The 144179-nt window shown below is 35.8% G+C and overlaps 6 protein-coding genes, 1 non-coding gene and 1 pseudogene across 8 annotated transcripts; 5 read left to right on the plus strand and 3 right to left on the minus strand.

Annotated features, from left to right (window-relative positions):
* The first annotated feature begins 13727 nt into the window (after positions 1-13727).
* On the plus strand, positions 13728-19746 carry LOC132271825 (uncharacterized). The gene is made up of 2 exons (XM_059773319.1): positions 13728-15228; positions 19526-19746. Exons 1-2 carry the CDS (start codon positions 13987-13989, stop codon positions 19553-19555), a joined length of 1272 nt encoding a protein of 423 aa, XP_059629302.1. The 5' UTR covers positions 13728-13986; the 3' UTR covers positions 19556-19746.
* Positions 19747-23811: 4065 nt separating this feature from the next.
* On the plus strand, positions 23812-25047 carry LOC132270363 (putative glycine-rich cell wall structural protein 1). Its single transcript, XM_059771542.1, has 3 exons — positions 23812-23911; positions 24537-24697; positions 24844-25047. The coding sequence occupies exons 1-3, from the start codon at positions 23812-23814 to the stop codon at positions 25045-25047; spliced, it is 465 nt and encodes a 154-aa protein (XP_059627525.1).
* A 3792-nt stretch (positions 25048-28839) lies between these two features.
* Positions 28840-30746, plus strand: LOC132271826 (heat stress transcription factor B-2b-like). The gene is made up of 3 exons (XM_059773320.1): positions 28840-29131; positions 29224-29501; positions 29595-30746. The coding sequence occupies exons 2-3, from the start codon at positions 29235-29237 to the stop codon at positions 30324-30326; spliced, it is 999 nt and encodes a 332-aa protein (XP_059629303.1). The 5' UTR covers positions 28840-29131; positions 29224-29234; the 3' UTR covers positions 30327-30746.
* A 3443-nt stretch (positions 30747-34189) lies between these two features.
* LOC132271827 (E3 ubiquitin-protein ligase XBAT33-like) lies at positions 34190-46268 on the minus strand. The gene is made up of 10 exons (XM_059773321.1): positions 45565-46268; positions 45414-45473; positions 45049-45120; positions 44659-44843; positions 44062-44222; positions 43920-43978; positions 43798-43844; positions 43544-43687; positions 41908-41999; positions 34190-35082 (listed from the first exon to the last, which is right to left on the minus strand). The coding sequence occupies exons 1-10, from the start codon at positions 45739-45741 to the stop codon at positions 34547-34549; spliced, it is 1533 nt and encodes a 510-aa protein (XP_059629304.1). The 5' UTR covers positions 45742-46268; the 3' UTR covers positions 34190-34546.
* Positions 46269-51167: 4899 nt separating this feature from the next.
* Positions 51168-65468, minus strand: LOC132271828 (protein ROOT PRIMORDIUM DEFECTIVE 1). 2 transcript variants are annotated; one of them, XM_059773323.1, is made up of 2 exons: positions 63430-65468; positions 51168-52203 (listed from the first exon to the last, which is right to left on the minus strand). In XM_059773323.1, the coding sequence occupies exon 1, from the start codon at positions 65361-65363 to the stop codon at positions 63945-63947; it is 1419 nt and encodes a 472-aa protein (XP_059629306.1). In that variant the 5' UTR covers positions 65364-65468; the 3' UTR covers positions 51168-52203; positions 63430-63944. The 2 variants fall into 2 exon arrangements, with proteins under 2 accessions (XP_059629306.1, XP_059629305.1); XM_059773322.1 differs by lacking the exon at positions 51168-52203 and adding an exon at positions 52340-56919.
* A 5289-nt stretch (positions 65469-70757) lies between these two features.
* Positions 70758-70866, minus strand: LOC132272239 (small nucleolar RNA R71). The gene has a single exon (XR_009470000.1). It is a non-coding gene; the product is annotated as a small nucleolar RNA R71 (small nucleolar RNA).
* Positions 70867-105744: 34878 nt separating this feature from the next.
* Positions 105745-108769, plus strand: LOC132271830 (large ribosomal subunit protein eL24). Its single transcript, XM_059773324.1, has 5 exons — positions 105745-105837; positions 107651-107726; positions 107862-107963; positions 108100-108248; positions 108340-108769. The coding sequence occupies exons 1-5, from the start codon at positions 105827-105829 to the stop codon at positions 108494-108496; spliced, it is 495 nt and encodes a 164-aa protein (XP_059629307.1). The 5' UTR covers positions 105745-105826; the 3' UTR covers positions 108497-108769.
* Positions 108770-129219: 20450 nt separating this feature from the next.
* On the plus strand, positions 129220-132222 carry LOC132270365 (1-aminocyclopropane-1-carboxylate oxidase homolog 4-like; annotated as a pseudogene).
* Positions 132223-144179: the final 11957 nt, after the last annotated feature.

The raw sequence follows: 144179 nt of genomic DNA on the forward strand, positions 1-144179 counted from the left end.
TGAGATAAGGCTATAGGCCAATAACATCTAATTTGTATTCTATGCATTTTCACTTTCAAGGTTTATGATGAAAATATTACAATGTCAAGTTATTGTTTCACTATGTTTGCATCGGGTGTGGGAATTCCATTCTTATTCTTTCATATGGTCTCATTAATCATGTATGAGGTGTGGTCGAGGGTCGAACACCATTTCATTTTCATTTGTATACCATGGTGTTGTATTTCACCTTTTTAGGCAATTTTATGAAAAATTGAGGTTTGAGGGGTCATATTTTGCATTGGGGATATTTTAAGGCCGTGGACCATTCGGACGCATTTTAAATGTCATTTTACATTTGCGTGCATGTCCACATTTCACAAAACTCTTAAATTTTAGTTTTGGAACCTACATGGGGATGATTTATGAGTTTTTATGCAAAATTCATGCATTGGAGCATGATCTGTGGATTCTTTTTGGTTTGGCATGTTGAAAATGTGTATTTGTGACCATGAAAGGTTTTTAAACTTGTTTTGGGACACTTGGGATGCATGCATAGCATAAGGTTAGGCCGAGCACCTTCTCCACACATTGCAGCAGCAGCTTTTGTTGTTGTCAGCTATGTCGGTCGGCTGACAAGAGCCATCAGCCGGCTGACAAACCTTTAAGACCAATTCCAGTAGGTTTGTTAGTGAAAAAGGTCATTTTGGCCGGCTAATGATTGAGCTTCAGTTGGCTAATGATTGAGTTTCAGCCAGTCAGTTCTTGCCGTCAGTCGACCGATCCTCCCTGGAGCTTTCCCTTTTCAGTTTTCCTTGGACAGCTTTCTTGCACCAACTTCAGAGGGTCATATCTCACTCATTTTAAATCCAAATCAGGTCGTTCTTGAGTCTAAATTCAAGATCTCGAAGTTAGCTTTCCAATGGTACCAACCAAACACCAAAAATCCAACCATAAAGAGAGTTATGATAGTTTTAGTGAGATAGGGTCGTGGTATCTCCTAATTGGAGGATACCTCTTTGTTCTATTTTCATATCTTTTCTGTCCGGAATCCGAATCACGTGATTCTTAAGTCTAACTTTGTTTATTTTTTGTTATCTTTCCAATGGTGTGTACAGTGGCACCCATTTCAGTTTGAAATGACCATTTTACCCATGGTTCATTTTTTATCAGGTTTGAAATCTTTGTTTTAGTACTTGACTCATTTGAGTTCCATGACTTCATGCAGAGTCATTTTGGTGCCTTACGGATGACGTACATCACTAGAGGCCATTTGACTTCTTTCGCTTCAGCATTTTGGATCCGTTATCGGGTCAACTTTCGGATCATTACTGACGTACCGGGTTGCAAAACTTGGGCCGTCACAATTAAGGTGTAAATGGGCTTTTAGGTTTTCTGGGGTGATTTGGGTCCATCTAGGATTAAATATGACTTATTTAAAACAAATCCCACAACTTAAAGTTTTGACTTATCTCGAGTCTAGAAATCCCGACTCGAGCTATTTGGTCAATGGCTCGAGCTATATGGAAGGGTGCTAGAGCCCTAACTTTTATACTTAGCCAAATTTCTTCAAATCTTTTCCGAAACGTTTTTTTTATAAACACTTAAAATATTTTTGGATTTCTTCTTTAACAGTGCTCGATCCCTCCTTCATGGTGCTCGTGGCAACATGGATTTTCTTGAAGCAACTTTTCATATTTCGACGCATCCTGCTCGAGCATTTTAGCAAAGGCTCGAGCACCTTGAGGTTCGGCTCGAGCTATTCTGCCTTGGTGGATTTTCTTGCTGTTATGCTCGAGCCAATGGACTTAAGCTCGAGCTGTGGCACTTGAATTCTTCCAATACTCACCATTTTTTATTCTAGGTTTGCTTTAAATGATCAATCTTTTCATCTTAAAGTCTCGGTTTAACCTTTTTTTTTTTGGGAAAGTACCTACAAACACGAAATAAACATAAATCAGTCTAACAATGGATAGAAGTACTACTTTAGGTCCTAACATATGTATACTTACGGACTTGAATATGCAATATTCAGCGCTTTTCAGTTGACATTTCTGTGCTGACGTAGCACAAACTTGTCTGAGTGTTGGCATGGTGGATAATGAGGCAGATGTTTCCAAGTCACTGACTTGGATAACTGGAGTCCGCGCACGTGTGAGCGCTGAACACGTTTAGTTTGACGCGCGTGAAGGCGATGTTTCAAAAAAATGAAATTGACTAAAATACTAACATGAACATGATAAAACACTGTTCATTTGTCTAAACTACCCTTACTATTAATTTCATGTACCAGTTTTGTACATACTGTTGGCCTAAAGATTCTATCTAAAGGTCAATCTTATGTTTTGATGATTACAAACCATTAATGATGTTTAAGTACTAATATTTTCATTTAAGGATATATAGTTGATCAATATTCAATCCTCATTGTTGAGCTAGAAGATCCATTCCAAGCATTCCAAATACTAGATTCAAGGAAGCCTCAAGGTGCAAGAAATTGAAGAAAAAACTCGGACTTCAAAGATTATTCAAGCCCTTCAGCAAATCTTCATCAAGCCTAAACGATCATGATCAAGAAATGAAGAAAAAGGTAGATAGGATGGTGAGAGCTTAAGGTTTAATGTCAAAATTCAGTTGAATATATTTTGAAGCTTAAAATTATAATTCATGCATATTATTCTCATTTCATTTTTCAAAGAACATAAAATCAGCTCATTAGGTTTTTGAACACATTCACACATGAGCCTCACATCATATTGGAATTCATTTTAAATCTCCTACTGAAAGTAGAGAAGGCTCTACAAAAATTAGAGAAGGCTCATGAAAGTAGAGAAGGCTCTACAAAACTAGAGAAGGCTCAGAAAATTAGAGCAGGCTCTATTTCAAATAGAGAAGGCTCCACAAAAATAGAGACGGCTTTCAACATTCCTGTAAGCTATTTTTCAACGAAAAATGAAGTTTCCATCCAAAGAGCAGGCTCCCAAAATGGAGAGCCGGTTCTCAAGGCTAGGGAGCCGTCTCCTCTTATTTACAAGAGCCTGCTCCTTCTAGGGTTTTGATCTACAACGGAAACTTTTTCATTTATTGTTTCCCAACCACCTACAACAACTATATTGACCATTGTTTATCTATAAATACAGAGGTTAGTCTGCATCATAATATAAACCATTACAGAGAGCATTCTACCATTCTTGAAAAACATTAAATAAGCATTCGTTGAGCTTTTATTTCCCCTGCTTTCATTTCCTCTCTTACATTTCATTCCACTGTAGTAATTCTGAGCTTCATATATATTCATCTTTACTATAGTCGTGAGCAGAATTATGTACTTCTATCTTTGAGAGATTTATTGTACAATTCATTTCTATTCCAAGTTATTGTAAAAGGGTTGGTGTGACCCAAAAGGAAGCCTATGAGAAGGGTGTTCTCCTAGCAAGGAAGAGAAGCAAGGTTTTGCTTCAATTGAAGGTTTGCTCTCCACCATTAAGGAGACGCTCTAGTGAATTTGGGAAGTCTCAAGGGGGACCTTGAGCCGAGGAGTAGGAGTTTCCGAACCTCGCTAAATCGCCGAGTCATAGTTTGCAATCTCTCATCTCTATCTCTCTTATACTTGTGCCATATACTGCTTGAATGTTTCAATTCCTCTGTGCTTAACAATTTGTTAGATTTAATATTTTATAAATTGCAAAAATTAGCCATTGACTCTATTCACCCCCCCTCTAGAGTCAATTAGTGACTAACAATTGATATCAAAGCCTAATCTCTAGAAAAAGATTTAACCATCTTAGAGAACGACCATGGCCAATACAAATTTTCATCAAAAAGGTCAATCTAATAATAGACCTCCTTGGTTTGATAGAAATGACTACAACTATTGGAAGATCAAAATGAGAGCATTCTTAAGAGGTGTAGATATAAATGTCTGGAAAGCCACAGAAAAATGAGACCATGTTCCAACCAAAATAGTAAATAGTGAAACTGTTCCAACACCTGATATTGAATGGACCCTCAATGACCGTAGGCTTGTACAATGTAATGTCAAGGCTATCACTAATCTCTATTGTGCCTTAAGCAAAGATGAATTCAATAGAATTTCGGATTGCGAAACGGCCAAAGAAATTTGGGATAAACTTGAAGTTACCTATGTAGGGACTAGTCATGTTAAGGAATCTAAAATGAATATGCTTATCCATAAATATGAACTTTTCACCATGAACAACAGAGAAACTATTAGTGAAATGTATTCTCGTTTTACTAACATTGTGAATCCTTTGAAGGCTCTTGGAAGATCATATACATCATCCGACAATGTGAGAAAAATTCTTAGGTCTTTGCCTAAAAATTGGGAAGCCAAGAAGACCGTCATCCAAGAGGCCAAAGATCTCAATACACTCCCCATAGATGAACTCATTGGTTCATTAATGGCCTATGAGTTAGAGATGAAGACAAAAAAGCTCAAAAGAAGTATATAGCTCTTCAACCTACTACCAAAGAAGTCACAATTGATAAAACTTCCAATGATGATGAAGAAGAAGAAGTTGTTTTCATTACCAAGACCGTGAGAAGAGTCCTTCAAATGAAAAAGTTCCAAAAGAGTAACAACTTCATCAAGTGAGCAAGGAAAAAGAGAAGCACCTACATGTTTTCACTGTGGAAAACCGGGGCATTTCAAATACGATTGCTATGCCTACAAAAATGAAAAGGAAAGGAAAAAGAAAGGCAAAGCCATACGAGCTACATGGGAAGATGATGATTCAAATGGATCCGAAAGTGACGATGAACTCAATGAATTAGTCAATCTTTGTCTCATGGCCGATGAAGATGAGGTAAATTCTAATCATGACTCATTTGATTTAGAAACTTCATATGATGAATTAGTTGATGCACATAACTATTTGCTAGATGCTTTTAAAGAATTACATGATGAATTAGGCAAAATGGTTCAAAAGTGTGCTAACCTTAGAAGAGAAAAGCTTATCATCTCTCAAAACCTTGAAAAATCTCAACTTGAAAATGAAACTTTGAAAAAGGAAAAAGAATTAGCTAAAGAAGCGGCCTCAATTGAGTTAATTTCTGAAAATGAATCATTGAAAGTCATTATTGAGGATCAAGTTGAAACCTTAGCCAAATTTACAAAAGGTAGAGAGAATTTAGGCATCATTCTTAGAAAGCAATGAAATGCTTATGCTAAGGATGAGCTTAGATTTGATCCTCACAACAAAGACTCTTGTTTATTGAAAAGGAGAACACCCTTGAACAATTACTTTATTAAAAATTCCTCCTTTAGTCCAACATGCAATTATTGTAAAAAGGTAGGACATAAGATCAATCATTGTCCTATTAAGCCATGTAGGACAAAAGAAGTTTGGGTTGTTAAAGGGACTTATGTGCTTCTTCCTAACTCTCATGGATCCAAAAAAATGTGGGTACCAAAAGAAGATTACTTAAATTCATTTTGCAGGTTTGCGTGAAGTCTTCATAGTCATCCAAGGACAAATGGTTCCTTAATAGTGGATGCTTAAGACATATGACGGGAGATCAATCAAAATTTCGCTCCATCAAACCTCACAAAGAAGGAAATGTTACATTCGGTGACAATTCAAAAGGCAAGGTCATTGGCATTGGAACTATTGGTATCTCCTCTTCCTTATCTATTGATGACGTTTTACTTGTTAAAGGCTTAAAACACAACTTATTTAGTATTAGCCAACTATGTGATAAAGGATATGATGTTTTGTTTAAATCGGATAAATGCATTGTCAAAAATGATAATAATGAAGTTTTTCATGCTCTAAGAAATGGTAATGTGTACACTTTGCTTTTGTGTGAATTACATTATCAAGATATCAAGTGCCTTGTATTCTCAAATGAAAATAGTTGGTTGTGGCATAGAAGGTTAGGTCATGCTAGTATGGATTTGATTTCAAAACTATCTAGAAATGAATTAGTCAAAGGCCTCCCAAAGACTAATTTTTTTAAAGATAAAACTTGTAGCGCATGCCAAATAGGCAAGCAAATCAAGACATCATTTAAAAGAAAAAAGGACATAACAACCTACAAGACCACTTGAATTAATTCATATGGACTTATTCGGTCCGGAGAGAATTACTAGTCTTGGTGGATTACTCTATGCATTTGTCATTGTTAATGATTACTCTAGATTCTCTTGGGTATTTTTCCTTACACACAAAAATGAGGCTCATGCAATCTTTGCTAAATTTTGTAAGAGAGTCGAGAACGAGAAAGAGTGTAAGATTAAATCCATTAGAAGTGATAGAGGAAGAGAGTTCGATAACCAAGATGTAGAAAGATTTTGTGATGAAAATGGATACAATCATAATCTTTCGGCTCCTAGAACTCCTCAACAAAATGGAGTCGTTGAAAGGAAAAATAGGTCTCTCCAAGAAATGGCTAGGACTATGTTAAATGAACATAAATCTCCTAGAACTCTTTGGGCCGAAGCCGTTAGTACCTCATGCTATGTTATAAATAGGGTCATTATTAGAAAACTTCTTAATAAGACTCCTTATGAACTTTGGAACAAAAGGAAGCCAAATATTGGATACTTTAAAGTTTTTGGGTGTAAATGCTTCGTGTTGAATGACAAAGATAGTCTAGGAAAATTTGAACCTAAATCGGATGAAGGTATTTTTCTAGGATATTCATCTCGTAGCAAAGCATTTAGAGTGTTCAACAAAAGAACACTAGTGGTTGTGGAATCTATACACGTTGTATTTGATGAATCACCATTACCCCCTCTTAGGTGCTCATTGGATGATAATGAAGATGTGATTGAGATTGAAAAGAACATTGAAAATCTTGATTTAAATGGTTCGTCTATTGAAGATCACTCCAAAGATGTTCCAAAAGATAGTCACTCTCATGAAGATACTCTTCCTAAGGCTTGGAAGCAAGTGTCTAATCATCCAATAAATCAAATTATTGGCGATCCATCTAAAGAAGTAAGCACTAGATCTCAAATAAGTAATATTTGCAACTATGTAGCTTTTGTTTCCTAACTTGAACCAAAGAATATTTTTGAAGCCGAAAATGATGAATCTTGGCTTTTGGCCATGCAAGAAGAACTTAATCGATTTGAAAGAAATGAAGTTTGGCATTTGGTTCCAAGACCTAAAGATAAAACTGTCATTGGCACAAAGTGGGTGTTTAGAAATAAAAAGGATGAATCGGGAACAATTGTGAGAAATAAGGCAAGACTTGTTGCTCAAGGTTATAATCAAGAAGAAGGAATTGATTATGAGGAAACCTTTGCCCCTGTAGCTCGACTTGAAGCTATAAGAATGCTCCTTGCATTTGCATCTCATAAAAACTTTAAGTTATATCAAATGGATGTAAAAAGTGCTTTCTTAAATGGCTTCATTAAAGAAGAAGTGTATGTTGAACAATCACCTGGCTTTGAAAGCTATAATTGTCTAAACCATGTTTTCAAATTGACAAAAGTATTGTATGGTTTGAAACAAGCTCTAAGAGCTTGGTATAAAAGACTTAGTGGTTTTTAACTTGCTAAAGGGTTCATTCGAGGAAAAATTGACAATACTCTTTTCACTAAAACCATTGATTGCAACTTGTTGGTCATTCAAATTTACGTTGATGATATTATCTTTGGATCAACCAATAGTGTACTATGTGAAAAGTTTGCCTCTAGTATGCAAACTGAATTTGAAATGAGTATGATGGGTGAACTAACCTTCTTCTTAGGGTTGCAAATCAAACAAACACTTAATGGCATTTTTGTTTGCTAATCTAAGTATGTTAAGGATTTGCTAAAGAAATTTGGTTTGGAGGAAGTCAAACATGCCAATACTCCAATGAGCTTATCTTTGAAACTTAACAAAGATGAAAAGGGCATTAATGTGGATATTAAAAAATATAGAGGTATGATTGGTAGTCTCTTATATTTAACCGCAAGTAGACCGGACATCATGTTTAGTGTATGCTTATGTGCTCGTTTTCAATCTTGCCCTAAAGAATCTCATCTATGTGTTGTTAAACGCATCTTTCGCTATTTAAGTTATACTACATTCTTAGGTCTTTGGTATCCTAGACATACATCATTTGAACTTGTTGGTTACTCGGATACTGACTTTGGAGGATGCAAAGTTGATAGAAAAAGCACTAGCGGGACTTATCACTTCATTGGACAATCACTGGTATCTTGGTCCTGTAAGAAACAAAACTCTGTAACTCTATCAACGGCGGAAGCCGAGTATATTGCAGCCGGTAGTTGTTACGCTCAAATGCTTTACATTAAACAACAACCTGAGAACTTTGGACTTCGTTTTGATTATGTTCCTATAATGTGTGATAATACAAGTGCAATTTGTATTTCAAAAAATCCGATTCAGCATTCTAGGACAAAACATATAGAAATTAGGTATCACTTTCTTAGGGATCATGTCTCTAAGGGCGACATTGAACTTATGTTTGTCAATACGGAGAAACAATTAGCTGATATTTTTACAAAACCACTCCAAGAAGATAGATTTTGTTTGCTTAGAAGGGAAATTGGAATGTGCTTAGAAGAAGAAATACATCAATAAAGCAAAGCAGCAGCAGAGCCAGCTCTATTCAGAAAAAGAGTGGTCACTTTGAAGAAAAAGAGCCGTTTCTACACAAGGCAGAGTAGTCTCCACAGATGATATCAAATTGCTTGCTCTTGGGATCTCAAAAATTTTAAGAAAGAGCCTGCTTTATAAAAACAAGAGCCGGCTCCCCAACCTGCATACAAATTGGAATAGGAAGAGCCGTCTCTAGAAAAAGGTAAAGCTGGCTCCTGAAGTGCTATTTTCTTCTAACTCTCGGGATCTCCTCTGCAGACAATTAAGCCTGCTCAACATAAAGGAAGAGCCGGCTCCTAAAATACCTTAAACATCCAACTCTCGGCATCTCTAAAAAACCCAAAAGAGCCGGCTCTAAAAATTAATTGAGCCGTCTCCAAAAATTGTTTAGAGCCGTCTCAAATTTCTTCCTTGAGCCGAGTATTATTTTTTTTCTTGGCAAGGAGCCGGCTCTAAAATTGCTAAGAGCCGGCTCCATCAATTTTTTAAGAGCTGGCTGCCAATGGACAAAGAGCCGGCTCAACAATCTAAGAGCCGGCTTCATTAAAATTCCAAGAGCCGGCTCCATTCCCTGAATATAGGCCTCACGAATTCTTCTCTACACTGTTGGATGTTATATTTATATATATCTACTCACTATTGGGCATAACCTCATCCACTTCCAGAGAGCATCTCGGCAAGGGCATTCTTCATTCTCCTCCAGTTTTTTCACAAGTATGTGAATTTCCATCTAATTATTTCCACATTTCATAAATTCATTGCCTTTTAATTGTATTTTCAGTCATTAATTTTTAATTTCATCCTTTGAATCCATCATTCCATGAATCTCTTAACTATACCGTAGCTTTTCTCTTCCATATGAAATTGGCTTATTTATGGTCTGTAAATTCAAAATTTATTCCACAAGCTTCTATTTGTCTTTTAATCAATTTGTTGATCCATTATATTTAGATCAAATCTTGAGTTATTGCATAAATTTTGTTATCAAACCCATTTTTTTTTTATTTGAATTTATTTTTGAATAAATTTGAAACATGTGATGACTATAGTTCATTTGGGTAGTAACATTTCAAAATTCTGTCGAATTTCTGCTCTCAAGATGAATTTATATATTTCAATCCCTAGAGCATGTTATATAAAAAAAATTTTTGGGTTTATCAAGCAAAAATTTTAGGTTGTTCCATGCACTGACTTGTCAAAATTCCATGTGCTTCCATTTAAGTTTAAATTTGAATCCTCTATTATGATTCCATTTTGGTTCTTCATGTCTAGACAAATTTTTTTTTTTTTTTTACACTCAAAATTCTAACTGAATGAGCATTTTAAAACTGGGCCTTTTCATTGGTTCAATTTGTTTTATTAATTCTAATATTAATCTTTAGTCTAAACTAATTTGAGACTTGAAATTTTCATTGGCTTTTAAATTGGATTTTTATTCAGAGAATTCCTTCTGTAATTTCAGTTTAATTTCTAGAAATGTCCACGGCTTCATTCTCACGTAGAAAGAATCCTTCTAGTGGACAAAAACGGTCTACTCAACATAATGATGAATCAGGTCCTAGTGAACCAAATCCTCCTCCACTTCAAATCTCTGCCACCATGCTATATAAAAACCCCACATACAAAAGCATATATGACAAATTCTTTCAGTATAGAAAAGTGGCCACAACAATGGTGTTGTCTGACACAATTTGCAATGATCTTCATCTCAACACCTATAGATTGTTTGATGCAATTGGCCTTGGATCATTTGTTGGGATGAATGAAGGATATTATCCAAAATTAGTAAAGTTATTCTACACTCATCTTGAAGAAATGCCTGTAGAAGAAAAACTTAACTGCTATGTGGCTGGAATATATTTTCACCTTGATACAAACAGCATTGCTCGAATCCTTCACCTTCCCCCTGTGGATGGAATTCAATTCTATTCTCATTTCAACTGGTTTAAAGGACAAGGTTTTAATAAACTCACGGCTATTTGGCAATGAGTTATGATTCCAATGTAACCAATACCAAAGAGGTCAACACCAAGCAATTAACTATGGAAGCCCGGTTGATTCACAAGATCATCATGTACTCTATTCTTCCCAAATCCAGCAGTCGATCCAAAGTTTCCCACATGGACGTCTTTCTTATCTGGTGTGTTTTAAATGGCAAGCACTTTGATCTTGCATACATAATATTTCATCACCTACTTACATGCAAAAGAAAGAAAAAGGTCTCTCTATATTATGCCATGGTTCTCACTCACATATTTATGGCTAAGAAGGTTCTGCTTGATAATCGTGAAGTAATCAAACCAGGGCCAAGACACATTCTCACTGCCTCAAATCTTGCATCAATGGGGCTAAAAAGGGATTCCAATGGAGTGTGGTTTTATCCTAGGCAACGCAGGTTCGAAGAGGCTAGAGCTAGAGGAGAAGAGGTTGAGGATGTTGATGATGCGGATAAAGACGAACATGAAAGTGATGACGATGATGAAAATGAGGAAGTTCCAGTTGAAAATCGTACCAATCGTGCTCTCTTGTTGGAAATTCTCAAAGGCACTCGTCAAAACCAGGCCACTCTTGAAAAACAACAAACTCAACTTGACGAAATGCACATGGCAATCATTCATCTTAATGAGGATTTTGCAGAATTTCGAAACCAATATGGACCTTCTTCTCCTTAGAATAGTTTTTCTCCATTTCAAACCTACTTTTGTGTTCACTTATTAGCCTTATTTGCTTTAGAGAAGCATTTTTTTTTTTTTTTTTTTACCTGTGTTTTATAAACTATGCTTTTGTTTGTCATATGGTAGTCGTGTTCACAGTCTCCTTCTGTATTGACTTCTGTTATCTATAAAATGACATATTTGCTCATCATTTGCCCTTTAATTCATGTTTCTCTGATATTTCCTGAAATGGCAAATTATTTTTATTTATTTATTCATTTAGTCTCCCACCTTTTTTTGAGATGACAAAGGGGGAGAAAGATGTGTTCTTATGATGATGTGCTATTATGCTGATGTGCTATGTGTCTATTCTATTGCTTTTTAAATACCTTGATAGATGCATATTGATAGGGGGAGACTTCTAAAAATGTCTGTGAAATTTAAATGCTTTCAAATTGTCTAAAATAATTGTTATAGAATCAAGCATGATATGATTTTCAAGATATGCTTATTGATAGGGGGAGCATTCTTTCTAATGCAACTCCACGTTGACTATAAACACATCAATGTTTTGTCATCATCTAAAAGGGCGAGATTGTTGGCCTAAGGATTCTATCTAAAGGTCAATCTTATATTTTGATGATTACAAACCATTAATGATGTTTAAGTACTAATATTTTCATTGAGTGATATACAGTTGATCAATATTCAATCCTCAATGTTGAGCTAGAAGATCCATTCTAAGCATTTCAGATACTGGATTTAAGGAAGCCTCAAGGTGCAAGAAATTGAAGAAAAAACTTGGACTTCAAAGATTATTCAAGCCCTTCAGCAAATCTTCATCAAGCCTAAACGATCATGGTCAAGAAATGAAGAAAAGAATATATAGGATGGTGAGAGCTTAAGGTTTAATGTCAAAGTTCAGTTGAATATATTTTGAAGCTCAAAATTACAATTTATGCATATTATTCTCATTTCATTTTTCAAAGAACATAAAATCAGCTCATTAGGTTTTTGAACACATTCACACATGAGCCTCACATCATACTGGAATTCATTTTAAGTCTCCTACTGAAAATAGATAAGGCTCTACAAAAATTAGAGAAGGCTCGGGAAAGTAGAGAAGGCTCTATAAAACTAGAGAAGGCTCAGAAAATTAGAGCAGGCTCTATTTCAAATAGAGAAGGCTCCATAAAAATAGAGACGGCTCTCAACATTCCTGTAAGCTATTTTTCAACGAAAAATGAAGTTTCCATCCAAAGAGCAGGCTCCCAAAATGGAGAGTCGGCTCTCAAGGCTAGGGAGCCGCCTCCTCTTGTTTACAAGAGCCGACTCCTTCTAGGGTTTTGATTTACAATGGAAACTTTTTCATTTATTGTTTCCCAACCACCTGCAACAGCTATATTGACCATTGTTTATCTATAAATACAGAGGTTGGTATGCATCATAATATACACCATTACAGAGAGCATTCTACCATTCTTGAAAAGCATTAAAAAAGCATTCGTTGAGCTTTCATTTCCACTGCTTTCATTTCCTCTCTTACATTTCATTCCATTGTAGTAATTTTGAGCTTCATATATATTCATCTTTACTATAGTCGTGAGCAGAACTGTGTACTTCTATCTTTGAGAGATTTATTGTACAATTCATTTCTATTCCAAGTTATTGTAAAAGGGTTGGTGTGATCCAAAGGAAGCCTAGGAGAAGGGTGTTCTCCTAACAAGGAAGAGAAGCAAAGTCTTGCTTCAATTGAAGGTTTGCTCTCCACCATTAAGGAGAAGCTCTAGTGAATTTAGGAAGTCTCAAGGGGGACCTTGAGCCGAAGAGTAGGAGTTTCCGAACCTCGCTAAATCACCAAGTCATAGTTTGCAATCTCTCATCTCTATCTCTCTTATACTTGTGCCATATACTACTTGAATGTTTCAATTCCTCTGTGCTTAACAGTTTGTTAGATTTAATATTTTATAAATTGCAAAAATTGGCCATTGACTCTATTCACCCCCCTCTAGAGTCAATTAGTGACTAACACATACAAGTATTACTTTTGTGCATGAAGGTGCTACTCTTGTGTATATAGGCACTATTTTTTTTATCAGACCATGTCATCAGCTACCACTCTTTTTTGTATCTAGACATGGTCTACACATAATATTGTACCTATGTTCATAAGAGTTGTACTTTTATACACAAAAATGGTACATAAAAATATTAAGAACAGTTTGGAAAATGAACAATGTTATTCCATGTCCATTTTAGTGTTTACTCTTCTTTATTTGTTAAAAAAACCTTACTTTTCGGGAAAAAAAAAAAAAAAAATTATAAATTTGACATCATCAAATGATAAATATGAGTCCATAAGTCTATATATTTATAGTAATTCTTAAATATATATATATATTTTTTTTGTATGTTTTCCTATTTTTCACAAAAATAAAAAAAAAAAAATATTTTTTATTTTTAATACATACGTATAAGCATGATTTTTATTTTTGTTTTGCCCATTCAGCAATTGGCAACAGATCCAGTAGGCAGCCTAGAAAATCCATTATTCAAATGGATTTGGTTCCAATGTAAGCAAGACCAGTGGGCTCAGGCGACCAATCCGAAGAATACAGAGAGTCACACACCAAACGAAAATCGACAATGTTGTCCACTCTCTTGAACCCAGTCTCCCCCGTGTTTTGAGATCTCATACGTGTTTGTTGCTCCAATCTGTCGTCACTATCAGAATCTAAAGACCCATTTCGGTTCGTACAATTTTGACGAAGATCATGCCCTCAATCCTTTTCTCCCACGTCAATCTGATACTTCAAGCTTTACTCGCTCTCTCTCTAACTACAATCCTCTCTCTCCTCAAGATCTCCACTCTCTTCCTCCATGGCCTCCACACCTATGTCCACCCAGACGATGTCAGCCCCAACAACAGCTCTCGACAAGGTGGTGGTATCAGAGCAGCGATTCGAAGACCAGGCACATCCGACGCTGACTTGAAGAATAGGAAGCGATCCAAGGAAAAGTTTGAGTTCGATGAGAGCAAAGCTCAGATCTTCAGGCTCAAACTCAATGACAATCACCTCCAAACACGAATCTACTTCAGTGCGTATCGAAGCGTTTTCAATTTCACAATTGTGGCCTGTTCGTGTATGTTGCTTCACAAATTTCTATCTGGGTCGGAAGATTCTGGGATTTTAGCAAATGGGTCTGTAGTGCCGATGATTTTAGGGTTTGTATGTGTTTGTAGGGTTTTTGTATTGATTGCTAGGGTTTCGTTTGAGCGGTCTGCGACTAAGAGGTCGGAGAAGCAATTGAGTGTTCTGCTGGGGGTTTTAGGGTTTCTCTCAGGGCTTGCTGTTGTTTTTGGAATTGTTCCTTATTTGTTTTTTGATTTTGGGTTTGAATCGTTTGATGGGTTTGTGAGGTTTTGGATAGCTGTTTTGATGGGGTGCATTGCTGGTTTGTTGTTCATGCCGGCAGCAAAGAGTGCCCGTGCATTTTGGATTGGATCGGATCAGATTTGTTGTAATTTGTCTATAATTTCTTGTGGATGGATTGGTAGAATGCTTCTTTATGCTAATTATTTGTTGATTGTCTTCACTTCATTGCTTTGGGTTAATCCGTTGGCCGAACTTCTGATTAACAAAAGAATGGATGGGAGGAAAGGATCACATTTGATTGGTAGTAATGGAGATTTTGAGGAGCTGGTTGGAAATGTGGGTATGTCGCGAGTTGATTTTCATAAGTTGAGGCTTTGGTGTTTGTTGTTTTCGGGACTTCTCCAAATTGCAAGTGTGCGCCCGAATTTGCAAATGTATTTGAACGAAGCAGTGTTATGTTGGTATCAGAGATTGCACTCCAGCAAGGTTCCTGACTTGGATTTCAGTCGGGCAAAGGTTTTTCTGCACAACCATTACTTGTGTCTTGTGGCACTGCAGTTTTTTGTGCCACCAGCATTGATGCTTCTCTTTCTTGGATTATCTCAGATTGATGATAACTTGTTTGACTCTTTCCAATTGGTATGTAGTTTACTGCCTTGCTCTGTTTTGTTTAAAAACTTTGCGTTGTTTATGGCTTGGTGGGTTGTCTTTGTTTGGGCCTTGTTTACTTCAGCGAATCTTGTTCTCTATCGACGTGGCATTTTGTATGTTTCGTGACTCTGTTTCTGTCCCAGCCTTCAATAATTGGCCATGATACGGTTTTTTGTCCAGTTTTGAGCAAAGTGATTTGCTTGTAACAATACCCTTTTTTCTTTCTTTGATTGATTATTTGAAATTCTGGAGCAACTGTAACCATTTTATGGAGGCTTTATTTTTCACCTTGACTGATAAGTCTGTTTTTGTATGAATATCATGCTTGTAAACTTCCTAAGGCAAGAGATATATATTTACAGGGATGCTTCTGCTATCCTAGTATTATCATAATTATAGATAAATGAAATGGAGGGGACTAAATATTCAATGTTTAGTTTCGTGATTGTTGACAAAATTCATAATTGAATAAAATTCTACACGTGCATATTACTTGTTTTTTTGTAACATTGTTTGATAGAAACATGGAGCATATATAAGGAGATTTGTTGTGACTAGAGCTTTCTAAGTCACGGTTATTTCTTAATTACTCGCTGTTATGTAAAGTTCCCTTGTATCTCTCTTCTTATATATATATGCAAGAAATTCATCATCATCATGTCATAATAGTACCAGTCCTAATACTATCTGCTACCATTACTTTTATGATGTCTGCTCTTTATGATAGTTGGAAATATAGATCATACTAATACTATTTGGAACTGAAAGTGCAACACTTAGAACCACTTCCTTTTATGTATTAGTTATTAACTGGAATACCTATAATCATAGTTGTTAAAGGCTAAAGGCGCCAAAGGCCTTCTAGAACCTAAGCGCAAGGCGCAGTATAAGGCGCTAGCCTGATTGAAGTAAGGCGCATGTGTAATTATAATGCATATTAGACCATATATTATTAAATATATTCAGAATCAAGCACTAACTGCAGTTAATGCAAGTAGTGAACCATAAATTTATGAATTTTGTCAAATATGTCATAAGGTTGAAACAATATGATACATGATATAGAACATTTTATCTTAGTAAGTCATTAAACAAAAAAGAAAATGATATGAATAAATGATTAAAAACTACAAGGCGCGCCTTTTTTTGAGCCTGGAGCCTACTAAAAAGCGTGAACCTGATTGAAGGGGCCCGGCCCTGTAGTAGGTTGAGGCACTCTAGCCGAGCCTTGACGATTCTGAGGCTTTTGTTTGGAGCTTAGGCGCACCTTTAACAACTATGCCTATAATTTTAGGAGTTTTGAATCTCTAGGCAAACTGGATTTACTTCTTATCCCTGGGTCAAATCTAAACTTGGTTTAAGAGTTGTTCCTACTAATTCTTTTAAGTATTTATGTGGTATAAATATTAAAGTCACTGGGTATAGATTGAACATTGCTGGTCTTATAAATATTTCTAATTCTTGTCACCTGTTTGGCATCAATATCTTCTTTAATAAGAGCAGCATTATTGGTATATTTCTCATGCAGGATTTATAATAGAAATTACTTCACAACACAAGCAGTTGTATAGAATCCTTGTTTTAAGAAATACTAGGTTGGATACCTTCCATTACTTCTATGACAATGACTATCGGTCTTACAGATGAAATCTTTTAAATTATTCGATTAAGCATGTTGAAACATCTTCAACTCAATATAATACAAATAGTGTGAGGTGGTAGATCCAACTAAGGAAAACTGGAAATGGATTCAGAATTAAATGCTTGTAATATGACTTCAAACAAGAGTTCTAGGCTAAAGATAACAAAATTTACACAAATCCATAGTTAGTAAAAGGCTCAAGGCATTGAATGGAACCAAGGTCTCGTAGAGCCTTAGCATAAGGCATACTAAGGCATGAGCTTGATCAACTTAATTAAATTATTATTATATTTAAATATAGAAAAAATTAAAATAAATCAACAGAAACTAGTCAAGATCAGAGGAAAGGAATCTGTTAGCATGGTAGCTCAATGGATTAGCTAAATCAATATACATATATTTTTTCAGTTTGCATACAGATTCAGTTAAATCAATATATATTTAGAACAATTCGAGATATGTAACACGGTAGAGTCAAAGTATTTTAAAAATGGAATTTTGACATATAAATTTAGAAGGTCAAGTAATTCGATGTGAATAAATATTTTCGATATGCATGCGCATTAACTAAATCAAATATCATTAAAAAAGAGTAACAATTGAGAAAAATAATTAGTAGATTTTTAATTCAATGTGAATAAATCTTTTCGATATGCATGCGCATTAACTAAATTGAATATTATTAAAGAAGAGTAACAATAGAGAAATTTGATTACTAGACTTTGAACATATGTTATATTATCATAATAATTCAGAATCAAGAACTAAATACAACTAATATAACTAGTGAATTCCGTTAAATGTACCGTGAATCCTGTTTAATATACATTAAGATTAAACAATATGATATGATCTATCGAATATGACCATGATGTGATGTAGAGTACATAAATTCATGTCATAAAAAAAAATAAAAATAAAAAAAGAAAGAAAAGAAAACGACATTTACGAATGAATAAAACATAAGAAGTGCACTTTTTCTGAGCCTGGAGCTTGCAAAAAAATGCGAGCTTCAAGGTTTTACGTGAGCCTTACTTAAGGGTTTGGCCTGTAGTAGACGGAGGCACTACTGTTGAGCCTTGACTCGTCTGATTTTTTGAAGTCTACGCACACCTTTAACAACTAATGCCTAAATCAGTCTTAGATGGTTTAATGTGGAACTTACAACTGAATTCTTGATCTAATATAGGAGGTTAAATCTTGTAGATGGTTTATCTGCAGCATTCCAAAGCTTGAAATATAAGAGATAAAAAGAGAGAGCGAGAGGGGGGGGGGGGGGGGGGGGGGGGGGGTGTGGTGGGGAGCGCCCTTTGGCAGCATAGCAGCCCATTGTGACATTATAATGGGCAGTTATGATCTTTATGGCACCATAATGGCTGTTACTCTTGTGAAATTTAGCAGGACTGATCTATTGCCCTGTAACAAGTTTGGCACTCGTATACAGGTACATCAAAACTTTGAATAAGAGTGAGTAGTTGACGATCATTAAGACTGCTGGTTGGTAACATTTGTTATATATAAAGTAATTATATTAATCTCTATTTTCCTTCCTTCCCCCCACCCCCAACACACACGTAAGCACGGGAGATGCACTAATGCCAATGTCACACACCAAGCACACTTTCTCTGGTGTGGGTGTGGGGGATGGGGTATGATGGGGATGTTAATCAAATTCAACGATTCTTGGAGTGTTACATGTGCACTGGATATTGAGTAATTCTTTGTATTACAACAAATATCTCTTGTTTAATGCAATGATGTGTTGCTGTAAGATCACAATGGTGAAGATTATGATTGAAAGGTATGGCTTGCTGCTAATTTTAGGGCTTGAATAGGTTTTGCAATATAGGACGCTGTTCTATTGCCTAACCTTCATGATTGATTTCAGGTGTCAGCAGATGATATTTACATTATGGTAATTTAGGGTGCAAGTGTGTTGAATAGAGGAAGTTTGATATTCTCGTCTTAGGAAGATACCAAATTGGAGTTTCTTGATTTATTTTTATAGTATTAAAGTTCCACGTGGAATATTTTAGTTCTTGAGTCGGAGTGTTGTTCTTTTCTTAATGACAACTTAAATATGTTTAGGTAGGCTTTTATTATTCTTTATCTTTATTGAAAACATGTAGAAGCTGAGAATTGAGAATAGGTGAGCAGAGAAGAAATAATATAGCAGACGAATAGAAGATTATGACAGTAATAGACATGAAATGTTATTACTCTGATTGTAAATTAATCAACTGTCTTGATTTTCTAGCCATTCAATTACTTTTAGAAGGTCATTTATATGTTGAATTCCTTGGTGGCCTAGGTTTGATTTTTGACACAGTTAATGTTTAACAGTTCTGAACTTTAAGGATATGTGCCATTATAATTGACAGTTGTTTATATTAGATGTTTCTCCTGATATGCATCTTGAAAGCAATTTCTGGGCTGCCTTTGTTAGAGATTTATACATTTTAGATGTCTAAAATTGAGTTTAGAAAGTGAATATGTTTTCCTCTATTTAGAATTACATTTTACCTTTAAAATAGCCTATGTGCATTTTAAGAGAGGAAAATTGAATGTAGAACATTAAACTGCTTTTGTTGGGATCTTCATCTGTTGGAGCTCTATTGACTACTCTAGTTTTTTTTTTTTTAGGGTACTGTTCCTAGATTGCCCTTTATATGAGGATATGTTGCCAATGCAGTGTTTCATGGAAGCTGATTACCTGAGATGGAATAAAATGATAAATTCCTGGTCGATGCCTAGTTTTTAGCCTGCCTAATGTTGGAGAAATACTTTAATGCCACTGGTATATGGATGACATGGTATCACCACCAACTAATTAAATGCTGACACGTAATACTTTTTTTTTTTTATGTGACGAGATATAATTGGTTGATGACACGATGAACTAGGTCTGATAAACATAGTCATGGAAATGCTATCATAGCTTCTACCTGAGGAAGGCTTACTAAAAAAAAAAAACATGTGGACGGACAATACTTTTTTTTTCCTTAGTTGATACACGCTCTCTTAAGGAATTGTTTGTACGTAGGAGGAGTCGAACTTTAAACCTGATGTTTCAGGCGGCATTAGACCAACTGATTTAACACTTGAGCCAATCCCTTGAGGTTTGACGGGCAATACTTCCCTACGTATTTGAGAAATGAATCATCATCTTTCCATATCCCATTTGAATGTGATCTATGGTGTAAATTATTATTATTATTATTTAATTATACGTTATGTCTCCTTTTATATCTCAAATCTATTAAGGTCTCTCATGTTAATTTTGATTAGCCACTATCTCTTACCTTAATAATAACTAATGTTCCTTTGTCTCAGTACCTTAATATTAACTAATGTGGTTTTCTTATTGCTGCAATTCTACTGTAAGTTTACTTTCTCTTATTTTATCAAAAGAGTACATGTCATTCATTAATAATAATAATCAATTAATAGTGTTCAATCAAGCAATTGATTTCAAAAATTCAGTCCAAGTAACACTATTTTTCAGTGTTAAGTTTTAAGAAGTTTCTTGCATAGACTTTTCAAAAGCCTGAATAAAATTAGAAATTAAATTTCGTGGCTTGCGCAGAATAATAATAAGAAAATAGAGAACCCAAATCTCAATTGAAACCAAAACATATATATATATATATATATATATCAAAAGAATATTAAAATAAGGCAATCATTAGGAAGGTCTCAACCGTAAGGTTTGAATTCTATTTTATTTTTATCGTCCATGGTCTATCATAAATACGTGATTTATTACTTAGCTAAATATATTTTTTAATAAATAGTTAATATATATGACACACTTATTAATTAAACATTAAAAATGTATATAAACGATAAAAATACTATTGACATTTATATAGTGTATGTATATATATGTATAGTATATATATTAATAATCGTTCGGAGAGGGTTCGAGTTTTGCCTCTATTTTTAAATCTGCTCTTATTCGATTAGGATACATTCAAATCCGTTCTATTAGGGGCAGATTTGGACAGACGAACGGATTAAATTGATATTCCCAATTCAAAATCTATGAAATCATACATAAATAAATATGCGTATCTAAAAGGCTTATATACACCATGTGGTGGATGGACGGTTCAGTTTGAAGCTGCGAGGACCATAGAAATCCCTCGAGGATAGAGTCCGTAGTATTACTCACACACACACACACACACTGAAAACTCATAGTCCTCATACATATATGTTTAGATTTATGTTTTCAGACTGTGACTTCACATAAATACAAAAAAAAGTGTCGTTTTCCTTTTGTTTGGATAATTATTTCATTTATTTTGTTATCCCTTTACAGTCTTTACTGGATGAGATAAGCCCAGAAATTATTGCCAATATCTAGCCCTCCAAACACGTGCATGGTTGTAAATTTTGACAGTTTTGGATCTAATATGGGGAACCGAAAGGGAAGTTTGGATGTGAATCATTTCCCTCCACTCCTAAATTTGGTAAAGATTTTCCAAGTTTTGGCCATTTTTTTAATTTTATAGTTTGTTTTTTTTTTTTTTTTTTTGCCTCAAATTATATTTCGAAGTATATAAATCCGGATATACTAAAATTGAAATTGACACGATTTCCGAACATAGAAGCTTAAAGCTTAATAAAGAACCGAGATCTTCACAGATTTCACTCACGTGCATCACATGATTAGTGTCAATGAGCAGTGATACGGTTTTCGAACACAAAAGCCTAATAATGAAGAACCGAGATCTTCAAAGTTTCTACACACACATCACACGATTAATGTTAATGAGCAACTATACGTTTCCGAACACAAAAACTTAATGAATAACCGAGATCTTCATGGGTCCCACCCACGCGCACTACACGATTAGTACTAATGAACAATGATACGGTCTTTAATCACCTAAGCTTAATGAAGAACCGAGATATTAGCAGATCCCACCCATGTGCATCACATCACACCTTGGGGCTGCAGTGCTCTGAGTTCGGAGGTTTAATCATATCTCAATGCGAATTGATGTTGTAAAACCATGTTTCATTCATAAATACATAACACACAAATACTTAAATCAGTATAAATGAATTTTAGGTCCCAACCACCACCCAACCGATGCCTCAAAATGCTTCCCAACTATGGTTTTTTTTTTATTATTATTATAATTTATTTTTACAATGATGACTTAAGAAGAAAGCTTTAATGAGTGTGATATTTCACTGTTACAGGTTTGACGAGTGAAAATAATTAGGCCTAAAAATATAGAAATTTAGAAAGTGTCTCGAAATTCAATTCGAGTCTGACTTATCTTCGAAAATGATTTGTATTACTAGTCAAAGTTGATGGGTATTAAAATGGCAATTTTTAAAGCCATCTTATTCATTGAATTAATTTTATTCGGGAAGAACTTTCCAACCAAAAGCAAGCTCAGCATGAGAATTTAATGGAGATCTTTTTAAAGTTGCTGCAAATGAGGGGATTGAGACATTCTATCACTCTTAAATAGAAAATAAAAAAAGTCGACCATAACAAATGACTCGGCGTATCACATATAAGTGGGATCTATGAGCTTACCTTTTTGTGAAACACCTTGAGTGTCGTGTATTAGTACTCCAAATTAAATTTATCAAACTCCTCTCCCCATTGTATGATATATATTCAAACAAAATTTTGATACAATTCAATGGTAGGAGTAATTATTACCATTCCTTGAATAAGATGAGAGGGAAATGAGGAGTGATGAAAGAGACATGTCAAGAAGGCAATTGTTGTTTCATATATTTGTTTTGTTTGGCTGGGTACGAAAGAAATATCTTTCCACAGGCTGCACAAAAGTGAGAGAGAAAGGAAGATGAAGCCTTTAATCTAAATGTTACTCCATCACCAATTACATTAATATAGTTGTGTTGTATCTGATACGTTAGGGTTAATAATTCAGAGTAACATCATTCTTCATTATATAACTAATACTCTCTCTCTCTTAATGTCCAATTTGGAAGTAAATTAATGGACCAAGAGTCCAAGACGGAAGTATCACTCATCCCCATGTCCGTTTCTCTCTTTCTAATTTAAAAAAAAAAAAAAAAAAACAATTAATTTTGTTTCTTTCCCTTGGAGAAATACTTTTCTGCACTGGTGATTCGTGCCATCTGCCAATTATATATTATCATATAAGTAAAGGTACTTTGTTGTAGTGGGTACTACCACTACGTCTCAAGATTTAATCAGTTGGTGATGTCATTTCATTAATATAACAGGAGCAATAAAGTATTTCTCCTTTCGGCTGCCATATTTCCTCCCCCCTTGTAAAGACACTATTAAGAGTCTAATGCTACGTTTTGTAGTATAACAGATTTATCCACACCAACTATAATGACTTTTGGATGTAATTGGCCTAATTTGATACGCATGAATGAAATGAATGGGAATGGAACGAAGCTGAAAATGGAATGAAGTTATGGAATGAAATGGAATGGCCATTTTTATTCTTTTGTTTAGTTGCAAATATGAAATGATGTTAGAATGAAATGATAATCACAATTTTAAGTAATGGTGGTGAAGATGGAAGGTATGGGTACTTTGTTGTAGTGGGTACTACCACTACGTCTCAAGATTTAATCAGTTGGTGATGTCATTTCATTAATATAACAGGAGCAATAAAGTATTTCTCCTTTCGGCTGCCATATTTCCTCCCCCCTTGTAAAGACACTATTAAGAGTCTAATGCTACGTTTTGTAGTATAACAGATTTATCCACACCAACTATAATGACTTTTGGATGTAATTGGCCTAATTTGATACGCATGAATGAAATGAATGGGAATGGAACGAAGCTGAAAATGAAATGAAGTTATGGAATGAAATGGAATGGCCATTTTTATTCTTTTGTTTAGTTGCAAATATGAAATGATGTTAGAATGAAATGATAATCACAATTTTAAGTAATGGTGGTGAAGATGGAAGGTAGTGGCGGTGGCTATATATTGTGGTTGTGGCGGTGGAGGGTAGCGGCGGTGCTGGTGGCGGCAGTGACGGTGGAGAAAGGTGGTGGCAGAAGGTGGTTCTTGTAATCGAAAACGTCTTCTCTATTTGATGGTGGGAATTGCTGCCCAGTTGACCACTGATCTCCCCCCGCGGTGCTGCTGGTGGTGGTGGGGGAAAGAGGTGGTGGTGATGGTGGATTGTGGTGGCGGCGACGGTGGTCTAGAATTTAATTCCTTGGAAGGAATTTTCAATCCATCTGTTTACATGGAACGGATTTTCATTCCTAAAGAAATGGTCATTGCCAATCTAAATTTCATATCAAACAAGGGAATGGTTGGGATGGAATGCTCATTCCATTACTGCGTACCAAACTAGGCCGGAGTTTGGCATGTGGGAATGAAATGCAATGCAACTGGGAATGGAATAGAATGGACATTCACAATCATTGTTTGGTTGCAAATATGAAACGTGTAGGAATGGAATGATAATAACTATTCTAATGTTTGGTTGGACCAATTTAAAATTTAGAATGGAATAAATTTCAAATTGAATTCTCCAAAATACCCCTCTCAGAGATGATGGTGGTGGAAGGTGTTAATGGTGTAGGTGATGATGGTGATGATGGAAGGTGGTAGTGGTGGAAGGCAGTGGAGGTCACGCTAGTGATGGTGGCGATAAAAGGCAGTGGAGGTGGCAGTGGTAGTAGCAGTTGTGGAAGTCAATGGTGGTGGTGGTGGTGGCGGCGATGAAAGTGGTAGTAGTGGTGGAAGTAGTGGCAGTGGTGTGGTGGTGGTGAAAAACGGCGACAATGGTGGCGGTGGCAATGACGGTGGTGGCAGTAGTGGTGTAAGTGGAAGGTGGGGGTTGATCGAATGCGAAGGTGGTGGTGGCGGTAATGGTGACGGTGGTGGTGGTGGTGGCAATGACGATGGTGGAAGGCAATGGAGGTGGCGGTGGTTAAAGGTGATAATGGTGGAAGGTGGTGATGGAAGTCGATGGTGGTGGTGACGATGGTGGAGGTAGCGATGGTGGAAGGCAGTGGAGGCGACGACGATGTGGTGGTTGAAGGCGGTAATAATTATGGAAATGGCAGTGACGGTGATGGAAGGGCAATGAAGGTGGTGGTGGTGAAAGGCAACTGTGGTGTTGGTAGGGTGGAAGGTGATGGCGGTGGCGGTGGCGGAAGGCAGTGGTAGTGGTGGCGGGAGGCAGTGGTGGCGGTGGTAGTTTTTGGACTTTATACATGAGGGTTTTTTGAGAACTAAAATTTTTTAAAAATTAATTTGGGAATGGAATGGTCATTTCAAAGTAATAGTTAAAATAGGCATTTCATTCCATTCATCCACGCCTAACGCAAGTGTTCAAGAGGTAGTTACCAAAAAAAAAATAGTCATCAGATCCAACATTTATTATGATTTAATATATATATATATATATATATATATATATATATATATATATTTGGGTTAAGAAGAGATTATTTCCGTATATACTTTTATCTTAAATCATTGACTCTACCTTATATTAAAGGGTATGCTAGTAAAATAATGTTTTGCAATTTCACATCTAAAACTTTCAAACAAAAAAACATAAAGCGTTGGAATCATTCCATCGTGTTGAGTGCCTCTTTGACCTCTTCTCATTTCGCTTCCATTCATTTGTTGTCCCAGCACTAAACGATTCTAAAGACTTACTAACCAAAATTTTCTCCAGTCGAAAATTTTGTATTGTACCTGTTTTGTAATTAATTTTGTATTGCACTTGCGCGTGCATATTTAACATCTTTATTTTCGGAATGTAACTTCAAGATAAATGTGTTACATTCTCAAAGTAAATAGATTGCATGAATATTACATCTTTAAATTAAATGTGTTGCACGATCATTTGTATTATTTCTTAAAGTCACTGTGTTACCATTCATCTTCCCCTTTCCCAAGAATATTCTTAGTTGTTTACCATTCATCTTCCCCTTTCCCAAGAATATTCTTAGTTGTTAGCCTATTACCTTGACCCTAACCTGATTCAACGTCAGAATGCTATGTTTGGAATTGGTGCATTAAATTTAGGATTTAAGAAAATTTAGTATAAATTTTAAACTAAATTTTCCTCTCATCCTAAATTCAAAGTATCAATTAAGTGCTCCCAAACATAGCATTATTTTTATTCAATAACCAAATAATTTTCTCTTGCCTTCTTCAACAAATTATGTGTTCCAGCGATATAGCTTATTTTCAATTCTCAACAAAGCCTTTTTTTGACAATTTCAGAGTCTTACCATTTCTCCCCTACTGTAAGGTTAATTCTCTTCCTTTAAACTATACTTGAGAGTTTCCGACCTCATGCGACAATGACAATGAATTCTTTTAGTATCTCATTTTTAATTTATCACATAGAATAAGTATGTTGAAACACGATTTATGCAAATTAAAACTTAAAATGATGTTATTTTTAAAATATTTTAAACACTAGTAAAATATGTTTGAACACATCCGTCCTAAGTTTCAACAAATAAAAAAATCTGTTGAAATTTAGAACAATTAGAAGTAATGTGTAGCAAAGATTATTTGAGGATCCATACCTAAGTCATATGGAGCGGGAAAGGAAGTAAAAGCGAATTCGAGAGCGAGAATGCGAGAGTGACAAAATCTAAATCACAAAGAGTGGGAACGAGAGTGGGAGCACGCACGAAACGTGAGAACGAAATCACGTGTAGATGGTAAGAGTGACACCCATTCGAAAAAATTGTGCAACTTAGATCCTGAGAGGACAAAGAATATGAAACATGAATAGACCTCCCACATAAATTACTTTATCACTAATTACTCCATCACCATTTCAATTAATAGTTGTGTCTAATGCATTAGGGTTAATAAATCAAGAATAACATCATTTTCATTATATAACCACTAATATTTTTATTTTTTCATTAGCAAAAAACACACACTTATTTGTCATGTTCTTATGGAGATTTGGGAATTGAAACCTTCTAAGGCGAGGAAGATGAAAGTATCACTCATCCTCATATCCATTTATCATTTTCTCAACCAAACATCGATTTTGTACCTTCCTCCATCCTTGAAAAGAAATTGTACGAGTGTAATGCTATGTTTTTGTAGAAAATATGATTATTACCACTTCATGATAAGAGAGGGAAGGAATGAAAAGATGAATGAGACATTCTTTTGTGTGTATGTGTGTCAATATATATAAATATATATGCTTTTATCCTAAATTATTAACTCCACCTTACATATTAATTAAGTCTCAGACGAGCGTAATCTAAGCGGCACCCATAAGCTTAAATTATTAAGTGGTAGACCCCTTGTAACATTCATCCCCACAAGAGATTAAGAACTGATCTGACTTTGATACCAACTTTGACGGGTCAGGTGTTTCGCAGTTTGATCCAAAATAAAATAGAATGAAGGTGAGAATGGAATGAGAATAAGAATGGTTATTCTCATTCTATTGTTTGGTTGCAAATATGAAATAATAATCACCATTCTAAGCGGTGGGGTGGAAGGCAATGACGGTGGAAGTGGTGGAAGGCGGTGGTGGTAGTGGAAGGCAACGACGACAATGGACGGCGGCAGAAAGTGGTAGTGGTGGTGTCGAAAGGCAGTGGAGGCAGGCGATAGTGATGGTGGCGAAAGGCGGTGGTGATGGTGGCGAAAGATGGTGGCGGTGGTGATGGTGGCGAAAGATGGTGGCGGTGGAAATGACGATGGCGATGGCAGTGGCAGTGGAAATGGCGATGGCGGTGGAGGGACATAGCGGAAGGCGGTGGTAGTGGTGGTGGAAGGCAATGACGATGGACAAGAATTTCATTCCTTGGAATGAATTTTCATTTCATCAATTTAGATGTGGAATGGATTTTCATTCCAAGATAATGGTCATTTTCATTTTTAATGGCATACCAAACAAGGGAATGTTTGGAATAGATTGTACATTTTATTTCATACCATTCCATGAATTCGTACCAAACTATTATTTAAACTATTAAGTGGTATATTCCCTTGTAACATTCTCCCCCACAAGGGATCAAGAACTAAGTTTGACTCTAATACCAACTATAACGAGCCGAGTGCTTCGCAATCCGACCCAAAGACTTAAACTATTAAAAGGTGCTAACACTCAATCTATACATACGCATTTACTTTTTCATTCATTTTGTTGCCCCTCATAATATACTATTATAAAGACATATCCAAGTTTCTTGCAATAACCAAATCTTCCCCATACAAAATTTTGTAATGCACTCTTTTTATAGTTAATTTTTGTATAGCACGTATTATATTCTTAAAGTAAATGTGTTACATGAGTGTTATATCTTTAAATTAAATGTGTTGCACAATTATTTTTCGAACCAAATGGTGTTATTACCATTCATATGAATGGATAAATTACACTGACTTTCTCGTAAATTTGAATAAATTACATACGAGTAAACCATTCAGCGTTTATTAATCGACTCACTAAGATTTCACGCTTGCAATATAATATATATTATTACTAACTTCTCAAACTCAAAACCACTTTTCGACCATTAAACTTACGAGTTTAGAGAAGATTAGAGTAATAAATTTACTCAGGTATAATTTATTCAAATATTAAGATAAGTCAATGTAATTTACCATATTAATATACCTCCAGAATTGTTATTTTATACTCTCTGTCTCATATTGCAAGTCCACCTCGGAATAGAGATGAGTCACAGTTCTCAAGACTCGGAGGGAATCCTAAAATTAGAATTGGGCTAACAAAAAAATCAAAAATTTATCATGCCCTAATTTTTTTGACTAGTCGTATTATTTTATTAATAGAACCCGACAGAAACAAATGAGTTGTATGCACCCTCTTATTCATCGACACGTATAATAATAATAAATAATAATAGCTGCTGCATAAGAAAAGAAAGTGAAACTTCTCGAAAAGACGTAACGTACTTTCTCGTTCTTTCCTTTCTTTTCGCTAGAATTTTCCAATCTTTTACTCTATTTTCTCTCCTTATCTATTTTCTCCTTTTAGAAAAAAAAGAAAAATCCATTCTCTCTCTCTCCTCTCTCTTATCCGTCCATTCCTTCTCTCTCTCTCTCTCTTTCTCTTTCTCCATCTGTATATGTTGCATATCGAACCTTCTAGAATTCAACAAAAACAACGCACGCATTGTTGCCTCTCAACGTCTCTCCAATTCCTCTCCCTTTCTCTCTCTAGATGTTTCATTTCTATCAGATCTGATTCAATTCCTTCATCTTTACTTCTAATTATCATTCTTTTCAAGTATGACTTTTACTTCTATCTGTTTTTTTTTTGTTTTTTTTTATTTATATGTGTGTGTGTATATGTGTATTGATGGTGTTTGATTGGTTTAGGTGCGACGGCGATGGTGCCGAGGCCCGGCGGAGAATCGACGGCCGGCGATGCATCAAGATCTGCGATGAACGGCGATTCACCGAGATCTCTTCCGACGCCGTTCTTGACCAAAACGTATCAGCTCGTCGATGATCGTGCGATTGACGATGTGATCTCGTGGAACGAAGACGGATCAACCTTCATAGTTTGGAATCCGACGGAGTTCGCTAGAGATTTGCTGCCTAAGTTTTTCAAGCACAATAATTTTTCCAGTTTTGTTCGTCAACTCAACACCTATGTATGTTTAAATTTCGTTGAATTTTTCATTTCGTAGAAATTTTTTTAAATATTGATGTGGTTTTTGATTTTGATATACTGTGTGTTTTGATAGGGATTTAGGAAGGTCGTACCTGATAGGTGGGAGTTCTCGAACGATTGCTTCCGAAGGAACGAGAAACGGCTTTTATGTGATATTCAGCGCCGGAAAATCGTGACGTCCGTCGCAGCTGGTGCTACGGCGGCGACGGTGGCGTCAATTCCGGTGGCGACGGTGCAAATGGTGTCGCCTTCGAATTCCGGCGAGGAACAAGTAATCTCGTCGAACTCGCCGCCGTCGGCGGGTATCATGCTGCGTCGAGAAGGGAGCTGCGGTGCGGCGGAGCTGGTGGATGAAAACGAGAGGCTGAAGAAGGAAAACATGCAGCTGAACAGAGAGTTGAGTCACATGAAGAGTTTGTGCAGTAATATATACAATTTGATGTCGAATTACGCGAGTAATCAGCCGGAGAGCGGTTCATCGGCGGCGAAACCGCTCGATCTGCTACCGGTGAAGCAACTTTCCGACGAATCTGACGTCGCCGCCGGTAACGATAACCGGAAGAAAGCAAAACCGGTGGGAGAGGCGGGGACGAGCCCGATTATATTTGGTGTGGCTCTTGGGTTGAAACGGATGAGGGAAAGCGATGGTGAGACGGCGGAGCATGATCATGAGCTGCGACTGCAGCAACCCGGAACGGAGGTGGTGAAATCAGAGCCGTCCGATCATCAGAACGGTGGGGATCAGGAGACGATTTGGCGGAGGCAGTGTCACGGTCGCCGACCGAATGAGATTAGACTAGTGTGATGATGAATCAGGGGACAGGTGTAGGGTGTAGGAGTGTCCTCACGTGGGAAAAGCACGTGCCGAATGGAGTCACGTGCTTGGCAAACCTTTTTGTGGGGGACATATTCATGTAGCTTCTTGGGAGTTCCTACTTTATAATATTTTTGGTTGGTTTAGAAAAATCAAAAAGGGCTTGTTCTCTTGTTTTTTATTTTCTTTAATTTTAGAAACAACAACAGATGTTGTGCCTTAGCAATTATGGCAATCACCTCTAATGCATAGCGCCCTAGAGAGTATTGTAACTGTCCATCTCTAGAGAATATGTATGGGATAAACGATTGTGATGTATCCCTCTTTCTTGATAGTTGAAAAGATATGTGTTCGAGACAATTAAAACATTTTCTTGTGGTATGAAGTAAACAGAACGTCTATTTTGTTCTCTCTCTTTTTTTCTGGATGGTACCAAAATTAGTAAATTACACTCAAAATCAGAAATTCCAAAATTAGTAAATCACACTCAAAATAATAAATTTTTTAGCTTTTTGCTTTTTCTTTAATCTGAAAAGGAAATTTGGGGTTACTAAAACGTGGAAGTGTAGGAGACTTGGACACCCATTAAAGTACAATTAGAAATTTAGGAAGCTCAATGATTGTGAAGACTACCAATAAAGCCAATCCATACAAACAAATTGGGGCACTGAACTTTGAACCAATGGTCGAGTATGAAAGCTCGCATCTTTGGGCCGTTAGAATAAATTTCAGCAGCGGTTAGGTAGCCATTGAAAGCCATTGATATTATAATATAGGATACCCCACTTGCCAAAAAGAATTTGTAATAGGGCTTCCATATTCTGTCTTGGTTTCTATAGATTTATTTGGAAGTGTGTGTGTGTGTGTGTGAGAGAGAGAGAGTGAGAGAGAGAGAGGTGCATCCAATGAGCATTCACATAAGGTTCTCCAAAGCTGGGGCTGGGACAGTCCAACTGTTAAGTGCAACTGTTTTCCCAAGAGGCAAAGAAAAGGCTGATGGGACATGGCTCTGTGGATGCTTCTAGGTTCCCTCAATCTGCTGCCACTCAAGAAATAGAGGGATGCTTGTATCAGTTTTTACTTTTTTGCTTGTATCAGTTTCAGGTCTTGGCTTTCAAGAATAGTTTTTCCAATCAAGAATAGCTTTGAAGAATAGTTTTTCATGCTTTTGAAGAGTTGTTCAGCTTGCTGTCCTCAATTTTATTGGGATCACTTTGCTTGCCAATTTTATTCGGCCATAACGATATCAGAAATTATTAGATTATCTTAGTTCATTTGATACTTGGTGAATTAATCAAATGAAAACTAATGTTGAGATTTCTTTATAACATATTAATACATTATTGTGGAATCGTTTTCTCATTTATAAGTCTGAATTTAACTAGTTCACAAGTGTCAATAGATTAAGCCCATCTAATAATTTTACATAACATAATAGTTAGAGCTATCAAAAGAATTAAAAATGCTAGCCTGAACTTTAAAACAATTCGATTGAATGAAAGCCTAAAACTGATCTAATCCAAAGAATTATAAACACTAGCCAGAAATTTGGAACAATCCGATTGGATGAAAGCCTGAAACCGATCATATCCAAATCGTGAAACCATATTAGGTTTTTATAAACAGCCCAATAGTTTTACAACTCTCTCTGTCCCAGAAAGACAATATTTGTTTACTTAACGGAAAGCAAGAATTTCATACTTACCTTGATATAGGACAAAATTAGTGGAATGCTTACTTGCAATATAAAATAATAAATATTAAAAGATTTGAGAGGTTATCCGAATTAAACCCAATATGATCCAAATCTGATTTTCAAAGAGTGGATGAGAAAGGGATCTTATAAAATAAAAAATGAATAGAAAGAATAACCAATTATTGAAAAAAAAAAAAAAAAAAAGAAAAGAAGAAAAGAAGAAGAAGAAGAAGACAAGAAATAAGTAATAACAATTTATCATGAATCAACAAATATCTATCAGACCATGAGCCAGATTTTATGTAATGGGGTGTACTTTAGATACAAACAACTGATAAATTTATACAGTTTAAATACAAACCATTGACAAATATATATAGTATAAGGATTACATATTAAACCATGAAAGAAAAAAGTCAAAACTTACCGTATTAGCATATTAGGATTTTAGGTAGTAGTTTGAGAGAGAGAAAGAGGCGGAGAGACTTAGATTATGATTTGATTTGCATTATTTTGGGTTGACCCGGTAAGCATTCAATTTTTTTTTTAATTTTTATTATTTTTTATTTTAGGGACACTTGTCACATTACTTTTGAGTAAGCAAGTGTTGTTCCTCCCAATTTTGGGTTCTTTGGGGATTCCAACTTTTTATAATTTTGGATTTTTAATATTTTTTATTGTATTGATAATTAGTATTTGTAATTACAAAATAAGAAAAGTGATACATAAGGAATATATATATATATATATCAATCACCCTCTTTGATTTATTTAATTATTAATTTTTAAGATTTTGTAATTATATTATTTGTGTATTTGTGATTATATTATTTATATATTTGTGATTGAACTACGTTTTGACTCACTCATGAGTACACAAATTTTATCCATTAGCTTTTTTAAGACCTATCTGATTCCTACGGATTAGCTATTTTACCGAATTGATAGAATAAAAACCAATTAACATCTAATAAATGTAGTGTCAACCACACTAGACGGTACAGTCTCCAAAAATTTAATAGCAGTGATCTTCGGCCAAATCCCTTCACTGGGCATTCTAATCCCATAGTTTCTCCCAGAGTTTTTATTTTATATTTTATATTTGAATTGTAAAGTAAATACACACACATTTTTTTTACCCATGCAGGGCTCGAACCCCTCCCCTCTTCTTTGAAGATGGAAAGGTTATACCATTGGGCAAAGGCCCTTTGGTAACACAGATCCTTCTTGTTATCTCACCAAATGAATTTTTTTGTTATAGGTTTTGGCATACTCCACTTCATCTCTTGGTATATATAGGCCCTTCCTATTTATTTCTTAGGAATCTCCCCACTCAGGAACGAGCCAGGATGCAAGGTAAGGGGGGCAAAAATGAATTTTTTGGGATAATAGTGTATTTTTTTAGTAAATTCAGAAGGGACAAATGTAATATTTCACGAGTATAGATTACTAAAAAAAAAATTAAAGATAAATCTGTGACGGTCCCCAGTTGATTCGGAGGACGAGAGTGGGGCGTGTTCCCACTGCATGACATCACATTGAGAGGACGGACACTAGTGATCCCCTCTGGCAGCATCTCCGAATCCACATATAAAGATCCCCAATGGTTAAGTAGAATTGATTTTCCAAACTCCGAGGCTAGTCCCCCAGTTACAAAAATGTTACTTAAGTTTATGGTTTATTGGTTTCAATCCCCCAGACAACAATATTCAGAAAAATTGATTTGTGGTTCTTCTAAAGAAAAAAAAAATTATTAAAACCTAACAAAAATAATTTATCCATCAAATTTTGACAAATTATTTTATATGTCCCAACCTCAATTTCATGCAAAGTTTTGCCAAACACAGGAAAATAAAAAATATATATTTTATCTGAAAAAAAACAATAAAAATTTATTTTTTTAAGATGTCCAAACAAACAGACGGAGCCATAATGCTGACTGAATCTTTCACTAGTTCGGCACAAAAAATGTTCAAAATCAGTATATTTTCAATCCTAATGTTCCAGCAAACCAAAAAACCTTTACACTGCTAATTGAAACTCAAAACTAAGCTTTAATTTCTAAGAGACTCCACACTTCCATTATTTGTTGGCTGCTTTTCATGAATCATGATGTATGAACATCGACGAAAATCGAGTTTTCATCGACACAGTAACAAGAACTGTAGCCATGCTGCATCTTATTAAAGGTTCCACTTAGGCCATGCCCCTATAGTATGAAAGTTCAACATGATTGAAAAACATTGTCTGTCCATTGATAAGTGATAACATTGTGTTACAACCAATATATATTCCCAATATACAAAAATCACACTACCATTTCTTCAAATATCTCGAGAATCCAAAATGCCGTGATCAATCGCCATGCAGCCAGCCGAATACAGAAGCAAACACCACTTTGGAAAATTTCAGCGTTTGAGAGGGTTGAAAACAAACATCATAACAATGTAACTTTGTGCTTGTATAAGACTTCCACACACTTGGATACAAGAATGGGACATTCCACCAAACCAGATCAAGCATTTATTTCCGAGTTGCACTGATGCTCCCTGCTGCAGCTTCTTCTGCTCCAGAACATCCCCGAACAACTAGTTTTCTCCAGCCTCACTCTGGCTTTGTTCTGGCAGGGGGACTGTGAATGACAAGGAGATTCATCTTGTGTTTCAAACCCACTGGGCTCGAAAGATGGGCATGGTCCATCACTGCATGTGCACAAAGGGATGGCAACAGAAGGAAATGGGCTGCAAGTAACTGGGCAAAAAAGATCCGAAGAAACGGAGGCTACACTATTCTTCCGAATGTCCAGTGTACAAGCTGGTGTTGAACGATCTGCTTCGCGAGGGTGAAGAATGCACGGGGTACACAGGCTAAGGGACAGATCTAATTTGGTTTCTTTTGCTGGAGGAGAACCAGGTAATTTGAGAAAAGATGTAATGCCATGTCGGCAAAGAGGACATGGGATGGACCCAGGAGGACCCCGTAATTCAGAAGGGATGTTGCTTGTTGAGCATAGATAGAGCGCGCATCTTACACAAAGCTCATGCCCGCAACCTGAGAGATAAAGGATGATTACTTAATTTGCTTGATAAATTTTAACAATGGATAGAATATCAGCTGTTTTCCTCAATACTTGGGAGGGAAATAAAAAGATACACAAGCAAAAATCATTAACTATTAACCTAAAAAGGAAATTTGGAAGAAAAAAAAAAGGTTATCAAAACATGACAAGGAGGAAGGGAAGAGCTGAAACTCAAATTATGCTTTGAGACTTGGTAACAAGGAGGGGAAAAGGGAAGAATCCATGTTTGGTTGTGCTGGAAAACAGAGAAAAATAAATAAAAGAGAAACAATTTTTATCTTTGAGAAAAATCTAATTTTCCTTATAAAAAAGCGAGGAAACATGGAGAAACTTGTAAGAATCAGAAACAAAAACTCTTTGTTCTTTCCATTTCCTCCTTTCCTCCCTCACTAAAATTGAGAACCTTAATGGTTTATGTTTACACCCTTATTTTCCACATTCCAGTAGGAGATTACCCTGGTCGATTTCAATGGAAAGGTACTACCACATTCCAGTGGAAAGTCTTGGGACGCATGGCAGCCAAGGAAGCAAACGATTACAAGTGGTTACATGTAAAGTCATGGGACGCATGACAGCCTAGGAAGTGAGTGGTTACAAGTGGTTATATGTAAAGTCATGGGACACATGACAGCCTAGAAAGTGAGCGGTTACATGCAAAGTCATGGGACACATGGCAGCCTAGCAAGCTGGTCGATTCCAATGGAAAGTTACTACGACATTCTAGTGGAAAGTCTTGGGACACATGGCAGCCAAAGAAACAAGCGGTTACATGCAAAGTCATGGGACACATGGCAGCCTAGAAAGTAAGTGGTTACATGCAAAGTCATGGGACACATCCTAGGAAGTGGGCGGTTACATACAAAGTCATAGGACACATGACAGCCTAAGAAGCTAGTCGGTCCAATGGAAAGGTACTATGATGTTCCAGTGGAAAGTCTTGGGACACATGGCAGCCAAGGAAGTAAGCGGTTACAAACGGTTACATGCAAAGTCATGGGAGACATGGAAGCATAGGAACTAAGCGGTTACATGCAAGCTACCATTACTAAATTCTATAAATAGGGCATGATATTGTAACTTAGAAGGTCTGCTCAACGCCAAAAGCGCATTTCAATACAATCTTTATTCTCATTGCAATGCACTTTCAATATGATTAGTTTCAGTCCTGCACTTTACTTTTCATTAGATAATCTTACTTTTCAATCAATTACTTTCTCAAGTAGCTCAGTTCTTCCTAGCCAGTTAACAATCCCGAAGTCCTTTATCAAAGGCAAAAAGAACCCAGAGGTGGTCATTCAAGACCTCTTCATTATCGTCTGGTCATGCAGTCTTCCTTCTAGAATATTGTTTGGATCTCTCTTTGGAACTACTGCAGTTCCTGGCACGCTCATCCGGTTCCATCGGAACCGGCACCAGCTTTTTTCAGGCCAAACAGTTTAAGCATTATAAAATATCAAAAGCTAAAAGCCCCATTTTAGTTGCGTAAAAGGAAGAAGAATAATAATTGAATAATAACCTAATTCTCTGTTCCAACTCAATTCAACTAATTGAAATTATATTTCAAAGAAAAAGGAAAGGGCAAAGGCAGTGTTTGTGAAATTTCAGAGAGAGAGTATTACGATCACTCTCCCTTGTATTTATATATAATAATTGATATTATAACAAAATGACTAATATGCCCTCACAAGAAATATAAAATACTCATATACATTCTAACACTCCTCTTCAAGCTGGTGAATATATATCGTTTCAGTGAACAAACAAGTTGATCTTCAGACTTCACAAACAGTCGGCGAAATAGAATTTATGCCGTGGCTAAGTCAAAGAAAATTTATTTTTAAATCATGGACATGACCATGAAGTGTCTGACATGCGTCAAGAAGTGTTGATGTCCAAGAAGGTCTCCAATACGAAAAGAGTGTACAAGTGTTTAACACGAAGATAGTAGTTTTGTACAAGTGTAGGCGTCCAACACGAAGATAGTAGTTTTGTACAAGTGCCCGTAAGTGTATTAAACACAAGACATCTTACACATCATAGAGATAAACTCGTTGTAGAAATTTAACAAACTCAGCTCTAAAATTTTAGTGTGTAGACTCGCATAGAAGACCACTTTATTCCAATTCCAAGAAATGTGTTGTAAGCAACATAAAGTACCACTCCAGCTGCAACACCCTAAAACTCTTAACCAATCCAGACCCTAAACTCTTAACTGTGTTTTTGTGTGTGTGTGAGTGAGAGAGAGATGCTCACACGTCTCACACTTATCCAATGCTATACATATTATAAATGATTTTGTTCTAGAATTGTATAGTAACCTTGTAAATATCTTAGGAATTGGAGCATTCTAAAATTCTAGAATTGTACCCATCGTTGAATAGGCGAGATTTGTATGGATGAAAGCCGTTCATTATAATGCCCTTGGTCTATAAATAGAGATGGGAGATCATTTGCTCCACATCAAGCAACGATTTCTTTTACCTTTTTGATATTAATCTATTGATATCTTAACTTGAAATTAGGATATTGTATCGAGTACGATGAAGAATTTGATTCACGGCTCTAGTAATTTAGGAAGGAGTGGATTTAGGAAGAAAGGGGAGAATAATCAACACTTCAGACTTCACCTTAAAGTGAGACACGTGGCCGTCCGTAACATGCATAGAATTACCTAGACCTCATGTTTATGCCGGGTTGAATATGGTTCAACTAATAGCCAGGTTGACTATGGTTGAACTAAAAACGGGTTAGGTGAACCTTAATTAATCGTTTTTTTTTTTTTTTTTTTTTAAAAAAAATTATTGTTATTATTTAATTCAAGTTGTTCTTAATTTGGTTAATATTTGAATGGATAAAAATGGGGTGAATTTTTTTTTATGTTATATATTAAGAGTAATGATCAGGCGGATTAAGGAATATATGACTCTTTCATCCATTCGAATATGATGTTCACGTCTGCATGACACTTCAACTGGGTCTTCAAGAAGCAAGTATGATAGTCAAACTAGGTCTCAAAACAACACAAACTTAAAGAAGAAATGGAGTCCAATCAAGCCTATAGAACCAGAGTGAGAACAGATCAAGAAGAGATCCATATTGGTCTTCCACTTAGAGAGAATCTTAGAAAGCTTTTCTATTGCAATTTCTGGATAATTATATGATGATTTTTTAACTTAAGGGGGGTCGCGAAAGAGCCGAAGAGAGAGAATCATGATATAGAGAGAATCTTAGGAGGATCGTGATATACATATAGAGAGAGAGAGAGGAAGAGAATCTTAGAGAGAGAGGATCGTGACACACTGAGAGAATCTAAGAGGGAGAGGGGGTGAGGTAGTATGAATGTTTCTTTGGCTGGGATATCTATCTAGGTCTCTTATAGAATGGGTGAAATATGAGTCGAATAGGGGATATTCAACCCATTTAAATCCTCCATAAAATTGGGTCCAACTTTCACAACCCATTTTTGAATAGTATTTCAAGATGGTTCACCCAAATCCATTAAAGAGCGGGCAGATTTGAGCAGGTTGGCAGGTCAAGAAGAATTTTGTCAGCTCTAGCTTATGCTTAGAGAATTAAATCCTGTTCCCTCAAACCACTCGTGTCAACATGACACAACACGGACATTGGTATGAAATATGTGTCCAAAACACGTACATAAATCGGACACTCCAACTATGATGATGGAAGAAGAAAAAATAATCAAGTTTGATAGCAAAGAAGATTTCCCTCTTATGAAATAGGAGGGAATTTCTCTCCTTTTAACCATACTCCATCTGGTTACATTTAGTTTACATTATTATTTAGTATTTTATTTTAAAATCTATTAGTCTGACAATATATATATATATTGATAAGTAAAAAATATATTAGAGAGCCTTCAAAAGGGGAACGCATCCTGAAAGCTATACAAGGGCCGAAGCCAAGGAAGAGGTCCTAAGGATCCAAAGAACTCAAAAAATCAACGATTTCCTCTATAGATATACAATTTCTCCCCATTACCCAACGAAAAAGAGAACTAATAATAACATATTTCAAGGCCCAATGGAAGATTTCTCCCCTGCAAAAGATCTTCTATTTTGCTCCTTCCCCCTCCAAAAATCACGAGCGTGTGCTCAAACGCAGCATACCCTCCACGCATCAAACAACTCCCTCGCAAACTGAGGCATAACCCATTGGATGTTGAACAAACCAAAAAAAAAGAGATACCACGGGTCAATGTAAAAGAAGGTGATCCACGAACTCTCCATCCTTTATACACAAACAACACCAATTGACTGTAATTTGTCTTCTCTTTCTTAGATTGTCCGTGGATAGAATCTTGGTCCAAACTGCCGTTCACACAAACAATGCCACTCTGAGAGGAGCCTTAGATCGCCACACCGTCTTCCACGGGAAGATAGAACCATGAACCCCGAAAAGACGGAGGAACAAGTAATCTTATCCAAGTTTTGGACACATTTCAACCTGAGTATCGGTACCCTAAAACTTGCAATTAGGGATGTTTGGCATTCAAACACTTGCCTACACCTGATACAAGTATCTAATTCTAGATAACATAGCTAGAGAGATCCAGAGTGGAAGCTACCTTTTACACACGACAAATAGCAAATTTAAATAAACAATGCTTCAATGGGAACATAGGACAACGTCCTACAAAGATAATGCAACGGATTTTTGGGAAGGAGTTGCAAGAGTATGTAATTGTATTGACTTGATCAAGACCATCTACGGAGTGAGGACAATAGCAGCAAGACGGGTAACTTTCAACAATTAGCTCAAACTAGCAACATTAAGGAAGAGTTTCGTTGTGTATGATATCTGCAAACAAAATGGCTATACTTGAAGAGACTAGACTAAGGAAAGAAGCCAAATCAGAAGATTTGTATCCATCTAAACATGCCTTAAATTGATATTGAGGGTAAAGAGGGGGTAAGATAAATGTATCGAAATTCATCCATGAGGAGAATATTGAAGATCAAATGTCTAAAGAAATAACTGGAAGGAGAAGAAATAAGAAACAAAAAGAACCATTTTTTATTATCTTTCCATTGATCACACATCAGGACAAAAAAATAAGGAAAATGTTCAGAGGATAGGATTAACTCAGAACAATCTTATTTAAAACCTGGAGAAATGCCCCCTGCTAACAAATATAAATCAAACTAAAGGAAAATATAATAAATTTGCTATGGGGTACCATGATTTAAAGTAGTAACTGCCATCCTATATCTAGAAACAACATGTTCATTTGACAAGAATAACATGTTAATAATGGGAAAAGTAAATAAAAATCACTTGAAATGTGCAATGTCTAGGATTTCCTGGAGCAAATAAAAATCTCTTCAAAACCCTAAGATCTCTTACTAGCCAGGCCTGACAACAATGTAAGGATCTTCTTCAACCAGAAGGCAGATAAAGCCAAGCCCCTAGTTTTCAATGACCAACAAGAGAAACAAAAAGTTGCTTTCATAGCACCCGTGTACCCATTTGGCAATTAGGTGGTTTAGTACGTTCCAAAAAGCTCCTATAGTCCCAATAAGCCCAGACACAGATACCAAGAAAGCATCCAGTTATCTACTGATGTTTTGGATGAATTCATCAAAATTATTTTTATCAAGATATATTTTTTCTCACTATCTTTTATTATTTTGGTGTTTCCTCTTATGAATCAATGAAATACCTAGGGTTTGATAAATGAATTGTCCATCATTAACAAAAAAAGGTTTGATAATCAATCCCTTTTCATCAATTTTGTAGGAGTTGAATTCTTTTGAATTATCATTATATCCAGTCTCATTTATCTCCTATGAATAGCGGATATGCAATTTCTTTTGGATTTCTCAGTGCAAGCAGGAGACAATATACTTTGATATTATTGATCATTCTTTCATTCAAAGCATCATCCAATCCCATCCCACAGGTGTCTTTAACACTTTCTGGGAAGGGATGTTTGGTTGTCCATAAAGAAAACAAGGTAAAGTGAATTCCTACTCTCACCCCACCAGATGAGAAAGAAAAAACTAGGTAGTATTCCTCTATTATATGACGTAACTAACATGCACTCTTTGCAAGAGGATTAATAAGTTAGGATATTGGCTAGGTAAAATGAATAAAGGTCTCCTCGCTCCCATTCTTCAAATTCACAAGCCATTCATTGAATTCTACCACAACAGAAGATCACAGTATGGGTTTAAGCAATACCGGTAACAAAAAGGTTCTTTAGAGGTAACTACTAGTATTCACAATAAGACCAGGAAGATGAACTAATCTCTCACTTCCAAATCGATGCCTAAAATGAAACTCTGAAATGGATTAATCAAAGTATTGGATACTCTCAGAAAGTTCAAAACTGTACTTTGGATTCATGACTACCAAGTTCATAATTAATAGGGATGCATTCTGAAGAGACCAGTAATATCACTGAAGGATATATACAGTAGTCTATTACTGAGTTTGCATTCTCTGTACTTAATAATGCAAATGCAACAAGTAGATTAATCAATGATCATAAGAGTTCCCCTAGATTCAATGTAATCTATAGGAACTCTTATGATAATTTTAACTAGTGAAATTGAAACAACAAGAAGGATAGCCCAACCCCGCCCCCAAAGGCCTGGACAAATTTCCTAAAATCTTCACAGCAGTGGATCATGTATAAACAACTATTACAAAATTATATAAAGCTATCATTTGAATTTTGAGCTACAATGGCATAAACCGTCACACTATAATCACAAGTATCCCAGGCAAACCTCAAATGTTAATAGGAAACATAAACAGAGAAAGAAATAACTGACCTTCAGCAGCTACAGTACATGTTCTCTCCAGGCATACAGCACAAATTTCAATGTCATCACAACAGATAGTTGAGGACTGCAATCCACACTCTCTGGAAAGGATGACCACACAGGATGTCATTTTCAGTGTTAATTTTAATTGACAATGTCTTGTTTCAAAACAATTACTCCCTACAAGTCAAAGTTCTCATTGTGCAGATCAACCAGACTAATTATGATGCTCCAAGGAACACAGCTGTTTGAACTTCATAAACTAGCGAAAGGAGATTATAATAATTCCATTAAATGAGCAAATTGTCTTCCAAAGGGAAGTCTTAACCCTTCAATAAAACTTCGTTCAAAACATATCCTAAGCTTTAAGCTGAAAAACAAGTGAGCCAAGTATAGCTAAACAGGAAGTCTGAACCCTTTGATGAGTTAACCCATGATAAACTTTCAGAATAGATGCACATTCAACTAGTAGTTGGAGGCTCAAACATGGAAATTCATCTTTCACAGCATACGAGTAGAAGCATTTCATCACACCAAGAGCTTGACAAGGATATGATCCTAATTCCTAAGTACTATGATAATGCATACTAAAAAGCTTACAGATACAACTATGTAGGCATTTACATTATCATTTGCATATAAAATCTTCAATATCATTTTCCAATCTCTGAATATCTTTAATGTTTCAACAGAAAAATGACAGCACAGTAAACAAAAAAGTTGTGTAAAACCAAAACAACTGTCATTAACAGAAGTGAGGAGTAAAACCTAATTGGAAATAAACACTAGTGAGAGGAAGAAGATATTTCTTAGAGTTTGGGTGGGGGAAGATGCAATGCATTTTCTAACACATCATTACCTATGTTACATGGACTCGGGTATGGGTATGTATCCATGAGTTGGACGTGTCAAATCTCCAAACTGAAGGAAACACGGGCACGGCTAAATATTCATTTTATTAATTATTTTATTTTATTTTCTAGAGTAAAGTAATGTTTTTATCTAATATAATGTTCAATATAGGCATTTAACTCATTTTAAAGTAATAATATAATATAATTGAATGATTGGATATGCTTTTTAAGTACATGTCCAACCAAAAGTGTTGGACACATATTCCATAACCATGTCCAAGTAATATGTGTCCAGCATGGATACTCCACTACTTTTGAAGAGTCCATGTAAAATAGATGATTATATAAAATTGCTGCAATGAGTGCCGGATGCAACATATTCCTTCGTTCACTTTACAAAATTGTTGTTTTAGATTTCTTTTTCCATGGCTTGGAGTGTATAGGGAATAAATACTAGCAATGTGAATGGTTGAGTTACACGAGAAATGAATGAGGAGTGCTCACAGAGTTTTGGAAGGGTTGGGAGAAGTGATCAGGTATCCAACTAAGGGTATCTCTAATTGGACAAGTGTCTAGAAAAGCATGAAGGGTGAGATTTCTTGCACAACTGTGTTCATTTAGCCCTTTTTGCGACCCTTCTCGTTGCATTCACAAACAAAACACTCTTTAGACGCAACCAACAGGAGACTATCAATAGAAAAATAAGAACTCCTTTTCAATATTATATTGCCTAGGAAGCAAAACTATTGAACAATTTTCCATGTATAATAATGGCTAAAGTTCCAAATTACCTTGCTATGTTAAGTACACTCATAAGAGGCAGGGATATAAAATTAGAAGCCGGAAACACTGGAATTGTCGAGTTAGAATTAGGTGCCAGCAGTGGCTCGAGCCAATGACGCCCCCACATTCTGGCGACATCAAGAGGTAACCACCTGAAAGAATGTACAAGTTGCCATAACCATGCCACTTGCAGAAAGGCAATAATAGCAATATGAAGCAGCCAAAGGTTGAACACAGAGAGTATTCATTCACAATATATTACCCATTGCAGTTTAAGGCCAGTCGACTGGCACCTCTTGCAAGGAGGATCTGCAGATATAAGAACATCATCATTTCAAACTGCATCAAACTTGGTAAATCATTACGAGTGGAACTTATTCTCACCTGACAGCATTTCAAATTTCCTCCACAAGCAGCATAGTGTAAAGGAGTGCTTCCAGCACCTGCAAAGTTATATGTAAATTTTTATTTACAGTTCAGGAAAATAATGGCAGTCAATTATACAAGTCTCAAGCAAACAAAATACCTATCAAATCCATTGAAGTTCCATAATGAAATGTCACAGCTGACACATTTGCATGAAGATCAAGTAAGAGCTGTACACAATCAAAATACCCATTCAATGCAGCCATATGGAGAGCAGTGATACCACCATCAGCTGCTTTATTTACAAACTTAGATAGTGCACTGCATTGGAATAAAATAAATAAAAAGTAAATAAATGAAAGGAAAGACCAAACCGTTTTTTTTTTTTTTTTTTGACACACAAATTAGACAACTATATTCTCTGAAGTCATTATCATTGGGTATTAAACTTGATACAGTTCTTCTTTGATGAAACAATCTATCAAAAGTGTTATCAACCATCTATTCCAAAAGCTTAAGTTGTTAGAGAGAATGTAACTTAAATATTTAAATCCTTCAACACACACCCTCACGTGTGGCCTTCTTTTGGTCCAACAAGTGTTTTTCAATTTTAATTTTCAGGGTGACGGTGAGGTTTGAACTTGTGTTGGTGATATGCAATGAAAGCCAGTTGAATTATTGGCCATGTTAACAAATATTTTGAATTAAACTACAAACGAAAATGAACAAATGCAATATAACATGATAAATCATGTACCTGTGGTCATATTTGTTTCTCATATTGGAACCATCACCTCTATCACCATCTGTTTGAGCATTTATCGATCCAAAAGGAACACTTGGAACAAAATCAGCCACCACAAGCCTTATACATCTACCATGGCCATTCACTGCTGCAAAATGGAGAGCCGTCCTCCCACTAAGATAGTCTGCTCTTGTGACCTGAAACAAGTAGAAAGTATATTTAATCAATTCTTGATAAATCCTCAAAGTAAGAAATATTTTTTTGCAAACAGACTACTACTGGCCTTGTAAAACAGTAGTAATAAAAATCTTCAATGGATCAAGTTTCAGTAACAAATAGAATGAACAAGAGACAATTTAAAAATAAATATATAAATAAATACGAGAAGAAAAGGAAACTTACATTACATCTGAAGAGCAGAAGAGTCTGTACAACTTCCCAGTGCCCATATCTACATGCTTGCATCAGCGCCGTCTTCGAATACAATTTCACAACCACCCACCAATCAGATTCTTGAATTCAACAGATTCACTAATTCCTAACCATTCAATAACAATTTCCAGCTCTAGTTTCTTTAAACACACACATTTACACAATCAAACACATAACTCAGTTGATTTCATAAAATAAAATAAGATAAAATAACCAAATCAAAATTCAAATTTCTGCAGTAAAATTCAAAATTCCCATCAATCAACCTTAAGAAAAAACACCCAGAGAAAAACATCCAATAATTTGAAAAATCAAAAATCAAAATGTTGTTGTACCTGGCCACAGTAATTCCTGGAATTCACATCAGCTCCATTGTCAAGCAACAATGCAACAATCTGTTCACAAAAACTACATAACTAAATATACAGACACACAATCAAATGGATTACTACAATTAATGGGTTTGTGAGGGTGGAAATAGAAAACCTCGATGTGGCCTTTAGCGGCGGCGAAGTGTAGAGGAGAGTTGAGGCCACCGAATGTGGAGTACTTGGCAAGGCAAGGGTTGCAGTCAAGCAACATCTTCGCTTCCACAAGATCGCCGTCTCTGGCGGCAGACACCAGCCTCTCCCCGGACGCCGAGCACCCGAAAGAATTCCCCATTTCTCTTTCTCTCTCTAAATTTATATGCGGATTAACATTATATACACGTACAGCAGGAGAGAGAATCACTGGGTCAACATAGTCGTTAAACAAATTCAAAAAGACACGGAATGGATTGGAAAGGAGAGAGAGAGAGTGAGAGTGAGAGTGGTGGTGTTGAAAGTTGGTTTGGGATTTAAGATTTAGAGAAGGAGTGACGTGGCTGGTTTTCTCTCTATATATATAATTATATATAGATATATAGTATATATATACACACACAGAAAGAGTGTGTGTGTGGGAGTTTCTATGTCTTAAAGAGTTTTGGATTTTGGTTGGTGTCTGTGTGTGTTTTCTTCTCTGGGTTGGTTTTGTTCTGAGGAACAGAGGGAGAAGGAAGAGTGTGAGTGTGGCAACCCAATGTCAAGGCAACTTTACCTTCACTTCAACTCTTGTGCGTGTCTTGTTGTTGTCCCCATTCATTCCTTTTTTTTTTTTCTTTTTCTTTTCTTTTTTTTTTCTTTTTTTTTTGGGTATCTTTTATGGAGTTTTTTTATTTTTATTTAATGACATTAACCATTAGCACTACAAATGAAAGCAACCCATCAAAAAAAAAAAAAAAAAAAAAAAACCAAACTTTTTGTTAATAATCAAAGGATTAAATCACAAAATAATCTAGTGCACTGTTTATTACTCCCTCCTCCAAAATTAAAAGTTGCTTTTGGAGAATTTAACTTATCAAGAGGATGGGTTTTAATTTTATTATATTAAAAGTAGTTTTTGAAAATAATAAATGATCAAAGGAAAATAATTTTTACATCCAATTGTTATAGTGAATTGTTAGATTTACTGTTTTTAATTGGTTATCTATGCAATACTACATATTTAAAAGAGTGAGACAAGACACTCCACTTATTTATATTGTGCATATATAGCTAATCAAAATAATTTGGTTCAACAATCAATTGCAGCTCTTTCACGTGAGTATCATGACTGCAGGCCAAATGGTCACATTAAAAATCCCATTCTGACTTCTTCTGTTTTTTTTTTTTTTTTTTTTTTTTTTTTTTTATATGTAGGAGTAATTTGCAAAAATAATAATAATAATAAAATGATAGATCGTCCATGTTTATAAGCTTGTATGACCTATGTATATTTCAAAATACAGAGGAACAGAGAGAGTGATATAAACTTCATTTTGAATTACGTTTTTATGCTAGCATATTTGGTCAAAAGATAATTCAGAAAGGTTGTTTGTAATTTTGTGACCCTTTTATTGATAGACTGACTAAAGGTTGTTTGCTCCTCCACATTATTAGTTCCAAGCTTTAATAAGGGTTGCTGACTCGGCTAGAAATTGTGACAAATTAAAAAAATTGAGTTTAGATTCATTATTTTAAAAAGTTGGAGTTCAGTTTATTTAATAACAAAAATCAAGCTTGATTTGAGCTTGTGTTTAAAATTGTTTTAACTTATTCTTGAACTCATATAAAAAGCTTATACACTTATGTTTACGAAGGTATTTATGATTTGTTAAAAGCATATATTTATGAACGTGTTTGTGAACCTTATATGAGCTTATGTTTACGAAAATAAACGAGCCTACATGAGCTGAGTCCATTATTGTTCAGGTTCGGCTCGTTTACTAAACGAGTTTAGAAATTAAGGATGAACTCAAATTTGGTTCGTTTGCAATGAGCCTGAACCAAGTCTTAAATAAGCCGAACCCGAGCTTTTTATAAATAGATCTGTTCATTTACAGCCTCAAAGTCCACCGAAAAAAAATTTAAGCACAAAAGAGTAGGCTACAAAATAATAATAATAATAATAATAATAATAATAAAATTAAATTAAAAATAATAACAATAATAAGAATAACAACAACAACATCAGTTGAAGAGATTTTTACAATTAACCAAACCTCCTCAATCATGAACTCATTGCTTCAACAAAGCCAAATTTATACCGTGCTACTCTCAATTTGTGTAGGCTAACAGATGAAGAACAAGTGTTTTGTAGTTTTATTTTATATGATTATTATTATTATTTTGGTAATTTCAAAAGCTTTATATATAACTCTTAATAACCAAAGTAATAAAGATAGTAAGGTTTTAAAGAAAAAATAATGATATATATATTTTAAAAATAACATTTTATTTTAGTATAAACTAAGCTAATCTGATTCGCAAACAGTTCGAGTTAAGTTTGAATTCAACTTTAGAACTTATTGAAAATTCAACTAAAAATCCATATTGAATCCAATTAATGGACTGAAATTTATGAAAGAAATGAAAGTATTAAACATATCCATTTATTTCCACTTATTAACATATCCACTTCATAGAAATTCTTGGGGACAAACATGAATCAAATTCTTGCAGAAAAAAAAAAAAAGAAAAGAAAATAGTAATAAAGTTTATTGAACTTTTCAGTCGTCCAAAGAAATCAGACTAAGACCACACTTCAAACAGCCCTCAAAACTTGAAGGCCCCACTCAGGTCACTGGACTCACTGTGATTGAATTTGTGGTCGAAGGACCTGACACCGTGTACCGGGAGTATCGAATATCTATTAATATAAAAGTATAATTTTATAAATAGTGCTAGAGTTGAAAAATGATTGGACAAATTTACAGTATACTGTAAATTGTATAATTTAATGTGTACTGTATTGTAAAGAATCCTCATTCTATTTTTAAAACTTCCACACAAAGAATTATATTTCACCTCTGTCATTGAATTGAAACATATAGATATTAGCCTATTGGTTTCATATGGAAATGAAGTTCAGCAACTAGTCCAACTTGTGCATAAAAATAGTAATGACTGCTTTAATTTATCATATAACATCACCCAACATAACCCTTATGGTTACAACAACTAGATTACAAATAAATAAAAAAAATTAAATTCTGGAAGAAAAAAAAAAAAAATATATATATATATATATAGAGAGAGAGAGAGAGAGAGAGAGAGGTCTTTGTTGACAGATTTTGCTGATGTTGGGTGCTAAAAGATTTACTACATATACACTTGAAATGCAAATTGTGTAATAATTAAATGTCATTGATGTCATATGAAAATGAGCTTAGCAGCTACTGGTACTAGGTATAATGTAGCTGGTACTAGGTATAATTTTGCAGTTAGGTCTTAGGTTAGGTTACACAAGATCAATGATAGTGTATTGGTTGTCTACTAATAATGAATACCAACTGAATTCTTATATATATACATATATAAAATGCACAAGTTTGACTGTATGAGTGTTCGTGTGTTTGATTATATATATATATATATATATATATATATATATATATATATATAAATGTTCCAACTAGGGTGTTGGAGTGCTGGATTTAATTACAGAAGGTCCACGCTTGAACTTGAAGTCTTTATGAAAATAACCATAATTACCAGCTTTTAGCTTTCTCTTGTTGGGTTGGATTGGAAGATCCATGACTGAAAATCTGAAATGCAAGTTGTCTTATTGTCAAATGCAAGTTGTCTTATGGTCATTTAAAATTAATAAATAAAACAAAAAACAACACAAGTTTTTTTATTTTTTTATTTTTTCTTCTGACTTCAAATTTTTTTTCTTGAAGTAGAAGTAAAAAAAATTTCTTGAAGTAGAAGAAAATGCAATTTAATGCAATATTTTTTCTTCTACTTCAAAAAAAAAATTTGGCAAAAAATTCATATACTCCATTTTTTTTGTTTTACATAACCTTCAACTTTCCATTTAGAAAGGTAAAGAAATATCATAGGCTACAACTAGGATCTTAAATTTCAATTGAAGGTTCTAATTTCATGTTTTAAAATAACCAAACTCAATATAGGGGATAGCCTTAATGGTAAAGATTGCCTTTGGAGGTTGGAAGTTCGAATCGTCTTCGAACTACCCCTAAGAAAAAAATTTGATAACTGTCTAGTGCATGTAAGACTGGACTCAATATGCTATCTATGCACAATTGCTTCAAAAAAGAAGATTAACCCCAATTAGCATCATAAAAAGCCAAAAGAATTACCCTCCTAACCCCAAGGGGTTGGTCTAGTTGGAAAGATTTGGACTGCATCATGAAATACCAGGTCTCATAATCGATTAATGTCAGATGCAAACAATTTCTTATCGGCCACACCCACAAATATAATCCAAATTTTACCTGATATGTATGAGAGGCGCCTTGCACGAGTCCCGTAGATTAATTCATAAAAAGCCAAAAGAATTACCCTTCTAAACCCCAAGGGGTTGGTCTAGTTGGAAAAGATTTGAGCTGCCTCATGAAGTACCAGGTCTCATAATCGATTCTTGTCAGATGCAAACAATTTCTTATGAGCCACGCCCACAAATATAATCCAAATTTTACCTGATCGGTATGAGAGGCGCCTTGCACGAGTCCCGTAGGTTAATTTATAAAAAGTCAAAAGAATTACCCTCCTAACCACAAGGGATTGGTCTAGTTGGAAAAGATTTGGGTTGTTTCATGAAGTATCAGGTCTCATAATCGATTCCTGTAAACAATTTCTTATGGGCCACGCCCACAAATATAATCCAAATTTTACCTAATCTGTATGAGAGGCGCCTTACACAAGTCCCGTAGATTAATTGAATGAAATGATAAAATACTATTATCAGTCTGGTTTTAACTTCTTACCGTCCTATAAATTCCAAAAAAAGGGACTACCCTAAAACCAACAATAAAAATGCTATTTCCAACCTAAAATTCTTCCATGATTATTTTTTATAGGGAAAACCATTTGGTCTGACTACACTAATTTATTGTTGCAATTAAAATATCAATGCCTCATTCGTTAAATCTTAAAAAGTTTACCATATAAGATTCTTTTGTATTATCACCACAAGACAATAGGATTAAGACAATAAAAATTATTATACTAAAAAAAAAAAAAAAATCTCAGATTTTTCTTATTGTTTTGTTAACTTTGTTATTCTTTATTTATATTGATTGTATACCATACCAACAAATGTAAGAGGACATTTTATTTTAAAACAATTATTATGAGATCACTGAGACCCCAACACGTGAAAGTGATTTTACAATTATGGTGACGACCTTGATTGCAAGTGCTCAATTTACATCTGCAACGTGATATTGATATCTCCAATAATATTGTTTCATTTTGATGTTGAAAGGAAGACATCTGGGAGGTTGATACAACAAGGGCAGCTCATTGAAAACTACTCTTAATTTTAATATTTTGGGCCCGTTTGGTTAATTTTCTTAAACATTCTAGGGTAATAAAAAACAGTTTTTCGAGAACTTTAAAAGTTAGTGCCCTGTTTGGATTTATTTTCAATTTTCAGAAACAATTTTTAGAGAATCAGAAAACAATTTTAAAATTTTTGAATCTAAAAATCAGTTGAAAAAACCACAAAACTATTGTTAGAGAACAAAAACTCATAAATCAGTTTGGTTGTACCAATTGAAATTTTTTTTTTACCTAAGAACACACCACTCCTTTATTTATTTAATTTTGAGATGTTAATTTATACATTTTTTTTCCTGTCAAACTAAGGGAAAGGGAATTTGAACACGGGTATACCCGCTCGGGAAAATGGACAATCCACCAACTAGGCCATTGAGTAATGTCAAAAAAAAAAAAAAAAAAAAAAAAAAAAAAAAAAAAGAAGAAGAAGATATACATGAGTAGGAGTCGCACAAATTGTGTTGCAAACTTGAAACTTTCTTCTATTTTTGGACTTCTTTCATTCAGAAGATTACATGAATTCAATGTCTACCTACATAATTGGGTGCAGTTTTTTTCTTTCCTTGAAGGCTTAGCAGGTAACAAATTTTCTTTTTGAAAGTTCGTACAACAATCAACTCATGGGGCATTTCCCCAGGAAAACAAATAAACAACTCATGAAAAAAAAAAAATTACAAACCAAAATGGGGCCCCAAACAAAATAGCAAGACCAAAAGAAACTAAATATATAAATATAAAAATAATAAATAAATAAATAGAGGACGTAAAATTGTCTAGAATGACACTTTAAAAAAAAAAAAAAAAAAAATTGGCAAGAAACACACATTTTTTGCCCACAAACGGACTCGAACTCAGCAAATAAAGCCAAAAAAACATCCCGGGGACAACAACAATAGGTTGTAGCACAACATCCAGTTGAAGACTGAGCAACACTTCCAATACCACAATGTACATACAACCTCCTCTACATACAACCACCAAAATCAGCTTTTGCACACAGAAATCAGCAACATTCAAAGTGTACCATACTTCCTCATATGTAGTCATCCCTTAAAAACCTAACAACTGAAGGAACAAAGCTTGCCAAAAATAAAATAAAATAGCACACGGCACGAAAAACCAAGAATGAGTAAAGAGGGAAAATACCACTACAATTATCTGAAAATGCTCTCAGGCAAATTCCATCTCTCCCAAACAAGCGTTACCAGTGTTGTTATCTTCGAGTTTTTTGGAGGGAAAAAGCTCTATTCCTCTCAATCTTAAATGAAGTATATATAGGCAGCAAAGAGCAATTTATTAATAACAGAATCAATTTTTCAAACTCATCACATTGCTATGCCTCTATAAGAGAGAAAGAAGAAGATGAATTTAAAAAACGAATAGAGCAGTATTAAAAGGCAATCAATAGAACAAGCATATATTTCTTCCCTTCATAGGATGGCATGAAAAAAATAAATAAAAATGGCATCACCTATACAGAAGTTGGATGAGCATCACTTGTAACATACGTGATTCTATCCCATGAGGCCATGACTTCTTTTGCTTACTTCACTAAAATTTACTTGATTCAGAGAACTTGACTACGGCTAGCATTTCCTTAATAAATTAAATCTAGATCCTCTTCGTACTTCATTAAAAACTATCACCTTGTCATTTTGACCAATGAACAAATAGTTAATTAACACGAACCACTTGTAGGATCTATACTCTCAAATAAATATATCAGTCCAAAACCACCGTTGGGTTTGATCTGATGAGACTCTCTGCAAACAAAGATCACATGTACATTTGACACACATATACATAGTCATAGCATTGTCCAAGAGTTCTCCTTTCACAAGAAAAAGAAATGCATAGTTCTCTGTTCACAAGTTCTCAAAAAGGGGAAAAAAATAAAGATGGATTCTGCCAATTTATTTTTTGAATAGGACCAACTATTTGTTACATCGATTTTAAGTTCTCCAAGAGTTCTCAGTCTACAAGACAAAGGGCCTAGGGACGTTATATATATATATACACACACACACATATATATATATATGCATATATATATTACATGAATACAAATAGAGAAATCCAGCCAACAAAAGAGAAACCCAGACACCCAGACATTAAAGAAATGCAAACTCGGCCAACAAAATTGACAATAGAACGAGAGAAAGAAAAAGGAAAAAAAAAAAAAAAAAGGCAAATTGAAGTTATCTTTACGAAATTGAATATAAGATTAGAGTGAATCTTGTATTTTTGAAAAAAAAAAAAAAAAAACGAACCAAAAATCTTTGAGAGAAAGAGGGATGGATGATTACATGTAGATGCTGAAGATAGGTAGCGAGAGTCGAACATAAGGTACTGGGAGAGATGAGGAAGAGTTGATTTGCAGGTCTAGAGAGGGGAATTTGTGGCTGAGGAACGGACGATGTTTTAAACGACCAGGGTAAGTTCAGTCATTTTAAGTTGGAGGAGTTCTCCGTGTTTTCTCAAAGATGGAAACTCTATTCCCAAAACTCTGAGAACTTGTTCAAGCTGTTCTCTAAAACTCATACTCTAGTGATTCGGTTTTTTGAGAACTATTCTCTAAAAAGAGATCCAAGCATATTATAAACCAGCTTTCTTAGTTTTTGTCACTCAAAAAACAGAAAGCTGTTTTTTGAGTTACAATCCAAGCAAGGCCTTATTCTCTGAAAACATATCTTTTTTCATTTGAATTTTCGGGAAAATAAAACAAAAACTGTCAACCAAACAAATTTCATACATTGTCAGTTGTCTGAAAATAAAAAACTGTTCTCTGAAACTGAACCAAACATACATACTATTTTTCTTTTTCTTTTTTTCTTTATTTCCCCTATCCTAATGACTTGTCACAAGCTTGCTCAGTAAGAAGGAAGGATGAAAGGGAACAGAAGGAAATTGAAAATTTCTTACTTTACTAACTGATGGAGAAGAAGAAAGTGGGACTTGGCACAACTCCACTGTAACTTGGAATTCACCGGTTCGAATCAAGGAAGTAGCCTCCCCACATGCTAAGGTAAGGTTGCGTACATTTGACTCTCCCTAAATCCTATAATGGTGAGAGGCTCGTGCACTAGACTAGCCTTTTTAGAGAAAAGGAGAGGGACAAGTTGGGAGGATGGCTGGCATTTCCCTTCGGACGTACTATAGCTCTACTTCTTATGACTAGGATGAATGCAAAAGCATCTTTATTTTTTTCCCGGTAAATTCGAAAGCATCTTTATTCATTTTCTTTTACATTTTTATTCTTCCAAAGGGCATCTTTTTAATTATGGAATTAAGCAAACCAGGTGTCACTCTTTCCCTTTATTTCATTTCTACTCAATCAGAAAACAGTAAGAGAAACTCATTCCTTTATCGGAATAACTCTTCCATTCCTCCTACTTTTGCCTTCTTCATGCTCTCCCTCTTTCCTAGCAATTGAATCATTAGTGATGAAGGGGAAAACAACAGCTTTATTATTAGTCACAGAGGCATACTCATGGCCATATGGGAAAGAGACTGCAACGCTCAAACCAAGTAGATTAGTTTGGTTTCAAAGATGGGAACGGAAACAGATACTTTTCATTCCCACTATCAGCAGAACAAAGTAAACAAAAGAATGACAACAAAGCAAATCAAATCGGAATCTCCAAGAACTCTCACCAAAAAGTTAATAAAAAGTATAAAAACTAAGATGGTCATTTGCACAATGCCAATTGTTATGTCTACATCCAGTCTATCCCTCCCAGTACCCTAAGAACCACTCTAGGTAATGACGCTTTTTATGGCCAAATTATCAAAAGGCTCGGGCTCCCATAGTTCCTCCTTCATGTTATGTTCTGACTACCGAGTCCAGCTCTACATACTAAGTATTGTTTTACTCACCTGAATCTTAAGACAATGTGAAAAGGACACCAGTACATCATATGATCTTGATGATCTCATGTAGCTTCTTGAGCAGATTCCTTTTAGTGTTCTTCTGGATTCTGTTGCAAAATCCATTGCAACGATGTCCACAGCATGGGATGCTCACTAGCAATTCTGTGTCTAAGACTAACATTGATAGTGTAAAGGCTGAAAGTCCAGAAGGCTCTGTGCTAGCATGACAATGACAGAGCTCATTAAAATTGCCAGCAGCCGGAAATAATGCAAATTTTGCCTGTGGTGGTGTGGAAAGTGCAAAACGTAACGGGGAAATAAGTAATGTCAAATGTCCAAAAAAAACACCTATTTCAACTGTATATGTTCTCTCTACTCTAAACCCATCACCATCAACTCTGAGAACCACATATGCCATCGTGTTCTCTCTCTGACTTCTCTCTGTTCATTCTCATTCTGAAGTAGCACTCAGATTACAATCAATATACACACACTCGTATAAACTATATATTCCAAACACCACGATTGTTGTGCCTTCAGAATCCAGCAACTACTTTACACACACATATAATCTAAGCAATTAGTCTCCTATCTCCTCAAGCTGAATTCCTTCCCCTCTCCATACATGAATGTTACCCTCTTCCATCTTTTCAAACCCTAATCCCACAAGCACTGTTTACGACCTTAGTAGACCATAAAACTTAAGATCTTTTCAGGTGAAGGATTTGAAGAGAGTGTCCATAAAATTATAACAGGATAGGCGAAGTGAACAAGTGCTTATAAAGTGAAGATGAACTTAAGTATTTTGCTTCAACCTTATGCAACCAATCAAGGTGAACTTAAAGACTTTGCTTCAACCTTGAGTTGAACAAGTCAATTCTAGTCTCAATATCCAAATTCCTAATCAGATCAAATTAATTGGTATGCATAAATTTTTTCTCAAGCATTAATCCCCTCACTTGACCCAACTTGATTTTTTTTTTTAGTAATATTGATGGGATTAGAGAAAAATCTAGAAAGGGCAGCATTAAACCTATCCAACTGACATAAAAATATCGATGCAACAATGAGAAAGCCTCCAATATTATCAAACCAAACTTGACCATAGAGAAGCACATTGGATGTCACACTTGATTTCTAGTTTAAGTATTCAAAATAGGAGGAAAGAAAAGACAGAAAGAGGACATGAACCCAAGAAAGAAATTTGTCACCCAAACTACATGATCGCGGACATCATCAAAATGCCAAATATTTTACTCCTGCTAAACTGACCCATGAAGCTTTGCTCTGCTCAGTTCAACACATCAACCGATCCAAGTTGCAAAATGCAAACTACAGAGAAAAATGCTTAATTTCAATCTGGATAAAAAAATATGTGGTAAGCTTTTCAATTCATGTTGAATAACAAACGTGGTGTGTGCGTTCAGCCACACATCAAGTAGACATCAAATATGATGAAAATCTAAAATCCACAGACGAGTATGATAAATATGAGAGTTATAGAGATTGTCGGATATCATTTTCAGGTTTCAACCAAGATGATAAAGAGCAACTTTACCAAAACTAAGACCTTAAACCTCATATCTGACATATAGCTCATATCATGTGGCACAAAACAGATCCACAATTACTTTAGCCAAATAATGCAATCAGCAATCTCACAAAACATAGCATCGCTTCTTCTAAACTCAATAAAAAAAAGGAAATAATCAATATCTTATTACACCTAAACACCCAAACTAATCCGAGGTCGAGACCTCTTCCCACTGCCCCGCTAGAGTATTCGAACCTAAGGCTCTGATACCATCTGTCACGCCCTGCTCCCCACCACACGTGAGCCAACCACCATTCATAGAAACCACCAAAACAAATTTTCTTTCTCAAACCATTTACTGCTCCAAGACTCAAAATCATCTCTAAACCATTCCAAATTACGTTAAAATTCAAGTTCGAATAACATAACTCACCAATATGTTCCATCATTCAAATAATGCTTAGTCAATCTCAAAGAGTAAATAATGAGCTAAAATCTTTTAACTAAAATTTATCAAACACTTCAAGGCCACCCTATAGTTCTTCATTGCTTGCCAACCTCTTCTAACACCTGAAATGTTTTAGAAAATAGAGTGAGCTACATGAGCCCAGTAGGTTTCCGGGATTTATTGAAAACAAATAACTTTTTGTATAAAACCAGCTTTTTTGAACACCTGAAAGATTTTTTTTTTTTTAGCACTTTTAGAAAAAGGAACTGAGCAGTGGGCTTAAGCAGTTGAATTTTAGTAGAGAAAAATATAATAATATTCCAACAAGCATATATTTTTCAACTACAAAATTTCATATCATTTAGATTCAAACTCATAAGAAAACACTGGAGCAAACTTTCCAAATTCTAGTTTCAACTTACAAGAAAATACCCAAGTAATCCATTTCGTAACAACAAATCCGAGGTCATCATCTATACAACAACTTGTCCAACAAAGTGTACCCCCAGGACCGCAGCCCCCCTCCTTTGGCTTAAGGGGCTCGCAACCAGGGACTGTGGACACCCCCTCTTAGAACCCGGGGCGTTTAGGGTCTTTCAACCCAAGGGAAACTCTTATCCTACCTACTTCATGCCAGACACATACACAATTGAATGACCAAAACCAAATCCAACATGAAGAACAAACATGCTGTCATTCTTCACTGTAATATCTTCAAAATTTACTAAAATCATACGTATCATATTTCTGGACAACATAAAATTCTGGAGGAACTTCAGTATTTTTTTTATTTTTTATTTTTTAACTTTCATTTATCAAAGTCTCGTTCCCAAATTTCAACAATAAATATGGAATAAAATTTATCAAAAAACACTGTTGTCCAAAACTCAGAAATTACGCAGCAAAAACATGTTATCTGCATAAAATTCACCAAAAATAGCATACTAACTCAAATTGAATGAAACTAAATATAACTGACCATACTTTAGTATCAGTAAATTATTTTTATAAATAGAGTCACAGATCAAGTCAGTTTTAGAAGAAAACAATGGAGAATTCTGTTCTAAAACTCAGTTTTTCGAGGCAGATTTTACCAAACTTCAAATTTTCATAACAAATTGAAATCTCAACCAATTTGAGTCAAATAAAATTCCACAAACTCATTTACCAGTGTACTTTAATTTCTCAAATTTTCAATTAAAAAATAACAATACAAGTAAGATAAATTCAGCCCTAAACCCCTGTTGTTCTGTTCATTTATATATATATATATTCCAATGCTCAAATGCAATTCAAGGTCTAATGAGTCAGAACCACTTTTCATGCTAAAGAAACAAGTTGATAATCAAATCTCATAGCTGGCATGTGAGAGAAAACAACTTTGTAAAAATTTCTAGCAATTTAGCAATTTGAAACTAACAATTTATTTTTCAAGAAATTTAACAGAGAAGGGAAAACCTACAGCTTTGTTAGACTCCTTTTCTGCTTTCCTTTTTCTTCTTCCCTTCTCTCTCTCTCTCTCTCTCTCTCTCTCTCTTTTTGTGGCCGTGTCTTAAGCTCCCTATGTCTTCTCGATTAAACCTTTGCTCCTTTTCCTTCAAATGTTCTTATACTAATTCTGTATCTCACATCAACTTCATATGAATCAGCTTTGGTAAAAACTTGTCTAGGAAGCCTTTCAATTTCCATATTCTGAATATACGTGTCTTTATATTTGCATGTGTAAGTGATGGACACTATATTTGTGTGACACGTCACCTATATATATATATATACACACATATATTAAGTTGAATACACGTGTCCTCTTCTTTACCTATTTCTTTATTCTGTTCTCAAATTCCAATCTGTATATGTATCTATATATACAGAGAGAGAATGAAGCTTCCAAATATTATTATTATTTTCATTCTAAACCCTCTATTTTATTTTATTTTTTTTCTTTTGCACTTCCTATTTCAACTTCAATTTACTCTGATTTTAAATTCTTGGACTTTCTACCACCATCAATTATTCTTGATTATGTTCACTCAGATTTCAAGAATTTGTCCGGCTTCCACCAGAAGAGTATATATCTCAACCCAATTACATATTCACCAAAATTTTCTCAAAGCCTTAAGTCCTTTATTCCAGTTTCTTCCATTGTTGTGTGATTAGCTACAACCCATGTCTGAAGTAATTTACTTAACTAGACATGGATGAACAAATAATGAAATAAATACAAATCTAGGATATCACAATATGGATTATCGAGTTTATGAACCACACTTCAGGCACACACCACGCCACCATGTGAAAGTTTTTACTAATTAAAAATTGGCGTTCTGAGCGCAGACTGTAATACCCCTAATTTAAAAGGATAGTCTCGGCATTTATTTATTATTTTTGTTGAATTTTTGCATGATTATTTGGTTTAATTATTTTATTTAATTGTTTACCTGTGTGACGTGTATTTAATTGGTATCTATTTATTTGTTTAAATTGCATTCTATTTATTTAATTGATTATTAAAGGTTTTAATTTAGGAAGTAATTTAGGAAGTATTTTAATTAACGATTTTTCAAAATTGAGGGTTTAGTTTCTTTAGCCGACACAGGATTTAATTAAGTTCTATGGGCCGGTTAGGATTTAGTTAGGGCTCTAATTAATGTAGGGTTTTGGTATAACTCTATAAATATATGGGTATACGTCTGCCGAGGGTTTTCTAAAACCCTATTCACCATATTCCCGTATACAGTAAAGAGAGAAGTTGAGAGAACAGAGCGTCGTAACGGTCTGTCAAGGAGACTAACAGAGAGGACCAAGGGAGGTGTTTGGTGGATTAGATCAGAACCAGAGGAGGCTAGAAGGTAGTCAGTGGTTGCCGGAAAGCTTAGAACAACGGCGTCAAGGTTCTGTTTATAAAACTGTACAGGCAAGTTCTTCTCTTTCTCCTTCCCTTTGGCTTGTGTTCTGTGCACCTAGACAGTCTCTAGGAGATTAATTGGCCTTAAACTGAACCATGCATGTTTGATATATAATTTGCTTGATCGTTTTATCTGTGCAAAATTTATTTACAAAATAATTATAGCGCGTATGTTTTCTTGACTCTGTTTTGGCATAACGTCCCACTGTTCTAATTTTTATTTTGAATCTTACTGAAATCAACCAAGGTCTGACTGGATACTAGACGTAAGTTAAGACTTCAAATTTAAATTGGAGAAAGAACAGAGGGGTTGGGATAAAACTGATCTTGCAATTTAGTTTCAGTGCCGTTCTTCAACAACGCTAGTTTAAATGGCCTGATTAAACCCTGTAATTGCTTCCAAAACTATTGTAAACAATCTTGGGGAATGCTTCTAGACTAAATTACGAGTCCTAAGTTTGGTTTTAAAAACTAACAGAGGGTTAGGAATAAGCCGGAGAAGGAGCACAAGAGCTGAAACACGCACCGGGGACGAAGGCTCACACAGGAGGTGAGAGCCGGCTCCATGGAAGTGGGAGCCGGCTCCCACAACAAAGTGGAGCCGGCTCTAGGGAGTCCTAGAGCCGGCTGTAGGCTGGAAAAGAGCCTGCTCCAAATTCTGGAGCAGGCTCCCTTGGTATTTTTGATTTATTTTACGATTTTTTTTAATTTTCTACATACTGTGTTCACTGTTGGAGCATGGAGACTGTTTGAATGAATTTGGAACTTTACAGAGGGATCAAGGAATGAATTTTGAGTGTTATTAAGACCCTAAATTGAGTAAAGTTTAATTCTAAGTTGTCGGGACAAACAGTGTAAAAATTAAGACACTTATCAAATGGAAGTTGAATTAATTGTTGAATTAAAATTCAGCAATTTGATGGAACATAATGTGTTTATAAAACTTGTTTTAGAATGCAGTCAAGTGCATGATAAGGTCATTTAATTATTAATTTTGATCTATGCATGCTTAGGAGGCTAGTTGCTGAAGTATTAAATTGTTTACTGCAACTATATGGTTAATGCTTGGATTTAAACTGCTGAAATATTTAAACAATCTTCTGAATTGTTTTAGCAATTTATTGGTTAATAATAGGATTATTTAACCTATTCACATGCATGATGGAGTCCCTGACATATCAAATTTGGTCTATGCATGCTCTGGATGTTAGTTGTTGATTTGTTAAAATCGTCTCCTGCAACTATATGGTTAAATGCTTGGATTTAAATTACTGAAGCTTTAAATAGTTTTCTGCAATTGTTTGGATGGTAGTTTTTGGTCTGTAAATTATTGAACGGTTATATATGTTGTAATTTACATGGATATGGAGGATGGTATGTACCGGTATGGGACGGTGACATACTAGGGACGGTTTAGCTCAAAACGCATAAACCTAACCTAATGGATTAATGGAATGGATTGAAAGATATCGAATCCTAATTGTGGCTAAGTCAGATCAGCTGTAACCAAGTTGGATGACTTCCTAGATTAACGGATGGTAGTTAAGTCATATCAACTAAATAAGTGGAGTGACTAACTAGTTGGTTTATTGTAGGTCAGTTTAATAAATAGTTGAACTGCTTACCCTGGATTTGGACGGACTTTATATATATGGTTATGGTACCACGAGTTGAGCTTGAGTCTCAGACTCGTTGGTTAGGGTGCGTATATGCAGTGGATGCATAGCTGGTTATAATAGGTTGAGGTATACCCTGTTAGGTCTAGGTACTCATGCCCACCTTTGGGTGCGTATTCGCATGTTGCCTTCTATTCAGGTTGAGACCCCTATTATAGACTAGTGAATGTCCCTTAGTGTGGATATATTTATATGTATGGACTAGATAGATATTGTGAGGTGTCTACGGTGTATCTACGTATCGGGTCACTGTATGGATTGCAGTTAGATTAGAACTTGCTCGTGGGTCTGACCCACTCCTTTATTATTCTTTTCAGGTACAGGACGGTTCCAGCCTTAGAGCTTGATCGTGCTTGTCGAGGACAGTCTCACTTTCATCTGAATACGTAGGACTTCTCTCGATGTTTCTAGCATTATCTATTTTCAGTTTTCAGTTTCAGTTGAACTTTTGGTTAGGGGTCCATCAGTGGATTCCCAAGTTGTAACCTTGAAGTTTTGGAGGATTGGAGTTTCATTTTTCAGTTGTCCATGGAGGATTTTATAATTAATGTTTCTTTCAGTTTTATTCTATCTTTATTGTTCTTTTTGTCATCTGTGTTCGTTTTAAAATACTTTAATTGTTTGATATTCCCTCGGGTTTGGGCCTGGGCCTGATCAACCCGTGTCTCGGATCCGAGGGGTATCACACAGACTGTGTTAGACTGGACAAGTGGATCACAACATGACTGTTACAAGAACAGAAATGGAGGACAATAGATAAAACCATGGCATTGATGACAAGGGAATGCTTTAGCAAGAATGAAAGTGATTGCAACCTGGGATTCATTGAATATACTAGCTATACATGGATTAACAAGTTTATGAACCCCGTTAAGGCGCGCCAATCTGAAGATGTCACTAATTAAAACATTAAATCCGAGTGCAGACCTAACATGACTGCACTTACGGATATGATTCAAAACATGTCTAGTTACTCAGATAAGATACTGTTGAACTGTAGATGTTTATCTAACAAAAGCTCATTAGTTGGGAGAAAGTCATGCATACTATGCTGGAATTATTCATAAGAAATTACTCCCAATATTTATGAATAATTATAAAATCATAAAACATGAAAATATGTTATTAGTGCCTAATAATTACTCTTGTGGAATAAATAACTTTGCCAAAGAGAATTTTATCCTCATGGTGTGTGTACCAGTGTATGCAATCTTAGTTCCAAACATCAAGTCATCACTGGATTGCTAGAGAGCTTATATAACAGTGTCTACTAGAAAGCTTATAGAGAGGCTTTTGTTAAAGAACTTATATAGAAGCGATTGGTCTATTAAAGCTGTGAAAGCTCAAATTCTTATCATCAACACCTAAAGGCAGTAGAATTGTTCAGAAACTTCATTCCAGAGGTGATCATGATCCTTTGAAACAAAATCACACTTAATCACATTTATCAATAAGTTTCAAGTTGTGCTATTCATTTGTTTAGGACAGACAAGATAATTTCAGCTCTTGGCATGGTATAGGAGTGTCCAGCTTCATTATTCTCCCATTTTTTAAAAAAAAATTGAGAAGTGATCAGAAATTTTGGTAGGAAAGAGAGAGCCTACATTGGTTGAATCATACACTTGGCATGATTTACCAAAAGATTTGTGATTAGTAAGAATAATCATATTTTAGATCATGATATAATTTTGTTTTTTCAAAGACTCTTAACTTCTACAATTTAAAATATTTGACAAAACTCCCAAAAATCATAATGAAGTATTTAGGGTTTACATCTGTTCATCCTGGTAATTCAAACATGGAGACATATGAGATACTTCGGAGCCAGAAGATGGTTAAGCCACTTTAGACTTCACAAATTTTAGATAGTTGAAATGATCAATACAAATAAAAGACCTTTTATTCTGGTTTTCTTATAACTACTATTGTTCAAATACTATACAAATTAAGGTAGAAAGTATTGATTTTTCCATTTTGATTTAGCACAATTCCTCCTGATTATTTATGTTAACAAAACTGAATTCAATAAGGTTACAATCCAAGTAGCTTACACGACTGTAGGGGCGGCCTCCTGAAACAAAACCTCTTCCACAGGTCCGGTACTGCTCGCAAAAACTTCAACTTCCTTTCATTAAGCAGAATAATTCCTTTCAGGTTTACTCCATACTGGTACAAGTCAGAAGCCTGGTATAGCCACATGGATAAATTCTGTCAATTCCCACAAAACATTCACCTTCAGGTCGTGAAGGAAAAAATTGGATCTACTGAGGTGCCAAATAGTTTCCTCTTAAATCATGATCTTTATTTATGAACCTAAATCCCAAACCAGGTGTTTCTTTCACCAATGAAAGAGACCAATTTACGCATTTTTCATGAGAAGCATCTTTCTCTTTTGCCACATCAATAGCCAATCTATGCCATGCACTTCTTATGGACTTCAGAAGATGTATGGTTATCTCCAATGCTATTGTGGAACTGAAATGACGTGAGGCTTCAAAGCGAAAAGAGAAGATGCAAATGACTAGGACTTCAAAAATTCACAATGAACCTCAAATGACCAGTCATCTCAGTCAACCGCACGAGCATCCCCTGCATCCACACTTTCCTCACAATCATTATCTTTGTCCAAAATATCAGAACCAGCATGATCCGAATCCGAGTCCAAAACATCTTCCCTCACCCTACCTTGAGCACTGCCCTCATAGTCAGAACTGTCATCAACGTAGTCTCTTTTGATACACCCCGCTTCATTATCTTCTGCATCTCTCCTATAACTTGCCAACTCCTTGTCCACATTGGCCTTCCTAGGACTTATCAAAATCAATTCAGCCAATTTTCTTCTTGCTAAATATAAATCATTGGGCTCTATCAACTCCCCCCTCCTATAAGCCTCCCTCAGAAAAACTGTATGAAGCTTCCCTTGATTACCCCTAGTTGATATATAGAATATCCCCTGATGTTGAAGAAGGAACTCTTTCAGCTTCTTGGGCAAATTCATTGCCAAACGAAAATGCGCAATCCTCTCCAAAGTAATCTTCTTTTCGACAGTCAACGTCAACAATTCATGAATAGTAGCAACAGCCCTTTTCTCCATCCTCTTCTGCGCCTCCAAGGACCTCAAGTCATAACCCGAGACATCTTCATACGGAGACCAATACGGAAGCCGTTGCCACTTCCACACCCCAATCTTATAGTACTTACTAATCTTAAACCCGGGCGGGAAATTTACAATGAATGAAAACCTGATGTTCTCAGCATCAATTCCCTTCTCTCTGTACTCTCTCTCCCTAAGTCTCTCGATAGCACATATGGTCAAATTTGGATCATTCTCTACAACCTCAATGTACTTATTCCTAGTTTCTTTCGCATCAAACAGTCTAAAAAATTGTGGGTACTTGAGAATTACCGAGAATTCGAAGTCATCAGGCAGTCCGAAATCTTTGCGCGCAATGCGGACATGTTCGAGCCGAAGCCTGCCGGTGTTTGACATCATGAGAAGCTTCCGGAGACGGGTCACGGCGTCGGGGATTTGGGCAATAAGGGCTTCGTTCTCTTGATCAATTTGGAGCAGAGCTTTCCGGGTAAGCCTGCAATAGAGAATTCTCTGAACTGGGTGTTCAAAAATCTCGAAAACGTGTGGGAATTTGAGAATGAATTGGCCGGCTTCGAACTGCTTCAGGCCGAGGCGGCGAGCGAGGGTGTCGAGGCGAGAGATGGAGACGACTGAACTGGGTTGAGAGAAAATGAGGTCCTGAAACTTGAGGACTTTCCGCATTTTCTTCTCCACCTCCATGTAGTTGTCGTAGCCGTAGTCTCGAACCCTCTGTTGCTTTTTGGGTATGGAGGTGGACTGTGACATGGGTCTCTTGCAAGTGAAAGTGTTGGTGAGAGGGTCATGAAGTACTGTGTGAATCAAGGGACTGGATTTGACGGTTGTGGTATTGAAATTGAAGATTTTGGCTGAATAGGCAAAGAATATACGCATTTTGGCTGATGGGTCTGCAGGGTTTTTAGGTTTTTGAAGAGAATTTGAAGCTGTTAGTATGAAATGGGCCGCAGGGGAGTGAGAGGAAAGAGGGCGAAACAAAGAGAGGACTGTAGAGACGCAGCTGTGAATTGGGGGCAAATTGGGTAATTAATTTGATTCCAAACGTTGTCGTTTAAGAGATATATTGGACAGAAGCGCACCAGACGGGTAAAATGTATAGTACCCGATTTACTAACGATAGAAATTTATTAAATTACTTTGGTTAATTACAACGACAGCACTGAGATTTGTTATATTAATAGTTATATATAACTTAGTTGATTTTAGACAAAGATACCCCTATGATAATTTTGATCCAAACAAGACCTTAAAATGTTAAAAAAGACTAAATTGCCCTCAATATTTAATTCATTTTTATTGTAAAATATCAGAATCCGTGAAAAGTCAATTTTACCCTTGTATATATACACTATTACCAGCACCATCATATCATATATAAATATAAAACTATATATATATATATATATATATATATATATATATATATATATATATATATATATAAAACTATAACCAATATTGGCCAAGAGAAAAGCATCGGGGAAGAGCAGCACAGTCGCCACCACTGCCACCCAACATCGCCACTTACGCAACTTCCACCCTCTCTCCACTGCAACGTCCACCACCTCCCTTCACTTCCACAATCTCGCCACCTCTTTCCTCCACCTTTGCCCCTTCGATTTCACCCACCACCATTCATCACTACTTAGGGTTTCCAATCAAACCTTAATCGATTAGTGGTATCAAAAACTCTTGATCCATCGTTAATGACAACAAACCTTCGTTGTCTTTCCTCCCAACAAAGACGAAGATTTCCCTCATCGCCGAACTTCCCACCCACCTCTCCACTGGCAGATCTAGATACGCCCTAGATTTCCCTGCGCTTTAACCGAGTAGCTTCGTTTCCTCCATCCCCTACTGCCGCTTCTTCCTCACCGCTGGACTTCCCACCTGCCTCTCCACCGAGTTCACATCTCCAATCAAAATCAATCCAATCACCACTCACCACCACCGACACTGCAGTTGTCGTCAGTTTTGCCATTGTGGCTGAGACTACCCATCTTCACCGCTGAAAATGTGGTAAAAGACACTTGCAACGACCCAAATTCAGGGATCCGGATCGCTAGCCGGGTCCTCACCCGAACCCGAGGACACACAAGGGTACTATGGTCATTTTCACATTAATTTAATACTTTAAGGTCCACTAAGGGTAAAACCGTCATTTACTAATGCCATTCAACGATTTAAGTGATATCTAGAAACCTCATAGTCGTCCCACGTTATTCTACTACTCCAATGGTTCATAAGGGCATAATAGTCATTTTAACTCATTCATTATAGTTCAAGACCCAAAAAAAGGTAGAACGATCATTCACTAGGGTCGTCCAATGATTAAGTTGAAGTCCAGGGATAATGCGGTCATTTCACATCATTATAATGGGTCTAGAGCCCATAAGGGTAAAACGGTCATTTGACATGGTCAAACAATGTCTTAGAACCCCAAAAGGGTAAAATAGTCCTTTATTACGCAATTTATAGCTTTTAGACACTTTAGGGGTAAAACTGTCATTTTTTGCGCAAAATATAACATTTGTACCCTTCAGGGCTATTTTTGTCATTTTCTAGGGTCATTTTGTACTTTGGTTAAAGTCTAGGGGTAATTATGTAAATATGCCAAAATTTGGGGTTAAATATGTAATTATACAGTAGTTGAGGATAAACCGTGAAGATTGGGTTCATCTAACCAATTAGATGTGCCATCTAATCGATTAGATGACCCTCCCAGTGAACATATAAAATCCTAAATCCCCATCTGTGCGCACACTTCCCCAAATGTACGAACACATTAGTGATCTGTGCGCACACTTCAGTGATCTGTGCGCACAGATAATTGGCTAAAAGTTCACGACACCACTATCAATCCCATCTAATCAGTTAATTGGGAATTTAACCGGTTAGATGTTCCCAAAATGTGATCTAACCGATTAAATGACCCATCCAACCGGTTAGATGGTGACCAAAAACTACGTGTTGATGAAAACACACCCTTTGCCCCGTTCCACTGTCACTAACGTGTGTAAACGTGATAATAAAAACCCATGCCATCATCTAATTCATCAATAATAGATTAAATCATCAGAATAGCAAACACGTGAGTCAACATTTAAGAATCAAATTATACAAATCTCTTTGTATACATTATCTAAAGAATTAAAATATAACAATTGATGAGCACTGAAAAGTGTGCATTTAAACCCGTTAAGCTTAAGCATTCTAGTACCTTTATCTATCTTACTTTGTCGTTTTAGACTTATTACGTGTTATTTATATTTTCAGGCACTAATCCCAAAATTGAGCTAACTCAGCCAAATAAAAGCTTAATTGAAGCAATCCTGAGATAAACCAAAGGAGGGAGCAAAGTGGAGAAAGAAAGGAGCAAAAAGGAATCAAGTTGTGCAGCTGAAAAGTTCGATCGATCTAACTTAGAGTTCGATCGATCGAACATCTATGATCGATCACAGTACTTCTCAATAGATCCAACCTTGGCCTTTGCTGAAATTCCAAGTTCGATCGATCGAACATCATCTATGATCGATCGAACCCTATTTTGTCCTATTCAAATGATTGATCTTATCCACAGTTGTACGCCTACCAACCACTTTTGTCTTTTTCCCCATAAATATCTTGAAAATATCTCAGCCTTGTCCTTATCCGGAGGAGTCAGACCATTTCAATCGATCCAAGATTCAGTTCGATCGATCGAACCCATTTTCGATCGATCCAAGTTAAGGTTCGATCGATCGAACTTCCTCTAGCGAGAAAAAGTTAAAGTCCAGCTCATTTATTCCATCCTTCATCCAATCATTGGAGAATATGCCTTGCACGACCACAGCTCATCATGGGGTGTATTTGACCTACCTATATAAGGAATATGATACACTTTTTGGGAGAGTCTTTTGTCACACATTGAAAATCATCTTGGAGGCTATTCTTGGAGAGGAAGAAGGGAGGAAGCTAGAGCAACCATTGGAGGAAATCTTCACCAACAAGGAGCAGCCATGGAGTTAGCCCTTGAGGGTTGGATCATCACTACCATGAGTGGCTAGACATCCTCTTGGGGCTAGAGTTAGCCCTAAACATGCTTTCTATACTCTAATCTTGTGTATTATTGAGGGATTAGTGTTGTATGATACATTTTGATATTCATGTATATATAAATCTTGATTATTTCATGGTTTGTATGGTTTAATGCTTCCAATTGACTATTCTATTCTATCCATATGTCTATGTATGCTAGAGTAGGATATTCATGTGCTTATCTCTAAATTTAGTGTTTTTGATGCATGTTTATGTGTATTAATGCTATAGATCTAGAGATTATCAAGATGATATGCTTAATGAATGCTATTTTGATTCATTTGATGGTTTATGCCTATTCTTGATGGTTTGTGCCTCTTCCTTAGTCTAGATAGCTTTATTTTCATGCTAGTAGTGTAGATTTAGTGTATTGGTAGTGTAATGTTAGATGGGTGGACAATCTACTCTTGATGTTTGATGTTCCATGCTTGTGAGTCCAAATGGCATATTCCTCTAATATTGTGTTGTATGTGGATTGTGAGCTTAATGAAGGATTAATGACTTGTTTTGATCTATTGTGCTATCCCCATGTTGTCTAGACAATATATGCTCTATTGTTTAGATATATTGTGCTCTTCACATGATGTTTAGACAATACTTGCTTGATTTGTCATCCTTGCTAATTGAATCAACCTAATGCACACACACCCTTACCATATTGCAACACATCCATTACCCTCAATTGATCACTTGTTAGTAGTATAGAAAAGTATTGCTTGGTGGTGATCTCTACACCCCAAGACCTCTCTCTCTCTTATTTACTTCATATTATTTTATTTAGTTGAATTCAATTTAGCTTAATCAACCAATCAATCAATTGTGTAATCACTCGACCTACTAACCCTAATTACCATAGTTTCACAATTCGATACACCATCAAATCCCTTGGGACGATCCCTACTCGCCCTATCTATATTTTATATAGAGAAAGGTAGTAGTGGCTTTTTTATAAATGTAAAACTTGGCCACCTCCTAAATTCACACCTCTTCAAGCTTGACTTGGTATCGCGACCCTTGTTGTAAAGGCAAGGACCGGTCAGTTTTTGGCGCCGTTGCCGGGGATTTTAAATTGGCAACGTCGAATTGTGAAATTCAATTAGGATTAGTACTCTTTTGATCGTGTCTTTACTTTCTTTTTATTTTCTGTTTTTGATTGCTTATTAAGTTTGTTCTTCATTAACTAGGTGCATTGAGCAAGGAGCTAGCAAAGTAATTCCAAGCTAAGGAGCAAAGCAAAGCAAAGGAAAAATGCTTAAAATGAAAAATTGCTAAGTAAAATTGCTAAGCTAAGCTTTTAATTTTGGAGTTGAAGTGCTAAAGGACTATTGTGAGACCTTCTTACTCAATCTCCTTAGATAAATCGGGGGCCCACGTGGAGGCATTTATTTGACATACATTGCATTTGAAAATTGTGGTTGTGAAGTTTAATTGCATTGTTGAGAAAGTTGCTTATTCGTGTTGCATTGTGCATGCATGGTCGTCGTTCATTGAGACCTACTCTTGTCCCTCTTGATTTGCATTTAGAATCCACTATTAGGAATCCAAGGGGAAGAGGAAGTTCACATAGAACCAATCTACCAATGGACGCTCTCAATAATGATCATGTTGAAGACCTTGGTCACATAGACCAACAAGGCATCCTTCATCCTAATGCGCAAAATGATAATATGCAAGTTCCATTAGGCATGCCTAGGCCATACATTCATCAACCTCCTCAACAACAAGGCCAAATTCCAATAGGAATTCCAAGGCCAATGTATGCACCACAACCCCCCATCATTAATCAAGCTCAATATAACCAAGGTGTCCATGTTGCACCTCAAGTTGCTAATCCACCACTCGCATTGAGAGATCACTATGTGCCTAATGAGTATAATGCACCCACATGCATTCAATTGCCACCATTTAGAGCACACCATTACGAGATTAAAGCACAAACTATCCAAATGCTATCTAACTTTCATGGACTTCCTAGTGAAGAACCTTACAAGCATTTGGATGAGTTTCTTGAAGTTTGTTCTACCGTTCGATACACGGACATGCCGGAAGAAGTTTTAAGGCTGAAACTTTTTCCATTCACCCTTAAAGATAAGGCGAAGTATTGGTTTAACAACCTTAGGCCTTTTTCTATAACTTATTGGGCAGAAATGCAACAAGAATTTTTGAAAAAATACTATCCAGTTTCTAAGACCAATGCTATGAGAACCGCCATTAGAGAATTCACACATAGGGAAGGAGAAACTTTCCACGAGGCATGGGAACGCTTCAATGAATTGCTTAGGAAGTGTCCTCACCATGACATGCCTAAATGGCAATTGGTCCAATTCTTTTTTGAAAGCTTATCGGACAATTATAAAGGCATGGTCGATGCTTCAATGGGAGGTTCTTATATAGACCGGCAAGAGGAAGACGTGTGGCGTCTTTATGAGAGCATGAGTGAAAACTCTTTGCATAGAACATTGTCATCTAGGAATGGTAGAAATTCTCAAGGTAGGAAGAGTGTTGGCTTGCATCAAGTTGACCACTCAAATGATATAACCGCCAAGATGAAGTCTTTATCTCAAAAGTTTGATCAATTGATCAATCAAAACTTGGCGAATCAAGTGTCTTCCTTTCCTAACCATTCTCCTAGAGCTCAAAATGAATCATGTATGACTTGTTCTAGTGTTCTTCATTCTACTTCTAATTGTCCTCATGGACAAATTCAAAATGAACCCATTGAGCAAGTTAATGCAACATTTGTGAACCAAGGGAACAATCCTTATGGTAACCATTACAATCCCGGTTGGAGGAATCATCCTAATTTTTCTTGGAAAAACCAAGGAGAGGGCTCAAACTCTTCCCAAGGCGGTTTTCAAGGGAAATACATTCCACCTCCACTTCAAAACCAAGGATCCCAAGGTTCAAGACCATATAACTCACAAGGAAATCAATTTATTAATTTTCATTTTCCTAACCAATCATATTCTCAAGGAAATTCTAGAGGTTCCGCTTTTGAGGAAAATGTTTTAAATGCTTTGGGCACTCTAGAAGCAAATACTCAATTGTTGCATTCTCATTCTCAATCAATTGCCAAGCTAGAAACCCAAGTAGGGCAAATAGCTGAAACACTTAATGCTAGAGAGAAGGGAAAGATGCACATGAATGCCCCAATTAAACAACAATGTGTTGTAGAAACCAAATCCTCATTGGAAGGGCATAATGTTGAGCATGTTAATGCGGTAACAACCTTGAGAAGTGGTAGGGTAGTAGACAATCAAGTTAGAATGCCTAATGAAGAGAGTGAACCGGTACAACCTCAAGTTGTCACCCGTCCCGTTCCACACACTATTCCTCCTTCATTGCATGTGCATGACCTTGAGAATGAGAAGCCCTCAAATTGTGAGTTGAAAGATGATTTCCAAAGAGATTCATTGAAAACAGTGTTGAAAAATGTGTTTGAGAAAAGTTCTTTGATAAATGTTATTCATGATTCTTCTTTGAAAAGTGATTTGAAATCCAATGAATTGAACAAGTCCAATGCTGAAAATTCTTTGAAAGAAAATGCTGAAAGAGTTTTTGAAAAAGCTCCATTTCCAGACGCCTTGAAAGGGTCCATTTCAAAAGAAAGGCAAAAGACCAAGAACAATGAGATAATGGATATGTTTAGGCAAGTCACAGTCAATCTTCCACTTTTGGATGCAATTAAGCAAATTACAGCTTATGCCAAATTCTTGAAGGACTTATGCACCCAAAAGCGGAAGAACAAGAGCCAAACATCAAAGAAAGTGGTCTTAACCGAACAAGTGAGTTCCATTCTACAACACAACACTTTGCCAAAGTTTAAGGACCCCGGTGCACCTACAACATCTTGTGTCATTGGTGAACATGTCATCAACCGGGCACTTCTTGACTTAGGGGCTAGTGTTAACCTTCTTCCCTATTCGGTTTATGTCAAATTGGGCCTAAGTGAATTGAAACCGACGTCGGTGGTTTTGCAACTTGCCGACCGATCCATTAAGAAGCCTAGGGGGATAATTGAGGATGTGTTGATTAATATTGATAAGTTCTTCTTCCCGGTTGACTTTGTCGTCATTGACACGGAACCGGTGCCCAATCCAAAGAACCAATTTCCGGTTATCCTTGGCCGTCCTTTTTTGGCAACCTCAAATGCCAACATAAATTGTAGGACGGGGATAATGAAGATTTCTTTTGGGCACATGAGAGTGAAGTTGAACATCTTTAACCCCACACCCAATCCATTTGACAAATATGAGGAAGAGGTTAATGTGGTAGAGGAATGTCATGATCTTGCTTGTGAAAGGAATGAGCTTTTGTGTATGAACAATGTTTCAAAGCCTTCATCTTCATCTTCAGCATTGCATGCAAGAAAAGTGATTTCGAACTCTTGTTGTGAAAGGGCGTGGAAGCCCAAGGAAAGTTTTGACAAGGAACTCAAGACGTCTTTTGAGTTTACCCCAACAAGTTCTTCCAAGAACCATTTGTTGGGAGTGACTCAAAACATCTCTCATCCCAAAAAGGAGGGGATGCATTGCAAGATCTTTGATCCGGGCTGAAAGAGCCCAAGGTCTTGCTAGAGACGTTAAAGACTAGCACCGAAACTCGTAGGATGTCAAAACCCTATTCCTCCCTCGTTTCTATCTTGCATTTTGATTCTTTCGAAGTCTAGATACTGTTTTGTGGTTCATATTCATTGGAAGGAACTGAGTAAGGGATTGCATGAGCATTCAAGTCATTTTGAGCATTTAGGCATAATTTCGATCGATCCAAGTTTTGGTTCGATCGATTGAACATTGGTTCGATCGATCCAACCATGGACTCGATCGATCCAGCTCTCATTTTGCACCCAACAATTAGAAAAATTTTGGACCTGCATCCAAATTCCAAAATGCATGCTCTCGGGATCTCCAAATTTTCAAAAGTTCGATCGATCGTAAACCATTTCGATCGATCGAACTACCTTTCGATCGATCCAACATGTGGTTCGATCGATCATGAGTCCCAACACTTAGAAAAATTTTGGACCTGCATCCAAATTCCAAAATGCATGCTGTAATACCCCGTAATTTTAAAGAATGTATTTAAATTAATTTTGTGTTAGGTTAATTAATTTTATTTATTTGTGCATACTACATTATTATATTATGTTCATTTAATTGTGCATGTAAAGTGATTGTGTATGTTAAAATAGTAAATTTATTCATTTAATTATGCATGTATTATTAATAATAATTTTATTTGTTGGTTATGCTTATATTAATCATTATTAGTTAATTAAAGTATTATATTTGTGTTATATAGTATTATGATGATATAATGTATTATTTTGTAATAATAATAATTATATTAGTTTAATAATAATAATAATAATAATAATATAATAATAATAATTATTATTATAAAAGTTTATTAATAATAATATTAGTAATAATAATAATAATATTTATAATAATAATAATAGTATTAAACCAAAGTCATGATGAAATTAGAGATTAGGATAGGATTGCATCAATGGTTATGGTTGGAATTAAAGCCATATAGGTAGGAATATGAGAAATGGGTGAGAAGTTATTATAAATTAGATATTTGTAATATTTATATTATATATTTTGTCTATAAATTAACTAGCTTGCCTTAGAAAAAAAAATAAAGGGAGTTAGAAGCAAAGTATAAATTCTAGAGAGCTATTTTATAAGAGTGAAAGGAAAAGAGAAAGAGAAAGAAGCTTGGACCGGTGTAGGCAATTTTACCCGACTACGCGCAGACCGGCGGATTTATTTTAAATCCAAAAAGGCAAGTTATTATCTACTTTTCCCCTTTGAATTAATAAATTAATTGTTTAGCCTATTTTTATGCATAGAGCCAAGGTTAGGAGGTTGATAAATTATTAATTTTATTTTATTAAATTAATGGAATTTTAATTATATAGGATGGTATATATTTATTTAATGTCCTATGAAATTAATAATGGCTAAAAATAATTAAATAAGACTTTAGGGATTTTTCTAGAATTTTCTAGATTTTTCCGGGCATTTTCTGCAATTTCCGGCGACCTTCCGGCGAGTTTTCCGGTCGCCGGTAGTGGGGGAGACGACCGGAGTGATCCGGTGCAACGCGGCGCACCATAGGAGGGTGTACGCGCGCATCCTGGCCATTAGTGGAGTCTGATTGATCCGGTGCATCGCGGTCCATGATACCGCGGTACACCCGGATCTGTGGGCGTTGGATGGAGGGAAGATAGGGTGAGATGATCCGGTGTGACGCGAGTACGGAGTCCGGATGCAGCCAACCAACCAGGAAGTGACACGTCAGCAAGGCACCCTTAGTACGCGCGTGGCAGCGCGTGCGCGCGCGTGGGAGCGCGTGGCTGATGCCAGACGCGCGTGGAGGCGCGTGGGAGAGTGGGGAAGGTTGGGCTGCGCGTGGGGAGGCTCTGGGAGGCGCGTGAGGGCGCGTGTGGGGTCCCTACAGCTGCTGGAAATTACCAGAATACCCCTAGGGCTTGTTTTGTAAATTCCAGAATCTTAAACTTGGATTTTTAGGTACTGTGTTGGTATTTACGGGTTTAACGGGCCACGAAATTATTATTTTAACACCCGTTACTTATTCTTATGGCCGATTAATCTTTTCTAAGCATTTATTGGCTCGTTCGCAGTACGGATACTAATGTGATTTATTTAACGACATTGTTAAATATAAATAGTGTTATTATCGTATTTAATGGTATCAAACATTACTGTTAAATTAAATAAGGCCATGGTTTTAGTCAGATAAATTATCCATGATATCTTATAGGATGTTTATACTGTTAATTGATATATAAACCATGATTATTATGCTGTGTGCATTTCAGGAAATAAATGGACTGTTTAATTATGTCGCATTTATATTATATGGATGTGTTGCCATATAGAACCATATGAGCTGGCTAATAAGTTTAGACTCATTTATACCTTATGCATTCGTTGCGATAGACAGATGTGTGGCTGTCGGGGTATGTGGTTTAATATTATTGGCATGTGTTGCCTAATTGACATACTCGGTATATTTATTAATATTATTGGCATGTGTTGCCTAAATTGACATACTCGGTACATTTATTAATATTGTTGGCATGTGTTGCCTAATTTATATGCTCAGTATATTCATCAGTACTTTGCGAGGTGTTATCACTGTGTAGTTCGTTATAGTCTGTGTTGTCAGTACCGTACACCATGTATAATAGCTGATTTCCCGGGTAGGGAAAGGCGACATTTGACCACCTAGTGTGAGTCTAAGTGATCACCGTCTATTCTGGTTGAGGTCATGTTATACATCGGATAGTTCCCGTAGGATGTATACAGATATAGTACTCAACCGATTCATAATGATTAATTTATTTGATTCTCTGATTTGGGTCATAGTAGAGAGGACTTGCTCGTGGGGTTGACCCACCATTGTTGTTATTTCAGGATACGGTCAGTATCCGTTTCAAGGCTGAGGTTAGCAGTGTGGGACCATCATCCGAACTCATCTACTCCTACGATCCAGTGCAGGGTAGAAGTTTTATGTAGTATTTCAGTTTCAGTTTTTATTTACTTTTGACGTTGAACTCTCAGGGTTATATTTAGGGATCCCTGACGTAGGATTTCCAAGTTGTAATGAAGTACTGTATTAAATAAAGGATGAATGGATGTTGTATTATTTAATGTTTCTTTCCTGTCTAAATTCTTTTATTTCCATCATTTTGTATTCCATGCTTGTATATTGCCAATTGTTTTTGATATCCCTCGTTTTTCGTGTATAAGCCTGATCAACTTATGCGTGGAAAATGTGGGGGTGTTACAGTTGGTATCAGAGCATTCCAGGTTCGAGTGTCTTAGGGATCTGTGATTACTATACTTCCGCGTTGTGTATTCTGATAATTAGAGCCTAAGTATTAGGGTTCTTTGTATTCTTTTAGTCGGTCCATGATAATGTACTGACGTTAGATTCTTTCTGAATTTAATAGAAGGATGTCTCGGCGTGGGACAAGGAATGCGAACCGTCATCGCAGTATTTCCCCAACTCAAAATGAGAATCAGGAATTTTCTCCTCAAGTTGCTGATATCATTGCACGAGCGGTGGCAGCAGGAGTAGCATCTGCTCTACGAAACCAGCAACCTCCTCCGATAGTACCTGTTCCTGAACCAGTGGCACAGCCAATGTCATGGGACAAAGTTCGTCACTCGTTCATCCGGGGAAATCCACCGACATTTGCGGGGTCCACAGATGTCTTGTTAGCATATCAGTGGAAACAGGAGAGCGAGCGTCATCTTCGGATGGTAATCTGTACCGAAGTGCAGAAACAGATGCTGGCTACGTTTATGCTGATAGGCCATGCATTGCAGTGGTGGGAGTCTGTTACTACTGTCGAAGACAGGACCAGATTGACGTATGCTGAATTTCAGACTCGCTTTGACGACAAGTATTTTCCTATGTCAGTAAGATCAGCGATGAAGACCGAATTTCTGGATCTGCAACAGGAAGATATGACTGTGGCTGAGTATGAACAGAAGTTCATAAATTTGTCATTATTTGCACCAGAGGAGGTCAATACGGAAGAAAAGAAGAGAGACCGCTTTGTGAAGGGGTTAATATGGCCGATTAAAGTGGTGATCTTAGGTAGTCCGGCATATACTACTAATATCCAGGTGGTTAATGCCGCCTTACAGCACTGCCAGATGAGGAGTGATTACCGGAAGTCCAAGGGAGATAAGCGGACTAACCGAGACTACCAGACAGTGGAGAAAGGAAGCAGCAGTGGTGCCAAGTCCAATGATCGGGGCAGATTTCAAGGACATCAACCTTGGAAGAAAAACAAAGGAAACCTAGATGTGCAGAGGGATGGAGTCCCTAATCAGCGTAGACAAGGTGGGATACCTCAGACCGGACAGGAACAGTGGTCGGGAAATCAACAGAGAAGGCAGGCAGGTCCTTTTACGGGACGTTGTTATCACTGTAGAGAGATTGGGCATCCGGCCAAGATGTGTCCCAAAGCTAAGCAGGGACAGTATGGGCAGCCGAGACCTAATCAGCCGTTACCTCTACCGGCCCCACCGATGCCACGTGGGCAAGTTCAGAATTTTCCGGCACTTCCAGCACCACCATTTCCTCCGGGACAACCTCCACAGCAGTTGCATAATGGCAGAGTTTTTAACTTCATGTCACATAATGCGCAGGCTCCTCAGGCTATTGAGGGTATGTTTTCTATACATGGTAGAACTGCTCGTATACTGTTTGACACTGGTGCATCACATTCTTTTGTGTCTAGATCTTTTGTTATCTTTTCTGGTATGACGACTCAGTTATGTGACCAACCTCTTAATATTTATACACCATTGGGAGTTGGCGCAATTTTACGAGAGTATAGCGGTGATATCCTTATAGATATGGGCCGGCTTCGATTTCTTGCAAATTTGTTAGTGTTAGATATGCATTCGTATGATGTTATACTTGGGATGGACTGGTTATCTCAGTACCATGCTCAGGTTAACTGTTACGAAAAGTCTATTGTATTTTCCATACCAGGACAGGAGATGTATCTTCTTGTTGTACCACAACCTGATAGAGGGCCTAGCACTTATTTGTTCGTTCTTGAGGAGGACTCACAGGAAGCGACTGCGGTATCTCTTGACAGCATCCCGGTAGTACAGGAATTCCAGGATGTATTCCAGGAAATTCCAGGCTTGCCACCGAGTCGAGAGATAGATTTCGTTATTGATTTAGCTCCAGGCACTACGCCTATTGCTAAGGCGCCGTACCGAATGGCACCAGTGGAGATGCGAGAGTTGAAAGATCAAATTCAACAGTTGCTCAGCCAGGGATTTATTCGCAGAAGTACTTCACCATGGGGAGCACCAGTACTGTTTGTCAAGAAGAAGGATGGATCTCTTCGTCTTTGTATTGATTACAGAGAACTAAACAAGGTCACTGTTCGCAACAAGTACCCGTTGCCCAGAATTGATGACCTGTTTGATCAGTTGAAGGGAGCTACTTACTTTTCAAAGATCGATTTGAGGTCTGGTTATCATCAGCTACGAGTCAGAGAACAAGATGTTCCGAAGACAGCATTCCTCACAAGGTACGGATCTTATGAGTTTCGTGTTATGCCTTTCGGTTTGACGAACGCTCCAGCTGTCTTTATGGACTTGATGAATAGAGTATTCAGAGAATACTTAGATCAGTTTGTCATTGTTTTCATTGATGATATTCTGGTTTACTCTAAGTCGGAGAAGGACCATGCTAGACATTTACGCACAGTATTGCAGACACTTCGAGAACATCAGTTGTTTGCGAAGTTTGAGAAGTGTGAATTTTGGCAGAAAGAAGTCAAATTTCTAGGTCATGTAGTGTCAGAAGAAGGGTTAGCAGTAGATCCAGCCAAGGTTGCGGCCGTTATGGAGTGGGGACAGCCTACCTCACCGACAGAGATTCGCAGTTTTCTGGGATTGGCAGGGTATTATCGCCGGTTCATCCAGGGATTTTCCAAAATTGCGGGTCCACTTACTCATCTGACTAAGAAGAATGTACCATTTGTATGGGATGATTCTTGTCAGGCTGCTTTTGCTGAATTGAAGAGCAAGTTAACTTCTGCACCTGTCTTAGCCACACCTCAGAGTGGAATCGAGTATTTCGTATTTACCGACGCTTCTCTGAAGGGTTTGGGTTGTGTGTTGATGCAAGAAGAGCGACCAGTTTCTTATGGGTCTAGGAAGCTTAAGCCTCATGAGCTTAATTACCCGACTCACGACCTAGAGCTCGCCGCAGTGGTTTTTGCCTTGCGTATTTGGAGACATTATCTTTTGGGGGAGACTTTTCGATTGTTTAGCGATCATAAGAGTCTACAGTATTTGTTCACACAGAGGGAACTGAATATGAGACAGCGCAGATGGTTGGAATTCGTGAAAGACTATCACTTCTCTATTCAGTATCATCCAGGGAAAGCGAATGTTGTAGCAGACGCACTCAGCCGCCGACCCTATGTCAGCCTTTCAGCTTTGTTTACAACAGAGTGGGATGCTTTGAAGACGGTTGATGAGTTAGCAGACGCTTTTATGGCATGTGTGGTAGTAACTCCTTCTATCATTCATCAGGTCATTCAAGCGCAACTCTCAGATCAACAGTGTATTGATCGGGTTTCGGAGTTAGCCTCCGGAGATGTTCCTTTTTATTCTATAGGGACTGATGGAGGATTGAGGTACAAGGGACGTTTAATTGTGCCTTCAGCTGACAATTTGAGAAATGTTGTGATGAGAGAGACACACACTTCTCAGTTCTCGGTACATCCAGGGGGAGATAAGATGTATCAGGACATGAAACGCCAGTTTTGGTGGGCCGGCATGAAAAGAGATATAGCTATCTTTGTCTCTAAATGTAGCACCTGTCAGATGATTAAGATTGATCATCAGAGACCGCCAGGATCGTTACAGCCACTTCCCATACCAGAATGGAAATGGGAAAGTATTTCCATGGACTTTATAGAGGGATTACCTACTTCACAGCATAATCACAACTCTATTTGGGTCATTGTTGATAGATTGACCAAGTCCGCTCACTTTCTGCCTGTTCGTTCAAACTTTACGTCAGAACAGTATGCTAAGCTGTATATTGCAGAAATGGTGAAACTTCATGGAGTACCATTGTCCATCGTATCAGATAGAGATCCGAAGTTTATATCGGGATTTTGGAGGAGCTTTCAGCAGGCTTTGGGTACAGAACTATATCTTAGCACTGCTTATCATCCTCAAACAGATGGACAGACTGAGCGAGTTAATCAGATTTTAGAAGACATGTTGCGGGCATGTGTTCTTGATTTTAAGGGCAATTGGGAGGAATATTTGCCGCTTTCAGAGTTTGCGTATAACAATAGTTATCAGAAAACTATTGGTATGGCACCATTTGAGGCTTTGTACGGTAGACCGTGTAGGTCTCCTGTCTGTTGGCTTGGAGTTGGTGAGAACAGCTTTTTGGGTCCTGCATTTATTAAGGACACGTCTGAAAAGATCGCTATCATTAGGGATCGGATGCGTACAGCTCAAAGCAGACAAAAAAGTTATGCTGACCGTCGAACTCGTGCTTTGGAGTTTAAGGTTGGTGATCAGGTTTTGCTTAAGGTTTCTCCTATGAAGGGAGTAATGCGGTTTGGGTCAAAGGGTAAGTTATCGCCTCGTTTTGTGGGTCCTTTTATGATTACAGATCGGATTGGAGCAGTAGCTTATCGTCTGGCTCTACCAGATAATCTTCATAGAGTACATAATGTTTTTCATGTATCTATGCTGCGAAAATTTCTACGGGATGAAGATCGATACCAACACATTGATGTGGGTGAGATTGAGTTGCAACCCGATGCAACCTATTTGGAACAACCTTACTGTATTCTCGATCGTAGGAATCAGATACTGCGCACGAAGACTATTCCATTAGTACGTGTACAGTGGAGTCATCATAGTGCTACAGAGTCTACTTGGGAACGGGAAGATATTATCCGTGCCAAGTATCCAGAACTTTTTAATACAGGTATGTAGTGAATTTCGGGGACGAAATTCCTTTATTAGGGGGGGAGAATGTAATACCCCGTAATTTTAAAGAATGTATTTAAATTAATTTTGTGTTAGGTTAATTAATTTTATTTATTTGTGCATACTACATTATTATATTATGTTCATTTAATTGTGCATGTAAAGTGATTGTGTATGTTAAAATAGTAAATTTATTCATTTAATTATGCATGTATTATTAATAATAATTTTATTTGTTGGTTATGCTTATATTAATCATTATTAGTTAATTAAAGTATTATATTTGTGTTATATAGTATTATGATGATATAATGTATTATTTTGTAATAATAATAATTATATTAGTTTAATAATAATAATAATAATAATAATATAATAATAATAATAATTATTATAAAAGTTTATTAATAATAATATTAGTAATAATAATAATAATATTTATAATAATAATAATAGTATTAAACCAAAGTCATGATGAAATTAGAGATTAGGATAGGATTGCATCAATGGTTATGGTTGGAATTAAAGCCATATAGGTAGGAATATGAGAAATGGGTGAGAAGTTATTATAAATTAGATATTTGTAATATTTATATTATATATTTTGTCTATAAATTAACTAGCTTGCCTTAGAAAAAAAAATAAAGGGAGTTAGAAGCAAAGTATAAATTCTAGAGAGCTATTTTATAAGAGTGAAAGGAAAAGAGAAAGAGAAAGAAGCTTGGACCGGTGTAGGCAATTTTACCCGACTACGCGCAGACCGGCGGATTTATTTTAAATCCAAAAAGGCAAGTTATTATCTACTTTTCCCCTTTGAATTAATAAATTAATTGTTTAGCCTATTTTTATGCATAGAGCCAAGGTTAGGAGGTTGATAAATTATTAATTTTATTTTATTAAATTAATGGAATTTTAATTATATAGGATGGTATATATTTATTTAATGTCCTATGAAATTAATAATGGCTAAAAATAATTAAATAAGACTTTAGGGATTTTTCTAGAATTTTCTAGATTTTTCCGGGCATTTTCTGCAATTTCCGGCGACCTTCCGGCGAGTTTTCCGGTCGCCGGTAGTGGGGGAGACGACCGGAGTGATCCGGTGCAACGCGGCGCACCATAGGAGGGTGTACGCGCGCATCCTGGCCATTAGTGGAGTCTGATTGATCCGGTGCATCGCGGTCCATGATACCGCGGTACACCCGGATCTGTGGGCGTTGGATGGAGGGAAGATAGGGTGAGATGATCCGGTGTGACGCGAGTACGGAGTCCGGATGCAGCCAACCAACCAGGAAGTGACACGTCAGCAAGGCACCCTTAGTACGCGCGTGGCAGCGCGTGCGCGCGCGTGGGAGCGCGTGGCTGATGCCAGACGCGCGTGGAGGCGCGTGGGAGAGTGGGGAAGGTTGGGCTGCGCGTGGGGAGGCTCTGGGAGGCGCGTGAGGGCGCGTGTGGGGTCCCTACAGCTGCTGGAAATTACCAGAATACCCCTAGGGCTTGTTTTGTAAATTCCAGAATCTTAAACTTGGATTTTTAGGTACTGTGTTGGTATTTACGGGTTTAACGGGCCACGAAATTATTATTTTAACACCCGTTACTTATTCTTATGGCCGATTAATCTTTTCTAAGCATTTATTGGCTCGTTCGCAGTACGGATACTAATGTGATTTATTTAACGACATTGTTAAATATAAATAGTGTTATTATCGTATTTAATGGTATCAAACATTACTGTTAAATTAAATAAGGCCATGGTTTTAGTCAGATAAATTATCCATGATATCTTATAGGATGTTTATACTGTTAATTGATATATAAACCATGATTATTATGCTGTGTGCATTTCAGGAAATAAATGGACTGTTTAATTATGTCGCATTTATATTATATGGATGTGTTGCCATATAGAACCATATGAGCTGGCTAATAAGTTTAGACTCATTTATACCTTATGCATTCGTTGCGATAGACAGATGTGTGGCTGTCGGGGTATGTGGTTTAATATTATTGGCATGTGTTGCCTAATTGACATACTCGGTATATTTATTAATATTATTGGCATGTGTTGCCTAAATTGACATACTCGGTACATTTATTAATATTGTTGGCATGTGTTGCCTAATTTATATGCTCAGTATATTCATCAGTACTTTGCGAGGTGTTATCACTGTGTAGTTCGTTATAGTCTGTGTTGTCAGTACCGTACACCATGTATAATAGCTGATTTCCCGGGTAGGGAAAGGCGACATTTGACCACCTAGTGTGAGTCTAAGTGATCACCGTCTATTCTGGTTGAGGTCATGTTATACATCGGATAGTTCCCGTAGGATGTATACAGATATAGTACTCAACCGATTCATAATGATTAATTTATTTGATTCTCTGATTTGGGTCATAGTAGAGAGGACTTGCTCGTGGGGTTGACCCACCATTGTTGTTATTTCAGGATACGGTCAGTATCCGTTTCAAGGCTGAGGTTAGCAGTGTGGGACCATCATCCGAACTCATCTACTCCTACGATCCAGTGCAGGGTAGAAGTTTTATGTAGTATTTCAGTTTCAGTTTTTATTTACTTTTGACGTTGAACTCTCAGGGTTATATTTAGGGATCCCTGACGTAGGATTTCCAAGTTGTAATGAAGTACTGTATTAAATAAAGGATGAATGGATGTTGTATTATTTAATGTTTCTTTCCTGTCTAAATTCTTTTATTTCCATCATTTTGTATTCCATGCTTGTATATTGCCAATTGTTTTTGATATCCCTCGTTTTTCGTGTATAAGCCTGATCAACTTATGCGTGGAAAATGTGGGGGTGTTACACATGCTCTCGGGACTTTTCAAAATTTTTCATGTTCGATCGATCGAATTCCACGTTCAATCGATCCAAGGTTCCAACACGTGTCAACTCTTGAGCCCTTAAACTTGTACATTCTTTATCCTCTTCGATCGATCGAAATTTGCATCTCATTAATTTAATTTCCTTTGATTTTTTTCAAAATTAAAAAAAAAATCCAAAATTTCAAAAAAAAAAAAAATGCCATTAAAAGTGGTGACCTAAGTTCGATCGATTGAACTCCATCTTCGATCGATTGAACTCTGCATATCGTGTTTTTTAAATATAATCGAGTTAGATCGATCACTTTGGATCGATCCAACTTCAAAAGGAAACCGAACCCTAGTCTCCCTCTTCTCTCAATCTCATCCTAATCCGGCAAAAACCCAATTCCCAATCATCTTCCCCATCTCCGGCGAGCAAATTCCGGCCAACTCAAGTCCTATTTTCCCCGCGGCTTCACACCTTTCTCTCATCTCATCTCATCTCTCTCGGTTTAAAGGTAAACCGAATGTAATTTTCTTGATTCCAAGCTTAAATTGATGCATGTTATTGATTTTCTATGTTGAATCATGTTATAAATGTGTAAATCGTCCATTATTGAAGCTTGAATTTCCTGTTACATGATATACATATACATATCCATTCGGCCGAACCAAATTGGGGATTGTGATGTGATTTGTGGAGTTTGGGGAGTGTTTGGGTGTTGAGGATTGGATGTTTGGTGTGTAGATGGGCCCACAAACACGTTTGTGTGGGCCCCGTGCTCTAGATCTCACAGATCTGCGACTTTTCAGATTCGGCATTTGCACAGTTCGATCGATCGAACTTGTGTTTCGATCGATCGAAGTAGTGAACTTCATTTCACTACCTTCGATCGATCCAATCTTGTGCACTTTCATGCTTCGATCGATCCAAGTGTTGGATTGATCCAATTCACTTCGATCGATCCAACTTTTGAACATTTTTCACTTCGATCGATCGAAAATTTCTGTGATCGAAGTTCGATCGATCGAACTTTCAAAGATCACACATACACACTCCATTGTTTCATTCTCCTCACTCTTATCATCCTCATCTATATACATTGAAGTTCTTGCCATTTTTTCATTTGCCTCTTCCTCCTCCTCTTGATGAGAAAGAGTAATTGCAATTTGCTCAACTTGAGCTTTTAAGTTGGCTAAAGTTTGAGAATGAGAATTAATAAGTGAAGTGTGTGAAATATGCACATCAAGTAAAGCTAACACTTTTTCTTCATAAAATGGTGGTGGAATTGATTCATCATAAAATGGTGGTGGAGGGCAATAGTCATAAGAAGGATTAAATGAGTGATCAAGTCCATAATAAGATGATGCATGAAATGAATTGGACTCAATCTCATAAGGATTAAATTGTGATGGAGGAGCATAAGGTGAAGGGATGTAATTCCCCCCCAAACTTGGATCAAACAATTCCTCCATTCACAATTAAAACCCAAATGCAAGAAAAAATTGGCCTCAACAAGGGCCTATGCTTGGACAAAAATTTAGCAATAAAATGAGCCTCAACAAGGGCTATCACAAGCATACAAAGAAGTGAAACAATTAAAATACAAGAGAGCCAAGAATTGGTCTCAATGGTCCTTTAGCACTTCAACTCCAAATTTAGCTTTTAAGCTCCAATGATTGCTTTAAGTTCCAAAGTTCGGCTTCCTTGTAGTCAAGTACCTAATTGAACAAATAATAATGAGAATCAAGAGAAAAGAATATACAATGGAAAATAAAATAAAAATAGAAGCAATCTAATGAACACTATTGTCTAGTTTAATTCCAATAAAACCGTTAATCCCCGGCAACGGCGCCAAAATCTGACGACGGCCGTTCCAATACGCCAAACTAAATGTAGTGAATGTGTGGTTCAAGAAAAGCCTTTTATGTCAAATTTAAATTTATAAAAACCACTACCAACACTACTATTAATGTAGCAAAAGTGAGTAGGGATCGTCCCAAGGGATTATACGTGTTGGAATTTCAACTTCGACTCTAGCGTACCAAATGATTGCAAAAGAGAATTGGGTTGGTTGATTACTTCTAGAAAAGAATTAATTAAAATGCAATAAGATAAAGAGTAAGTAAGAAGGAAAGGTCTTGGGGTGCAGAGATCACCACCAAACAATACTATTCCAAACCATAATCAAGTGACTAATGAGGGAAATGAATGTGTTGCAACAATGTTGTGTGTGTAAAAGACATTTAATTGGTAAGGGTGACTCAACAAGTGCAAATTGTCTCAATCAACATGTGTGAGGCCACAATACATCTATTGGTAGAGGAATATATTGTCTAGACATCATGTGAAGAGAACAAAATATCAAATCAAGTCATTGAACCTTTTATTAAGTTCATAGTCCAAGCAATCCATAAGGATGACTTAGTTAAACATGCATTATCTAAACATCATGTGAGAGGCCACAATTTATCTATTGGGAGAGGAATAAATTGTCTAAACACATGTGAAAGATACAACATATCATAACTAGTCATTAATCCTTCATTAAACTCACAACCCATATACAACACAATATTAGAGGAATATGTCATTTGGACTCACAAGCATGGAACATCAAACATCAAGAGTAGATTGTCCTCCCATCTAACATTATACTGCCACTACACTAAATCTACACTACTAGCATGAAAATAAAGCTATCTAGACTAGGGGAGAGGCACAAGCCATCAAGATTAGGCATAAACCATCAAATGAACTAAAATAGCATTCATTAAGCTTATCATCTTGATAATCTCTAGATCTATAGCATCAATACACATAGACATGCATCAAAAACACTAAATCTAGAGATAAGCACATGAATATCATACTCTAGCATACATAGACATATGGGTAGAATAGAATAGTCAATTGGAAGCATTAAACCATACAAACCATGAAATAATCAAGATTTATATATACATGAATATCAAGATGTATCATACAACACTAATCCCTTAATAATACACAAGATTAGAGTATAGAAAGCATGCTTGGGGCTAACTCTAGCCCCAAGAGGATGTCTAGACACTCATGGTAGTGATGATCCAACCCTCAAGGGCTAACTCCATGGTTGCTCCTTGTTGGTGAAGATCTCCTCCAATGGTGCTCTAGCTTCCCTCCTTCCTCCTCTCCAAGAAGAGCCTCCAAGATGATTTTCAATGTGTCACAAGAGACTCTAGACTCCCCTCCAAAAAGTGTATCATATTCCTTATATAGGTAGGTCAAATACACCCTATGATGAGCTGTGGTCGTGCAAGGCATATTCTCCAATGATTGGGTGAAGGACGAAATAAATGAGCTGGACTTTAACTTTTTCTCGCTGGAGGAAGTTCGATCGATCGAACCTTAACTTGGATCGATCGAAGATGGGTTCGATCGATCGAACTACATCTTGGATCGATCGAAGTGGTCTGACTCCTCCGGATAAGGACAAGGCTGAGATATTTCGAAGATATATATGGGGAAAAGGACAAAAGTGGTTGGTAGGCGTACAGCTGTGGATAAGATCAATCATTTGAATAGGACAAAATAGGGTTCGATCGATCGAAGGTGATGTTGGATCGATCGAACTTGGAATTTCAGTAAAGGCCAAGGTTGGATCTATCGAGAAGTACTATGATCGATCATAGATGTTCGATCGATCGAACTCTAAGTTGGATCGATCGAACTTTTCAGCTGCACAACTTAATTCCTTTTTGCTCCTTTCTTTCTCCACTTTGCTCCCTCCTTTGGTTTATCTCAGGATTGCTTCAATTAAGCTCTTATTTGGCTGAGTTAGCTCAATTTTGGGATTAGTGCCTGAAAATATAAATAACACGTAATAAGTCTAAAACGGCAAAGTAAGATAGATAAAGGTACTAGAATGCTTAAGCTTAACGGGTTTAAATGCGCAATTTTCAGTACTCATCACACCCCCAAACTTAAATATTGCTAGTCCCTAGCAATGAACTAAGAAGTAAAGGAATGAAATGAACAACTAAACAAGTATAAACTGGAAAGCAAGTAAAATGATAGCGCCATTTTCGCAGGGAACACGATTGCATTTAGCATACACAACAAGCCTTTTAAACCCCTAGGTTACCCCTAGTGGACGAGTAAAGTCTCGTGAGGGTTTCCAGAAATGGTACCCACAAACATTAAGCTCATTCTTTCAAAAGAGGCACCAATATTGCAAACAAGTATTGGGAGAAAACTACCTCAAGTATGCAATTTTTCAATCGTTTCTAAGCAATCTCCCAAAATTTCAATATCAAGCAAGCAAGTATAGTCCTCCACATATCAAGAAAATGATCATGAAAATCGAAACAAGTCTAGAATCCATGTGAGTGGTCTGGCATCAAGTGTGTTGCTATCTTAGCCAACTAGAGAAGTAATCACATCCTTACCCTCAAACTAGCACACAAATCTAGTACCGATCATCAAGATAAGAGAGTGAACCTTTTATTAAAGCTTTATTGTTCTAGGTGCGCTTATTGTTTTCACTCTATTTTTTTTTCTTTTTTTTTTTTCTTTTTTATTGAGGATCAAAGATGGAAGTATTGTGCAATGTGTTGATCTCTTAAGCTTTCTAGAAGATTCATGTAGCGAGCTTTAGGTCAATGACTCCCAAACCAGATGGCTTTAGGGCATTAGGTGTTAAGACACCCCTACGGACTTACAAACTCAAATCAACTAGGTTACAAATCAAGACAACAACCATCTAATCATTTCCCACTTCTCGCCTTTTGGGAGAAGTCCTCACTTTTATTACTTTTGCAACTTCTTCTTCTTTTTCTTTTTCTTCTTTTTTTCTTTTTTTATTTATTTTTTTTTTTTTAAGTATTAACTTAGAGTTTGGGCCCTCCACCTTTTGGCGCGAGAAGTTCACTGCTTAATGAGGCAAGAATCCCGGCTACTCAATGAAAAGGGGTTGTTATCCACCTTTATCAAGAATGAAAGCTTTCAATGCACTACTAGCCCAATTGGGATATAACCAATTCAATAATCAACAAAACATGTACCCCACAATTGAATGCTAGCGTGCGCCGGTGCTAGTGTAGAATCCTAGAATGAATCTCAAAACAATCACAAAATCAGGATGATGTGGACCACAAATGCAAGCAAGATATCAATCTTTTGAAAAATTTACTCCTAAATGGCATCCTCAAGACATACAAGGAGTATTGGACTCTCAAGTCAAACAATTTTTAAATTTTAAGCAATATAATCCTCAAAAGATCAAAATCATAGCTAACATCAATCTCAAATCTCAATCATGCATTTAAAGCTAAAATCTTAAGTAGAATGCAACAAGACACCTTACCCCCAAACTTAAACCGCACATTGTCCTCAATGTGCAATGAGAACAATGGAAAAAAAAAAAAAAAAAAAAAAAAAAAAAAAAAAAAAAAGAAAAGAAAAAAAAAGTGGAAAGAGTATACCGTGGTGGTGTAGACATGAAACCCGGTTATGATCCAATTCGAAAGACGTCTCCCCCAAACTTGGAATCAACAACCTACTTGAATAACCATGCTAGCAAACTCACATCAAATATCAAATGGGATAAGAATAATCAAATCAAGCATTCTAAGGCAATGTAACACATGATGCAAGAGAGATATAAGATCAAGCCCTAACTAAAGCATAAAGTATGCATGACTATACATAAGGGCACAATGATGAATCTTTTTATATTTTTCATTTGATGAAAGCAAGTATATACAAAATGCAAGAAAAACAAAGAAAAATGCATGAACAAAATATAAAAAGAAAATTAAATAAGGCAAAATGTAATGAAAGAATATGTTCAATGTAAGAAATGAAAAACAATATGTGCAATGCAAAACAAATGGAAAGAATATGTACAATGCAAGTATATACAAAATTTTCTTACTTTTTGTTTTTCATTTTTTTTTTTTTTAAATATATATGTGAAAACATGCAAAGAAAAATGGAAAATGTAAGAAATATGCAAAATGGGTGCTAAGTTTAATGTCTCTATTAAGACGGAATACTTCTTTGAAAAATCGTCTCATTTTTATTATTTTTTTATTTTTTTTAGACAAAACAAATATGTACACAAATAAAAATAAAAAGGCAAGTAAATGAAAATGTAAGAAAATAAGGAATGCAAAGATTTTTTTTTATTTTGATAAGTTAGAAGAATTAAAAATTAAAGTTAAACAAAATATTTTTGGATTTTTTTGGAAATAAGATAAAAGGAAATAAAATAAAAGAAAAGAAATATTATTATATTATATATATATATATATATATATATATATATATTATTTTTAATACCAAGATAGAAGTAACTAAATAAAATAAAAGAAAATAAAAAAATAAAATAAAATAAAATAAAAATAGAAATAGGAAAAAGTCAAAAAGTGAAAGGGTCAAAGGGGCAAAGTTGTGATCGATCGAAGATGAAGTTCGATCGATCGAACATAGCTGTGATCGATTCGAGATGAAATTCGATCGATCGAACATGTAAAATTTTGGAGATCCCGAGAGCATGCATTTTGGAATTTGGATGCAGGCCCAAAATTTTTCTAAGTGTTGGGACTCATGATTGATCGAACCACATGTTGGATCGATCGAAAGGTAGTTCGATCGATCGAATCCATAGTTGGATCGATCGAAGAACAATTCGATCGATCGAAGGTGCTCTTGTGATCGATCGAACTGGCACCAAATGCCTAATTTTGAACTGAAAGTGCAGAAAATCCTATGCTAAGCCCCAATGATGGTAACAAGAATGAAAATCTGAAAAATAGATGGAAGAATGTACACAAGAATGAAAAATAAAAAGAAATGAGGGAGGAATAGAGTTGTGAAACTCTACGAATATTAGTGTTTAACGTCTCTAGCAAGACGTTAGGTCAACTCACTAATCAAATGAATCAAAAACTGGATATGAAACATCCTTATTGACCCTCCTTTCACTTTTCTCATTTAATGTCCTACTTATGACAATAAAATCATCCTCCAAAAGAATGACTTGAAAAGAAATAAAAGAGATGATATTGTTCCTTTCATCCACGGTCTTGAAAACAAAATCAATCATGGTTAGGCTTGCCTCTTTGTTGTGTTCTTGAAACACATTCAAATGATCATCCATATTGATAATTGGTGAGGCATTGTCTTTCAAAGACTCATTTGGATTAATAAGAAACACCCTCTCTTCATCCCTCTTCTCCTCCTCATAAATTATCATTTCCTCACCTTCTAAGTAAGCTAAGGAGTCCATTAGAGAGTTTATTTCATTTTTAGAGCTTTTAAAGTCAAAACCACAATTTTTATACATTTCCAAAAGACATTCCTCAAGAGGGTCATTAGAGATAATAGAAGGAAGGCCCTTTTCAACAAGTTCCTCCTCCTTCTCTCCTACCTCAAGTGTGGTCAACATCTCCTCACTCTCTAGAGTAGCCATGTCCGAGATAAAATCATAATCAAAACAAGGAAAGTCCTCATTAATCATGTTATGTTCTATTGGATTAGCCACTAACTCACTTGCCACTTCCTCCTTTATACAAGATAGAGTGCTAGGCATTAGCTCACTTGTTTCATTCTCCTCACTCTCATCATCCTCATCTATATACATTGAAGTTCTTGCCATTTTTTAATTTGCCTCTTCCTCCTCCTCTTGGTGAGAAAGAGTACTTGCAATTTGCTCAACTTGAGCTTTTAAGTTGGCTAAAGTTTGAGAATGAGAATTAATAAGTGAAGTGTGTGAAATATGCACATCAAGTAAAGCTAACACTTTTTCTTCAAATCCGGGTGAGTACTTAGAAGGTGGTGGAATTGATTCATCATAAAATGGTGGTAGAGGGCAATAGTCATAAGAAGGATTAAATGAGTGATCAAGTCCATAATAAGATGATGCATGAAATGAATTGGACTCAATCTCATAAGGATTAAAATGTGATGGAAGAGCATAAGGTGAAGGGATGTAATTCCCCCCCAAACTTGGATCAAACAATTCCTCCATTCACAATTAAAACCCAAATGCAAGAAAAAATTGGCCTCAACAAGGGCCTATGCTTGGACAAAAATTTAGCAATAAAATGAGCCTCAAGAAGGGCTATCACAAGCATACAAAGAAGTGAAACAATTAAAATACAAGAGAGCCAAGAATTGGTCACAATGGTCCTTTAGCACTTCAACTCCAAATTTAGCTTTTAAGCTCCAATGATTGCTTTAAGTTCCCAAGTTCGCCTTCCTTGTAGTCAAGTACCTAATTGAACAAATAATAATGAGAATCAAGAGAAAAGAATATACAATGGAAAATAAAATAAAAATAGAAGCAATCTAATGAACACTATTGTCTAGTTTAATTCCAACAAAACCGTTAATCCCCGGCAACAGTGCCAAAATCTGACGACGGCCGTTCCAATACGCCAAACTAAATGTAGTGAATGTGTGGTTCAAGAAAAGCCTTTTATGTCAAATTTAAATTTATAAAAACCACTACCAACACTACTACTAACGTAGCAGGAGTGAGTAGGGATCGTCCCAAGGGATTATACGTGTTGGAATTTCAACTTCGACTCTAGCGTACCAAATGATTGCAAAAGAGAATTGGGTTGGTTGATTACTTCTAGAAAAGAATTAATTAAAATGCAATAAGATAAAGAGTAAGTAAGAAGGAAAGGTCTTGGGGTGTAGAGATCACCACCAAACAATACTATTCCAAACCATAATCAAGTGACTAATGAGGGAAATGAATGTGTTACAACAATGTTGTGTGTGTAAAAGACATTTAATTGGTAAGGGTGACTCAACAAGTGCAAATTGTCTCAATCAACATGTGTGAGGCCACAATACATCTATTGGTAGAGGAATATATTGTCTAGACATCATGTGAAGAGAACAAAATATCAAATCAAGTCATTGAACCTTTCATTAAGTTCATAGTCCAAGCAATCCATAAGGATGACTTAGTTAAACATGCATTATCTAAACATCATGTGAGAGGCCACAATTTATCTATTGGGAGAGGAATAAATTGTCTAAACACATGTGAAAGATACAACATATCATAATTAGTCATTAATCCTTCATTAAGCTCACAATCCACATACAACACAATATTAGAGGAATATGTCATTTGGACTCACAAGCATGGAACATCAAACATCAAGAGTAGATTGTCCTCCCATCTAACATTATATAACCACTACACTAAATCTACACTACTAGCATGAAAATAAAGCTATCTAGACTAGGGGAGAGGCACAAGCCATCAAGATTAGGCATAAACCATCAAATGAACCAAAATAGCATTCATTAAGCATATTATCTAGATAATCTCTAGATTTATAGCATCAATACACATAGACATGCATCAAAAACACTAAATCTAGAGATAAGCACATGAATATCATACTCTAGCATACATAGACATATGGGTAGAATAAAATAGTCAATTGGAAGCATTAAACCATACAAACCATGAAATAATCAAGATTTATATATACATGAATATCAAGATGTATCATACAACACTAATCCCTCAATAATACACATGATTAGAGTATAGAAAGCATGCTTGGGGCTAACTCTAGCCCCAAGAGGATGTCTAGACACTCATGGTAGTGATGATCCAACCCTCAAGGGCTAACTCCATGGCTGCTCCTTGTTGGTGAAGATCTCCTCCAATGGTGCTCTAGCTTCCCTCCTTCCTCCTCTCCAAGAAGAGCCTCCAAGATGATTTTCAATGTGTCACAAGAGACTCTAGACTCCCCTTCAAAAAGTGTATCATATTCCTTATATAGGTAGGTCAAATACACCCTATGATGAGCTGTGGTCGTGCAAGGCATATTCTCCAATGATTGGGTGAAGGACGAAATAAATGAGTTGGACTTTAACTTTTTCTCGCTGGAGGAAGTTCGATCGATCGAACCTTAACTTGGATCGATCGAAGATGGGTTCGATCGATCGAATTGCATCTTAAATCGATCGAAGTGGTCTGACTCCTCCGGATAAAGACAAGGCTGAGATATTTCGAAGATATTTATGGGGAAAAGGACAAAAGTGGTTGGTAGGCGTATAGCTGTGGATAAGATCAATCATTTGAATAGGACAAAATAGGATTCGATCGATCGAAGGTGATGTTGGATCGATCGAACTTGGAATTTCAGCAAAGGCCAAGGTTGGATCTATCGAGAAGTACTGTGATCGATCATAGATGTTCGATCGATCGAACTCTAAGTTGGATCGATCGAACTTTTCAGCTGCACAACTTAATTCCTTTTTGCTCATTTCTTTCTCCACTTTGCTCCCTCCTTTGGTTTATCTCAGGATTGTTTCAATTAAGCTCTTATTTGGCTGAATTAGCTCAATTTTGGGATTAGTGCCTGAAAATATAAATAACACGTAATAAGTTTAAAACGGCAAAGTAAGATAGATAAAGGTACTAGAATGCTTAAGCTTAACGGGTTTAAATGCGCACTTTTCAGTGCTCATCAACTCTTGAGGGTTTCATGACCACATCTACCTCCTCCATGATTGGCTAGATCTACACTTAAGGCTTGGATGAGCCCTAAGTTTTGTGTAATCTAAACCCTTGTATTTCTATTTTTTTGGATTTATATATATTGTTGTGATTAGTGTTCTAACCTTGTGAATTTAATGAATCTTGGTATATTTCTATGATTTCTATGGTTTAATTCTTCCTATTATTTCTCTAGTTTATTTACATGTCTATGTGTTATTAAATTAGGAATTATTTCTTACATGATTCATATGGATTAATTCTTTCTTTTGGTTCTCTATTTGATTACATGTTATCTTATGTGTGATTATTTGGGAATTGATCTCTACACTAGTTTCTCTATGTTGGTTGCATGTCTATGTGTAATTAATTAAGGATCTAATGATGGCTAAGCATTCGTTTTCATTGAATGGGTTTGTTAATTAATTTGATGGATTATTCTTATGCTTGATGGGTTGTTCTATAATTTAATTCATGCTTGTAGGTAGGTATACAATCTATACTTGATTTGATATTCCATGGCTTATTATTGCAAATTCCATTATTCTCTAGATTGATGTGTACTACAATTGTGACTAGTTTGATGGGTCATGCTTAGATTTGATGGGTTGTTCTACACTTAGTTTATTTGTCGGTTAGGTAGACAATTCATACATGAATTTGATGGTCCATGCTTAATATTGCAATTGGTAGTCGCATTTTGTTCACAACAATGTATTCCCCATTAATGGAAAGCAAGTGGTTAATTACACAAACTTAGTGGTGATTCCAACACCTTAAGACCTCTCTTCATATCTCTTAAATCCCTATCTCTCACTAGTTTACTTTAATTGCATTTTAATTTCCTTGCATCTTAGTTTAATCAACCAATCTCTATCTTTTGCAATCAATTGATACATTAGAGTTGAAATTATATTCCAACACGTATAATCTCGGTGGACGATCCATACTCGCTATACTTCATTAGTTGTAGTAGTGGTTTTTATAAACATAAATTTGACTAGAAAAGCTTCCGAAACCACATTCATATTTTCACCTTGCGAAGCAATTTCTCGCATTAAAAAGTCTCATTTTCTAAACGCTTTAGAAAGGGGCTCGTCATAATGCACATCAATTACATATGGTGCAACCCCTCTTAAATATATGACTAGTTATTTATCTGTGTGAAATCAATGTTAGACTATTAATTTTGCTTACACGCATATAATTCACTGGTTCATCTCCAAATTTCCTAAAAAATGTTAATAAGAATAGGGTGAGCTCAACAGCTCAGTAGAAAAAGTTTAAAGTACATTCCTAAAAATCCCGTGAACCAGAACCAAAGAAGAGGAGAGTAAAAAGAAGAAATCATGGTAATATCAACCATTACATCAAATATGAATTCAATGAATTCATAAATCATTCAACACATGAGGTGCAATTGCCCTCCTCTTTCCTTTTAACCCAAATCTCATCAAATCATTCACAACCATCATCTCACTTCTCAACCCAACTTACACCGCAACATCAATTCATTTCTCATCCTTCATTCCCACATCATGACTTCAATTTCACAAGCCCAAGCCCCCATGAAAAATACATGAAATTTATGTAATTAATCATCAAAATACCAATCAAGAATTTAAATCAATATCATCATACATGATATCTAAAACATGAAACAACCATACAAGTTCTACTTCCACATTTCATCATAGAAAATAGCATGTTATGCACAATTAGCATAAAAACACTTTAACCATATTTCAAACCACATAGATCAACCATATACCATGCTTGAACACCATAACCCAATTCTCTACAAAACTAAGCATGTTACACAATAATAATATTCTATGTAAGAATATACAAAGAAGCTCACTAAAACCATGGGGCTTGTAATTTAAACTTCCCTTACCTCAAGATAGCAACCCAAGCTCCAAACTTGAATCTCACCAAAAGCTTGCAATACCGGTACCAAAACGTAACCCTTGCAACGATCTATAACTTTGCTAACTCCGGCTTAAACTAAATCTTTTTCTAGCATGAAGAGATTCTAGAAAGAAGGGGAGAGAAATATAGAGAGAAAGAGAAGTGTGGAGTGAGGGAAAGAGTGGTCCGAAAAATGAGGGAAGAGAAAAAGTGGACAAAAAAAATGAAGCCAAGTCTTTGATTTCTAGCACCTTCCAAAGTTAATGGTCAAAGAAGCCTAAATGACAACAATGCCCATCAAACTTCCTTATAACCTCTACAATGCCACAAAATATCTTTCTCCACTCAACCACACTAATAACCACATATAAACTTATATAACTACACAAGTGCACCACATAAATAAAATCCCCCGAGATAAACAAATGGGTAAATGGAACAATACCAAGGAAAAATATCAGGACCCACATGGTTCGCAAATTGAGAAGCGTCAAAACAAATAAATAATAAATCAGAAAAATATAAGACGTTATAATCTATCATCCTTAAAAAAAGAAAATAATAAAATAAAAAATAAAAAAAGAAAAAGAAAAAGAAAAAGAAAAAGAAAAAAAGGAACCCCACGGTCAATCGGAGAGACACACACCACAAAACCCCAAAGACAACACGTCAAGACCACCGCAACCCGGCGAGTCAAAAAATAGGAAATGTCTCACTCTTCCATCACCATCAACATGATACTCATAATCTCGCACAGGTGTCCACCACCTGACGTTGCGCTACCAATTAACGAGTTGCACACCAGAAGTGGATCCGTCGCCCAACGTACTCTACACAACTGTAACAAATGCACCGAATACTCATAAGGATGATGGTCATAAGGCCGCCCAACAAGTTGATACCGAATCTCACCTCATCCTCCATGGGACCCACACAATCCACGTCAACATATCCCATCCAAAACAAAACACCTTTTAAACCCGAGGCAATAAACCCCTGACAATGATACCCATGCCATCCCTCATAAGGATATGCAAATACGTAACGTACCAGCCATTTTCTACTACACGATCCAACAATCCAAGGCAAAAACCGCCCTCCTAAGTGGATAAAAGATAACAACCTCATAATAACTGTAACCGGTAAGAATCATTCAACCTGCCAACCGTACCATCAGGTAGTCAAGAAACAATTCCTAAACACATCATAAGGATCAATTGATAAAACAACATAAGCTCATTGGATATGTAGTCCCATACACCATCATTCATGGCAAATCATCCGGACACATAAGAACACCGTCACTCCTGACGAGACTCACTCTAAAACGGAACCGTACATCTATATGTACGCATGGCACAACACCGTACTCTGACTGTCACTAATCACGCAAAATCAATGATCACTGACCTTTGACCAGACATCATGTTAAAGAAAGATTGACTCAGAAAAATAGCTGGCCAGGCCATTCCCATAATCAATCCGACCTCAACGCCAACGTCATTTCTTGTCCTCAGGTCTAAACCTCAAGTACATGTATATACAAATTTTTATGTCTAACCCCAGACACACGATCCACGCTACACAGTCTAACCATCCTCAACACATGAGTCACGTCACATCTGCTAGCTACCATAGTTGACGACAAAACTGTAAGAAAAAATACTCACCAGACATCGAATCGTGCCTCACGCTCTATTGATTACACCCAACCTCGGAACAAGTGCTACTGAAAACAAAGGACTTCACCTCCATCCGTGAAGTCAAGTAAACCAATCCCAATCAAATCCTCACCGGAGGATCCAAAACAAAATAAAGGACTCTATAGAAGTCCGTCCACCCACTGACTCACATAACTCCTACATGAAGAAACGAACTCACAAACAAAAATGTCCTTACCAAGACCAAGTCAAGAAAAGGGAAAGTGAAACTCGCCCTAGAAACAGAACTGAATACAGGCGTGCCAAGCAAAACTGAACTCCTCCCACAAACCATGTGGAATCCTAACTCACCTCTATGCGGTCCTACCCCCATCAACAATCACATACAACTTCTGCCTATTGGAAGTCCCACGAGACAACTTAATGTCAAGTCCTTGCATACGAAATGTTAATGAAGAAAAACCATACCAAAACGAAATAATTCCATCCTGCGATCAACATGCAACATACAACACCACACATAGGAGCTCAACTGTTCACAGAACATACATCATTATCCAGTGAAACCGTCCATGAATAACATATATCATTATCCAGTGAAACCGTCCGTGAATACACACAAAGTCATACAAAATATACCATTGCTTTAATACATAGTGGTCATAACTGGCACACCCTTACAAAATGAAACTTATACAAAACATCTCGAACTTGCCTCAAAGGCTCACACACTAACCATCATCAACATCACTCAAATCCAGAACCACATTACGGGACATGTCCACCATCTTGGCATTAATGAAACAGATACTACACAAAACCATAACAACAGTGTACAGGCATCCGCCCAATCTCACAGGTATCCTTCGTTACAATCAGCACAATAGTGCACAGGCATTCACCCAATCTCACAGGTATCCCTCGTTACAAAACTCACAAGTATCCTTCATTACAACACAACACACACACGACTCACTGGTAACAACATGACAAGACTCACGGACAATAATACGACGTATCCAAACAGTAGAATGAGAATGATCATTTCATTCCTATATTATTTCCATTCCATTCCTGCCTCATTCCATTCTTGCGCACCAAACATGCCCTAACAACTCTGTAACGAATCGTGAGAGAGAAGTGAACTTATTCTCATACTCCGTCACCGACATGTCACCTTGCTCAAGGCTATCAAACTGTATTCTCAACCCTCGTCTCTTGGTCTGCAAGAAATACTTATCAAATAAAAGATTCTTGAATGTGTCCCAAAACATACTGTCGATCTCATACGCGCTAGTCATGGTCTTCCACCATATTGCCGCGTCACCAACAAACTTATACATGGTTAAAGTAACCTTTAACTGATCATCAGGTACCGCCATTGCCCTAAAATGCTTCTCAACCTGCTCTAACCAATCGTCTGCAACCAATTGGTCTGGATTTCCCTCAAATGCTACTTTCACAAGTTTGTCGAATTGGATAAGGTACCGAAGATTCTGCTCCATCTCCATCTCCTATGGCTGAACAACTGGCTGTGGTACCACTTGTAAAACAATGACGCGTGCTAAATCCTGAAAAACTGAGGTCACAGTCCTCACCGATAAGGCTTCATCCGTCGGCGTTTATGGATTTACATCCACGTCTCCACCCTAACCCTACCCCAAAGGAATCCTGTCCTGTAGGAACTGTTCATCACCTACTTGACCTTTAACTCCACTATGATCCATCTCTTCACGTAGTCCTTAAGCATGGTACTACAAAAACACCTAGATGATCAATAATGATGTTACGTGGAATAGCTCAATCCACGAGCTAGAATACTTACACTATTCGTTCGACAAGAACCAAAATACGCATAGACCCAAAAACTGTCAAGTCCCACACATATATGGGCTATGACCCTCCGTACTCAAATAAACAACATCGCTATAAAAAAACCATCTACCTCCTGCCAATGATTAGAACATGCTTGTCAAAACGAAACAACTCATCAAGAAATAAATGATCATAACGTAAACCTAATCGCATAATCATGCCCTAAAACAAAAAGCATATATATCATGCTCAAATAAATATCATCATATCATGTAATACATGTTTGTGTAAACCATGCTCAATTACTTGCAATAATATGATGTATAACATACTTCCATCAATAGTAAACCTTTAACAAGCAAGCACGAAATCAATTAAGCATGCTTTTGAAAATTAATCATTTCATTACTCACATAACTAATTGCACATCAACATTTAACCACTTCGTATGCTTTCACATTCAATAACCAATAAACAAAAAAAAACAATAACCACTTAACTTTCAATAAACATGGCCATGATATAAATATACTATCAATTAAACATCTAAGCATCTAACAATTAAGCATGCTTTAGACTAATTTAATCACTTCGTTAGTCATATAAATGATTACACATAATCATTTAATAGTTAGGCATGCTTTCATAATCCTCGAATAATAACTCATTAACGATAAACACATTACTATTTAGCATGCTTAAATTCATCTATTACTTCATGAATTCCAAAATAAACTCGCACGTAGGCACATACTAATTAATCATACTTTTGAATCAATCAATAATAACCACTTACGCATACTATTCAGTCAAACCCAATTCTAACTTCATCTAGATCAACCCTACATGTTGTCCTTAGGTTTTCGAACCTAAAACTCTGATATCAAATCTATAACGACCCAAATTCGGGGATCTGGATCGCTAGCCGGGTCCTCACCCGAACCCGAGGACACACAAGGGTACTATGGTCATTTCACATTAATTTAATACTTTAAGGTTTACTAAGGGTAAAACCGTCATTTACTAATGGCATTCAACAATTTAAGTGAGATCCGGGGACCTTATAGTCGTCCCACGTTATTCTACTGCTCCAATGGTTCACAAAGGCATAATGGTCATTTTAACTCATTAATTATAGTTCAAGACCCAAAAAGGGTAGAACGGTCATTCACTAGGGTCCCCCAACAATTAAGTTGAAGTCCAGGGGTAATGCAGTCATTTCACGTCATTATAATGGGTCTAGATCCCATAAGAGTAAAACGGTCATTTGACATGGTTAAACAATGCTTTGGAACCCAAAAAGGGTAAAATAGTCATTTACTATGCAATTTATAGCTTTTAAACACTTTAGGGGTAAAACTGTCATTTTTTGGACAAAATATAACATATGTACTTTGGTTAAGTCTGGGGGTAATTATGTAAATATGCCAAAACTTGGGGTCAAATATTTAATTATATAGAAGTTAAGGATAAACAGTGAAGATTGGGTTCATCTAACCAATTAGATGTGTCATCTAATAATGAGCGTGCAAAATTCCAAATCTCTGCGCACACTTCCCCATTTGTACACACACATCAGTGATTTGTGCGCACACTTAAGTGATCTGTGCGCACTCCACTGTCAATCCCATCTAATTGGTTAGATGGTCTAACCGATTAGATTACCCCATCCAACCGGTTAAATGTTCCCCAAAACGTGATCTAACCGATTAGATTACCCCATCCAACCGGTTAAATGGTGACCAAAAACTACGTATTGATGAAAACACACCTTTTACCCCATTCCACTGTCACTGACGTGTGTGAACGTGAGAATAAAAACCCACCCCATCATCTAATTCATTAATAATAGATTAAATCATCAGAATAACAAATACGTGAGTCAACATTTAAGAATCAAATTATACAAATCTCTTTTTGTACATTGTCTAAAGAATTAAAATATAATAATAAAGCCGACATGGCCAAAATTACATGACTTTAACATGAATGAATATCCTAATTACATCAACATCCATGAACACATATAATTCAACAGTTCATCTCCAAATTTCCTGAAAAATGTTAATAAAAATAGGGTGAGCTCAACAACTCAATAGAAAAAGTTTAAAGTACATTGCTAAAAATCCCGTTAACTACAACCAAAGAGGAGAGTAAGAAGAAAGGATCATGAGAATGTCAACCATAACATCAAACATGAATTCAATGAATTCATAAATCATGCAACACATGAGATGCAATTGCCCTCCTCTTTCCTTCCAACCCAAAACTCATCAAATCCTTCACAACCATCATCTCACTTCTCAACCCATTTTACACCGCAACAACAATTCATTTCTCATCCTTCATTCCAACATCATGATTTCAATTTCACAAGCCCAAGCCCCCATGAAAAATACATGAAATTTATGCAATTAATCATCAAAATACCAATTATGAATTTAAATCAATATCATTATACATGATATCCAAAACATGAAACAACCATACAAGTTATACTTTCACATTTCATCATAGAAAATAGCATGTTATGCACAATTAGCATAAAAACACTTTGGCCACATTTCAAACCACATAGATCAACCATAGACCATGCTTGAACACCATAACCCAATTCTATACAAAACTAAGCATGCTACACAACAACAAGATTCCATGTAAGAATATACATAGAAACTCACTAAAATCATAGGACTTGTAATTTAAACTTCCACTGCCTCAAGATAGGAACCCAAGCTCTAAGCTCCAAACTCAAATCTCACCAAAAGCTTGCAATACTGGTACCAGAACGTAACCCTTGCAACGATCTATAACTTTGCTAACTCCGGCTTAAACCAAATCTTCTTCTAACATGAAGAAATTCTAGAAAGAAGGGGAAGAGAAATATAGAGAGAGAAAGAGAAGTGTGGAGTGAAGGAAAGAGTGGTTCGAAAAATGAGGGTAGAGAATGAGTGGACTAAAAAAATGAAGTCAAGTCTTTGGCTTTTAGCACCTTCCAAAGTTAATGGTCCAAGAAGCTTAAATGACAACAATGCCCATCAAACTTCCTTATAACCTCTACAATGCCATAAAATATATCTCTCCACTCAACCACACTAATAACCACATATACACTTATATAACTACACAAGTGCACCACATAAATAAAATCCCCTAAGATAAACAAATGGGTAAATAGAACAATACCAAGGAAAAATATCAGGACCCACACGGTGCGCAAATAAATAATAAATAAAAAAAATACGAGATGTTACAGCGCTGCAATTGTGTGGCTGTTTTTTTATTTTTTTTATTTTTTTTTTTCCTTCATCTTTGATCTTTGCACTTTCTATTTTGTATTTTGTGATAGTTGATAGCTATAAATTTTATTCTATATTATTTTATGAATTGGTGCTTCTCTTGGGCGGTGCACAAAACAATACACAACACTTTGAGTTTGGAAAATAGTGTCAAGTGGGCATCATAGTTAAATTTATAAACCGCTTAAAACCTATACTATGTAGTACGAGTGAGAAGGGGTCGTCCTAAGGGATTGGAGTCGTACTTAAATGTGAAAATGCAACTAGGGTTAGTAGGTCGAGTGATCAAACAAATGGTTGGTTGGGTAAGTAAACTAGAGAGCAACTAAATTAAACTAAGTGATTGAATGTAACAAAAGTAAGCAAGAGAGAGAGAGAGAGATTTTGTGGTTTAGAGGTCACCACCAAGCAATGTTTTTCTACACTTCTAACTAGTGACGAATGAGGGTAAAGTGTTTTGCAATATTTGTGTGTGTGTGCTTGGTTGATTCAATTAGCAAGTGTGACCAATTTAAGCATACATTGTCTAATCAACATGTGAAAAACACAATATATCTAGCAATTAAGTATATATTGTCTAAATAGCATGTGAGAAACACAACATATCTAACAAGTCATTAATCCTTTCATTAAGCTCACAAGCCAAACACATCACAAGGTTAGAGACATATGCTACTTGCATTCAAAAGTATGGAATATCAAACAACTAGCATGGATTGTCCTCTCATCTAACGAATTATGCTATCACTACACTACAATTAAACTAATGGCATGAAATTAAACTAACTAAGCTAAGGGAGAGGCATAATCTATCAAGAAGTGAGCATGAACCATCTAGAAAATCACAAGAGCATCATTTTAAGCACAATATTTTGACAATTCCTAAATCCATAGCATTAATACACATAGACATGCATCAATTACACAAGGAATAGAGGTAAACACATGAACATCTATTCTAGCATACATCGACATATGGATAGAATGAAATGATTGATTGGAAGCATTAAACCACATAAATCATTGAATAAACAAGATCTATATGTATAAAAGTGCCAAAACATTAATTACAACACTAATCCCTCAATAATACACAAATTTAAGATATAGAAAGCATGTTTGGGGCTAACTCTAGCCCCAAGAGGATGTCTAGCCACTCATGGTGATGATGCTCCAACCCTCAAGGGCCAATTCCATGGTTGAAATCTGCTCCTTGTTGATGAAGAGTCTCCAATGGTGTTTCTAGCCTCCTCTTCCTCTCCAAGAGATGATATAAAAATAATGTTGGCTCCCCCTTGTAAAAGCAATCCTTAACCTTATATAGGTAGGTCAAAATGACACCCAAAGTGAGCTGGGGTTGTGCACCCAATCTTCCCTAATGATTGGATAAAGGACAACTTTCAATGAGATGGAATTTTAACTTTTTCGCACTGGAGGAAGTTCGATCGATCGAACTTAGGCTGGATCGATCGAACTGGTTGAGCTTTTTGGAAAAAGACAAATCCGAGATATTTATGAGAAAATGACAAAAGTGGTTAGTGGGTGGTACAAATGTGGATATGATCAATCATTTGAATAAGGACAAAAGTGTTCGATTGATCGAAGGATGGTGTTGGATCTATTAAACTTTTGGAACTTTATGCTTTTGGGTCAAGACTTGGATCTATCTTGAAGTGCTGAGATCGATCATTGTTCAATCGATCGAACCTTGCTGCTTGCCACATTTGGCTTCATTTGCTTCCCTCTTTCTCCCCTTTGCTTATTTCTTTGTTCAATCCCAGAATTGCTTCAGTTAAACTCTTATTTGGCTAAGTTATCTTATTTTCGGGATAAGTGCCTGAAAAAAGAAATAATACGAAATCAATCTAAAACGGTAAAGTAAGATAGATAAAGGTACTAGAATGTCTAAACTTAAGGGGTTTAAATACACACTTTTCAGTGCTCATCAAGAATATATAAGACTAACAAGTGAGAGCACCATAAATTCTCTTTACTAAGAGCATCCCCAATGCAAAATGCTATTTTTTCATACCAAAGCTATATTTTGGGAGGAGTTACAGTGCCAAAATGCTATATTTTAGCAATTCTGCTACAATGGTGCATTTCATCTAAAATGCTATTTAGAATGTATTATTTTTATCCACCTGTTATATTTTGAGAAACGATACCGTATGATAAAAAATAGACCGACCTCTCAAATTTTTTTGAGAGTTGCTATATATGGCAATACTTTTGACAATTTCAAAATATGAAAGGTTTTTTGAGAGCCCATTGGAGTGTATTATTTTCACCCACCTACTATATTTTGACTTTGAGAGGGTATTGGAGATGTTCTAACTACTATAGTGAGATAAGTTTTAAAATTTGTCAAATTTTTTTTAAAAAATATATATTTTAAAATTTCTTAATTCAACAACCACAAAAGAAACTCGTAACTATTCTCATAAAATTACTATTTTAATAGCCTTACAAATTACAATTACAATATTCAAATACAAGAAGTTTATAATAAAGTTACTTGTTGGGCTTTGATCCGTTTTGAAAATCTCTTCCATTGAAACTGGGTCACCTACACTAATGGGCTTTATGGCCCAACCCAGAGCCTATACCGTGTGTCTATATATATATATATATCTCCCTGTGCAAATCTTCCTGATCTAGGGTTTCGACTGCAAGTTGAGTAGCCGCGGCAAACAACCATGGTGTTGAAGTAACGTTCTTCTCTCACCTTCCTTCTATTTTTTTTTCTTAGTTGATGTCTTTATTGCTTTGCGATATGAATTTTTTCGTTTGCTTGCTGTGAAAATGAGCGAATGAAGATGAAATTTTGCATAATGTTTTTTTGTTTTCCTGGGTTTACGAGATATGGAAGCTTAATCAAGAATCTAACTACCTAGGACTCAAAATTTATGTTCTATTTTTATCCCACATTTTCTTAGCAACCAAACAGATATTGATTTGGATACCGTGGTTCGTATCGGTAATTTATTTAGGAATTTAAACCTGTAAGTGGTGATACATCTGAAGATTGTATAATCTTCTTATGTAATATTGATTGTGAGAATATAGCGTAAGCTATTTGTCACGAAGCTCTGTTTGGGATCTAAAAATTGATTATTGATTCTAGTCGGTAGGAGGTGGTGTTTATAGCTATTTTTTAATTTTTTTTTTTTTTAATTGGTACCATTTTGCAAATGGATTCATTATGGTGGATCAGAATGTATTTTTTTCATGTAAATCTAATGTATTCGATAAATATGTTAACCATGGTTCTGAAAAAAATGTTGCATTTCACTCGTTTAGAAGCTAGCCAAAGCCTATATATAAGTTTATTCCAAATTTAATTCCTTTCTTTCTTCTTCTTCTATTTTAATTTAATTAATTTATTGTTTTTTTTTAAAACCTAAATATAACTCAATCATTCCTCTACTTGGCTCTTCCAAACCTTTAGTTCATGTTACCTAATCAAGCCTCTATTGAACCATGTGCAGTCTGTTTTTATTTTATTTTATTTTATCCGTAATCATTAACATGTTCCTCAATAATCTGCAATCTTGATTTCTCACGCAAGAAAGTTAAAATGTCTTTTGGTTAGTAAATATTTCTCAAACTTATTTTGTCTTTTTATTAATAAATATTTATCAAACTTATTCTTATTAAAGTCTTTGTTTGGAACATGGAAAGATGGAGGGATGTAACTTTTCATAATCAGTGCACTGAGAAGTTGATGATATTGTTGTGTCACTTATGGTTGTATTAATGATCCCTTTTTAGAATTATAGTTTTGATGATGAGTTCCTCACAAATTTATATACACGATCGGCAGGAATTGCCTCATTTGCAGCTACTGTAAAATGAATTATTTTGAGATCAAAGTAGCATAAGTGCTAACTTGGGACATGGACACGACACTATACAGATATGCTGACAAGTTGAATCATAAAAAAGTAGGACACAAACACATTGTGAACACTACTACATACATATATAAATTTTATTTATGCATCTATTAATTAAGACAGCTATAGAATCTTAATTAATTTTTAATTCTTACGAATAATGTAATTTAGAAGACGAAGCTATTGAAATATTATAACGATTTCTATGTTATTGTTATATATGTTATTTTCTTTGCCATCAAAATACATTTTTGTCATATAAGAAAGTGTCATTGCATGCTTGACTTCTTGTGACTTTTTTCCAAGTTGTATGACCTTTTTTAGATATTTTTGTGTTTAGAAGACTTTCGTTGGAAGTGTCTTGAATGTGTTGGCCAAGTGTCTAGGATTTGTTGGCCAAGTGTTTGAATACTGCAATTTATTTTTAGTTATGGACGTGTTTTGATGAAGTGTAGGACACGCGTGTTATAGGATTGTGTACATGAGTTGTTGGTGTTTGACACTTGTCTGATATGAATGTGACACATTCCTAGAAGTGTCCTTGCCTTTTAGTTTGAGATCAATGCACTTGCATTTCTTATTTTGAAAATCTTTGTATTTACTGCTTAAAGTTGGGTATTTCAGGACTGAACTTTGCCGCTTCAGTGGTGCCAAGATATACCCTGGCAAGGGTATTAGATTTGTTCGTTCGGATTCCCAAGTAAGATTCAATGATTATCTCTGTAATTTTTTTTTTTTTTTTGAACGGCATCTGATATTGGTATCTTACCTTCTTTTGGGTTGGTTTATCTTTTCCTTTTGTTGAAAACTTCTTACCGCTGGTTGATCAATCAAGGTCTTCCTCTTTGCCAACTCCAAATGCAAGAGGTATTTCCATAACCGACTGAAACCCTCGAAGCTGACCTGGACAGCTATGTACAGGAAGCAACATAAAAAGGTGATTAAATTCAAGATGAATTTTATATACTTTAGGCTTGTGTTGGAGTGTACTTGTTTCATTTTATATGCATGAAATTTATTTGTTCGAGGGCAGACCAATTTGATCTTTTCTGTTACCCTCTGAAAACTCACAGGACATTGCTCAAGAAGCTGTTAAGAAGAGGCGTCGCGCAACTAAGAAACCTTATTCAAGATCTATTGTGGGTGCTACATTGGAGGTTATACAGAAGAAAAGAACAGAGAAACCTGAAGTTCGGGATGCTGCTCGGGAGGCTGCTTTGCGGTATGACTTATCTTTTGTATTGCAAGCTTTGGAGACATTGATAACTAAATGTCATTGCGTAAGTGAATTAATTATTATATGTTAACGGCAGTGAAATCAAAGAGAGGATCAAGAAAACCAAGGATGAAAAGAAGGCCAAGAAAGCTGAGGTGTCGGCCAAGAGTCAGAAGGCAGGCAAGGGTAGCATGCAGAAGGGTGGTGCAGCACCAAAGGGCCCCAAGCTTGGAGGTGGTGGAGGAAAGCGTTGAAATTCTATGGTTGATTCCTTTCCTTTTATCTGGTGTTAGTAGTATTGGTAAGATTATCTGAAATTTTGTACTGGTTAATATTTGATTTGCAGTTGTAGCCACACTGTGTTGGATGCTTCTTGTTTCATTTATGCTGCATGTGAGACCTCTATATCTTTACGCGCATTTTGTTTAAGTGGTAATTTCGTGGTTGTAATGATCTACAAACATGGATAGATTCATCTGGGTTTGTCGAATGCCTTTCCAAAACTTATCTGTTTCCTTTGTACTCTAGTTCATTATCATGTTGTCGATGAATTGTTGGCACTCTTTGCCATGCCTGCGTTTTATGCTTTGATTATTTTGTTTATTCGACACAAAATGTGCAATTCATTTTTGAGTAAATTGTCTGGACGGCAAATAGATATGGGGAATCTAGATATACAAGTGTTGAGATTACATGAAGCACTTTAAGATTCATGTGATGATATTTCATGGCACTTGAGTAAGGAAGAAACCAATGGAGTTAGTTTAGCAACTTTTAGTTCGTTTCGTATTTGTTTTGTATTTTTGGTAGATTTTGGTAAAAGACCAGAAATGTTTGGCAATCGTATTTGTGTTTTATTTTTGGTAGATTTTGGTAAAAAACCAGAAATAAATGACAATCACGAATTACACTTCTATGCCCAATTACACTGATTTTTTTCAGAAAAGCCAACACTGTAAATAGGCCAACACTGTAAATAGGGATAATTTAATAAATGAGAAAGGCCATCAACACACTGCAGATGGGGATACTGATAATTTAATAAAGGGTAAACTTCATTTATCTCCTTTAAAGTTTGTCAATATTTCTTTATCTATCTTCTTTCTCAGTGACTTTTTGTTTTTACTGTTGTCTATGAAATGTTTGCTTTCGTTTTAGGCATTAGGATAAAATGAAATGTAAAAATGAAACCTCAAGGTAAGCGGGATTATGAAATGTAGAGATCTATGTGAAATATTAACAAACCTTAGGGGAATTGAGTAGAATTAATCCTTCAATAAATGACAAGTTGAGAGGGACTAATTAAAAACAAGACATAGGAAAAAAAAAATGGGGGTATTAAGCCATTCAAGACGAAAGTAATTACAAATAGGACAACTTATACAAAACCAATTGTCCTCACTAAAGTCTCATCGGTTGATACAATTAACCCGATAATTTAATCCTATTGTGTTAGGGTTGAGGGGTTCAATTCGTTTATATATCCCATGTTAGTGGTTTGGTTATACTTGTTTAATTTAACGTGTCATAATCGTGAACACGAGTTATCTGTTTAGACGCAATTACGAGGGTTGAACTTGTATAACCCGTTTGATGTGCACAAATAAAGGCAGAGTAAAGACTCACATGTTGGGTATTGTTGCAAGAACCTTGTATTTACTTGATTTACTGATGAATGATGTTTAAAGTTTTATTTTTTTATTTTTTTGGCTTGGAATTTTGAGATTCGTAGTAATGATTGACCTTAGTTCAGATTTTCCTTTAGTATTTAGTATTTCATTGGCATAGATTTCCTTCACTTTGAATTAATTGCTGATGCTGAATCTTTGTACTAAATTAGACTAAACTAGACCGGGGAAAATAGATTGTTTAATTATCTGGGAAAAAAATAGAAAATTGTTTATAATGAAATTATGGAAATATTAGATTAGATTGGAAATAGAATCCATGATCAATCATTAGCTTGAATGAGAGCAGTTCAAGGTGTTCAGTTTACATTATTAATTTTATTGATTATTTTTAGTTATTTTAGTTTGATATAGCTTTTAACACTTCACGGATGTGCCTTTGTTTTTGAGTTTTATTTGGTATTTTTTTTTTAATTGCCACGTGTTGATTTGAAGTTCATAGTATTAAGCAAAAAATTCTCTTAACATGTAGGATTGACTTGCAGAATTTGTTGACCTTGGAATATTATTCCATAAATTAGACATTCTGGTGTAATCACTTCATTTTGAACAATGCAGTTCAGAGTGTGTCTTTATATTTGAATAAAATCGCAACCAAGGGCAAAACCTAAATGCTGGAGGCAAATTATGAACTGCAAAGTTGATATCTTTAATCCTTCAATATATATATATATATATATATATTGCATTGTCAAACCTTTACTTAACGGTGTCAAAATTTTACTTACATATGTCATACTTATACTTAATATTGGACCATCTACTTTATATTTGCAAGCATGTATGTTCAAGGATCATTCTTGAAGTTCTTTCAATGGAGCATTACAATACACAGATATTTCAGTGGAGCATTACAAGTGACACATTATACAATGCATTGAATCAAATAAGATTTTACATACATCTATAAATCGAGTAAAACCTAACTAGCTGAAGGTGGTAGTTAGGTTTAAAAATAGTTGTGCATTTCGGTTCCACCCATTCTCGATAAATATGAGAATTTCAAAATAATTGTGCTTCAAGTGGTATAATGATAACAATATAACTGTCGGTATAATTTTCTTCTTCTTCATTGAGTTTAAGTGCAAAACATTCTTCTTCTTCATTGAGTGCAAAACACCACCGTGTCTGATATATTAGCATGCAATGAATCAACAATTTTAGATTTATTTTTAGACAGATTTAAGTTATTTGGTTTCAAAAAGATAATTTTACCCTTGCTACTATGTAAACTTTCATTAAAATCTAAGTGAGTTTTATCATTAACATTCTTGCTAACATTAGTCATCTCATCAGGTTTAATCTTTCCACAAGTAAGCAATTAACTTCTCTTGTGTCTTTTTCAATTCAGTCTCAAGAAACCCTAATAGATCAACAATAGATACTTTTGCAGAATTAACTTGACTTGCCCCTCATTCGAGATGCCTTACCTTCTTGAATATTATTGACACTTTTTTGCATTATTTAATCTCCGTCTGTTTCTATTCACTTTCTTTCTTCAAAGCATTTCTTTCATTCTCAACTTCTTTCAATTCTTTAGCTTGCTTCTTAGAGGCTTTTGTGGACTATACAATTTTGACATATAATTCATTGAATGCTTTTTGCATAATTCTCCCTTGTTGCCTCGTTGTAGCAATCTTCATCATATGATTTTTCCACATCTTCATCACTTGAATCAGAGCCATCAACACCTTTAGCAGTATATAGCAACAAAAGTAAGAGAATTATCATTATCATTATCATGAGAAGAAGCATTATCATTATTAGATCCTCGAAAACTGAAGCTTTTATTGTTTTCCCCTTATTTATATATTTTGACTTTTTCTTAGTAACAAAGCTATTTTAGGGTTTGGACAGACTGTTGTTAATGACTTCTACCACCACATGTCCAACAAGTAATTTCAGTTTCTTTAGATTCTTCTTCTTTCTTTTTATCTTTCATCTCTCTTCCATTCGATTAAGATTCTCTATTCCTAAACCTTGACTCACCCCCTCTTTTATTTTCATTGACATTTTTAGACTAGATCAAATTTCTAAATCTTTTAGTGATGAAATCAATCTCTTCATCAGAGTTACTATCATATTTAAACTCAAACTTGGAAGATTCAAACTTTGAAGCTTTTAGGACTAATTCCTTAGACTTTTGGGAATTTTCATAGCACTTCATCTCATAATTTTTGAGATGTTCTACTATTTCGTCAACTTTCATGGCATCAATATTTTGAGTAGCATGCAATGCTCAAACTTTGATTCTAAACCTATCAGGTAAAAACCTAAGTGTTAAAAGAGATACGGGAAGAGAAATTGCAAATTATTTGGAAACTCCTACACCTCGGTTCAAGATCTCTCTTAAGACTTCCCCAAATCCACTATAGCACATTCTTACGGGTGGAGAGCAAACCTCACAAGAAGCAAGCCCTTACTTCTCCTTGCTAAGAGAACAACCAACCTTAGACTTCCTTTGGATCACAAATCATTACAATTTCTTTGCTAAGAAAAGTTCATTCTCTTAAGCTTCCTTTGAGGCACACCAACCCAGTGGGCCAAAACAACCCTTACACTAGATTGTAGAAACAATTTGTTGCATAAGAATATCTCACCACATTGATATGCAAATCAAGCTCACAGATAGAATATATATGAATATAAATGAAGCTCAATAATCTATGAATAATATATATATATATATTTTTTGTTAAAATACTCTATGAATAATATGAATGAGAGAAGATAATATAAGTGAAGAACAAAAGTTCTTATGTACTCCATAGGATCTCTCAAGTGTAAAATAGATCAAAATTTCTTTGAAGATTCGAAAAAGAGCAAAAGCTCTTTGAATGCTTAATTGAATCTATCAAGTTTAATATATTAATGATATGAATGAGAGAGGATGAGAAAAGTGTAAGAACAAAAGCTCTCTATTACACAATAAGGTTTCTCAAGTGTTGTATCTAATATATAAGTGCCTCATGTTTATATAGGCAAAATTTTGAAAAATATAGCCTTTAGAAGGTTGTTGGAGGCATTAATCACATTTCTAGCCGTTGGATTTGAATCCAGACCAAAAGGAGTCGACTCCCTATGAAAGGAGTTGGGCTCCCTCAGCTCTGGGAGTCGGGTCCCTTCAAAAGGAGTCGGATCCTTTGCTGTTTGCAGGAGTGACTTTTGGAAATCCATTCTGGAGTGAAATGTGTAGGCCCTTTTTCATGGGGAGTCGGCTCCCTCACTGTGTATGACCCAAAATCAGTTTATTTATGGGTTATACACTTCCTATATATCATGTGTAGATCATATGAGAATGTTTATATGAAGTCCGTGACCTATCTTTAGGCAATTAAGGATCAAATGTGAATGAGTATGCATGATCCAATAGTCTTGAACCAACTCATGGTAACAAAGGCCTTGGAAATTAACAATTAATTTTGTGGCCTATTCTCAAGTGTCTTAAGGATATTAGAATAAAATCAATTACATTGATTCAAGGTCCTTGACATCTTTCTAAGTGAATATTGAGATTATATTGAATATTCCAATTTAAGAAATTTCTCAATATGCGACAAATGACTTTTCAAGAATAAAATAATTAAGTTTAACGCCTTATACTCTAATTTCTGGAGACCCATATAAATTACATGATTGAAGTACACGGTCCTAGTATTTTTAGCTAAAGTGTTGAGTTATTGCAAAGCTTATGTAATGAGTTAGTTCAAGGTTATGTAAGCTTGAACTAGCTCATTCTTTAACAAATACTTCATATCTCAATTTTATATGTAATGAAGTTTATAATCAATCGTTAATGATTTTAAGAACTAATGAATGATGTAATAATATGCATGGTATTATAGATATGAGCTTCAATTGGATTCATAAATTCTTTAACATTGAATCCTAAACATTCATCAACCTATCTACCCCTTTCTTCAAGCTTTGGCCATGATCGATTAGGCTTTGAGGTATTCTTATTTTATTCTTTTGAATTTCTTGCTTATTCATTGTAATCTAAGTTATTTTTTATTGGACTTGCATTTGGTTCCTTAGAACTTCACGTCTCTTTGTATCCATTTCTTTCTATTGATGTGATCTTGAATAATAAAATACTTGGAATGATTTTTATTGCTTCATTGAGGTCATTCTTGGAATATGAAAAATGGATGAAATCCTCATGCTCCGTTCGGTAGGAAGGAAAATAATTGAATAAAAGGGAGAGAAGAAAGGATGACTGAGACATCTCTAGGGAAGAGATTAAGCGTTTCCCTCTTTTTGTTCAGTTGGATGGAAAAGAATGGAAAAAACTGACAATTTAATTTGATTGGTAGGACAAAAGGAAAGATAAAATTTTAAGTTGTTTTTACCATTAAACACATCCCTTACTTTATTTATGGGATTTATTAAATATTTATGAAGGGTGATGCAGTAATTTAAAACTTACTTGTTTCTCTCCTATCTTCCGCCCATATTTGGGCGGATTAAAATTTGTGAAGGAGTAACTCATCCTTCCTATTATCATTTCTTTCCTTGTATCATCTTTATTGAATGAAGGAAATTTGTTCATTCTTTCCTATTTTCCTTCCACCCCTTTTCTTTCCTTCCTACTGAACGGAGCATTAAGGTCAACACTAAGAATTTTCTAATTGATCTTATTATTTTCACCATTTTTCTTAGGTTTCAAAAATCAGACACCATTGTGTTAGGTCTCAAATAAAACTCCGAACATGTTTCATCTTCTTCCATCCTGACACTTTCAAATTGAAACATAAGCATCTCCATCTTGGAATTTTTGACTTCATTGGCACCCTTATGGGTAACTTCAAGTATATCCCGCGCTTCCTTAGTTGTTTTGTAATACACAATTTGAGCCAATTCAGTTTGAATAACAACTTTAAAAATAGAAAAGAAAGCTTTAGTGTTTTATTTATCAACATTATTTTCAGCTTGAATCCCTAAGTATTTCTCCTTTTGAGGGTAACATCATTCGTTGTGACTGTAGGTTTTTTATAACCTTTTTCAACTGTAGCCCAAACATATTTACCTTCAGTGATAAGAAAGGCTTGCATGTTAGGTTTCCAAAAAGTATAATTTTCTTCATCAAACAAAGGAGTATGTTGAATAGATCTACTTTTCTTAAGAGTGCTATCCATAATGATTTTGAAAAAAAAATTAGGTTTATGATTTGTTTTATAAAAATATTCCCCCAGGAATAACTCAATATTTAAAGAACTACTCTGATACCAATTCGTGAAATAATTGTGCAATATAATATGGATAAGCAACCTGGGGGAGAGGAGGGGGGGGGGGGGGTTGGTGTTGAATAAGTTCAACTTACTCTTTTAAACAACCCACAAAGAAAAAATTAAATGCGAGTAAATTAAATAGTAGAGTTAGAGTGACACCAGGTTTTTAGTGAGAAAACCTAATTGGAGAATATCATTCAACGTCAGAAAAACCTTGGAAACTGTTACGTGTTCTCAGCGAAAAGATCCACTATAGATGAAGCAATGTATAATGGTCTTCGACTCAGTCTCACACCCTTCACTCTACTAAGTACTTGACTTCAGGTTTACTCCCTTGATTCCTATAAAGATCAACGAGTACTTCACGAACATCTTGATCCCTTCAAAGTGTGATATCTTCCTTATTATTATTTTTTTTTAAATTTGAATTTTTGAAGTAGAAAAATATAAACTACGTTGATGATCGGTAGCAAAAGATCTTCAATGAGAACAAAGAAGATTATGTAAACACTTACTCGAAATCTCACTTACTCCAATCATAAATCACTCGCATTGAAAGCCATAACGATTTTGGGATCATAAGATATTTTTTAACCTAGTAACCCTAGGAAACGTTATCAATTTCGTGCAAAAGCGTCTCTCTAAAACCTGATAAAAAAGATAATTAAATTGGGGTTGAATAGAACTTTCCCTTTTTGGTTCAAGCAAACACAATCGATTCTATTCCGAATGTAACTGGTTGTGTTTTGATTGAGAACTAATTTTTAACTTGCATGAAGTGCACCTAGGGATGTCAATTTTTACCGCCCCGCCGGGGCCCCGTCCCGTCCCGCCCCGTTAATAATGGATATGAGAACACTTTTTATACCGTTGGGGCGGGCATGGATACAAATTTTGTACCCGTCGCGGGTCACGGGGCGGGTAAGGGTTCAATATACATATCTTAGGGGCCCCGCCCCGCTAAGCATATAACTATATATATATATATATAAAATATTAATACTAGTAACTTATTTTAGCGATTTACCCAGTTATCCATCTCTTACAATCCTAATTTGGGATGTAAACTTTATATTAAATTTACTTTTGTTTTAGTTATGGTGGAAGTTGGAGCTTAGAACTTCATTGTGATTTGATTGTATTAAACTTTTATTTTTGTTTATTATGTTATCTGAATTATGTTATGTGCATGTTATTTTTTTTATTTTTGTTGGGATACATCATTTAATTTATGTTGTGCCATTCCCAGGCTTTCCACATTTAAATAGTAGGAGCTTAAGATCCAAAAAGTGGGAGAAAAAAATTTCTTAGTGGGGCGGGCACGGGGGCACAATATTTCCCAATGGAGAGGGGCTGGACATGAAAATCCAACCCGTTGCGGGTCTCGGGGCGGGCATGGACTTGACATAAATTAAAAGGGGCGGGGCGGGATTTAGGGAAACCCGCTCCAAACCCGCCCCGTTACCATCCCTAAGTGCACCTGTTGTGTTTTAAAGTGCAACCGGTTATACTTTGACTTTGTACTTTGACTAAGAGTAAAGAGTACCATGTTTTGACTCTAAAACATCTAGCTCTCAAATAAAGCATAAACCTAAGGGTGCACATGGTTCGAGTTGGACCGGTTTAAGAGTTTTTTTGGAACCAAACCAATTCTAACGGATTCATAAAATTTAGAACCGAACCGAATCATTTGACTAAATGAACCAAACCAAACCAAATAGTGAAAAATCGGTTTGGTTCGATTCGGTTCGGTTCCATGATTCCTTTTTATTTTCCTTGTTATAGAAATATTCAAATTTCAAAATCCACATGCACAACTATAAACCAAGTTATCAACGCATTCAGAACTATTAATATATTGAGAATTTTTAATTCATTATTCTCTAGCATTTCTGGAACTAAAGTGAATAAATTCATAATTGCTAATAACCTAATACATTTAGAATTATTAATTCAACAATAAACAATCAACTACAATTCAAAATTCAGCCACTATATATATATAAAAAAATTATCTAATAAATTGATAAGACCTAAGAAAATTAAGAGTGGACTAAAGGATTGGTAGTTGCTACAAACTTCTAAATAATTTGAATTGTAGGATTATATTATATATTATATATACCGTATAATTTAACATTATATATATAACATAACGGTTCGGTCTAGTTCGGTCCTAAAGGATCTCAAACCGTGACTAAATCGTATCTTTACGATTTCACAAATTTCGAACCATGACCAAACCAAACCAAATCATTAGTAAACCAGACCAAACTGTCCGGTCTGGTTTGGTCCGATTTGGATTTTCGATTTGACCGGATTTTTGTACACTCCTACGTAAACCTAATTGTGTCTTTACTTCATTTACATGCCTAAGTGTTCTCTTGATGATCACAGAGTGAGTTAACAATTGTTTTAATTCCATCCTCTAGACTCAAAAGGAAAAATAAAGATTACAACTCGATGGGACTTAAATTAACATCGAAATAGGCCGATTACAAATTTACAATTTTATACTTAGAATTATGTAGCAGCCTAGTAAATATCTTACATATTATAGAATCTAGCTATAGTTGAATAGGCGTCATTTGTATAAATCTTAGCCGTTAATTGTAAGGCTACTGGTCTATAAGTGAGCAAAAAATTCGAGATGACATATATGAGTAAAATTTACTGCAATATGATATTGGAAAATTATGGTTTTTGTTTTAGCAGTAAATAAATTTTTTTTTTCTTTCTTAAATGAATTTTTTTTTTTCAATAAACATACAACAATATGGTACAAGGAAGGAAGTGAGATAAATACCCTCACTGAAAACACACACGCATCTAGGGTTGATGCAGACAAACCTGCATCAACCCTAAACCCCTAAGAAAATAAAAAAAAAATCGTGATGACACACCCCTGCTATATCTAAGACATCCCAAACAACGCATTTCAATAGAATGGAAGGAGATCTAATTAAATCATTGTGAAATCTACCATCCCTTTCATAAAAATTATGGTGTTTTCTCCAACACTGAGAAGTCACGTCTAAAATTCATTTCGAGTTAGTTTACATAACTTCATTAATTTATATTTTAAAAAAAAGTCAAACCTCGATGTTACAAGTATCAAAAAATAAAGTTGAAATTGCATTTAAAAAAAAAAAAAAAAACTAATAATAAAAGAATTGAAGTTTTCTCAAAGTTAGGAGTGTCTATATATATATGTATGACTAACCAATCCGTTACAAGCTTTGAAAATAAAAATGAGGTTACACTGAAAAAAAGAAAAGAAAAAGTGAACCCATATTGCAATAGAAGGAAATAACAAAGTAATTATATCACCTATGGAATCAAAGTGGAGTAAGTTAAAGGAAACAAAACAAAGGTAAATAACTTCCTTCAAAAATTGATTTCATAGTTCCTGTTTTTCTGACACTTTTTGGAGAATATGATTGAAAGTCGAGTAATTTGTAGGAAGGAGAGAAGCCTACCATGTCAAGAGGAAAACGAAGTTTAAGCAATTATTAGAAGAATTTTTTAGGAAGAATATCAAACCTTAAAAGTCGGAAATTACGAATGTGAATATAAGTCTTTGTTTGTAGTTAAACCGCACCATGACACGTTTGACACTTTGCATGTTGGGCGTGATTTTGGGTTTTTATTTTTATTGTTAGTTAGTTCGTAAAATTCTATTAAACATGTCTTTTAGTGTGAATTAGGACTGTCATACTTAGGTACTCTTTGATAAAACTAAAAATTAAGTACTGAAAATTTTAAGTACTGAATTTTAAGTGCCGAAATTTTAAGTGCTAAATGTATTAATTTAAAAACTTGTTTGATAATGTTTTAATTTTAATCACTAAATTCATTAAGATTGTTTGTTATATAATAATAAAATAACCACATTAATTCACTCAAAGAAATATATTAATTTAACAATGAATAATAATGTTAAATAATCATAAAAAAAAATAGAATTCTTATCTAAAAATATAATTATATTATATAAATAATTAATGCAAATTTAAAATATATGGGTTTTGAAAATAAACTTTAATTATTCGTGCAAATCATTAATCATAAATAAATATGAATTCCATAATCTTAAAACTTCATTATTCTCACATTCCTATAATGCATAAATAAATATAGTTAGATATAAATACTTCGATTTGTAGTTGCAAATCCAAAAGAGATCAAGCCAAACACCGAAATCCTTTCTGCAGAATGAATAACGTGATAAACTGCAAGTACAAACAATAGCCAAAGCGTGTGGAAACTGATTTCTCTCTCTTGACTTTTTGTATACATAAACATTATATGTGTTATTTCATTAGCATACATAATTGATGGGAATATGCACTTTTATAAAAGCAGAGAGAGGACTAGTTTTTCTTTTAGTAACTTTAATTCCACTTTCCATCAAAGTAAGAAATAAATAGGAAAACACTCATCTAATAATTAATTACCAAAAGATAATTTATAGGTTGACCAAATAATATAATATTAACTGATATCTATTTACTTAACCACTAATTAATAAAATATATCATATGTCCAAATCATGTGGACCACACAATTAATAAATAATCTTACATTCTCCCACTTGACCCATATGATAATTTCTGTAGTGGTTTAGTAAAATAGTCCTTAGTGTGCACCATAAATCAGATTGAGTCCTTAAGTTGGTCATCATAAATATCATAGTAAATAAATTACCAATGCGAGTTATGGCGGTTATATATCACTAAATGACAGAGTTCCTTCCATGTACCACAACACTAGTAACTTATTCAATATAGTCTATAAATGAGAAGTATCAATAATGATATAACAATAATATCTATTTCAAGACTATTCCTATTATCACTTATTAAAGCAATACGTATATGTATATTAATTAATAGGAAATATCATAAACAAATTTAATGAGCGCAAAACTTCAAATATATATAAGCACCGTTAAGCAATCCACAATTAAAAAATAATCATTATTGACTACATTCAAGATCCATTCTTTCAACATGTTCCATAAATGTCTTGGGTGATAATCCATTCGTTAATGGATTGCAATCATAAATTGTGTGCTTATATGTTCAATAGATACTCGTTGTTTCTAAACATCTTCTTTAATGATAAAATATTTCAACTTTAGAACACCTATCATTTTTCATACAAGAAGATCAACAATTGCAGCATAAATTTTCAGCAATCTGATAATGGTACCCATAACTCTAAGTCCTGAAATAAATTCTGCAAGCATAAATTATAGTCTCAAAGAATGCTACAAATTAAAAATTCATAATAGACAAAGTAATAATAAATTACTTTGTACTTTTTCATAATATTGTTCCTTCAGCCAAAAGGAACAAATAACCAATTGTGAATTAAATATTATTCAAATATTCATAAAAAAGTCTTCCTAAGTATGAATATATAATCTTTTATCCCTTACCAACTTGTATATACATCAAACTCCATTATATATGTATATGGAATATTTTTCGTTTATTTACCTTCTAACTAACTCATTTTTTGGAATTGCATTAAGCTGAATTTATCCCATTTTCTATATGGAACAATACTAGTTGAACAATGTTTCATATCAAATCTTTCTAGAACTCCTTCAATATATACTTTCTGAGACAATCCTAAAAATCCTCGTGATCTATCATGAAATATTTCTATTCTAATCACGTAGGATACCTCATCCATATATTTCATTTTAAAGTTCTTAGAGATAACTTTTAGTTTCATATAATAAATTAAGATCACTATTAGCAAACAAAATATCATCAATATATATAGAATCTGAAATATAAACTTATTCCTACTAACCTTATAGTATATACACTAATCAACGGTGTTTTCCTTACAACCAAAATAAATAGTGGTATCATTGAGCTTAAAATACCATTATCAGAAAGCTTGTTTAAGTTCATATATTGACATCTTAAGTTTATAGATCATATATTCTTTACCCTCTAATGTGAAACCTTCAGGTTGATCAATATAGACTTCATTTTTTTAAACTCCCATTCAGAAAATCAATCAAAATCAAATTCTTGCAAATATACCATATAGTCATCCGGAATAACAGATCTCATTTCTCTGTGAGATTGTCTTAATATTATTCCTTGTGGTTCTTCTATAATCTATTAATTGGTGACAATCTCATCATAGAGCTGTTGATCATTCAATTGTTCTTCGTTGTTATACTGTTCAACAGCTGAAGGAATAATTATTTTCTTAGAAATTATGGGTAAAAATATTTGTACCCTAACTTCTTGAATGATCACATTCTTATTTTTATTACTCCCACCGACTTCACCATTCTCAATGAATTTGACATTTCCGGCTTCAACAATTCTCGCACTATATTTAGGATGGTAAAACTTGTACCCTTTAGATTATGGGTAACAAGAAATTACTTAACATATTCATAACCATATTCATAAGAGTATGATTACGCCTTTTAACTATACGCTTCTGTTGTGGCATGCCTAATATAATGTATTGAGTATAAATGCCATATATTTCAAGGAGTTTAACAAACGGTTAGAGTATTAACCCGTTTCATTATACTTTTCATAATATTCACCACCTCTACATGACCTTATGATTTTCACTTTTCTATCTAGTTGCCTTTCAACCTCAATTATGTATACTTCAAGAGTATTTACTACTTGAGATTTTTTATACAACAAAAGAAGATGGAACATCAGAAGGTCTACAAATGTCTGTATTAATAATTTCAAGAAACTCCGTACTTCTTGTGGCTCATTTCTTTGTGTGTTTGATTTATTTACCCTTAATACAATCCACACACACAACAAAATCAGTAAATCTAGATTCAAAAGTATCCTATCATTTACTAAATCTTCCTAATCATTTACTGGATATTGACCTAGTCTTATATGCCACAAGATAAATGAATTTTTATTAATTGAGTTACGCTTAATTCTAACATTATAATGCAGGGTCAAAAGGGTTTTAATAAATAAACTATCAAGTTTGAATTTACAGAAATCATCAACAAGAATACCATAACTCACAAATTATAATTTTTTAAATAAATATCATTATCAAATTTGAAGAAAAAAACCATTAACATAGAGTTTTGAAATAAAATCAAATTATGAAAAATTGAAGAAATATAAAGAGTTTAAAACAATTTAAATAAAATTCACTCTTTAAAATTAAACAAAATGTCTCAATGGTTTTAACAAAACTTTTTCTCAATTCTTATAAATAAGAAATTTTTATTTGAATTTATGGTTTAGGCCATAAGTAATTCTTACATCTATTAAAAATATAAATATTAGTACTTAAGTCAACCTATCATGTATTAGAAAGAATGTCAATAAGTAATTCGAAATATACAAAAGTCAAAAGACTTGCTTTTCTTTTCGAATCATTCTTTATATTTCATGTAATCTTTCTAAAAGTGTTCAATACATAAATGATACTTTTCCATTATTACATTCCTTTCTTTTAGTAGATTGACCTAAATCTTTTAATTTTGGGTGTTGTCCACTTAATGCCTTTTCAGGCTTATTCCCAAATTTCTTTCTAACTTCTTGAGTCATCAGATGAATATAATGATTACCTTACTACTTAAATCTTGTCTCCTCCTAAATTAACATAATGGTCAATTAATTCACTTTTCACTTGTCTTAATAGTGTTAATTCAAAATGACCCATACTGAGTAGACAAGAAATTGAGAATAAATTGAACGAGAAAATTCTCATCCACAATCATCCCTAAGGTTCTCAATTTTGTAGCAATATTAGTCATCTCAAGATTATGTTCATATATGGTACGAGTACCAACAAAAAAAATGCATAATAGTGATATCAATCAATAATTTTCGTTTTACATATTTATCTACAATACGAAAATATTTTTTTAGTTAAATATTCTATAGCATTATCACTATGGGGAACAAATATTCGCATAATTATAATACTTAATCTGTTCGATCTCTCCTAAGCTTTATGGAGAATCTTTTCTTCTTCACTATCTTCATTAGTAATAACAGTAAGTTTCTCAATTTAAAATGCTAAATCAAGATCTAGTACACCTAAATTTTGAACTTAATTAACTCATTCCATTATGAGAAGTCAGTCCTATTGAGAATCAAAACAGATATAATATGCGAATTAAGGAATGTAATAAAGAAACATAATAAGATAAAATGCTCACAACAATAATACTTTGAGTTAACAACATGTATATATAACTTAAAATATAAATACAATGTATAACTATAGTACTCCTTTGGGTGGCAACTATAAAATACTAATAATGATACTTATTTGTATTTATATGTATATCTTTATTGGTGATGCATTATTTAATTAAACAGATAAATTACCTTTAGATATCCTATATCTACCTAATTAAAAAACACATACAACCCCTTAATTTTTATTTAATCACTTGAAAATTAATTCCCTTTCGAGAATTATTTCTCATAATTAAATAAACTCAATATTCAAGAATACCACAAAAAATCACAAGTATCATAATTCATAAAATATTGCAATTATATCTACTACTAAAATTAATATCCATTAACCATTATGGTTGGACGACTTTGGTAGCTACCGACATTTACATAATATGAATATTAAATTAGCTAGCAACTAATTCATCATTAATTATGTTTACTCCTAAAATTAATATTCATCAATCATTATGGTTAGGTCACTTTGGTGGCTACTAACCCTCACATAATATGAATATTAAATTAATTAGTGATTGAGTTATTATTAATTTTCCCATTTAACATTATACACACATACTCATATTAATGATCCAAATTTAGGTAGGTTCGATCCCAGAAACTTAATAGTCCAAAAATTTAATAAAAAAATCTTTATACTCTATATACACAATAAAATATATTATTTTTATTTTCAGACTTAAAGATCACAATTGAATCAATTTAAAATTGATTCTCCATCATGTATGTATGTTTGGGTACTAAATAATAACTTATTTCATGTCCAATAAAGTCAAATTTCTAGACTCACACATTATTCTAAAAATTTTAATTTATAATAAAATAAATAAATATATATACTTTATGTATTTAATTATTTATTATTTTTCAAATAATTAAAAATAAAATCGTTCATATCATCGGACAATAATTGATAAAACAGTGAGCTTCTTTCAAATAGCAACAAGCTGCCATTAAAACTTTCAACAATTAAATCAGGTTCGAAAATCAAGATATCCAAGTTAGTTTGGTGCCTACAAAATTTATCCATAATGATATTAAAATTAGTATATAATAATACACATATTCCTTTTTAAAATCATGTAAACTTCTTCATCTTATTATACATGTGCATACATGCATCATTAAGTAATTGATTTTCATGCAATTACATAAAATTCGGAAATCTATGTATGGAAACCAAAATCAGCGCACAAAACTTGATCTAAACAAACTCACGAAAAATACTGATCAAAACATATCCACAATGCGGATTGAAAACAATACATTAATTATTCAATCATGCAATCATCATTATATATTAAATATTATTTGTGCAACGTTAAAGAAAAATAATGAGTCCCTAAACCTCAAGCTCTGATACCACATGTAAACTTTAATTATTCGTGCAAATCATTAATTACAAATAAATATGAATCCCATAATCTTAGAATTTTATTATTCTCACATTCCTATAATGCATAAATAAATATAGTTAGATATAAATACCTCGATCTGTAGTTGCAAATCCAATAGAGATCAAGCCAAACACTAAGATCTTTTTTTTGGCAAAACGAACAACGTGATAAACTGTAAGTACAAACAATAGCCAAAACGTATGGAAACTGATTTCTCTCTCTTAACCTTTTGCACACATAAACATTATACGTGTTATTTCATTAGCGTATATAATTGATGGGAATATGCACTTTAATTCCATTTTTCATCAAAGTAAGGAATAAATAGAAAAACACTTCTCCAATAATTAATTACCAAAAAGGTAAATTATAGGTTGACCAAATAATATAATATTAATCTAATATCTATTTACTTAACCACTAATTAATGAAATATATCACATGTCTAAATTATGTGGGCCACACAATTAATAAATAATCTTACATTGGATTACATAATATTTTTTACGTAGGATATCGAAAAGGGTGCTATAAAGATTAAATAAAGTAAAATTTAAAATATATAGGTTTTACATTACATAATATTTGTTATGTAGGATATCGAAAAAGGAATTACAAAGATTAAAGAAAGTAAAATTTAAAATATATTGATTTTGGATTACATAATGTTTATGTATGGTATTGAGAAGGGTGTTACGAAGAAAGTACGTGAAAAAGAATTCTTATCCAGCAATAGAATTCTATTATATAAATAAGTGATAGAAAATTTAAATATATAGGTTTTGGATTATATAATATTTATGTGCGGTATCGAAAAGAATGTTAAAAATATTAAAGAAAGTAGGATGTTATAAACACATCTCTTTTGGTTACCTATTCAAATTGATTTAACACAAGTAAAAAATAAAATAAAAAAAGTAACAACCAACCAAATATATATAGAAAGTTTTTCAACAAGAGAACTCACTTTGTTTCCAGATACAGAGAGAAATCACAAAGAGAATTTTAAAGAAGTTGCAGAGAGAAGCCCTATAGAAAACGCAGAGAGAAGCCTAGAAGAGAGAGCGTGATTATTTGAGGGTAGAGTAGTCATTAAAAAAATAATTTTAAAACCTAATCACTTACCGTCTTCTCCGATAAACGATAAGCGAAAAGCAGTACTCTTCTCGCTTAAAATTTTGGCCTAATTTAAACAGTACTTATAATATTAAGCGGTATCCTAAAATTTTATCAAATACATTTATTTTTTAAAATCACTTACCATCTTCCGCATTCAGCGCTGAAATAGGAAATCAAATAGGTCAGCAATCACATAATTCGCTCAAACCACTGGCGCTCCATCTTCCCGTGTGAATTGGCGTTTTAAGAGCGAATTCGCCAAAAATTCACGCTTTCATGTTTTTGAATTCGCGAATTCATAATTTTGAATTTGCGAATTCATTTTAAGAATCGCCAGTTTTTAATATTCAATTCGACAAATTATGTAAGGAAAAAATGCGTATTCTGTTCAAGAATTCGACAACTTTGGAAAATAAATTCACGGATTTAATGTGAATCTTAAGAAATTTCAGTTTTACCCCAACTTAAGCAGACCAAATAAGGTTAATTATGTCAAAAAGTAACCAATTTAATTTAATTAAGTAAACTCTGTCATTTATATGTCAAATAATATAATAATAGAGTTTAAATTTAATAATGCTTACCTTCAATATTTCTTAGTAAAGAAATAAAGGAAGGAATAACTTTTCATATTCTGGGATGATTTTGCTTATGAAGATGATTTGGATAATGATTTAGAAAGTATCGATAAAAGGGAATAGGCTACACTTTATGCTGATGAGATGGAGGCTTCAAGTTATTCTCTAGATAATTTATACCTAGTATTTCTTTGCTATCCACACAAGGGGTTAATATGTCTCAAACAAGCCGTAGAGAGGATATTTCCTGAGGCAAGAGGCCACGGATCAACTAGATTGCAGCAAAATAGTCTCTAACATTTTGTTTTTGTAGTCTCATTTTGCTTTTGGGTTTGGAAGTTTGGATATTTCATGTCTGTTTTAAAGTTTAGTAATAAAATTTGCAAACTGAAGTATTTACTTGGTAAGATTCGACATTATTTGGGAACTATAAATGATAAAATAATACAGTTAGAATTATTTCGTCATAATCGAACTGAGGTATGCATCATAATAAAAAGAATAATCAATTTAAGATTATTAAAATACTGCAGTCATTATAATATGATTTGCATAGTGGTGATATTATATATATAAATAACAGTCAATTTATATTCACAACAGAACAAGTGGCTTGGTGGCTTGTTAACTCACCTTACGCATTAAAAGGCCACAGTTTGAATCTTCTTTTTCATATATGTATCATATATCAAAATTCTTCTTTTTCATATATGTATCATATATCAAAATGCATAATTTTACGTATGTAATAGTCAAAAGTGCAATAAATTTTAAACATACAAAAAGCCAGAATAGTCAAAAGTGTAATAAAAATTAACTAAACATACAAAAAGTCAGAATAGTCAAAAGTGTAATAAAAATTAACTAAACATACAAAAAGTCAAAATGTGAACATATATATATATATGTGTGTGTGTGTAATCATAGACTTAAGGTCAAAAAACTTCAGATTCACTTGGACTTCAGGCTAACAAATTTACTTCAGGCTCACGAAGAGTGTGTGTGTATATATATATATATATGTATTGCAAAAATCATTAAATATAAATAATTTAGTATTTGCGAGACTTCAGGCTCAACAATTTATTTTTTAGGAAAGAATGAACTAAAATATTATAATATAAATAAATAAATAAGAATTTGTGAGACTTTAGGCTCAATAATTTTAATTATCTATAAAGTATGAACTAGAACATTTTAATATAAATTATTATTTTTCTTACCCTTTGAAGTGAGAAAGAAAAATAAATTTTTTTTCTCAGTTAGCAGAGTCTCGTATTGATAACGTTTTATAAATATAGAACAAATATAAAGTAAGAAGTCTAAAACATAAGAGATGAGAAGGAACGAGAAGAGAGATGAGCTTTCTATTTTTTCTTCACTTTTCGGTGTGTCTAACTCAGACCATCACACAGATACTTATACACAAATTTTTCACTCAAATTTTCCCGTGCCTTTCTCTCTATCTCTAGTTGACAAATTAGGCCTCCAATTATAGCTTCCCACACAGTACCACATAACTCATATAATTGGTGCACAACACTTAGGGTGTGTTTGGCTAGGCTTTTTGTAGTCTCAAAACGGGCTTCTAAGCCTAGAAAGTCATTTGCCGATAATAAATAGCGTTTGGTAAAATTTTTGAAAATGCACTTTTAAAAAGTTTCAGTGGTTTAGAAGCCTGATTGACCAAAGCTAATAAAACATGCTTCCTAATCGACTTCCCGCAAGTTACACACTTTTTTTAAGTAATAAATATAAAATTCCTATATTGTCCATTATTTAACCTATTTCTATTTCTGAATTGCATTGCAAACTTTTCTCTTTCTCTTTCTGTATCATCTTCTTCATTCATTCTCTACCCAAAAATAAAAAATAAAAACTAAAAAATAAATTTTTAAATGTTGAGCAAAATTTCACAGATCTTTACTAAAAAAAATATTTTTGAAAAATAATTAATTCAACAAAGGAAAAATAATGACATTAGTTGCAGGAAAAATTACTATCAACTCCCATTTAACTTCAAAGCCTAAAGAGTTTCAGGATTTATGAACTCTCATCTAAAATTCAACCCTATGTAGAATTCTAAATAACTTTTCTTTCTCACAATATATATATATATATAATTTTTTTTTTTTTAAGGCTACCGTTCCACTATTAAAGTAATTTATTTGTTGCCATCTCTCTCTTTCATTTTATTTTTCTTTCCTTTTCTTTTTCCACAATCTCTTTCAACTTTTATTAAGGAAAAAAAAAAATTCTATCATCTAGATTGGGTAAATTTGTATATCTTGATCATTACTATGTCAATTAATCATTAATGTATCATAAACAATTTCACTCCATCGCTTTAATTTTTTTTATTTTTTTTCCTTCCCCTATTTGTACATCTCAAGTCAACTCTATGCTATTATTCATGAATTATTAAGGATATAATTGTCAAGTTAAATTATATTGATAATTAAAAGAACTTCAAAGAATTCATATAGCAAAAAACTTTTTTGTTTTAAATTATTTTCATCAAAATATAATTTTTAAAGCCGATTCAATGTAAAGAATTTTAAAAATTAAAAGCTCCCCGTAAAGGCCTAAATATGTCGACCCCACAACTTCTAGAACATGTTCACGATAGTCTATATATATCATAACAAGGAACTGCTATTGCATAAAAAAAGTAGGAAAAATTAGTCATTACACACACATAGTCACTGTACTAGTGTAAGCTGGAAGATGGCTTCTTCAAGCTTTGCAACCGTGGGTTATGAGAGGATGAAGCAAATGAAAGAGTTCGACCAGTCGAAAATGGGCGTCAAAGGTCTTTCTGATTCCGGCATCACCACCATCCCTAGCTTCTTCCTACACCCTCCCGAAACCCTCCCCAATCTCAAATCTTCTTCCACTTGCACCGGAATCCCTCTCGTCGATCTCTCAGGCATAAAATCCGAGCTTCATAGGCTAAAGATTGTCCAACAAATCCGAGAAGCCGCCAAAACCTGGGGATTCTTCCAGGTGATCAACCACGGCTTGCCAGTCTCCGTGCTAGACGAGACCATCGCCGCCATCAAGGCCTTCCACTACCAGCCACCGGAGGTGAAGGCGAAGCACTACAAGCGTGAAGAGGGACGCGGTGTCGTGTACACGAGCAATAATGATTTGTATCGTTCTAAGGCAGCTAGCTGGCATGATTCGCTGCAGGTGTGGACGGGGCCGGAGCCACCCAACTCGGAGGAGATACCGGTGGTGTGCCGGAGGGAGGTGGTCGAGTGGGACATCCATGCGAAGATGGTAGGTGAGACGGTAACGGAGTTACTGTGTGAAGGGTTAGGGTTGGACGCTGCCAAGTTTAAAGAGTTGACTTTTTCTGATGCCAGGGTGTTTCTCGGCCACTGCTACCCTTACCGTCCTGACCTGATCTGACGGTGGGGATTACATTACACACTGATCCTACGTTTATGACAGTCTTGTTGTAGAACCAGGTGCATGGTTTGTAAGTCAAGCATGGTGAGGAGTGGGTGGACGTCAAACCTCTTCCCGGAGGGTTGATAATTAACATTGGGGACTTTTTTTTTTTTTTTGAATGGTAACATTGGGGACTTTCTTCAGGTAAAATATATACTCCACACAGATATTTCAATTTTCTGCATTAGAAAATCAAAATATAGAAATTTATAAATTTCAGAGTTATTAATATTAATTAGTAGAGAAGTTTCTATTGTTCCCTTTAGAAATTTATGTACATTAATCAATTAGAGCACCTTCTAATTATATTTTTTAATTTGAAAATAATAATATTTAATATTTTTTATGGAATGTGTTAAGGACTGCTTTATGCTCATATGACTCCTTGTGACCGGAATACTTAATAATTACACAAGTGTTCAAATTATTCTTTCATTTTTTTATATTTTATGTATATTAATAAAATTATATTATATTTCATTCATGCATACACATATATATTACCTGGTAAAATTAATTACATGCATGTATACATACATATATATAATAGGGAAACGTGCAAAAAAAACTCTTGAACTATTGGCAAACTGCAACTAACTCCCTGAACTATTAAAAACCCCTCTGAACTATGAATTTGTTGCATTTCAGTCCATTCCAGCGACTGACTTAACCAGAAAAATAAAAAGTCTGATTTACCCTTATTAATTCAGTTTGTCTGTCGCGTGGGCTGCCCTGTTCTCTCTCTTTCCCCTTTCAAAACTCAAATTGTAGACACCAAAGAGGAGAGGCTTGATTTAGGAAAGCTTGGCTGTTGGCTTAGTCGTGGAGAGCTTGGGGCGGTGTTGCATCGGTGGTGAGCTTGGCTGGATTGAATCGAAAGTCGACGAATAAGGGAGGGCTTGGCTGTGGCTGTGGAAACGATGGCAGAGAGCTCGAATGGTGGAGTTCTGACCAGCGAGGTTGGTAGAAATGGATACCGAGCAAGAATCGATCGACTATGGAGAGCTTGGGTGTTAGCTCGGATGGTGGAGCTTTGACCGGCGAGGTTGGTGGAGATAGACGGCGGGTAAGAATCGGTCGACTGTCGAGAGCTTGGCTATTGGCTTGGTCGTGGAGAGCTTGGGGCGGTGAGCAGCAGGCTGTGATAGTGAACTCACGGCGGTTAGCTCGACTTTGAAGGTATCGGCTGTGATGGAGGCGGCGGTGAGCTCGGAACGGGGAGGTCTGCAGATGAGGCAAAGCTCGTTGGTGAGCTTACGGTGCTGCTTGGAACACGGACGGCGGTGTGCTCGACCGGTGGAAACGGCTGGTTCGGGATGACAGCGATCAGCGACTAAAGAAGTCGCAATTCCGGTGATGGGTTGCTATGAAAAAGCTCGGCCGTGATTGGGTTTGATGGTGGCCAGCGGGGCTGAACGGCTGCAAGCTTGGCTTCGGATGATGGCGGCTGGTGGTGGAGAGGAAGGCTATGGCCTCGTCGCTGTCGCCACAACAGCACCACCACTTCCACTAGGTCCATCTTCCCCTCCCTCAATCCCCTGTCACGACCACTACAACAACACTAACACCTCCATACAAAAATTTGCCCCAATGTTTTTCAGATCTATTCCTTGTATATATGTGTGTGTGTGTGTGTGTGCATGAAATTGGGTTAAGGTTCATTATTACTCCGGTGGTGGTTGTTCTCACTCTTGGTTTTGATTGCAGTGGTAATGGCAAGAGGAACGGTGGTGGTGGTTATGTTGGTGGTTGCAGATGGTGGTGGTGGTGGTGGTGGTTATAGGACAATTTGGTATTGTCACATATGAAAGGGCATTATTGTCCAAAAATTTCAGTTTGTCTATCGCGTGAGAATCACACGCTCATTTTTGGATGGCCGGTTGCTGGATAGAGTGATCTGCAACAAATTTGTATGGTTCAGGGGTTTTTTGCAATTTTGATAGTGTAGAGGGTTAGTTGCAAGTTTCCCAATAGTTTAGGATTTTTTTTTGCACTTTTCCATATATAATATGCTGAAACCTTTTAATTTGTTTTTAAATGCAGATAGTGTCCAACGGGGAGTAAAGAAGTGTTCAACACAGGGTGGTGGCCAACTCCTCTAAGGAGCTTTGTATCTTTATCGTCATGTTTTTCAACCTTACCAAGTGGAAAGAACCTAGCTAATATAGACCTCTACCAGAATTGTTGACGCCGGAGAAACTAGCTATATACCGCAATTTCACCACTCAAGAGTTCTTAGAAAACTTTTATACATATTGTGATTTTATCTATTAGAGATTTGGTATCAATTCCCTTGGTATAGAAGTTTTCTCAATCAGTAACCATGTGTAACAGACTTGATCAAGCCCAAGTAAAAGCCACTATCAGCCCAAGGCCGCTAATGTTGAACTTTCGGCCCGTTAAAAAGCTAGCCGGCCCAAGTTGTATTCGACCCAAATTTATTAAAGATTGATCAAGTCCTACTAATGAAAGGATTCTATAGAAGGAAAGTTTTACAAAAGAAAAGTCTGGCATGGAAAGAATTATAGAACGAAAGAATTATATATGGAATGGACTGGAGGACAAGCAAGAAGAGTCCTACCATAATTTGGTCATCTTTTTGTATATAAATAGAGGCATATACCTCCAATAAAGATCATCGAGCAATATACGTTTTTCTCTGAATAATTCTTGTTAATTGTTATTTTTTCTTAAGTGAGTTATATTTATTCTTTTAAATTTTTTAGTTAAGTGAACATTTTCACCTACACTTTAGCGCCATCTGTGGGAATCGTATAGAAATATAATCCCATGAGTGATTCAAGTCGTTTATGTTACTACGATCAGGAATGTCAATCACAGGATCTATAGCAACAGCTGATCAATAGATGGAGTTAATGCAAAAGATGCGAGAAGAGTTCTTGCACCAATTTGAGACACTTCGTTAAGCGAATGACGCCAGCATGGCCAGATTACGTTGCTTCAGCAGAGGAACGATGCTCTCCAAGCAACTATGGCACATATAGCACCACAGCCACCACCAAGTGATGCAGCGGGACGTCCCCCCAATCACTATATTCCTCTTGTTAATAAACCTCAAGCCAATGAGGTTCAGCCTAATAAGGTTCGGTCTAACGAGGTTCAGTAAGAGCAGAGGACGAGAACCGAGGTGGTCGCTTTAGACAATCATCCTCATCGCGCGCAAGACGAACAGGCCGAATCCAGCCGTAAGCTTACAATGTGGACTAATGGCATTCCGGATGACGTTGGTATCTAAAAGGCCTTTGATGAGAAGAAGCTCTTAAGGGTTCAAACGCCTGCCAAGATGGCTAGAGTGCATAAGGCCTCTCTGGTGAAGGCTCCATTTACTGATCATATATACTATGTTGACAGACCTAAGAAATTTACTATGCCTTCCTTTACTCAGTTTGATGGCACAGGAGATCCTTCCCGTTATCTTGATCACTATTCGCAGAAGATGGCTCTAGACAATCACAACGATGCATTCATGTGTAAGGTCTTCCTAACTAGTCTAACGGGGGCCGCATTGGAATGGTTCAAGAATAGGCCGCACAAGTCCATTCTGAACTACGAAACTTTGTGCGCCATGTTCCTAGCACAATATTGCAGAAACAAAAAGCAGAAGAAGACCATCACTAGTCTTTTCATTGTAAGGAAAAAGAGAGGAGAAACGTTACAGGATTTCCTGTCCAGGTTTAACATGGAAGCCTCGGAGATAGCAAATTGTCATCCTGAGACTGCTATAGAAACATTCAAGATCGGTATGATCCAGGGAACCAAGTTTCATACCTCTCTAGTCAAATATTCCCCTCTGGACATGTAAACTCTCAATGTTAGGGCACAAATTTACATTCGACTTGAGGAGAATATAGCCCACTGAGCGCAACATGCTACCCTCGTCACGGTAGAAAATAAGCCTCGGGAAAAGCTTCAAGTTTAAAAAGTCAAAGAAGCCAGTATGCCTCAGCACCAGTCGTCCAGATACCTGAGAAGAGACAAAATACCGAGGGGAGGTTCACACCTCTTCGTACCACACTGGCTCGGCTATTCCAAGAGAACAAAATAAGATTTACAACCCCTCAACCAATGAGGCAGCCCCTAGAGCAAAGGGACAAAAGCAAACACTGTGCCTACCACAGGGATTATGGGCATACATCCAACGATTGCAGATCCCTTAGGCGGCAAGTGGAAAACATGATAACCAGGGGAGATCTGGCAGATTACCTTGCACCAAAAGAATAGGCAAGGCCGAGGGAGGTCAATCCTCGGAATGTAGAAGGAAATCAAGTGAAGGTCATCCATGTAAACCATTCTTTGATGCTACAAGGTCAAAAAATATATATGTATGGGGACCTCAGTAGCAAGAAGCTCTTACTCAATTAAAGTACTACATGACTAAACCTTTAATTTTGTCTACTGCGAAGCCTGGTGAAACCTCATAATGTATTTAGCAATCTCCGGCATAGCCACAAGTGCCATACTTATCCGAGAGGAAGGAAAGATCAATACCCAGTCTTCTACACAAGTAAGACGATGACAGATGCTGAAATACGATATAACAAAGCATAAAAGATCATACTAGCCTTAGTATATGCGAAGAGAAAGCTTCGGCACTATTTTGAGTCTCATCGCATTGTGTTACTCACAAATAACCCCATGCGAGTTATTCTTTCCAAGCGAGACCTGTTTGGAAGAATCACCAAATGGGCAATCGAACTTAGTTCTTTTGATATAGCTTCTAAACCAAAGGTGTCACACAAAGGACAGGCACTGGCCGATTTTCTCCTAGAGTATAAAGATAAGTCCGAAGAACCCGAGTTTCTTGAACCACAGTGGGAACTTCAGGTAGATGGTTCTTTAAACCAAATTAGTGCAGGAGCCGGAGTCATTATTGTAGCCCCCGAGGGAACCAAGCTGTAGCAATCAATCCGCTTGAACTTTCTAGCCACCAACAATGAAGTCGAGTATGAGGCTTTGCTCGCTGGACTTCGGTTGGCAAACCAGCTCCAGGTAAAATGTCTAAAATGTTTTAGTGACTCACAACTCATTGTGAATCAGGTGACAGGAAAGTACCAGCTCAAAGAAGAAAGAATGAAAGCATACAAGGAGGCTGTAGAGAGTGCTACGTGTGGATTCGATCAAATCGAATTTCTACCAAGAGAAGAGAACTCCGAAGCGGATAAGCTAGCTATAGTGGCATCCTGCTCAAATGAGGATTTGGTCCGGATAGTACCTATTGACAATTTGGATGAACCAAGCATGAATCTTCAACTGCAGATAATGGTGATCCCAGAAATTCCATGAGAACCGTGTTGGATGGACCCGTTGGAGAGTTACCTCAAACACGGGACCTTTTTGAACCGGAAAGCAGAGGCTAGAAAAATAAGGTTTGCTACAGCCAAATATTCAATTATTAATAACCAATTGTATAGAAAATCCTTTTCAGGTCCTTACTTAAAGTGCTTAAGCTCTACTGAGGCCCTCGAAATATTGAAGCAAGTCCACGATGGAGATTGTGGCAACCATTCCGATGGACGATCCCTCGCACATAAGGTCTTAAGTCAAGGCTACTTTTGGCCATACCTGGCTCGGAATGCCGAGGAATATGCCAGAAGATGCGATAAATGTCAGCGATACGGTTCAATAAAACATCAGCCAGCTGAAGATCTGTATGCAATGGCAAACCCAAGGCCATTTGCACAATGGGGGATTGATATGTGATGAGCACTGAAAAGTGCGCATTTAAACCCGTTAAGCTTAAGCATTCTAGTACCTTTATCTATCTTACTTTGCCGTTTTAGACTTATTACGTGTTATTTATATTTTCAGGCACTAATCCCAAAATTGAGCTAACTCAGCCAAATAAGAGCTTAATTGAAGCAATCCTGAGATAAACCAAAGGAGGGAGCAAAGTGGAGAAAGAAAGGAGTAAAAAGGAATCAAAGTTGTGCAGCTGAAAAGTTCGATCGATCCAACTTAGAGTTCGATCGATCGAACATCTATGATCGATCACAGTACTTCTCGATAGATCCAACCTTAGCCTTTGCTGAAATACCAAGTTCGATCGATCCAACATCACCTTCGATCGATCGAACCCTATTTTGTCCTATTCAAATGATTGATCTTATCCACAGCTGTACGCCTACCAACCACTTTTGTCCTTTTCCCCATAAATATCTTCGAAATATCTCAGCCTTGTCCTTATTCGGAGGAGTCAGACCACTTCGATCGATCCAAGATGCAGTTCGATCGATCGAACCCATCTTCGATCGATCCAAGTTAAGGTTCGATCGATCGAACTTCCTCCAGCGAGAAAAAGTTAAAGTCCAGCTCATTTATTCCGTCCTTTACCCAATCATTGGAGAATATGCCTTGCACGACCACAGCTCATCATAGGGTGTATTTGACCTACCTATATAAGGAATATGATACACTTTTTGGAGAGGAGTCTAGAGTCTCTTGTCACACATTGAAAATCATCTTGGAGGCTATTCTTGGAGAGGAAGGAAGGAGGGAAGCTAGAGCACCATTGGAGGAGATCTTCACCAACAAGGAGCAGCCATGGAGTTAGCCCTTGAGGGTTGGATCATCACTACCATGAGTGTCTAGACATCCTCTTGGGGCTAGAGTTAGCCCCAAGCATGCTTTCTATACTCTAATCTTGTGTATTTATTGAGGGATTAGTGTTGTATGATACATCTTGATATTCATGTATATATAAATCTTGATTATTTCATGGTTTGTATGGTTTAATGCTTCCAATTGACTATTCTATTCTACCCATATGTCTATGTATGCTAGAGTAGGATATTCATGTGCTTATCTCTAGATTTAGTGTTTTTGATGCATGTCTATGTGTATTGATGCTATAGATCTAGAGATTATCAAGATGATATGCTTAATGAATGCTATTTTGGTTCATTTGATGGTTTATGTCTATTCTTGATGGCTTGTGCCTCTCCCCTAGTCTAGATAGCTTTATTTTCATGCTAGTAGTGTAGATTTAGTGTAGTGATAGTGTAATGTTAGATGGGAGGACAATCTACTCTTGATGTTTGATGTTCCATGCTTGTGAGTCCAAATGGCATATTCCTCTAATATTGTGTTGTATGTGGATTGTGAGCTTAATGAATGATTAATGACTAGTTATGATATGTTGTATCTTTCACATGTGTTTAGACAATTTATTCCTCTCCCAATAGATAAATTGTGGCCTCTCACATGATGTTTAGATAATGCATGTTTAACTAAGTCATCCTTATGGATTGCTTGGACTATGAGCTTAATGAAATGTTTAATGACTTGATTTAATATTTTGTTCTCTTCACATGATGTCTAGACAATATATTCCTCTACCAATAGATGTATTGTGGCCTCACACATGTTGATTGAGACAATTTGCACTTGTTGAGTCACCCTTACCAATTGAATGTCTTTTATACACACAACATTGTTGCAACACATTCATTTCCCTCATTAGTCACTTGATTATGGTTTGGAATAGTATTGTTTGGTGGTGATCTCTACACCCTAAGACCTTTCCTTCTTACTTACTCTTTATCTTATTGCATTTTAATTAATTCTTTTCTAGAAGTAATCAACCAACCCAATTCTCTTTTGCAATCATTTGGTACGCTAGAGTCGAAGTTGAAATTCCAACACGTATAATCCCTTGGGACGATCCCTACTCACTCTTGCTACGTTAGTAGTAGTGTTGGTAGTGGTTTTTATAAATTTAAATTTGACATAAAAGGCTTTTCTTGAACCACACATTCACTACATTCAGTTTGGCGTATTGGAGCGACCTCGTCAGATTTTGGCGCCGTTGCCGGGGATTTTAAATTGGCAACGTCGAATTGTGAAATTCAATTAGGATTAGTACTCTTTTGATCGTGTCTTTACTTTCTTTTTATTTTCTGTTTTTGATTACTTATTAATTTTGTTCTTCATTAACAAGGTGCATTGAGCAAGGAGCTAGCAAAGAACTTCCAAGCTAAGGAGCAAAGCAAAGCAAAGGAAAAATGCTTAAAATGAAGAGTTGCTAAAAATTTTTTTTTGCTAAGCTAAGTTTTTAAATTTGGAGTTGAAGTGCTAAAGGACTATTGTGAGACCTTCTTACTCAATCTCCTTAGTTAAATCGGGGGCCCACGTGGAGGCATTTATTTGACATACATTGCATTTGAAAATTGTGGTTGTGAAGTTTAATTGCATTGTTGAGAAAGTTGCTTATTCGTGTTGCATTGTGCATGCATGGTCGTCGTTCATTGAGACCTACTCTTGTCCCTCTTGATTTGCATTTAGAATCCACTATTAGGAATCCAAGGGGAAGAGGAAGTTCACATAGAACCAATCTACCAATGGATGCTCTCAATGATGATCATGTTGAAGACCTTGGTCACATAGACTAACAAGGCATCCTTCACCCTAATGTGCAAAATGATAATATGCAAGTTCCATTAGGCATGCCTAGGCCATACATTCATCAACCTCCTCAACAACAAGGCCAAATTCTAATGGGAATTCCAAGGCTAATGTATGCACCACAACCCCCCATCATTAATCAAGCTCAATATAACCAAGGTGTCCATGTTACACCTCAAGTTGCTAATCCACCACTCGCATTGAGAGATCACTATGTGCCTAATGAGTATAATGCACCTACATGCATTCAATTGCCACCATTTAGAGCACACCATTATGAGATTAAAGCACAAACTATCCAAATGCTACCTAACTTTCATGGACTTCCTAGTGAAGAACCTTACAAGCACTTGGATGAGTTTCTTGAAGTTTGTTCTACCGTTCGATACACGGACATGCCGGAAGAAGTTTTAAGGCTGAAACTTTTTCCATTCACCCTTAAAGATAAGGTGAAGTATTGGTTCAACAACCTTAGGCCTTTTTCTATAACTTCTTGGGCAGAAATGCAACAAGAATTTTTAAAAAAGTACTATCCGGTTTCGAAGACCAATGCTATGAGAACCGCCATTAGGGAATTCACACATGGGGAGGGAGAAACTTTCCACGAGGCATGGGAACGCTTCAATGAATTGCTTAGGAAGTGTCCTCACCATGACATGCCTAAATGGCAATTGGTCCAATTCTTCTTTGAAAGCTTATCGGACAATTATAAAGGCATGGTTGATGCTTCAATGGGAGGTTCTTATATAGACCGGCAAGAGGAAGACGTGTGGCGTCTTTATGAGAGCATGAGTGAAAAATCTTTGCATAGAACATTGTCATCTAGGAATGGTAGAAATTCTCAAGGTAGGAAGAGTGTTGGCTTACATCAAGTTGACCACTCAAATGATATAACCGCCGAGATGAAGTCTTTATCTCAAAAGTTTGATCAATTGATCAATCAAAACTTGGCGAATCAAGTGTCTTCCTTTCCTAACCATTCTCCTAGAGCTCAAAATGAATCATGTATGGCTTGTTCTAGTGTTCTTCATTCTACTTCTAATTGTCCTCATGGACAAATTCAAAATGAACCCATTGAGCAAGTTAATGCAACATTTGTGAACCAAGGGAACAATCCTTATGGTAACCATTATAATCCCGGTTGGAGGAATCATCCTAATTTTTCTTGGAAAAACCAAGGGGAGGGCTCGAACTTTTCCCAAGGCGGTTTTCAAGGGAAATACATTCCACCTCCACTTCTAAACCAAGGATCCCAAGGTTCAAGACCATATAACTCACAAGGAAATCAATTTGCTAATTCTCATTTTCCTAACCAATCATATTCTCAAGGAAATTCTAGAGGTTCCACTTTTGAGGAAAAGGTTTTAAATGCTTTGGGCACCCTAGAAGCAAATACTCAATTGTTGCATTCTCATTCTCAATCAATTGCCAAGCTAGAAACCCAAGTAGGGCAAATAGCTGAAACACTTAATGCTAGAGAGAAGGGAAAGATGCACGTGAATGCCCTAATCAAACAACAATGTGTTGTAGAAACCAAATCCTCATTGGAAGGGCATAATGTTGAGCATGTCAATGCGGTAACAACCTTGAGAAGTGGTAGGGTAGTAGACAATCAAGTTAGAATGCCTAATGAAGAGAGTGAACCGGTACAACCTCAAGTTGTCACCCGTCCCATTCCACACACTATTCCTCCTTCATTGCATGTGCATGATCTTGAGAATGAGAAGCCCTCAAATTGTGAGTTGAAAGATGATTTCCAAAGAGATTCATTGAAAACAGTGTTGAAAAATGTGTTTGAGAAAAGTTCTTTGAAAAATGTTATTCATAATTCTTCTTTGAAAAGTGATTTAAAATCCAATGAATCGAACAAGTCCAATGCTGAAAATTCTTTGAAAGAAAATGCTGAAAGAGTTTTTGAAAAAGCTCCATTTTCGGACGCCTTGAAAGGGTCCATTTCAAAAGAAAGGCAAAAGACCAAGAACAATGAGATAATGGATATGTTTAGGCAAGTCACAGTTAATCTTCCACTTTTGGATACAATTAAGCAAATTCCGGCTTATGCCAAATTCTTGAAGGACTTATGCACCCAAAAGCGGAAGAACAAGAGCCAAACATAAAAAAAGTGGTCTTAACCGAACAAGTGAGTTCCATTCTATAACACAACACTTTGCCAAAGTTTAAGGACCCCGGTGCACCTACAACATCTTGTGTCATTGGTGAACATGTCATCAATCGGGCACTTCTTGACTTAGGGGCTAGTGTTAACCTTCTTCCCTATTCGGTTTATGTCAAATTGGGCCTAAGTGAATTGAAACCGACGTCGGTGGTTTTACAACTTGCCGACCGATCTATTAAGAAGCCTAGGGGGATAATTGAGGATGTGTTGATTAAGATTGATAAGTTCTTCTTCCCGGTTGACTTTGTCGTCATTGACACGGAACCGGTGCCCAATCCAAAGAACCAAATTCCGGTTATCCTTGGCCGTCCTTTCTTGGCAACCTCAAATGCCAACATAAATTGTAGGACGGGGAGAATGGAGATTTCTTTTGGGCACATAAGAGTGAAGTTGAACATCTTTAACCCCACACCCAATCCATTTGACAAATATGAAGAAGAGGTTAATATGGTAGAGGAATATCATGATCTTGCTTGTGAAAGAAATGAGCTTTTGTGCATGAACAATGTTTCAAAGCCTTCATCTTCATCTTCAGCATTGCATGCCAGAAAAGTGATTTTGAACTCTTGTTGTGAAAGGGCGTGGAAGCCCAAGGAAAGTTTTGACAAAGAACTCAAGAGGTCTTTTGAGTTTACCCCAACAAGTTCTTCTAAGAACCATTTGTTGGGAGTGACTCGAAACATCTCTCATCCCAAAAAGGAGGGGATGCATTGCAAGATCTTTGATCCGGGCTGAAAGAGCCCAAGGTCTTGCTAGAGACGTTAAAGACTAGCACCGAAATTCGTAGGATGTCAAAACCCTATTCCTCCCTCATTTCTATCTTGCATTTTGATTCTTGCGAAGTCTAGATACTATTTTTGTGGTTCATATACATTGGAAGGAACTGAGTAAGGGATTGCATGAGCATTCAAGTCATTTTGAGCATTTAGACATAATTTCGATCGATCCAAGTCTTGGTTCGATCGATCGAACTTTGGTTCGATCGATCCAACTATGGACTCGATCGATCCAGCTCTCATTTTGCACCCAACACTTAGAAAAATTTTGGACCTGCATCCAAACTCCAAAATGCATGCTCTCGGGATCTCCAAATTTTCAAAAGTTCGATCGATCGTAAACCATTTCGATCGATCGAACTACCTTTCGATCGATCCAACATGTGGTTCGATCGATCATGAGTCCCAACACTTAGAAAAATTTTGGACCTGCATCCAAATTCCAAAATGCATGCTCTCGGGACTTTTCAAAATTTTTCATGTTTGATCGATCGAATTCCAAGTTCGATCGATCCAAGGTTCCAACACATATCAACTCTTGAACCCTTAAACTTGTACATTCTTTATCCTCTTCGATCGATCGAAATCTTTCTTCGATCGATCAAAATTTGCATCTCATTAATTTAATTCCCTTTGATTTTTCAAAATTTATTCTAAAAAAAAAAAAAAAAAATGCCATTAAGAGTGGAGACCTTAGTTCGATCGATCGAACTCCATCTTCGATTGATCGAACTCTGCATATCGTGTTTTTAAAAATATAACCGAGTTGGATCGATCACTTTGGATTGATCCAACTTCAAAAGGAAACCAAACCCTAGTCTCCCTCTTCTCTCAATCTCATCTCAATCCGGCCAACCTCCATTCCAGTCATCTTCCCCATCTCCGGCGAGCCAATTCCGGCAAGGTAGAGCCTTATTTTCACCGCGGCTTCGCACCCTCTCTCTCATCTCATCCCTTTCGGTTTTGAGGTAAACCGCGAGCCATTTCTTGATTTAAAAGCTTAAATTGATGCATGTTATTGATTTTCTATGTCGAATTATGTTATAAATGTGTAAATCATCCATTTTGAAGCTTGAATTTCCTGTTACATGATATACATATACATATCCATTCGGCCGAACCAAATTGGGGATTGTGATGTGATTTGTGGAGTTTGGGGAGTGTTTGGGTGTTGAGGATGGGATGTTTGGTGTGTAGATGGGCCCACAAACACGTTTGTGTGGGCCCCGTGCTCTAGATCTCACAGATCTGTGACTTTTCAGATTCGGCATTTGCACAGTTCGATCGATCGAATTTGTGCTTCGATCGATCGAAGTAGTGAACTTCATTTCACTACCTTCGATCGATCCAATCTTGTGCACTTTCATGCTTCGATCGATCCAAGTGTTGGATTGATCCAATTCACTTCGATCGATCCAACTTTTGAACATTTTTCACTTCGATCGATCGAAAATTTCTGTGATCGATCGAACTTAAAGTTCGATCGATCGAACTTTCACAGATCATATATACACACTCCATTCATCTTGTGTCGTCTTCATGCTATCTTTATATGCACAATGCCTGTGATATTCCACATTGGATGCATTTCATACCTACATTGCTTAGCATGATTCACATATCATCATCATCATAGATTCGTGTCATCCGTATTTTGTCTATCTTATTTGACATACATGTTTCTATTATGCACTTAAATTCTTATATCTGGCACTGACTTATATTTAAATTTTCTTGTCTTTTTGCAGATCATGCCTCCGCGGTACAAGAGTACAGCCAGGAGATCTTCGGGGCCACAGCGACCCCGCAGACATATACGGCCCAGGATAGAGATGGTTGCAGAGCCATCTCATGCTCAGGCGGAGCCCGCACAGGCTACTCCCCCTCAGTCCCCATCCCATGAGGCTGAGGAGGGAGCTGACCACGTGCCATCTACATCCCAGGCTCCTCCAGCCTTCACACCATCACCTTCTCCTGTGCGCCATCAGGCAGATGCAGCCGCCATGCCATCACCGCAGCCACCTTTACCGGCTCAGCGCCGTGACCAGTTGCTGCCGAGATATGCAGCTATGACCGTGGCTCAGGAGTCATACTTCGATACTGAGTACTTCTCCGAGTCTATCCTGACCCGGTCTGGCTATCAGGATATCATGAAGCGGGGCCTCTCAGCCATCTTTGCCCCAGTCACCGGCCTTGTATACCCGCGACTGGTGCGGCTATTCTTTCAGCATCTCCGGCCCTCGCCACGATCTACCGCAGAGATGATCACTACACTGGACGGCCACGAGATTGTCATCACAGTTGACACTCTGGCCCGTGCTTGCCGGTGCCCACACCGGTGTCCACCTGAGCTTGCAGAGACATACCCGAGGCTGCATAGGCCTTCATTTTCTGACATGGCTGTCTCCTTGACAGGCCATCATGCCGGTGGTCAGACATTCGCCACCAGGACCTTCTTGCCCGACGACCTCTGGTTCATTGACACAGTTCTTTTCCAGAACATTTACATGGCGGGCCACAAAATCCAGAGGCGTCATGACTACTTGATATCTCTTTACGCTTTTTACACGGGCTGCTGGGTATCTATCCCAGTCCTCATCTGGAGCGTGATGAGGTTACTGTATGATTCTTTCATTTCCAGGAAGGACCCTAAGCAGTCCAAGGTCCTGCCCTTCGGATACCTCATCACGCAGATCCTTCTTGACCAGCGCTACAGAGTGCCCCCAGATGAGGAGCCCCTTGCAAGGTCCAGCTTCTATAGGAGGAGTGACTGGAATAAGAGCTACAATGCTCTTATTCGGAGTCTTCAGGAGCCAGCTGTAGAGGCAGTAGCTGAACTAGAGGAGGAGGAGGCAGCC

This window comes from Cornus florida, unplaced genomic scaffold (genome assembly GCF_030987335.1).
Source record: "Cornus florida cultivar Cherokee Brave unplaced genomic scaffold, ASM3098733v1 CherokeeBrave_3.0.0_Hap2_Chr08, whole genome shotgun sequence".
Lineage (NCBI taxonomy): Eukaryota > Viridiplantae > Streptophyta > Magnoliopsida > Cornales > Cornaceae > Cornus > Cornus florida.

Bases quoted from the DNA above. Each gene is read 5' to 3' on its own strand.
- LOC132270363 (XM_059771542.1), top strand. From the start codon at position 23,812: ATGGTGGTGAAGATGGAAGGTAGTGGCGGTGGCTATATATTGTGGTTG. The intron at 23,912-24,536 runs GTGGTGGCAGAA...GATAAAAGGCAG, and splicing joins GGCAGTGACGGTGGAGAAAG to TGGAGGTGGCAGTGGTAGTA. The intron at 24,698-24,843 runs GTAAGTGGAAGG...TGGTGATGGAAG, and splicing joins ACGGTGGTGGCAGTAGTGGT to TCGATGGTGGTGGTGACGAT.
- LOC132271826 (XM_059773320.1), top strand. From the start codon at position 29,235: ATGGTGCCGAGGCCCGGCGGAGAATCGACGGCCGGCGATGCATCAAGA. The intron at 29,502-29,594 runs GTATGTTTAAAT...GTGTTTTGATAG, and splicing joins TTCGTCAACTCAACACCTAT to GGATTTAGGAAGGTCGTACC.
- LOC132271827 (XM_059773321.1), bottom strand. From the start codon at position 45,741: ATGGGGAATTCTTTCGGGTGCTCGGCGTCCGGGGAGAGGCTGGTGTCT. The intron at 43,845-43,919 runs GTGAGAATAAGT...TTATATCTGCAG, and splicing joins GAAATTTGAAATGCTGTCAG to ATCCTCCTTGCAAGAGGTGC. The intron at 43,688-43,797 runs GTAATATATTGT...ACATTCTTTCAG, and splicing joins CTGGCCTTAAACTGCAATGG to GTGGTTACCTCTTGATGTCG.
- LOC132271828 (XM_059773323.1), bottom strand. From the start codon at position 65,363: ATGCGTATATTCTTTGCCTATTCAGCCAAAATCTTCAATTTCAATACC.
- LOC132271825 (XM_059773319.1), top strand. From the start codon at position 13,987: ATGCCCTCAATCCTTTTCTCCCACGTCAATCTGATACTTCAAGCTTTA. The intron at 15,229-19,525 runs GTATGTAGTTTA...TTTTTTTTTTAG, and splicing joins TGTTTGACTCTTTCCAATTG to GGTACTGTTCCTAGATTGCC.
- LOC132271830 (XM_059773324.1), top strand. The intron at 107,964-108,099 runs GTGATTAAATTC...GAAAACTCACAG, and splicing joins ACAGGAAGCAACATAAAAAG to GACATTGCTCAAGAAGCTGT. The intron at 108,249-108,339 runs GTATGACTTATC...TGTTAACGGCAG, and splicing joins GCTCGGGAGGCTGCTTTGCG to TGAAATCAAAGAGAGGATCA.